At 45.0% G+C, this 143,104-nt stretch overlaps 4 protein-coding genes across 5 annotated transcripts; 2 read left to right on the forward strand and 2 right to left on the reverse strand.

Moving 5' to 3' along the window:
* Nucleotides 1-4,353: 4,353 nt before the first annotated feature.
* On the forward strand, nt 4,354-64,205 carry Ap4e1 (adaptor related protein complex 4 subunit epsilon 1). Its single transcript, XM_028892697.2, has 21 exons — nt 4,354-4,552; nt 6,392-6,463; nt 9,017-9,140; nt 16,117-16,190; nt 22,560-22,681; nt 26,742-26,901; nt 28,510-28,676; nt 35,621-35,694; nt 39,766-39,888; nt 39,992-40,101; nt 42,936-43,075; nt 44,032-44,144; nt 44,229-44,347; nt 46,243-46,545; nt 48,726-48,840; nt 51,220-51,343; nt 55,202-55,460; nt 56,751-57,260; nt 59,760-59,950; nt 60,621-60,778; nt 63,308-64,205. Exons 1-21 carry the CDS (start codon nt 4,406-4,408, stop codon nt 63,466-63,468), a joined length of 3,366 nt encoding a protein of 1,121 aa, XP_028748530.1. The 5' UTR covers nt 4,354-4,405; the 3' UTR covers nt 63,469-64,205.
* Nucleotides 64,206-68,359: 4,154 nt separating this feature from the next.
* Blvra (biliverdin reductase A) lies at nt 68,360-92,640 on the forward strand. Of its 2 annotated transcripts, none has more exons than XM_028892724.2 (8): nt 68,360-68,415; nt 74,977-75,081; nt 77,712-77,830; nt 80,493-80,612; nt 81,168-81,265; nt 86,428-86,535; nt 89,712-89,883; nt 91,792-92,640. In XM_028892724.2, exons 2-8 carry the CDS (start codon nt 75,070-75,072, stop codon nt 92,045-92,047), a joined length of 885 nt encoding a protein of 294 aa, XP_028748557.1. In that variant the 5' UTR covers nt 68,360-68,415; nt 74,977-75,069; the 3' UTR covers nt 92,048-92,640. The 2 variants fall into 2 exon arrangements, with proteins under 2 accessions (XP_028748557.1, XP_028748558.1); XM_028892725.2 differs by lacking the exon at nt 68,360-68,415 and adding an exon at nt 74,674-74,800.
* A 2,122-nt stretch (nt 92,641-94,762) lies between these two features.
* Nucleotides 94,763-124,714, reverse strand: Ncaph (non-SMC condensin I complex subunit H). The gene is given in 19 exon segments (XM_028892734.2): nt 94,763-95,226; nt 98,429-98,504; nt 98,928-99,019; nt 100,435-100,551; nt 101,751-101,936; nt 103,029-103,139; nt 108,345-108,467; nt 109,346-109,452; nt 109,959-110,107; nt 112,440-112,645; nt 113,302-113,393; nt 114,572-114,761; nt 115,954-116,078; nt 116,851-116,898; nt 116,901-116,988; nt 117,498-117,590; nt 118,483-118,573; nt 118,958-119,198; nt 124,610-124,714. Coding segments are annotated over 19 exon segments (2,214 nt in total). The 5' UTR covers nt 124,629-124,714; the 3' UTR covers nt 94,763-95,166.
* A 14,581-nt stretch (nt 124,715-139,295) lies between these two features.
* On the reverse strand, nt 139,296-142,753 carry Itpripl1 (ITPRIP like 1). Its single transcript, XM_037205199.1, is given in 3 exon segments — nt 139,296-141,016; nt 141,019-141,465; nt 142,489-142,753. Coding segments are annotated over 2 exon segments (1,650 nt in total). The 5' UTR covers nt 141,452-141,465; nt 142,489-142,753; the 3' UTR covers nt 139,296-139,799.
* Nucleotides 142,754-143,104: the final 351 nt, after the last annotated feature.

A 143,104-nucleotide genomic window follows, 5' to 3' on the forward strand; every position in this document is an offset into this window, starting at 1 on the left:
CAGGAGGTATAGGCGGGACATCAAGACACAGAGGATGCTGGGAAGAAGGGCAGAGTCTGGGGAGTCTCAAGCAGACTCAGAAAGAAGCAAGATGAATGTGCTGTATTGAAAGAAGGTACCGCCACATGGCAGAGGCTAAATAAGAAACATGGGTTGGCCAGGCAGCGGTGGCGCATACCTTTAATCCCAGCACTCAGGAGGCAGAGCCAGGAGAAGCTGAGAAGCTCTGTGAGTTCAAGGCCAGCCTGGTCTATAGAGCGAGATCCAGGATAGGCACCAAAACTACACAGAGAAACCCTGTCTTGAAAAGAAATATGGGTTAATTTAAAATATAGGAGTTAGCTAGTAACAAGCCTGAGCTATCAGCCAAGTATTTATAATTAATAATAATAATAAGTCTTTGCCTTCCCTGCCTGCTGCTACATCATCCCTACCATGAACTGCATGCCTTGGGAAATGTGAGCCAAAATAACTTTCTCCCTTAGTGTGCTTTGGGTCAGGGTGTTTATTACATCATGTGAAGCATCACACCATTTTTTTCTACAGTTTTATTTAAATCCTAAAATTTATTGCAAAATCATATTCACATATAATCCATCATTTGATTCTCACAGTCACCCTATGGTGTAGGAATGAACAAAGTTTTGTTCCTTTACCCAGGCTTTTCCAATGGGTAAAGACCAAGCACTTTGCTAAGAGCCCAGACCGCACACAAGTTTGTTACGTCCCTGTGTAGGGCCTTTATCACTTCATACTTCAGACACGAGAGACCCCTGAAGTGACTGTTTCTCCACCCTCCCCAGTCTGGGTTTCCTGCCTCGCAGACCCTTGTGGATGTCTCTGTACTGTGTTCTTTGAAGACATGGGGCTTTCTTTCCTGGACTGAGGACTGGAAACCTGTGCTCCAGGGCTAGTGTGATTTAGTTTTCTGATGGAATAATGTGTGAGCTACTGATTTTTTTTTTTTTTTTTTTTTGGTTTTTTTAGAGACAGGGTTTCTCTGCATAGCTTTGTGCCTTCCTGGAGCTCACTTGGTAGCCCAGGCTGGCCTCGAACTCACAGAGATCCGCCTGGCTCTGCCTCCCGAGTGCTGGGATTAAAGGCGTACGCCACCACTGCCCTGTTTTTAAACTCATGTCAGGGCTACTTCAGGTGTGTTTGTGTGTGTGTGTGTGTGTGTGTGTGTGTGTGTCTTGGTGACCATGTGGAAGTCTGAGGACAACTTGTGGGAGTCAGTTCTCTCTTCCGCCGTGTGGATTCCGGGGACTGCCTTTACCCACCGAGCCGTCTCCCTGGCCCAAAGCCCTGCAGTTCTCACAGACTTGGTTCTCACTCCTCAGAGGAGCTTCAGGCTGCAGCGGGATGATCGCCTCTCTTGGATGTAACTTTTACTCCCGTGAACTTGATTGACTTCTGGTGGCCTGGTCACTGTCTGTACCCCTGTGGATTAGGTGTGTTTGGACACTGCATTCCCACCTCTTACTTCTGGGAAGACTGTTGTTTATTCTGACTCCAGCTTCTTTCTTTTCCTTATCCTGGATCTTGAAGACTATTAGGAAAAGTCCTTACACAGATACTCTGGGAACTGGACTTGTAAATGGGTGCTCATGGGGAAAGACTCAAAGAGCATAGGATGCTGTTTTTGTTTTTGTGTGTTTTTTGTTTGTTTGTTTTACTCTGCTCATTTCTTAAGCTACTTGGGGGAAAGCCAAAAAGATGTAGATTAAATCTTTTTATGCTGGGCAGTGGTGGCACATGCCTTCAATCCCAGCACTTGGGAGGCAGAGGCAGTTGGATCTCTGAGTTCAAGGCCAGCCTGGTCTACAAACTGAGTTCCAGGACAGCCAAGATTACACATAAAAACCCTGTCTTGAAAAACCAAACCAACCAAACAAAAAACCCTCTTTACAAGTAGTTCAGCTGGACTGTCTAAACACATGGTGTGGACCAGAATTTTGTTCCATGGACCATGGCTTACTAGGTAGTCAGCACAAGCTGAGTCATGGAGGATGTCTAGCTAAATAGAGATTTTCACCACAAAGAGTTTGCTGTAGAGGGATTTATCCAGAAAACACAGAACTCTTCCAGCTAATGCCAGACTGATTTGGGTGGGCAGAGGAAGTGGAAAACACTGTGGACTTAGTCTGCTGGCCAGGGGTCAAAGCAGAGTGAGGAAAACACAGAGCTCTTCCAGCTAACGCCAGGCTGATTCCGGTGGGCAGAGGAAGTGGGGAAACACTGTGCACATAGTCTGCTGGAAAAAAACACAAAGTTCTGTGTGAAATGGGAGTGACTGAGAACGGAAGAGAATAAGACAGCTCATCTCATCCTGGAGTGGGAGGCAGCCTCTCCTTGGAGCTCTTTCTTTAAAAAAAAAAAAAAAAGTATTAATTTTATTTTAATGCGTATATGTGTGTGCCTACATGTATGTATGTTCACTCCATTATGCAGGTGTCCTGAGAGACAGAAAGGGTGTCCAATCCCCTAGAACTGGAGTTACGGGTGATTGTGAGCTGCCCCACGCTGGGAACAGAACCTCAGTCCTCTGCTAAATAGCTGCCCTGGCTCTTGACCCTGAGCCCTCTCGCTAACTCCGAGGGCCATTTCCTTTGGCTGTAACCGTTACCCTTCCCTGGAGGGTCTCACTTGGCTCTCCCTGATGCCTTTTCAGATTCAAGCTAATTCTCTCCTCTCAAGAAAGAAAGGGGAAAAAAAAAAAAAAAAAAGACCTTGAGAGGTCTCTTTTTCTAAGAACCTGTGCCAGAAATTCAATGAACTTGAGATAGCACGCAGAGCCAAGAGCTGGGCACTGAGTCAGGTCCGTCCTTCGTTCTTCTGGCGCCCCCTCGTGTATTAAAGTGGACTTTTTTTTTTTTTTTTTTTTTTTTTTGGTGGTGGTGGTGGTGGCAGTTGGGGCTCTTTGTTTGTTTGCTTTGGAACATAACCTTGGTTGGCTTGTAATTCACTCTGTAGACCAGGCTGGCCTCAAACTCACAGAGATCCACCTGCGTCTGCCTCCCGAGTGCTGGGATTAAAGGCGTGTGCCACTATGCCCGGCTTAATTCCCCAGCTGAAAGTTTTCTAGATCCCACTTGCAGTACAAAGGAATCACCTTCTCTTTTGGCCAGCCTCTCAGGTCACTGACCAACTCCTTGTCGCTTCTGAGGCTCTTCCATAGCCACGTCCTGCGGGATTCTTTCTTTTTTTTTTTTCTTTCTTTTTTTTTTTTTTTTTTTTTTTTTTTTTATTTTTTTTTTTTTTATTTTGAGCCTCTCGGCGTCATTTTCTAGCCGATTCAGCACAATAATTCAACCTTCGTAAGATGTTTCAGTGGTACTTTCTTTGAAAAGTGGTAGCAGCAGATCTTTGCTTAGCTTAGCATGTCTCTGTTTCAGATGTGTAATTTTCTTCCTGCTCTACCGGCGTCAGGCTACAATTTGAAAATGTTCCACTGGGTAAGATACACTAAGGTGGACATCACCCAGGCCAGGGTAACGAAAGCGTCTCTGTCTTCTTCGGGCAGGGTTACCACGTCCCTTTCCCCTGAGTCAGAGAAGTATCTGATATTGCTTTTCCAGCATTTTTTGGATGCAAGACAAAAAGTTTTGGGGGTGGGGAAAATTAAGAGCGGGTTTCATATAGCCCAGGTTTGCTTTCACCTTGATGTGTTCTTGATGATGTCCTTGAATTTTCTTGTTCCTCCCACCCCCAAGTGCTGGGATTACAGGCAAATACCACTACACATGCCTGGAAAGTAAATTTTCTAATCTTTTTAAGCTAATGAAAGTGCCTAGATTTTTAAAAAAGTAAACAAAATTTTACTTTGGCATAAAAATATTAAATTCTAACAGAATCTGTTTTAAATAAAATTTAAATATTGAGAAAATTTATCTTTGCAGAACTACTTTAGTAGTTTGCTGGAAATTTTCTCAATATTTAAATTTTATTTAAAAAAATTTCCCTTTTGTTGAGGTATAGGAACAAAAACAACCGAAAGATTTTTTTTTAAACATATCACTTATCACAGACATTTCACTAACACAGAAGCTCCAGGTGCTGAGAGCACGATAAAGAAGATGGTGGATCAGGTCTGTAATTCCTGTACCCGGAGCCTGAGGCAGGGGAATGGCATGAATTCACCATCCTACTACTTAGGGAGAGTCTAGAAAATACAAGAATACTCGAGCGCACACTTTTCACCGCCACGGGGAGCGACCTTCTTCCATGCCCCTTGAGAACTCTGCTCTCCCTCGTAGACTCGCGCTCCCCCTGGCGGTCTCTCCCGGAACGTCACCCTGCTCGCGCCGCCGCGGCGCGAATAAAGATTTCTTGTTCAAGACGCCGGAAGTGACTACGGCGGCCGGGAGGCTCAGCGCGAAGTATCCGCGCCCGCCGGGAGGCCGCGATGAGCGACATGGTGGAGAGGACGCTGACCGCGCTGCCGGGGCTCTTCCTGCAGAACCAGCTGGGAGGGCCTGCGGCCTCCAGAGCACCCTTCTTCTCCAGGCTGGGCGGCCTCATCCGCGGCGTCACTGCGCTCTCGTCCAAGCACGTAGGTGGCTGGGTCGGCAGGGCGGGGTGGGCCGGGGTGCTTGTCAGCTAGCTGGACGCGGCCGGGCGTCCGCCCCGAGCTTGGGTTTGCTGTCGGCACGGACCCCAGGGATCTGATCTGATCTGGAGGCCGGAAGACCCTGGGTGTCCCTTCTCAGCGTGAACCCGGTGTGTCGTCCACGGGAGTGCTTTGAGGACTGCATGAGCCGGCCATCTAGTGAAAAGAGCCAGTGTGGCTTGAGTCCTGGACTGTAGTCTCCTACGAAGTTTTTCTTCCCTGTTGAGTTTTAATTTAGTTCCTCTTTCTAGGAGGCATCACACACCGCAGCTGACAACCCTCACTCCCACCCCTGGCAGGGCTGTTATCTTGGCAGAACTTGAGGTTTTGGCCCAAGCTGGACCAACGTCTTGGGCAAAGACGGCCTTTGAAAACGAGTAGTTACAATAGAAGTTACTAAGTTCCCCCAAGGATTGCGTGTGGTACTGATTCAAAGCCTCAAGGAGTGTATGTCTTAAAAACATAATGTTGTGTCATAATTTCTTCAGCAGATGTTTATCTAACACAACTATGCGTTAATTAATGAGGAAAATAGTAAAACACGTTTCTTTCTAGCAAAGGACTTAGCCATCTATTTTGGGCTTAATGTAAGTACAATGTAAATGCCAGCAGAGAGGAGCAAGAGAAACAAGATGCCTTTTAAAGGTTTAAAATGTGCACGTACTTTAATTGTAAGCTGGTGTGTAGCGAGGCTGATTGGCCAGGGCTTGCTGCACAACCCACAATCATTATTGGTGTCCTTAACATATCTTCATGGTTTTCTTCTGCTAATTTGTATGAGGCCAAATAAAAAAATATGCGTATGTGTATGTACTCTGTGTGTGTGTGTGTGTGTGTGTGTGTGTGTGTGTGTATGGATGGATATGTGCACATGAGTGCAAATGCCCTCAGATTCCAGAAGAAAGTGTCTGATCCCCTAGAGCTGGAGTTTTAGGCAGATGTGAGCCAATAGTGTGGGTCTGGGAACCAAACTCTGGTCCTCTCCAAAAGCAATGTGTAGCCTTATCTGCTGCATCGTCTCTCCAGCCCTCGCTGGTAGTTTCTAATTAGCTACTTACTTTTTGGTTTTTCGAGACAAGGTTTCTCTGTGTAGTTTTGGTGCCTGTCCTGGATCTCACTCTGTAGCCCAGGCTGGCCTTGAACTCACAGAGATCCTCCTGGCTCTGCCTCCCAAGTGCTGGAATTAAAGTCGTGCGCCACCACCGCCGGGCAGCTACTTACTTAATATCAGTAACTTGGTAGCATTGTATAGCCGGGCGGTGGTGGCCCACGCATTTAATCTCGTTGGGCATTGGCAGGCGGATCTCTTGAGTTGGAGGCCAGCCTGGTCTGCAGAGTGAGTTCCAGGACAGGCTCCAAAGCTACACAGAGAAACCCTGTCTCAAACAAACAAACAAAGATAGCATTGTATTAGGCAATAGTTGGGCCTGTGTTTAAGTGCTTAGTGGGATTGTGTATGTGTGACATGACACTTGTGTCCAGGAGTCAGTTTTTTTATTGCGTCATGTGGGGTCCAGGGATTGAACTCAGGTCCTCGGGGTTGGCAGCAAGCACCTTTACCCACTGAGCCATCTCCCCACCCCCATTTTGAATTAAAAAAAAATTTTCTGCTAATCTATATATACTATCAAATGAATGCAATGAAGAGGAGTAATAGGTTAACCTGGAAATAATTCTTCCAATAATAATAACCCCCAAGGAGGGTTGTATGGGTCAGGGAATGTAACTTTTTTAAGAATGATACTCCATTTTAATGAAAATGATTATAATTGTATTTTTCAGGAAGAAGAGAAATTAATCCAGCAGGAACTGAGTAGTCTGAAGGCGACTGTTTCTGCTCCTACTACAACACTGGTATGTTGGCATAGTTCGGCACACTTGCATTTGAAGCCTGGTTCCATATCATAGGAATTTCCAGATTCACTAAGCACTCTGTGTTGGCCACTGTGAGGCTGTTTGCACATCTTCAGATTACAACCTGGTTTTGTTATCTTTTTTTTTTAATTGACATGTACTATGTCTTTATGGGGTACACTGTATCAATTCAACACAAAATGTACGCAGTGTGTAACATTTATTAGATTTGAGACTTTTAGTGTGTGTATGTATATAAACCTGTGCTTGTGTGTGCATGCCATAATGTGTGTGGAGATGAGAAAACAAGTTGTGGGCGTTGGTTCTCTCCCTACCTGTGTCCGAAGGATTGAATTCAGGTCATCACACTTGGTGGCAAAGACCTTGACTTGCTGAGCCATCTTGCTGGCCTGACACTTGTAAAAATGAGATGGGTGGTTTTTAAAAAAAAAAAATCATAAAATTTGTTTATTTTTATTTATTTGTTTATTTTTGAAGCCGAGTCTTGCTGTGTAACCCTGGCTGCCTAGAACTTACTATGTAGACCAGGGTGGCTTTGAACTCAAAAGGGTCCACTTGCCTCTGCTTCTGGGTACTGGGATCAAAAGTGTGTATCAACACACTCAGCCTGTGGAGTCTTTTGTGTGTGTTAGTCATTGTGGAAATGTTTATTCCTCTAGGAAATATCAAGGTGATAATTTTGCACAAATACATGGTCATAAACATGAATATGCGAAGTCCAAGAGAACATAAGTGTTTCTTTCTTTTTTTTTTTTTTTATAATTTATAACCCCAAATGTATTTATAAATTAGAAATGGAAAGATCTACAAATGAAATTATGAAGGTTCACCAAAGTCATTTAATCTGTCAGTTTCTCATTCATTTTTATGTCTAAATAATATTCTATTGTATGAATAAGCCACATTTTATATCTCTCCAGTATTTGATAGCTATTTGAGTTGTTTTAACTTTTTTACTATTAGCAACACACTGCTGTAAACCTTCATGTACATGTTTCATAGGTGCACATTTTCAGTAGTTTGAGGATATATTCCTAAGGGTAGAATTGTTGAGTAACAGAGTAACAATGTTTTGCATTTTGACCAACCACCAAACTGTTTTTCCAAAGTGGCACACCATTTTACAATCTCACCAAATCCTTGTTTTTAAGGCTCTGATTTTTAAGTGTTTCTTTTTGTAGTTATAATATTCAGGGAAATAAAATTCAAGACACCATTTCTCTGGTATCTTTGTACGTCTGTGTGTGTGTTGTATATATAGATATGTACATCTGTGTGCGTGCTTTGTGATACTTGATGGGTTCTTTATTCCCGTCTCCAACTCCTGGGCTCACACAGTCCTTTGTCAGCCTCCCTCCTACCTCAGTTCCTGAGTGCTAGGATGATAGGAGTGCAGCTGACTTGCAGTTTGATATTTAAAATGGAATATTTTCATTACAGAATACATTACCAACTTGTATGTTTTTGTTTGGCAAAACATTCAAATTGAATTTTTCCCCCCTGGTTTTTTGTTGTTGTTGTTGTTTTTGAGACAGTGTAGCTAGAGTTTTCCTGCCCTGCCCACAGTCAGGACAAATCTTTGTCACCCGCCAGTCCCACAGCCGCTCAGACCCAACCAAGTAAACACAGAGACTTATATTGCATACAAACTGTATGGCCGTGGCAGACTTCTTGCTAACTGTTCTTATAGCTTAAATTAATCCATTTCCATAAATCTATACCTTGCCACGTGGCTGGTGGCTTACCAGAGTCTTCACATGCTGCTGGTCATGGCTGCGGCTGGCAGTGTCTCTCCGCCTCAGCCTTCTGCTTCCCAGAATTCTCCTCTCTCCTTGTCCCACCTACTTCCTGCCTGGCCACTTGCCATTCAGTGTTTTATTTATTGACCAATCAGAGCAACAGATTTGATATACAGACCATCCCACAGCAGACAGGGTTTCTCTGTGTAGCTTTGGAGCCTGTCCTGGAACTCACTCTGTAGCCCAGGCTGGCCTCGAACTCACAGAGATCCACCTGCCTCTGCTTCCCAAGTGCTGGGATTAAAGGCGTGCGCCACCACCACCCAGGCTCCCCCTCTGATTTTTTGAGACAAAGTTTCTCTGTGTAAGTACTCTGGTTGTTCTGGAACAAGCTTTGTAGACCCGATTGGCCTCAAACCCACAGAGATCTGCCTGCTTGGTCTTCTGAGTGCTAAGAGTAAAGACCTGTGCCACCACTGCCCAGCTCAAATTGATTTTAAATGCTAACTATGATCACCATGGATGAAATTTTGTCTGAGGATCACCTCTAATCAAACTTCTCGGGTAGTTTATAGTGTCATTATCAATAAAATATTGAGCTAATTTTTTTTTTACATTAATAGTGTTGTTGGTGATTGTTAGAAGCAACTTTTATGTCTATATTGTGATATTAGACAATTGCTTTGTAATATGTATATTAGTTCATTACCAGGATAAATGGCTCCATTGTTAAAATACAGAAAAATGAAAGCATTCATTTGTTCACATAGTGATTGGCTGTTTCACTTTTCAGAAAATGATGAAGGAATGTATGGTGAGACTTATATATTGTGAAATGCTTGGATATGATGCTTCTTTTGGTTATATACATGCAATCAAGTTGGCCCAGCAAGGAAACCTCTTAGAAAAAAGAGTGGGTATGTATATGCTTAAGACTTCTGTTCTTACTGTTTTGTTTTTTAAGGTGTTAACCTCCATAAAATGATGGCTTGTATATAGTATGTCTTTAGAGTATGTTTTTTTTTCTTTTTTATAGTCCTAGGATTTTTTTATAGTTTTGGGATAGACTCTCAAGTACTAAGGCAAGTTCTCTACCACTGAGCTATATCCCAGCCCAGATTTCCAAAGCTAACACTTTAGAACACAAAGCCTATACATAAAATTAGCTTTCTTGGATATGAATCATTTTGGAGTTTGGGAAGATGAAAAGGTGCTTGATCATGTGATAGTGAGTTGCTCCATACACATATAAAACCCATTAAACCGTACATATAAAACAGGTGAGTTTCTTGTATGTAAATTGTTCTTTAGTAATTCATGCTTTAGAAGCCTATCTAATCCCATTAATTTAATGATGAGAGGCGACTATTAACACAGTTAATTGCGTTGTTTGTTTGTTTGTTTGTTTTTCGAGACAGGGTTTCTCTTTGTAGCCCTGGCTGTCTTGAACTCAGAGATCCGCCTGCCTCTGCTTCCCAAGTGCATGGGGTACCACTGCCTGATTTAGTTAATTTGCTTTTTTTTTTTTTTTTTTTTTTTTTTTTTTGGTTTTTCGAGACAAGGTTTCTCTGTGTAGCTCTTGGAGCCTGTCCCGGAACTCACTTTGTAGACCAGGCTGGCCTTGAACTTGCTACTTCTCCTGCCTCTGCCTCCCAAGTGCTGGGATTACCCATTTGCCTGGCTAAGAAATGACTTTGTAAAATAAAAACTGAAACAAACTAGAATAATTTTAAATATGCTGTTCTTACTTCCACAATACTATATACATTAGAGGTATTAAGACTTTTTTTTTTTTTTGGTCTGCAGTAATTCTTTAGGATGTTTAGAGAAATCCCTTCAAGGACTTGGATCTGTTTCCAGTGGTTTCAGGTTGTGCGAGAATCCCCAAAGGAGTCTCTGGGATAGTGTGGGATGGAGCATGGTCTTGGTCCATGAGCATGGCAATGCCCTGCTCCTAGGGATGGGCAGTCTTCCTGATGGAGGAGTGGAAGATGATAGGCCTGCAGCCTCCCCGTGCTGAGCCCAGCTCCACCCCAGACCTGCGTCTCTGTCTCCCAGATTAGCCGTGGCCTTCTCTCTCTCTCTCTCTCTCTGTCTCTCTGTCTCTCTCTCTCTCTTTCAAAAGCAGATGTCCATTGGCATCTTCCTGTCCATATTCCAAGTTAAATGTGAACTCTCCTGAGATCACTCTGTGACTCCCTCCACTGGTACCTTATGGCGATAGGTTTCTTTCCTTACTGTATATTAATGTTTCAGCTTTCAAACTCATTCATACTTTTTATAACCCTGAACTTTTTGTGTTATTGAAGAAGTCTTTATTAGTAATTTACTTGAAAATTGATTTCTTTTAAAGCTTCTCTAACGCTGGGATGTAGTTCCGGTTGGCTCTCCCCGTCTTCAGGAGGCTCGTCCTGAGGCTCTCAGGCTGGCTCCCAGGCATTTCATTTCACTGGCAGACTTGTTCCGTAGCCGAGTGCTCAGTCGTCAGGCTGTACCTTGAAAATCCCGTTCGGCAGGAGGTTCCTTTTTCTTGTTCTGGTTGTTTCTTTCTGGACTAGTCTGATGTGCAGACTGACCTCTAATTTATCATATAGCCGTGGATGACCTTGAACTTTCACCTCTCTGCTTTCACTTCCCAGATGCTAGGATTACCCCGCCCCTCCTGGCTTGTGTGAACCTAGGGTTTGGTGCTTTCTAGACACCCACCCCACAGAGTTTTCATATTTCTAAAACTTTTCTTATTCTTTTTTATGTTAATTGATTTTTTTGCCTAAATGTATGTCTGTTTGAGGGCATCAGAAGCCCTGGAACTGGACTTATAGACAGGTGTGAGCAGTCTTGTGGGTGCTGGGAATTGAACCTGGGTCCTGGAAGAGCTGCCAGCGCCCCATCTCTCCAGCTCCTCTTTTTGAAAAAGTAATTAATTAATTTTGTCTAAAACTCCCCCCCTACCCCTTACCCCCGAGACAGGGTTTCTCTGTGTAGCTTTGGTGCCTGTCCTGGAACTTGCTCTGTAGCCCAGGCTGGCCTTGAACTCACAGAGATCCGCCTGCTCTGCCTCCCGAGTGCTCTCATTTTATTTGGTTTTGTTTCTTAAGTTTTGTAATTGTTTTCTTTTCTTTTTGAGACAAGAACTCATTATATATCCCCAGCTGGCCTTGAGCTCACAGAGCTTTTACCACCAAAGTTCTAGGATTAAAGGTGTGTGCCAACATGTTTATCTGAAAAAAAATTTTTTTACATTATTGTTGAACGTTATAGGAGAAGTGAAAATCAACGTCATCTTTTTCCTTTGTAAGGGAGGTGTATTAGATATGGATATATTTGAAATGTCTAGAATTCAGCCCGGGAGGAGATGGTGATGGCAGATTCCAGATTCAGGCAGAAGTCTGATGTTTCTTTGCTTTCTTCCTTCCATGTCTTTCCTTCTTTACTTTTCATTTTTCTTCCTTCCTAAGTTTTTCAACATTGAGCTATTGAGCTTGCTTGCTTGATATCTCTCTCTCTCTCTCTCTCTCTCTCTTCTCTCTCTCTCTCTCTAGTATTCAAAGACAAGGTCTCTCTATATAATAGTCCTGGCTGTCCTAGAGCTCACTCTGTAGACCAGGCTGGCTTCAAACTCACAGAGATCTGCCTGCCTCTGCCTCCCGAGTGCTGGGATTAAAGGTGTGCACTACCACTGGCCATCTAGCTCTTTTTCTTTATTCCCTTTGTATAGTGTCTTTTTTTCAGTTGAGAAAATAGTAATACCCCCCCCTTTTTTTTTTAATATTTAAAACATGAGCTGGAAGGATGGCTCAGCAGTTGGGAGCTGGCTGCTGTCTCATAGGTCCTGAGTTCAATTCCCAGCAACCACATGGCAGCTCACAACCATCTGTAATGAGATCTGGCGCCCTCTCTGGCCTGCAGATGTACATGCAAACAGAACACTTGTACATGAAATACATAAATAAGTAAATAAGTCTTTAAATATGTAAAACAATTTTAGTGTCTTTATTGTGTGTGTGTGTGTGTGTGTGTGTGTGTGTGTGCGCGCGCGTGCGCGCGTGTGTGAGAGAGAGAGAGCATGCCACAGCATGTTTGTGGGGGTCAGAGTCAGTTCTCTTCCTGCTGTGACACCCTTCTTAGTGGTAGCTATATTGTTAAGGACTCCAGAAGCAGAAGTAAGTGGCTGCCCATTATGTGCCCCACACCACAGTCCCACATACAGGTGGATAACTTACATGGCTCCATTTTGAGATTCTCTGCAGTGGTAGGGGAGGGGCTAGAAACAAACATAGAAGTTAGTAGTTATAATGGTAAAATTACATGCGGGACTGTGGACCATGTGTTGTTCTCATATAGTCAGGCCCAGGAGAATCAGTGGAGACTCAGTTTCCCTGCATTCTGAGTCTGTGCGGAGAATACATATCAAACCACACAGTAGAGTTAGTTCTATAGAACATCTGTAAATATTGAAGGCTAGAATTTAGTTAGACTTAACTTTGGTCCAGCCAATTTTTGTTTTGGCTTCCTTTGGCAAAAAGATGGGACTTCAGCCTACTCTCTTGTTACCTGGCTGAGCACTGTGTTGGCATAGATAGGAATTCTTGAAAACAACAGGTAATTGAAAATACTGGGGCTGGTGGTAGTTGCAGATGTCTTTAATCGCAGCTCTCGGGAGACAGAGGCAGATGGATCTCTCTGAGTTTTGAAGCTAGCCTTCTCTGAGTAGCAAGTCCCAGGCTAGCCAGAGCTATATCGAGAGATCTTCTCTCAAAAAACAAAGAAACAACAATAAAAAAAAAAAAATCCAAAAGAGAAAGATAATACTGGGTAGTTGGTGGTGTCTTAATTTGCTTTGTACTGCTGTGGTAAATCTAACTGTATTAGTTGGGGTTCTTAGTTATAGGAACCGAACTGATAGGATGAATATTTTATGTAGGACTTATTGGCATGGCTCTCAGGCTGTGGTTCACCCAATCCAACAGTGGCAGACTCCTGACAGAAAGGCCAGAATCTGCCAGTTGTTCAGTCCCAAGGCTGATGTCTTAGCCAATCTTTAGTCTTTGTTGGAATCCCAAAGAAGCAGGTTCTAATATCATCAAGGTAATGCCTTAGTGACAGGATTGATGAGCTTGTCAGTGAGGGTGAGGGCAAGCAGGCAAGAAGCCAAAATGTCCTTCTTTGGTTTCCTTTTATGGAGGTGTACCAGGAGATAGGCCCAGATTTAGGGTGGGTCTTCTCACCTCAAATGCTCCAATCAAGAAAATCTCTCGGGAGGCAGAGGCAGGCGGATCTCTGTGAGTTCGAGGCCAGCCTGGTCTACAAAGCGAGTTCCAGGAAAGGCGCAAAGCTACACAGAGAAAAAACCCTGTCTCGAAAAACCAAAAAAAAAAAAAAAAAAGAAAAGAAATCTTTCCCAGGTGTGTCCAGCTGCTTGGGTTTAGTTGATGACAGATTTCATCAGGCTGATAACAAAGATGAGCCATCACACTAACCAAAGGCAACGTGGGGAGGGAAAGGTTTGTTTCCATGGTCTGTCACTGAGGGAAGTCAGAGCAGGAACTCAAGGCAGCAGCTAAAGCAGAGAACATGCAGGAGTCTGCCTACTGCTTGCTCCGCCATGACTTGCTTACCCTGCTTTCTCATAGCACTCAGAACCACCTGCCCAGAGGTGGTACCGCCCCAGTGGCCTGGGCCCTGCCACATCAGTTATTGATTAAGAAAATGCCCCCACAGACTTGCCTCCAGGCCAGTCTGCTGGAGGCCCTTTCTTAGTTGAGGTCCCCCTTCCCAGATGACTAGCTTTTGTCAATCCACAGAAAGGCTAACCAGCATAGGTGGTGTGATTACTTGAAGAGCTGTTGCTACATTTTGATTTTTAGACTTCACATACTTTTTTTTCATTTCCAACTTTATTTTTGCATCATGTACTGATCTCTGCTTCTTGCCTAACAATACAATGTGATCAGCTGCCTCCAGTTCCTGCCATGTCTTCTCTACCATGATGACCTGCCCTCAGATTGTGAGCCCAAACCAACCCTCCTTCCTCCCTCCCTCCCTCCCTCCCTCCCTCCCTCCCTCCCTTCCTTCCTTCGTTTCGTTTTGAGACACAGTCTCACTATATAGACCTGGCTGACCTTGAACTTTCTGTAGAGGCCAAGCTGCCCTTGAACTTCATAGCTATCCACCTGCCTCTGCCTACTGAATATTGGGATTAAAAGCATGTACCACCACACCTGGCTTTAAGTTGCCTTATTAGATATTTTGTTCCAAGCTTTAAGTAGCATTTTTCCCCCAGAACTGAGGACCGAACCCAGGGCCTTGTGTTTGCTAGGCAAGCGTTCTGCCACTGAGCTAAATCCCCAACCCCTTAAGTAGCTTAAAAAAAAAAAACCAGTGTGTTTGTTTTATGTGTATGTTTTGTTTGCATGTATGTGTGTGCACTGTGTGCACGCCTAGTGTTGGTGGAGGCCAGATTGCTGTCACTTCTTACTAGCCCAAATGCTGGGATTGCAGGCTTATATCAATATGCTCAGTTTTATGTAGTGCTGGGAATTAAATCCAGGACTTCGTGTATGCTAGGCACACCCTCTACCAACTCAGCTGCATCCCTAGCCCAGTACCTCATTCCTAGTCATATCAGATATACTCTATATTCATACTTAATTGTTCTTTGTTACATCTATTTGTTAAATTCCAGAGCATCTTTTTCTTTATTCTTTGTCAAAACAGGATGTTTGGTAATAGAATTAAGGTTTCTTTAATATGACCTTTGAACTACTTTATTGACTTTGGTGTTGGTGACTTGGCTGTGGGTGATACCTTAGCTGAACAGGTGAGTTCTGAGCAAGAAGACTTTGCTTCTGTTGTTAGAGCCCCTGGCCTAGTCAGCGTTTTCCTCCCTTGTAGGAGTAACAGCTTTCCCCTCCATCACTGAAAAAATTGCAGTCAGTTCTGCTGCTCCTTTGTGGCTGTGAGACTGGAAGCTGCTAATGGTTTCCCATGTTGGACAGTGGACCAGATGCACAGTTCCTGGGAGTGTTAGGGATCGCCACCATTGGTGTCTATTGAAAGGGCTGGAAGAGCTGAGAAGAAAGGAGAGTGAGGATGAGAGCTATGGAATCAGGCCATGGGGACGGACTGGTCTGGGCGTGAGTCCTGCTTCCATCATGTCATAGCTAGAGACTTTGACCTCATCACCTCACTGGCACAGTAATCACACTTACATCACAGGGTTGTTTGCAGCATTAAATGAGGCAAGGCTTGTAGAGTTATTGACACATAGTAACCAATAAATACCATTGACAATGTGAAAAGTGGCCAGAAATGCCATAAAGCACATGGATTCCATGTTCACTGTATTTGTCATGATGCCTTATATTCATTCCTCCATCTTAAAACATAATGTTTAAATAGAAATGCTTGTTTAAGACAGTGAGTACATTTAATGTGGTAGACAGTGTGTCTTTCCTCAACTGGTACTTACTTAACACTGTCTTCAAGTTGAGAAAATAAGATATGAGTAACATTGTATCAGGTTTTAGATAGTTCATATGATAATGTAAATAAATCATCAGTGACTGATGCTAACTTAATGACTTAAGTTTTTGAATAATTCTGTGTTTAGCTCTAAGATAGAGAATTTTTTGATTGGTATTAGAAAGATTTTCACTAGAACTCCTTCATAGGTCTTGTAAGAACCTGTAGTTTTGAGTGTGCAGGATGAAGGACGCCTGGAATCTTCTTAGAAGAGGATGTTAATCGTGTATTTTACACTTTGTTGTTATAGTACCTATAACTGATATGTTTCACACTTAAAACTTGGGGTAGATTATTGCTTTAACTTACTAGGAAAGGAATTTTTTGGGGATATGTAGTAATGAAAACTTTTCCTTCATTTTTTATTAGGTTATTTGGCTGTTTCTTTATTTCTACATGAAAGTCATGAACTTTTGCTTCTCCTTGTGAATACAGTGGTAAAGGTACCGTATCTATTGTATGCTGGTTAACATGAAGTCTACTGTCGTCATATGACATTTCTAGTCATAGTTACTTAAGTAATTTTGAAACTGTAGGTTTACTTATGGAATCGACTTAGAAATAGTTTATTTTTTTGATACTTTTTTTTTTTTTTTTTTTTTTTTTTTGAGACAGGGTTTCTCTGTGTAGCTTTGCGCCTTTCCTGGAACTCACTTGGTAGCCCAGGCTGACCTCAAACTCACAGAGATCCGCCTGCCTCTGCCTCCCGAGTGCTGGGATTAAAGGCGTGCGCCACCACCGCCTGGCGATACTTATTTTTTTTAATTATATGTATGTGTAATGGGTGGAGGTCAGAAGAGAGCCTCGGATCCTTTGGAGCAGCATTACAGGCAGTTGTCAGCTGCCTGGCATAGGCCCCGGGACTAACTCCAGTTCTCTGCAGGATCTACCATTGATATGTCTTTAGCATCTAGAAGGGATTTCTCTTGTCTGTTTTTGTTTTTTACACTCTGGTTGGTTTGGAGCTCACTATGTAGACCAGGCTGGTGCCAGACTCACAGAGATCTGCCTGCCTTTGCCTACTGAGGGCTGGGATTGAAGGTGTGCACCACCACTGCCTGGCTATTTTTTGAGAGTAGGCCTCTGGTATACAAGGTTGGCCTCCTGGATCCTCCCCTCCTGAGTGATAAGATTGCAGTGTGCACCATTACAACTGGTTTATGACATTGTGGATTGTGAACCTAGGGCTTTGTACATGCCAGACAAGCACTCTACCAACAGAACTGCATCTCTGGCTGTTTTATTTTTCTTAACATGTGTGTGTGTGTGTGTGTGTGTGTGTGTGTGTGTGAGAGAGAGAGAGAGAGAGAGAGAGAGAGAGAGAGAGAGAGAGAGAGAGAGAGAGAGAGAGAGAAAACACTATAAGGACCTTTCTGTTATTCTCCCCACTCCACCCTTCTTTCTGAAACAGGATCTCATGAATCTCAGACTGGCCTCAAACTCACTCTGTAGCTGAAGATGGCATTGAACTCCTGATCCTCCTGCCTGTACCTCCACAGTGAAGTAGGAATATAGGCATACGCTGCCTGGCTTATGACATTTTCATACAAGTATATACTGTATGTTGAGCCTGAAAGGGTTTATCAGTCTGAGAGTTTTCTGGTGGGGTCTTTAGATTTTATTATGGATAGAATCCTATCTGTAAATAAGGGTACTTTGGGTTTCTTCCTTTTGTGTTTCTGTCTTTATTTTCTTTTCTTGCTTATTGTTTTGAGGTCTTCCACATTTAATATAATGCTGGCTTTAAGTTTGCCATATATAGTCTTTATTGTGTTCCTTCTATTCCTAGTCTCTTTGAGACTTTTATCATGAAGAGATGTTGGATTTTGTCAGAATTCTCCTTTATATTTAGATGATCCTGTGATTTCTGTCTTGTGTCCACTTATGTGATGTATTCAGTATTAATTTGCAGATGTTGAACCATCCTGCACCTCAGGAATGAAACTGACTTGATTATAGTGCATGATATTTTGATTTGTTCCTGGATTTGATGTGTTAGGTTTTGTGTGTTTGTTTTAGACAGGGTCTCCCTATGTTTCAAACCCTGGCTGGCCTGGTCACAAAGTTCTGCCTGCTTCTCCCTCTTGCATGCTGGGATTAAAATGTGCTCCACCATACCTGACAGTTTGCAAGTGTTTTATTAAGAACTTTGACATCTGTTTTCATCAGAGGAATTAGTCCTTGATTTCTTTTCGTGTCCTGTGAGGTTTCATAAAGAGAGTTTGGTAGCATCTCTTCCTTTTTCTCTTCTGGAATAATTTGAGAAAGTTTAGTCCTACATAGTTGTTAAAGGTCTGGTAGAGTTAATCTGTGACTCCTGAACTCACAGAGATCTACCTGCCTCTGCCTCCTGAGTGCTTGGATTAATTAGGAGATTTTATTTATTACTGCTTCAGTCCTGTTGCTTGTTGTAAATATATTTAAATTATCTCATCTTGGCTTCATTTTGATAGGTATGGATCTAGAAATTTATTTATTTCAATTAATTAATTTATTTTTATTTTATGTACATTGGTGTTTTGTTATGGGTGTCGGGCCCCCTGGAACTGGAATTACAGGTCCCAGGGATTGCACTAAGGTAGGCTTTATAGTTTCAGAGTTAGAGTCCATGATGCAGAGCACAGGCGTGCTGGCAGGAACAGCTGAGAGCTCATATCCTGATCCACAACCCTGAGGAAGAGCATGCACTGGGAACATCAAAGCCCAGCCCCAGTGACACACCTCTTCCAGAAAGGCCTAATCCTTCCCCAACAGTTTGACCAACTGGGGACAAAACTTTCAAATATATGAGCTTATGGGGGTCATTATTGTCCTGACACCACAGTGTTTCTTGTAGCATTTAGTATATCTTCTGCATATTTGGTGTTTGAGGTGTAAGATGAAATCAGAAGGTTGTTTTCTGGCCTCCTCTGTTTGGTACCCTAAATGCCTCCTATACCTGGGCAATCTTTTTCCTTAGGTTTGGAAATTTTCTGCTGTAATTATATTGAATATGTTTCTATGCCTTTCTTTTAATGCCTGTAATTTATAGATTTTTGTTTTTTCATTGTGTCCAACAGATACTGAATGTTCTGCTTATACTTATCATTTTGTATTTGTTGTAATCTGAATGTTCCAATTCCTGTACCCTGTTATTCTTCAGGCCCTGCTACTCTGCCCTCCCCTTTATCTATTCTGTCAGTGAGACTTTCCATGGAACTTCTTATTTAAAGACTTAATTGCATTTTGCATTTGCAATATTTCAATTTAGTGTTTTTCAGAATTCCACTTTTATACCTTGTGTTGATGTCTTCATTTCATTCAGCATTTTGTATTTTCTTGAGATTCATTCATAGTTTACATTTGTCCTCTTCTTGGTTTTAAGAATATAATCATTCTTTTGAATTCTTTGCTTGGGATTTCATCTAACCCACTCTGTTTTGAGGCCACTAATGTGGCTTAGCAATTTTTGGAGGGGTTCTGTTGCTTTGGTTCTTCGTGGTCCTGGAGTTTTGCAGCATCGGGGTCGGTGGCTGGATTTCTGTTTGTTTTTTGTTTTTTCTTTCTTTTTCATTATTTTTTTTCTATTATCAGCTTGATACAGTATAAATTCTTATCCTAATAGTGAAGTGTTTCACTGAGACTTGCCCAGTAATTGAGTAAAACCAAAACTTATTCTAAGCCACAGTCATCCTAGGGTTCCCCCTGCTAGGTAGCCTCTCTGGATCCGTGGGTTGCAGTCTGATTATTTTTTGCTTTATGTCTAGAATCCACTTATGAGTGAGCACATACCATGTTTGTCCTTTTCGGTGGATTTCTGTCTATAAATCACCCTACTGTTGCTTGCGGTCTTCAAGAGAGACGAGGCCGCATAGTAGGGCTGAAGTACCCTTTCCTCTGCACTAGAGTCAATTCTCAGTCCTCACCATGGAGAATTCCATCTGCAGGAAACAGTGGCTGTCGGTGGGTAGACCCACTGTGAGTACGCAGTAATTGAACCCGGAGAGGGCTGTGTGTACTACCATAGCAGTTACTGTGGCTATGAATGAAAAACATTGAGGTTACTGATTAGTATTGGGGTGATGGAAAAAATAAAGGAGGGAAAAGTAAAGGGAAGTGGGGAGCAGCAGGAACAGGGGCAGAGCTGGGGAGGAGAGTTTTGACTAAACATTGAATGGAAAGGGGAAGGTTTAAAAAAGGCAATCAGATAATATAAAACACTGTTAGGAGTCTGAGACAGAGATGCCACAAATGACACCAGCCCACGTTCTTTAGGAAAGCCTGTGAAAAGGAAGTGCAAAGGGAAAGAATAGAGAAAGTTAGACTTGGCCTGCCTAAATTGACATTGGGTATTAAATAAAGGGGGAGTAAATGTAAGTGGAGAGAGCTGGTTGGGATGTCTGAGTGCAATCCTGCCTGCTGGCTGGTCCCAGTTTCTTCCCATGTTCCTCCTTGGGCTCCCAGATGCCGGTCACACCTGTGGGCAGTACTTCAAGAGTCCATCTGGGGACCACTGTGAGATGGCTAAGTCTGTAAAGGGCTTAGCTTGCAAGCCTGAGGAGTGAGTTCTATTCCTGGAGCAGCTCACAGAGGCCAGGAGAGAACTGACTCCACACCGTTGTCCTCCGGCCTCTGCACACATGCATGCACACACTGCTCCTCTCTCCTCACACATCATACACAGGATTTTTAAAAAGGAGTCAAGAAAAAGACCCATTTTTTGATAGTTCACCATACTTCTGGGCTGTCTCTTTCAGTGTCCAGCTCAACTTTGAAACCCTTGTCTAGGTTCCCCACAGACTCTAGTTCTGATGAGGTTTCCGGTTGGCTGAACACTCTACAAATACGATTCAGTTTCTTCTCTGCAGTGCAGAGCTGTTCTGCTGGCCAGATTCAGCAGCTAGTCCTGTAATACCTGCTCAAAATTTGTTGATAGTGTGGCTTGCCCAGAACCTCTCTTACCTCCACACCTTTTGTCTTCTGTCCCCCTGACACACACACACTTTAACATGTATGTTTCTGAGAGTGTAGTGCAGATTTTCTGAGGCTCTCTGTTCTAACTTCTGGTCTGGTCATTCTCTTAAATTGGGCGGGGAGAGCTCCCCAGGCCCTCCATGACAGAGTCTGGACTTTCTCCTTGTTCTGTTTTATAAAGTTTCTTTTACTTTGCTGTTAAACCAGAATTTGGGGCCATTGCCCGGTTCTGAGTGCTTTCCCTGGTTGATTCTTTGGAGAATCTAGCAGAACTTGTCTGTTGTCCACCATTTTCTAAAAGCCTCAAGCCTTCCTGTTTATTACCTATCACACTTTTCATATGTGAGAATGTGTGTGTGCTCTTTTCTGAATTTAAAGCCATGCTATACACGCGTGTATGTGTGTGTGTGTGTGTGCGTGTATATATATATATACACACACACACACACATATAAGGTGTGTGTGTGTGAGTGAGTGAGAGAAAGAGAGATTGTACATGAATGTGTGTGCATGTGGAGACCATAGGTTGATATCAGGTTTTATTCTCGATTGCTCTCCAGTTTACTAAGATATAAATTGGTTTATTTGGTTATTTATTTATTTATTGTGTGTGTATCTTGGGGATTGAACTCAGGTCGTCAGGACACGGACACACACACACACACATACACACACACACACACACACACCAATAACTCAATTTGTTTAAGTTTGAAAGGGGAGCTGAGGAGACGGTGTGTCCAGTGCAAGCAGGAGGACCCAGGTCTGACCCCAGCACCGTATAAAAGCTGAGCAGGATGACACCGTCTACACTTTCTTATAATTTTCTTTAATTAAGTTTATTTATTGTGCGTATCTCCTGGGGACTGAACTCAGGTCCTCAGGCTTGTTGGCAGGTATTTTTACCCACTGAGCCATCTTGCTGTCCCACCTTTTTCACTGACTAACTGGCTAACCATGAACTCCAGGCATTCTCCTATCTCCTCCTGCCCAGTGTGGGGTGACAGACAAATGTGTCATCATCATCATCATGCCTGTTCTTGACATGCGTGCTGGGGTCAGACTCAGGTCCTCATACTTGTGCACCATCTCCCCAGCTCCTTTCACTCTTGGAAAAGCTATTTGTTAGTGTGTGTGCATGCGTGCGTGCGTGCATGCGTGTGCGCGTGCAGATATTCACATGCTGTGGCATGCACGTGGAGGTCAAAGGACAACCTTTGGGAACTGGTTCTCTCCGACATTGCTGAGGCAGGATCTCTTGTTTCTGTCATGCTGCAAACTCCAGGCTAGCTGGCCTGTGAGCTTCTGGGCATTTCCCCCATTTCAGCATCCCATCTTACCACAGCACTGGTGTTAGAGATGCTTACCACGTCTGACTTTTTGTGTGGGGTCTGGAGATCAAATTTAGATCGTCATTGCTTAGTAAACAATTTCTTTTACCTGCTGAGCCACCTTAACCAGCCTTCTTTCAAACTTTTAGAAATATATTTAAAAGTTTATTGGATCACTCTATAGACTATATGCATGTATAAGTATGTATGAGCACATACTTTTTGTTGTATAAATTGTAAAGCTCCACTTATGTTAACTAGAAAAGTTTGTAAAGTTGTTTTATTAGTTTGGAAAAGTTTGAGGGCTGTAACAAAGGAGACTGTTTGGGCTTGTGGCCAGTCAGCTGCCTTTGATTATTACAGCAAATGAAACCAGGGCGGGGGGCGGTGGGGGGGGGGTGTACTTTGTAGGTGCTGAGGCAGGTGCGAATGTCTAAGTTGATTATAAAGTTGGGGAAAATTACTACGTAAGCAGGGTTGCTGTGGTGTTAAGCTTGTGTAGACTGACTTCTTTCTTACCGATGGCAGGACCTGCAGAGCACTAATCTGGTAGAAGTGTGTATGGCACTTACTGTTGTCAGCCAGATTTTCCCTCGAGAGATGATTCCAGCTGTTCTTCCATTAATAGAAGATAAACTTCAACATTCTAAGTAAGTCAGTTATTTTGACACAGTTGTCTATACTATATATTTCAAAACAAAAATTAATTTGAGTGTATATTTTATTTATTCTCTCACAATTCCATACATCTGTACAATGTATCTTGATCATATCCACCTCTGACTCCCTCGACCCTTCCCAACACATCCTCTTCACCTTCATGTCTTTTCCCCCTTCTTCTAATAATACTAATAACAACAACAACCTCCTGAGTCCAGTTAGTGCTACCCAGATATGTATGGGTGTTGAACCAGAACATGAGCAACCTAATAGTGGCCATGTCCCAAAGAAACATGACTCCCACTCTCCGACAGCCGTCAATGCCAGTAGTTTCTCAGCTAAGGCTGGGGCCTTTTGAGCCTTTCTACTGTTCATGCTGCAATGTTAACTGCCTTCATTTTGTGCAGGTTTATATAGGTAGCCAGAGCTACAGTGAGTTCATGGGGCAATGACCATGTCATGTCTAGAAGATGGTCTTTCTCAGTATTCCTCCTCATCCTCAACTCTTACATTCTTTCCTCCTCCTTTTCCAAGATGTCCCCTGAACCTTGGGAGGATGGTGTTGGTGATGTAGATGTTCTGTTTAAGGCTGAGTCACTTTTCTCAGCACTTTGACCAGTTAGAAGTCTCTGCATTAACCACTGCTCTGCTGCAAAAAAGTTTTTCTAACTAAGGTTGAGAAAAGCACTAATTTCTGGGTATAAACATAATATTTAGAAGACAGCTTGCCAATGTGTCCATTTAGCAAAATAATAGTAGTAGGTTCTGTCATGGGGCCTGTGACCCCCAAACATAGACTTTTGACCAGGTTTACAGTACCAGGCATCAATACCCTCCTGTGGACCAGGCCTCCTATCCCATTAGAGGGTGGCTGGACACCCTTATCAGTCATGCCGCTATTTCACTGGCACACTTGTCGGGTCAGGATTGGTGCATAGGGCCTGCCTCTGTGTAGACCACTGGTGACTTTTCTCCCCCAGTGCCTGCATGACACTTCCCAGCACTGTTGTTTTAGTCAGAGTTCTCTAGAGGAACAGAACCAATGGTGCGTGTGTGTACGTGTACACACACACACACACACACACACACACACACACACACACACACGTATATACTGTACATACACATGCATATATTTTAAAGACTTTTTTATTATGTGTATGTAAGTATGTATGTATGTAAGTATGTATGTATGTATGTATGTATGTATGTATGTATGTATGTATGTGTCTGCATGTGGGTATGTACAAGTAAGTGCAGGTGCCAACAGAGGCCAAAGGTGTTAGATCTCCTGGAGCTAGAATCTCAGGTAGTTGTGAGCTGCCTGACTTGGGTGCTGGGAATTGAACTTGGGTCCTCAGGAAGGTTAAGAACAGTACATGCACTGGGCATGGTAGTGCCATGCCTTTGATGCCAACACTTGGGAGGCAGCAGCTGGTGGATCTCTGAATGCAAGGCCAGCCTGATCTACAAAGGGAGTTCCAGGATAACCAGGGTTGTTGTTACACAGAGAAACCCTGTCTCTAAAAACCATTAAAAAAAAAAAAGAAAGAAAGCAGCACATGCTCTTAACCACTGAGGGATCTCTCCAACCATATATATACACACATATACATACATGTTTAGTATAAAATTATTATTATTAAAGAATTTAAGAAGTCAGCTTTAAAATAATAACAATAGCTACTGAAAATTGAGAACCTGGTAATTACTCAGTCCTTGAAATTGGGTGCTTCATCAGTCAGAATAGTCGTCCCACAGTGAGAGAGGGTAGAATTGGGAAACAACAGGGAAAACGTGACCCATAGTCTCTCACTTGAAAAGGCAAGGTGCCTCAGTGATCCCAGTCTGGTGCTGAAGCCCAGAAGGTTCCTGGAGAATCCCTGATCCTAGTTCACGATGAAAGTTTGGAAATGCTGGTTCTGCGGTTAGCAAGGGAATCGGCAGTAGCTGCAGCGGCTGTGCCCTTTTGATCTGGGCTGCTACACCCAGGTAGCAGCCCCGAACTGCGGTGGGCCCGCCCTCCCACAGGAGTCCAGGCAGTCAGGACACTCCTTCAGATGAGGCTCCATACTCAGGTGACTCTGATTTGTGGCAAGTGGACATCAAAAGCAGCTGTACTGTGAAAGTTAGCCATCAGGAGAAAGTTTCCCAGTCTTAATCAAGAGTTTACCATTTGTGTACACAGAACACAATGTGATACTATTTTAGAACGTTAAATATACTTCTTAAAACAGATGAAATAGATGATGTATAAGAGGGAATAAACCCAGATCTCTAACAGTCTGTAGGTAAAAAGTGTTTTTATCAAGCATGTGTAGGATCGGGAGCTGAGGTGTGGCTTGGTTGATAAAGTGCATGATGGGCAAACAGGAGCGAGCACTCAGCAAAGGGCTGGACACAGCAACACAGCAAGTTCCCGTAACCAAGTGTGTGGGCCCTCAGCAGCACGGTTGTCCCACGTAGTTATGGTAAACCAGGAGCAATAGCAATGGCCTGTGTTGTTTGGGGGCCTTTGGGACCTTCCTGACCAACAGCTCCTAATAACCCCTGTTTTCGGGGAAAAGTGTTGCCTGCTGCTACAGGGTACCTCAGTTCAAACCCTTCCTTCTAAACTACGTATTTTAATTAGCTTACAGAGCTGTAGGTTTCCGTAAGCCTTGAGAAGGGCTTGCTGTAATGGCGGCTCCCGCCTGGTACTGTGAACCTAGTCACCAGCTCCTGTCTCAGGAGGCCATGGCCCTATGGGGGAAATGGACTACAGTTGTTTTCCTAAATGGACATGTTGTTAAGCTCTCGATATATGTTTATGTTTACCCCTTTTTTCTAATTTAGAATTATGGGTATTCATGTGTGTCCTATGTGGGTATATGCTTCTTAGTGTAGGTGTCCACAGAGGCCAGAGGCTTCAGATGCCCCTGGAGCTGGAGTTACAGGTGGTTGTGAGCCATCCATCTTGGGTGCTGGGATTTGAACTTGGGTCTTTCACATGTCTGGTATGTATGATTTTCTGAGTCAGTCTACAGCACTAAAGCACAATAACAAAACACAAAATCAAAACCAACCAAAGAAATAAAAAACTAGGATATTGTAGCATTCAAAAATGAAAAAACTGCCTCATTTTTGCTGCATGTTTGGTAGGCATAATCTGCTACAGATGGAGTGTGATTCTGTCTTATACTTCACCTTATTATTGAGAGGCTTTAAAACGTCCAGAAGAAGAGGAGAAAGAGTGTTTTATCCACGTGCCCCCATGCTTCCCTGTCACCGCAATATTTGGAGTATGCTTGCCTTTTATAGGAAACAAATTTTTATCTTTATTTAATGAAGAGACAAAAACAGAATCAAGAGATCACAGAATTTATTTCTCTTGTTTTAACTGATTACAAAAGTAGCCTATGCTGTTACTGAAAGTTCTGTAATTAGGGGTATTTATAACTGATAGGCAGTTAAAGTTTCTTTTGGGCATAGTGGTTTGTACCTGTATTTGTCACATTGTGGAGGCGGAGGCAGGAAGATCGTGCATTGGAGACCAGCCTGGGCTGTGTAGTGAGACCCGTCTCATAAACAGTAACTTCAAAGAGACTGAGGGGAAGGCTCAGTTGCCAGTGTGCTTGAGGTGTTACCGTGAAGCCCTGAGTTTGGCTCCTAGCACCTCCGTAAAAGCCAGGCCTGTCAGCATGCACCTGCAATACTAGTTAGTGCTGGAGAGCGGAGGCAGGGCGGGCCCCAGGGCTGTGTGGCCAGCCAGGCTGGTGAAGTTGAGTCAGCAAGCTCCAGATGAAGGAAGATGTGACCCCGCCTCAAAAAAGAGAGTGATAGAGGAAGATAACCGATATCAACCTGGCCTCTACACACACACACACACACACACACATGTATTTCTCCACAGTCTTCCCTCCCCTGAGAGGAGGTCTCTTGAAATCTTACTTCTTACCAAGAAGTAAGATTTTTATCTTTTTCATACTTTTCTGCATTAGAATAAAATAATTAGTAGTAGATACTTGATGGCCCAGGTTGCCTTGTTTATATTTCATTTTTTATCCTTAGGGAGATTATACGAAGAAAAGCAGTTCTGGCATTATACAAATTTTACCTCATTGCCCCTAATCAAGTACAGCATATCCATACTAAATTTCGGAAAGCACTTTGTGACAGAGATGTTGGGGTCATGGCTGCCTCTTTGCATATATACCTTAGGATGATTAAGGTAAGTTGGCAATTTTAGCATGTGCTCAGTCGTTACCATTGTAACAATATCACTATAGAATTAGAAGAAAATGAAGATATTTCAATAAAATGGTGAATACTTTATACCACTGTCAGGCTGGAGAGATGGCCCAGAGGGTAAGAGTGCTTGTGCACAAACAGGAAGGTCTGAGACCAGATCTTAGTGCCATGTAAAAGCTGAGTGTGGGGCTAGAGAGATGGCTCAGAGGTTAAGAACACTGACTGCTCTTCCAGAGGTCCTGAGTTCAATTCCCAGCAACCACATGGTGGCTCACAACCACCATCTGTAATGAAATCTAGTGCCCTCTTCTGGCCTGCAGGCATACATGCAGGTAGAACACTGTATACATAATAAATATGTAATGATGAAATCTTAAAAAAAAAAAAAAAAAAAAAAAAAGACAAGCTGAGCTGTGTGCCTCATGATGCCATGTGCTGTCTCTTCATGATGCCTACAGCCCTGTGCTGTCCTCCATGATGCCTACAGCCCTGTGCTGTCCTCCATGATGCCTACAGCCCTGTGCTGTCTCCTCCATGATGCCTACAGCCCTGTGCTGTCCTCCATGATGCACAGCCTGTGCTGTGTCAGATGACACAATACAGGCGCTTCTGAGAGCGGCGTTCTCTTCCTGGCTGACAGTCTTGCTCTAGGTGCAGCAGAGACCCTGCCTCAAGAGAAATTAATTCAAAGAGTGATAGAGCAGGATACCCAGAATCCACCTCTGTACTCTGCATTTGCATAGGCACACACTCATGAACACATGTGTGCATATACCACACATATCTACTATACTCACACACACGTAAATATATCTTACACTGTTATATACTTCTAAATGTAACTTTTGTAAGTTGTTGATAATACGAATTTGTATGCAAGAAAGATCAGGAGTTCAAATCCACAACTGGTCAAAATTGAGAGGACAGCTGACCGTGGGGTGCCTAACACAACAGATACATCTACAGCACAACTACCACACCTCAGGCTCAGGAAACATCCTGAAGGAGGATGGAAGATTGTAAGAGCCAGAGGACCAGGACATCTGCCGTAATGTGACAAGGAGCTGCACCCATGAAATCTCAACAATATGGTCACCTAAACAAAACCTGAACAGTGACACCGGGTGACATCCCATTGTAGATGGGAGAAATCTCACAAGGTCACGCCCTAGATGAAGAGCTACAGGCAATTAATGGCTACTTGGGGAGAACTGGTCTTCTCCGGGAATGAGCCCCCATAAGCTATCCAATACCAGGTGGTCATCTTAAACACATGTACATACGAGCAACACTAAATGGACTCAGCGAGTGGTGTGTGTGTGTGTGTGTGTGTGTGTGTGACTACAGTAATTAAAAAGAGATCGTGAATTTGAGAGGGAGTGGGGGAGGGACATGGGAGGAGTAGAAATGATGTAAATACAGTATTTATGAAATTATAAAATATATACACATATATATGTATGGATATAAAAGAATAACCTTGCTTATATAGCACATTTGAGGTCAGCCCTGGGTTATATGAGACTGTCTCAAAAAAAAAAAAAAAAAGGAAAGATATTATTATTAACAGATTTTTTTTTTAATGTAGGAAAATTCATCTGGATATAAAGATCTGACTGAGAGTTTTGTAACCATTTTAAAGCAAGTGGTGGGAGGAAAGCTCCCAGTCGAGTTCAGTTACCACAGCGTGCCAGCGCCATGGTTACAGATTCAGCTCTTGAGAATACTGGGGCTGCTGGGAAAGGACGATCAAAGGTAAGCATTCCCGAGTCACATGTTCACACCATATCATAGCCTTGGCTTAGTCACCAAGAAGATTCACAAAAACCAAATTTTCTAGCCCGTCCTGGCTTACTGGTGTAAACAAACCAGCGTGAGAACACTGGTCCTTCAGGTGACTGGGCCATTCCCAGCTTCTCCATTTTCCCCCTGTGAAACATACTTGCTTAATCGCTGGCGGGAGGGTGAGCCAGATCGCCAGTGTTTCACCTGTGAGTCATAGGCTGCCTGCCGCGGGTACTGCACTCTGCTGTTACAGATGGAAGACAACCACAGCGCGCATATAACTGAATGAAGGTCACTGTGTTCCAGGAGAATGTTTCGTATACATTGAAGCCTGAATTTCAGATGATCTGTATATTTCATTATGTATTATCCTTTTGGGTTTTTTTTCCCAACATATAAAAACTATTCATCATTTGCAGCCATAAAGAGGAATGAGTATGACCCAAAATATATGTTTATTATGAAAATGTCATAATAAAGCCCATTTTATTAATAGATGCTACTAAAAACATAAAAGTCATAAAAAGGAACACAAAATATAATATTTATTATCTGTTTCAGCAAATAATAAATCAAAGATAGAAATTGTCTCTTGGAAGCATCCATGCTGAAATTTAACTAAATTTCATAGCCTTTTTTAGAGTTAGTTACTGTTTTACAGGAAACACAAAGAGGGATATACTAATGGTGTTAACTACAAGATACAGGCTGTGGAGAAATAGCAGACATGATTTTCATCAGCAATTAGATGGGAGAGAAAATTGAAAAGTGAGGCTATACAGAGGAAAAAAGTGAGGCTATACAGATGAAAGGAAGTTAGAAAAGTTAGCCAATTAAAATGGGTGGGACCTGAGCTGGCAAGATGTCTACGAAGGTAAAGATGCTTTCCCCCAAGCCTGATGGTGGCCTGAGTTCAACCCTGGAACCCACATGGTGGCAGGACAGAACTGACTCCTGCAAACTGTTCTCTGACCTCCACATGGGTGCCACAGTCTGTGTGCCCAAACACGTACACATGTATATGAGTAGTCTTATTTGGATCCTGATTTTCAAGGGAACTATGATGTAACTGACAGTTTGAACACAAATTGGACATAAAATGTTAAGGAATTATGACTCTACACATATGTGTATATGTTACAAAGGAACTGTAAACCTCTATCTATCTATCTCCATCCATTCATCCATCTATCCATCTATATAAACAAACCATCCTTATCTTGTATAAATGTACTTGATTTGAAACATTTATGCCTAAGGCAATTTATTTTAGAATTAACTTCACAGTCTTCACATGTAGGAAGTGATTAAGTTGGCCATGACTCAGCTGGAAGTGAGGTAGTGAGAGCATGGGGGGTTCACACTATTCTTTCCATGACTCAGCTGGAAGTGAGGTAGTGAGAGCATGGGGGTTCACACTACTCTTTCCATGACTCAGCTGGAAGTGAGGTAGTGAGAGCATGGGGGTTCACACTACTCTTTCCATGACTCAGCTGGAAGTGAGGTAGTGAGAGTATGGGGGGTTCACACTACTCTTTCCATGACTCAGCTGGAAGTGAGGTAGTGAGAGTATGGGGGGTTCACACTACTCTTTCCATGACTCAGCTGGAAGTGAGGTAGTGAGAGCATGGGGGGTTCACACTACTCTTTCCATGACTCAGCTGGAAGTGAGGTAGTGAGAGTTTCTTTTTGACTGTGGAGTGAGGTAGTGAGCATGGGGTTCACACTACTCTTTCCATGACTCAGCTGGAAGTGAGGTAGTGAGAGCTTGGGGGGGTTCACACTACTCTTTCCATGACTCAGCTGGAAGTGAGGTAGTGAGAGCTTGGGGGGTTCACACTACTCTTTTGTATGTTTGTGTATCTTTACATTTTTCCATAGTAGAAATTTAGAATAAAGTTAATGTCAACAACAAAGTGAATGCAGTGTTCAATCACAAAAAGAATAAAGCATGCAAGTATTAAGAAGAATTAGAGAAAAACCCACCCTCGTTCATCTCCTGATACCACCACACTGTTATAGAGAGGTTAGTGGACACTGGTCTTAGGAGGACCATAGTTTGGAGTGGAATAGGTAGAGTAGATGCTATATGATTTGAGAATTTTCACATCTTATTCATCATGTATATTCTTGCACTGATTTTGTTGTCCTTTTAAGGCTTCAATTAAATGACAGATTCTTTTTTATTTTAAAAATTTTTATCTGTATGGATGTTGTTTTGAGACAGGGTTTCTCTGTGTAACAGTCTTGGCCAGTCCTGGATCTCACTTTGTAGACCAAGCTGGCCTTGAACTCACTGAGATCTTCCTGCCTCTGCCTCCCAAGTGCTAGGATTAAAAGCGTGTGCCACCACCACCACCACCCAGCTGTGATGGATGTTTTATCTGCATGCATGTTTGTGCACCACATGTGTGCCTGGTGCCCATGGAAGTCAGAAAAAGATGTCAGAATCCCTAGAACTGGAGTTACAGGTGATTGTGAGCAACCATGTGGTGCAGGGAGTTGAACCTGGGTCATCTAGAAGAGCAGTCAGTTTGCTTAACCATTGAGCCATCTCTCTGGTCCCAAATGCTAGTTACTTAATACTGAAAATAAAACTAAATAAACCAAAAATAGTTTTCTGGTTATATCAGACCTATGGTTGTCCTTTGCCAACTCTTGCTTCACTTGGAGATAGGAGTGTGTGTGCGCGTGTGTATACAATTTTTGTAATGCTTTTTGAAATAACAGACTTTTTTAAGTTCCAAGAATTGTACATGTCATTGTTAGAGTTTCTATTGCTGTGATGAAACACTGTGACCAAAAGCTAGTTGGGGAGGAAAGGGTTTATTTTAATCACACTTCCATGTAACAGTTCATCCTCAAAAGTAGTTAGGTCAGAATCTCAACACAGGGCAGGACCTGGAGGCAGAAGCTGATGCAGAGGTCATGGAGGATGCTGCTTTTCACTGTCTCTGTGTAAGAGTGATTGCTGGCCGGGCGGCGGTGGCGCACGCCTTTAATCCCAGCACTCGGGAGGCAGAGGCAGGCGGATCTCTGTGAGTTCAAGGCCAGCCTGGTCCACAGAGCGAGATCCAGGACAGGCACCAAAACTACACAGAGAAACCCTGTCTCGAAAAAGAAAAAACAAAACAAAACAAAATAGTGATTGCTGATAACCATGTGATACAATCAATACTGGCTGTCTTGAAATCTCCTCTACCAACAAAATTAGTCCAAACCTCTTCAATTTAGCCTCAGGCAGATTCTTAAGACAAGGGCAGAAGTCAGCAACCTTCTTTGCCAGATTATCACAAGCATGGTTTCTAACCCAGTTACTAATATTGTTCGTATCTGAAACCTCTTGAACGAGGCCTCCACGGTCCACATTGATCTCAGCACCACTGTCTTCCAAACTCCTAGAAGGATGGCCCATTAATCCCCACTTACAGCATTCAATAGCTTTCCTAGTCCAAAGTCCCAAAGTCTTCCACATTTCCAAAAACAAAACAACCAACCAACCAAACACCAGCATGGCCAGGCCTGTCTACAGCAATAGCTCACCCCTGGTACCACTTTCTGTCTTAGTTACTTTCTGTTGCCATGACAAAGCACCATGACCATGGCAACTTATAAATGGAAGCATTTAATTTGAGGGCTCTCAGTTCCAGAGGGTAGTAGAGTCCATGTCCATCATAGCAGGGATCATGGCAGCAGGCAGGCAGGCATGGCACTGGGAAAGCAGCTGAGGCTTTACATCTGATCACATACATGAGGCAGAAAGAAGGGGCTACTGGGAACAGCATGGACTTTTGAAAACTCAAAGCCCACCCACCCCAGAGACACCTCCTCCAACAAGGCCATGCCTCATAATCCTTCCAAACAGTTGCACCAACTGAGAACCAAATATTTAAGTATGTGAGCCCATGGTGGCTGTTCTCATTCAAGCCATCTCAGTTCCTGCTCCTACATCGTTTGTTTACACACGCCTTATAGTTCTTTCTTTTTATGCTTTCCTTTCTTAAGATAGTCTCATGGATTCCAGGCTGCCTCCAACTCACTACGTAGCTAAGGATGACCTTGAACTTCCTACATCCTGCTTCCACCCAGACTACCAGCATGCACCTCTATGCCCAGTTTACATACAATTTTTTCAAAGTGTCTCTCTTTTTTTTTTTTTTTCTTTTTGGTTTTTCGAGACAGGGTTTCTCTGTGTAGCTTTGTGCCTTTCCTGGAACTCACTTGGTAGCCCAGGCTGGCCTCGAACTCACAAAGATCCGCCTGCCTCTGCCTCCCGAGTGCTGAGATTAAAGGCGTGCACCACCACCGCCCGGCACAAAGTGTCTCCTTTTAAAGTATCTTAGTTACTTTAGTTTCTTTGAGAGCAAGGATCTTTCTGTCCTAAGGAAATATTTGCTAATCAGTGTTAAGCAGTGGGTCCATCTTTGTTTTAGTTCTTAGCCTTCCAAAGGGACCATCCTTCAGTCTGTTGCTTTTCAAAATGCCTCATCAGCTTCGCATCAGGATCCACCTCTCTGAGTCCTCACCAGTTCTAACAGAGCTTATATAGTTCCACCCTAGTATACCATGGAGTTCAAGGTTATTGGAATTCTGCCTGAAAATTAGTAATTTCATGGTACTATATTATACCTTACTGGTCTAAAAAAGGACTTAATGTCATTGTGTGTTGTCAGGAAGTAACTTCAGGGACATCTGGTGAATTTATCTACTAATTTTATTGTCATTACCTTCTTTGTGAAAGAATTTGGAGAGTATATACAAAAATGAATAAGAGCCAGGTGGTGGTGGTGCACACCTTTAATCCCAGCACTTGGGAGGCAAAGCAGGTGGATCTTTGTGAGTCCGAGGCCAGCCTGGTCTACAGAGTGAGTTCCAGGACAGCCAGGGCTACAAAGAGAAACCCTGTCTCAAAAAACAAAAAACAAACAAACAAAAAAAAAAAGGGTGAATAAGATACCCTTTTCCTTCAGATAGTTCAGTCAGATGGTAACTAGAGTCAGTTAAACAGATATGTAGAGTCTAACTCTTATAGTGTAGAAAATTAGAATGTTTTCTCCTTTGTTGAACCAACTATAATGACATTCTGTATTAATAAATCTTACAGTTCATGGGACTGAAGTTTGATGAACTCAGTCTTACAGTTCATTGCTCATAGGTTAAGAACACTTTTTTGCTCTTCCAGAAGACCGAAATTCAATTCCCAGCACCCTTGTGGCAGCTCACAGCCATTTGTAACTCCAACACCCTCTTCTGGTCTCCATAGGCATCAGGCTTGCACATGGTACACAGACATACAAGAAAGCAAAGCACTCATGGACATAAAATATTTATTATTTTATTTATTATATATTTAAAAATATTTATAATTCATATGACACTATTATGTAGCAAAGTATAAATGTTACTTCCTAACATGATTTATTAAGTATTTAATTTAAAAAATTTCTTAGGAAAGTGTTTTATATTTATTTTTAGAATAGTTTCTTGTGTTTCCTAGCATTGTGCATCTTAGATTATTAATATTTAGCTCAACCATGCCCATAATTGTTTCCATATTTTGTGATGTTTTTGCCTCCTGAATACCTTGTCTTGAAAAATTGAGAAACGGTACTATAGTCTTGGTGTAGTATATTGAATTTTGTAGAAGGATTGTTGTATCTGCTATAGAGGAAGAAATACACAATAAAATGACACATTTTAGAATGTCATCCTGGATTCTCATTGAATATTTATACTTCCGTCTAGACAAAATGAAAGCACATCTACTTCCAATTGATTTTTTAACAGTCTTACAGTTCATTGCTCATAGGTTAAGAACCTATGTATTTCTAAAAGAAGAGAAAAGCACTGAAGGAGATGGAAATGCTCGTGCCCAGTTTGCATGGCTCCAGATCATTTCCATTTCTGTTGTTTGTAGTAATATGCATGAACTCTGTTGTTGCTTGGCATTTTTTCCATTCTGTTTTTTAATTTTTATTTTTTTATTTTTTATTTTATTTTATTTTATTTTATTTTTGGTTTTTCGAGACAGGGTTTCTTTGTGTAGCTTTGCGTCTTTCCTGGAACTCACTTGGTAGACCAGGCTGGCCTCGAACTCACAGAGATCCTCCTGCCTCTGCCTCCCGAGTGCTGGGATCAAAGGCGTGCGCCACCACCGCCCGGCCCTGTTTTTTAATTTTTAAAGCATATAAAAATTACCAGCTGAGAAGCATTAGTTTTTGTGTTTGCCTCTTGAGGGCAGAGTGCTGAGGCTGCAGAAACATTGCATTTTAGAAAAAATTGTTGTTTTTAAATTTTTTAAAGTATCTACTTCAACTAACTGTCACTATAGTCAGGGACCATAAAAACATGAGTGGTTTGTTTATTTTTAATATAAGTGTAAATTAAATTTTTCTTCCTAATGAACCTAGTTACTTTGTAGGAAAAAACTAGAATTTGAATATTTTTATAACAACAAACCAGTTGATACTATCTGAAATAATCTGGATATGTGAAATATTTTTGGTTGTGAGCCTAGCCTTTAATGTCTAAGCTATCTCCCTAGCCCAAGAATATGTGAAATATTAATATTGTAATTTAAGGCAGAATATTTTGTTATAAATAAAATTATAAGAGCACATGCGTAATAAATTGAGAGTCTGGTCTGTAAACTAGGACAATATTGGTTGATTTCTGTGTATCTCCTCATTGGCTAGTTTAGTCTAAATTAGTCACTTTGGTAAAGGAGGAAGTTTATCTCAAGAAAAGACCAAATGAGTTCTTTTGATGTGAAATTTGTATAACTTTACTGTAAAATGAATTTTTTTCACTTGTCTTCTGTAGATCCTCAGTTTTAAAGAGAGAGAAGTTTGAAAAACTATTTTGTTGGGTTAGAATGCTATAATTCTCCCGCAAATAAAATATCTCTTAAACAGGACAAGTGAATTAATGTATGATGTTCTTGATGAATCCTTACGAAGAGCCGAGTTAAATCACAATGTCACTTATGGTAGGTAAAATATGAACATGTTTTCCTAATGACTGGTAGTGCTTTTCAGTGGTGGAGCTAAGTCTGTGTTACAATAACATAAATTCCAAAGAAATTTTATGCATTAACTTTAAGATGGTTCTTTGGGTTAATGTGGGCCCTGAAAATAGTAGTAATTTGAAATTGTGGCTTTGTGTATGTGAGTATAGATATGCGTGTGTGTGTGTGTGTGTGTGTGTGTGTGTGTGTGTGTGTGTATGTGTGTGTAGGCACTCGTGCGTGTGTGTGCACTTACATGTAGAGGCCAGAGGGTAGTCTTGAGTGTTGCTGTGTGTATAGATATGCAAGCATGTGCACTATGTCTAGCTTTTTCTGTTGGTTCTGGGGAACTAACAGAGGTCCTCATATTTGTTCCTCAGGCTTGCTTGACAAGCGCTTTATCAACTGAGCTTTCTTTTCAGCTGTGAAATTGTGACATCTACTAAATATGTACTTAAATTCCTTGTTACAATTGTCCTTGTTGAAAACACCTACCAAAACATCTAATTTTGAAGATAATTCATTAAGTCTGTGACATATTATGTAAAAAGTTTCTACTTGAAGTTTTTAAAGCATTTAACCATTAAATTTCTTTGTTCAGGATAAGACATAAGTAAAATCTAGTCTAAAGAACTCTAAATTTTGTTTGAGGACAATCTAACCCAAAATATCAAAGATAAAACTAGTGTCATCAATGTTAGAACATTGCAGTTTTTAATTTAATAATTTATACTCTGTATTTGGATTAGGGTGTGGATTGTTATTGAAAAGTACACAGAGTATAATGCTTTATTATTAAGGTGTCTGTGTATTTATGATCTACATGTGTAGGTTTACATGTAGGATCAGGCCACAACTTCCTCTCCACCTGCTTTTCTGTGTGTCCAGTAATCGAACTCAGGTTGCCAGGATTCTGTGGCAAGTGCCTTTACCCACGAGCTGTCTCTCTAGTGCTGATGCATTTTTCAGCTTGGAAACCTGCAGAAGCACATTTTATTTTAACCACTGCCGAGAGGGCTGGGATAGGCTGTTCTTTTGTTATAGGCCTATATCCAGATTTTCGTAGTGTTGGAGAGCTCTAAGTGGGAAAATATATTTTAAAAATCTGTCAATGGGAAAGAGGATATAGCTCAGTTGATAGAGTGCCTGAAGTGCATGACGGTCTGGGCATAGGGTCACTGCCTACCAACAGATGGAGGGGAAGACAGGAAGACCTTCAGGTTCAAGGTCATCCTTCACAATGTAGTGAGTTCAAGGTCAGCCTGGGATGTATGAGATCCTGTACCATCCCCCTCAAAAAAAGAAACGAAAAAAATTCATCAAATTGGTTTTCAACTTAATTATGCCTAAATACAGCTTTTGAAGTATTACTTCTTATACTAGTATCCCAGTTATCTCATGAGCAGCTATAAAAAAGTTTAGAGTGTGTGGTGCAGCTTATACACGGACAAAGGGATCTCTGTGATTGAGCAGTGTACAAGTGACTCCAGAAGAAAGCTAACAAGAAATGTTGAAAAACAAAAAAAAAAAAAAAAAAAAAAAGTTAGATGGATGATGACAATTTTTTTGTTTGTAAAATAAATTTTGATACCAGGAGAGTTCTGAATGGCAAAAAAAAGAAAAAAGAAAAGAAAATCAGTTATAATAGAAAAACATAATATCATCATTTTAAATCTTACTTAGTACTGTTGTGATAGTTCAGGGTTCAGCAAGGTTTGTTTGTTTGTTTTCAAATAATGCCCATGATATTGAGTATTTTAGATTTTTCAAGTCATATAGATTTCTCTCTCTCTTTTTCTTCTTTAAACAGCCTGTGTTGACCACAATCCCTACACAGCCGTAGGTGACCTTGAACTCCTGCCTCTTTCTCATGCTGGGATTATAAACATGTGTTACCATGCCTGGTTCCACTTAGATTTCTATTGCATATTCTCCCTTTTTTATTAAAAAAAAAATCTTAATTTCTTCTTTCTGTCTATGTGTGTATGCCCACAAAAATGCTTACATCCCACAGCTTGCCTGTGGCCGTCAGGACAACTTAGAGTTTGTTCTCTTCTCCCACCACGTGGGTCCCAGGAGTCAAATCCGGGTCGCCAAGCTTGTACAGCGAGTGCTTTGCCCACTGAGCCGTTTCACTCACGGGTGTTTGAATCTTGTAAAATATAAAAATGATTTGTAGCTCATCGGCTTACAAAAGCGGGCTCAGGATGTCCTGTGCTGTTTGACATTTTAGTGCACCATCTGGATATACAGCCGGTAGCTTTAGGTTCGCTTACTCTATAGTTTTTATGTTAAAAATCAGTGCCCTTTTGGTTAGTAATTCAGATTCTGATTGACTTTCCTCAGTTATGGAAGATGTTATATGAAATCTTCCTGCAGAATATTTGTGCATTAATGGATGTGTGACATCTGGTGTGAAGTCCTGCTGGTTGTATGTTGAACATCTTACAAGCATGCATAATGGAAATGGGCGGTTGCTTCAGCCTGGGCTGTGGGGATGGAGCGATTCTGTTGGCCCATGACGTACTTTACTTTGTAATTGTTTTATATCTGCTGATTCTGTGCCTGTATGGTGTCTCACTTTTTTCTTTTTGTCTTCTTCATGTGTTTTTGTTTTGAGATAGTCTTGCTGTGTCTTCCTGGTTGGCCCGGAACTCGCTATGTATATATAGTTCATGCTGGCCTGAGCGCTCAGCACTCCTGCCTCTGGATGCTGGGATTACAGGCGTGCACCACCACATTTTCATTTACGTCTCCTTTCGGATGCTGTGATTGCATAGGCCTTGTTAGACTTAATGATAGCTTAATAATTCTCTCTCTCTCTAGGTGTGTGTGTGTGTATGTGTGGTATATTCAAACATGTGGTGTATTACTGTGTGTACACCTGTGTGTGTTCTTTCTTGTGTGCAAATGTGAGATCAGTGAGATCAGAGGTTGACTTCTTGTGTCTTTCTCTGTCACTGTTCATTTTTTTTTAATTTAACTTATTCTATTTCTAATTATGCGTGTTTGTGTATGTGTGTGGGTTTGTGCGTGTGAATTCAGGTCCCCTCAGAGGCCAAAAAAGAGCATTGGATGCCCTGGAGCTGGGATTTATCCAGTGTGGGTGCTGGGAACTGAACTCTGGTCCTCTGCAAGGGCAGCAAGCATTCTTAACCTCTGAGCCTTCTTCCCAGCCCCCATCTTTTCCTTTTTTTGAGACCAGGTCTATTTACTGACCCTGGAACTCACCTCTTAGCCAGGCTAACTGGTCAGTGAGCCTCCTCTGGTCTCCATGCTCTTACCTCAGTGCTGCTGGTGCAGACCTGCACTACAGTGCTCAGCTTTTGTGTGGGCGCTGGGGAGGTGAACCCAGCGAGCCCTTTTCACCCACTGAGCCGCCCCCAGCCTCAGTGACCCTTCTTTACCCGACAAAACGTATCGGCTCATGTTCTCCAAATGAACTGAAAGAATTTGTCTTTTCTTTAATCATCGTAGTTATTCTTTTGACTTTATCAGAAAATTAAAATCGAGCATTTTAAAGTTATCTAATAACCTGTTCTATATGTTAGAGATTACTTTTAAAAAGTAGCCTGAAGATTCTTAAATAGTGACCCCTGCCTTTGAAATAAATGGCTGTGCATACTAAGATGGTGATTATATACTGGTAGGAACTACTTGAAAATTTATTACTTTAGAGAATTCAAGGAGTGTTGGGAAGTATTTTTTTAATGTATGTGTTAGATTGTGGGCTTCTGAAGGGCAGGAGTTTTTAACTGTTTTGTTCACTGTTGTATCTGTAGTGTTAACACCATTTCTGGCATATATATGGGTTCAGTATATACTTGTATGAATGAATACACAATACTTTTTTTACTGGTGACAAAATTTTCTGTACTGTGTTAACCCAAATAACTTCTTAGCATGAAATAAAGATTGTTTCTTTAGAAATTTTTTATAAATAAGGTGTAGACTGAAACGTTTCCTCCAGTTAGTTTTATTTCAAGTTCTACACAAACTTGTTCTTCTGTTGTACTGAAATATATCTGTCATTTTTGTATTTCCTTTCCTTAGCTATTCTGTTTGAGTGTGTGCACACAATCTATTCTATTTACCCTAAATCAGAATTGCTTGAGAAGGCCGTCAAGTGCATTGGAAAGTTTGTTCTGTCACCCAAAATAAACCTCAAGTATTTAGGTAAGGTGATTGGTTCTTATGATGGAAATTGGAGAGAGAGCTTTTGAGATTGGCTGGGTACGTATTTCAGGTCGTTGAACTATAATGTGATCTTTATTTCTAGGACTGAAGGCTCTTACCTATGTTATCCAGCAGGATCCTTCTCTGGCTCTTCAACACCAGATAACCATAATTGAATGCCTAGACCACCCTGATCCCATTATTAAAAGAGAGGTAAATTAGGGCTGAAGAGAGAATGACTCAGCAGTTAAAAGTGCTTGCTGCTCTTGAGAGGACCTGAGTTCAGTTCCCAGTACCCTCCAGCGGCAGAGGGATCCGATGCCCTCTCTTGACCTCCAGGCACCTGCACACATGTGGCATATATTCACACAGACACAGATACAGATCCATATAAATAAATATATTTAAATCTCCTTTTTAAAAAAAAAAGAGGGGTAAAATATTTTGAATAGTGTGTGTAAAGTGGTAAGTTTTTAAAACTTTTTTTATTCTTAAGAGAGATTCACATGATGGCCAGTGTGTGTATGTGTATATGTATACGAATATATTTTAACTCATATATATTTAATTCTTCCTCTTTTTAAAATCTTGTTTTTATTCTTTGACAGTCTGCTGTGCACAATGCATGTTAGTCATTTTACCTCCTGTTACCCTCTCTTCCTCCCTGGCTGCAGCTGAAACCCTTGTCTTCCCATCATGTCTGTGAGCGTGAGTTTAGGCAGAGTCTCTTGCATGAGCATGGGTGATTCATCACTGTAGGAGCTGGGACCTTCCCTGGCCACTGTTCACTGTCAAGTAGTCCCTCATGGAAAGCTGTCCGTTTTCTACAAAACACTACTAACCTGGCTCTTGCTGTGTAGCACAGGCGAGACTCAAACTCATGATGCCCCTGTCTCAGTCACCCAATGCTAGGATTGAAGGTGTGTCACCATAACCAGCCCACAGCAATGTCCTTAACTTATGAACTGGAAAGCTTAGGTCCAGTTATATATATGAAGTTACTGATTTATTATTTTTTTCATGTAAGTACTACGACAATGGAAACTGAATTCTAGTTCTGGATTCTTATATTAGTATAAAATAAACATACTCCAGTTATATATAATACATAATATATGATGGCTATTAAATGAACTCACTGTTAAATAGTAAAATTGATAGAATTTTGTAGAAGTATAAGATAATAATTTGAACTTCATGGGAGAGAAGTTGTGCTTCTGTGTCTAATATTGTTCTGACTTCTTCCTTTTATTAAATTGACTCAGTGTCTCTTTGGGTATCTACATAAAGAGCTCTGCTCATTCTCTTATAGAGAAATCACTATATCTTCATTTAAAGTGGTATATGGGGCCTATTTAAGAAAAGTAAGAAGTTGATTTCAGATTTAAAACATAATGAGGATTTTTTTTCCCAAGACAGGGTTTCTTTGTGTAACATCCCTGGCTGTCCTGGAACTTGCTTTGTAGACCAGGTTGGCCTCGAACTCAAGAGGCCTGTCTCTGCCTCCTGTGTACTGGGATTAAAGGCGTGTACCACCAGGCCCGGCTGCTATAATGAGGATTTGTTTTGTTTTTTGTTTTATGAGACAGAATTTCACTGTGTAGCCCTGGCTGTCCTGGGACTTACTCTGTAGACCAGGTTGGCCTCGAACTCACAGAGATCCACCTGCCTCTGCCTCCTGAGTGCTGGGATTAAAGATATGTCCTACCACTGCCCAGCTTATTATGAGGATTTTTTTTTTTAAAAAAAGAGAATGTAAAGCTGGAGAGATGCTCAGTGATTAAGAGCATTTGCTGCTCTTACAGAGGACCTAGATTGGTTTTCCAGTACCTACATGGTGGTTCACAAAATCTGTAACTCTAGTTTCAGGGCATCAAATGCCCTTTTCTGGCTCTTCAGGTACCAGGCCCACATACAATACACAGACATACATGCAGGCAAAACACATACACATAAAACAAAAACAAATAAATCCCATTTCTTAAAAAAAAGAATATTAAATACCTTAACCTCAAAGCAGTGAGTTAAAAATGGAGCTTGACTGAATTATACTGTATTATGCCTGACAATTATAGTTTTTAAAAGATTATGGGGGGGCTGGAGAGATGGCCAGCAGTTAAGAGCACTGACTGTTCTTCCAGAGGACCTGGGTTCAATTCCCAGCACCCACATGGTGACTCACTAATGTCTATAACTCCAGGATCTAACACCCTCACACAGACATGCATACAGGCAAAACACCAATGCACATAAAAATAAAAAATAAATAAAAGATTATGCATTTTAAATTTTAAAAGTATTTTAAATATGTTATTTGCATATATGCATTTACATATAGACATGTATTTCATATTTTAAAACAGCTTAAAAATAAAAAAGACTCTAAAGACGGTAAAAAATATAATTATACAGCCCATCTATTTCATCAGATAGACAGCATGCATTTTTGTGTTATTAATAGAGTTAGTTGAACACAGTTCAACAGTTTCCTTTCCACTGTATCACTCTTAGTATTTTGCATTGCTTATTTTTTTTTAACTTTAGGTTTCTTTTTAATACAACAAACTTGTGCCACAGCTCCAATATGTGGCCCACATATCAGCCTTTCCATAGGGGAACAGTTTCCTTACTGTGCCCAGTTTGGTCACCGTGTAGATCCTGAGGGCCCTTCTCAGGAGCATAGATGTCTCCCAGCCTCAGAGCACTATTCCACCACCACCACCACCAGGTTTCCTCATTTCCCTTCATATCACTTCATCTTATTAGTTCTCTCTTCCTCCCCACCTTAGTTCAAGTTCACACTTTTTCCTTTTTTTAATTTGTGGTGTTGGAGAATAGGATCTAGTACCTCAAATATTCTAGACAATTAAGTACTCCATCACTGAGCGACAACCCCAGCAAAACTGGCGTTTCTTTATCACCTATTAGCTGACTCTCCTGAAAATCTCTACAGAAACAGAACAGTTAGCTTATTCTAAATGCATTTATTATATTTATTGGTGTTATCATGTATAGTTTTATAATAATGTTTTTATTTCTCTTAATAGACTCTGGAACTTCTTTACAGAATTACAAATGCACAGAATGTAGTAGTTATTGTACAGAAAATGCTTGAATATTTGCATCAGAGCAAAGAAGAGTATATCATCATCAATTTAGTTGGCAAAATAGCTGAGTTGGCTGAGAAATATCCTTTGCTTCAACTGTGACTCATACATACCTTTATGCACTGACTTGAAATGGTGGTACAAATGTGGCCAGTTGTGAATTGAGTTCAGGGACCCAGCAATTGAATTCTTGATTCTTAAGCCTCAGAAATTTGTAGAGACTTCTTGGGGGTTGGTTTTTTAGCTCTCTGTTGGAACTTGGGACTTAGTTAGATGTACTCTGGCCTAGGCAGTGTTATAGCTTTGACCTAGCAGTGGTCGGCTTTAGAACTGATGACAGAGGCATTACAAAGAGGTTAAATACTCGGCTCAGGTGGACGCTCCCAGCTTTAGCCTCTCTGGAATATGTATGTGATAAGTTTTAGGCCTGCTGAAGACCTCTCTACCATTGCAACAAACCGAAGCAGACCAAATTAGAAAGCCCAGGTCTAATGGGTAAAGCGTTCCTGGGCGATTCCCTGGCCCTGCAGAGAGGAGAAGGGGATGAGACCAGAAGAACCATGAATCTGTGTTCGGGGATGCCGTTTATATATCCCCTGTGGAGTGGTTCTGAGCCTCTCTGGGGGAGGAGCTGTGTTCGGTGGGCTCTGAAGGGGCCGGTTTAGGGAAAGAGATGGGGAAGGAAGCCGAGATGGACCTTCCACTGGACTCCTTCCAAACATTCCAGACTCTTTGGGTATAGGGATGCCAGGGTGCCAAGGGTTGAGGTGGAGCTCCCACCCAAACAGTATGAATCTTCCATTATTTGCTTGTCACAGACAGCTGTCTCATTTCTTCAAATTATTCATGTTTATACCTGCTATGTGTAAGCCTAGTGCTTGATGTTATATAGAACCGGGTCTTAGAGCATTTTTGGTAGACGTTAGAAATAAGCTGCCACACTGGCATGGATTGGAGTTCCTTTTAAAGGGTTGTTGCGGAAGGGATGATTTCAGTGAGTGTCATAAGGAAGTGACTTGTTCTTAACCCTGGACACATATGCTCCTGACAATGTGTGGTTTATTCAGACAATGAATGCTGTGTTCTCAGTGGGAGGAGATGTAATGCACCCTGATATCCTCAGTAACTTCCTGAGACTGCTAGCAGAAGGTTGGTAAAGAATTTTAAATTATGTTTTTATTACAGTCATTGGGAATTAAGGGAAACTAAACTGGTGTTTCAATTTCTTTATAGGTTTTGACGATGAGACAGAAGATAAACAATTAAGAGTCTATGCAGTTCAGTCTTATCTTACTTTATTAGATATGGAGAATACTTTCTATCCACAGAGATTTATTCAAGTTATGAGTTGGGTGAGCAAAACCTATTACATGCACATTATTATAACAACATATTTCCTCCAGGAATCATTCAGCTCTTCCCAGCTGTCTGTTTTCTTTCCCAATGTTTACTTTTATATCTAAACTATTTACTTATCCTTTGTACCATCTCACTGGTCTGGTCTTTGGTAAAGGGTGATTTTTTGTTGTTGTTTGTTTCGGTTTTTGTTTTTTGTTTTTTTAAGACAGTCTTATGTATCTCAGCCTGGACTCAGACTTGCTGTGTAGTCATGGGAAGCCTTGAACTTCCCATTCTTTGGCCTCGACTTCCTAGGACTATGGGCATGTACCACCATGCTTGGTTTTATCCTTGCTGGGTATCAAACCCCAGCCTTCTTGTGTGCTAGGCAAACAGTAACTGAGCTACATTCCTAGACCCTCTGAGTATGTTTTACATATAACTGATATCAGTTTTGTTTTACATAAAACTGATGTTTTACATATAACCCACTACATTTGGGTGTAGTTAATGGGAATAATAAGAGGAAATAATCTTCTCACAAACAGAAGTCCATTAAAAATTGATTTTGAGATGGAACTCAGGTTACCTGCTCTTCTGGAACTTTCCGTCTTTTACTTATTAAAGCCTCTTTTAAAATTGTTTTGTTGTAGTTTGTTTGCTTTTGAGAGGAGCAGGATCTCCCTTTGCTCCCTAGGCTGGCCTTGAATCATGACTCTCGTGCTTCATCAGTTGGTACTTGTAGACCTGCAGTGCTGTATCCAGTATTTTGTGTATTTTAAATTGGTGCCTCACTGTGTTGCTTAGATTCTCTCCTTTTGGACTATTTTAGAGACAGATTATTGCTGTAGCCCTGGCTGGCCTGAGACTCACTATATAGCACTAGCTCATCTGAACTCCTGGCAATCCTACTGTCTCAGCCACCCAGATGCTGTGTAGGCACTGGCAGTGATTCCCTCCCTGCTCATTCTGTTCTGCTGATTTTAGTAGCTGTGTCTAAGATGATAATTTTTGTCATTTATAAAATGATTGATTGTTAGACCAATCATGGATGTCACTTGAGTAAATAGATGTGGGGAAAAAAGTATATGTAGCATGATCAGTATTCTCTTGTTTGTTTGTTTTGTTTTGTTTTCGAGATAGCGTTTCTCTGTGTAGGCTGTCCTCAAACTCATAGAGATCCGCCTGCCTCTTCCTCCCGAGTGCTGGGATTGAAGGTCTGCGTGACCACTGCCCAGCATGTGGTCCTTGACACAGCCCTGTGGACTTTGTCAGTGTCGGCTGATGCTTGTCCAGATGTAGACTCTGAGTCCTCTCTACAGTCACTAAATTACACAGTCTAATGATGAAACCCAGAAACCTGTGCTTTATAGGAGACCTTAAGAAATACTAGAAATCAGTATTTTGTAAAATCATACTCTTACTAACATGTAAGGCCTACCTATCTAAATTCTTACTGGAAAATAAACCAGTTTCTAACTGGAAGTTCAGAAGAACGCTAACCTATAAAGGTATTTTACTTTACGTATTGTTACTAATGTGTTCCAGTTCTTTTGTATTGAGGATACAGTTCTTGTTTTTTTTTTGTTTGTTTGTTTGTTTGTTTGTTTTTTTTCGAGACAGGGTTTCTCTGTGTAGCTTTGTGCCTTTCCTGGAACTCGCTTTGTAGACCAGGCTGGCCCCAAACTCACAGAGATCCGCCTGGCTCTGCCTCCCAAGTGCTGGGATTAAAGGCGTGCGCCACCACCGCCCGGCAAGGATACAGTTCTTGATATAATCTACAGTGTTTCTTTAATAACGTTCATCATAAAAATGTATTGACTACAGATAGCAGTTCATTCTAGCAGTAGGTCTGATATGGTACTCTCTGACTTGGTATTTCCATTTATACCATTTTGTTTTACTCCAGGTGTTAGGAGAGTATTCCCACCTCTTAGATGAAGAAAGTCCGGAGGGAGTTATAAGCAGGCTCTACAAGTTACTTATGAGTGACTCCATTTCTTCAGAAACAAAGGCCTGGTTGATTGCCGCAGTGACCAAGCTGACGCCCCAAGCATGTTCTTCTCATGTAGTTGAGAAATTAATCCAGGAATTCACCATCTCTTTGAATACTTGTCTGAGACAGCATGCATTTGAATTGAAACATCTGCAGGAAGATGTAGAGCTTATGAAGAGCTTGCTTCAAGGTGCTCAGACCTGTGAAGACACAGTGGTAAGAACCCTGTGCTCTGTCAAAATCGTGTTGCCTAAACAGTCATTGCATGATGAATAAGGAATGTATCAAAATATAGTTTCTGTAGCGTGTGTGATGGAGTTTGCAGTTTGTCACATGTTGGTGGGGAGAGATTGGAGAGGTTCCCTTTAGTCCTGGTTCTAAATGGGTGCAGGGGACTGCCTCGTTTGTAGCTTCTTGTAGTCTTGAGATTCGGGAAAGGCTGGGAAAGTCTGTATGGAGAGGAGAAGGGGTGCTTGAGGGTAACCGGCTCTTTAGCCTTGTGTGGCTTGACTTAGAAGTTGGGGTTCTGGGAGGTCACACTCACACAACATTTCCACCAAGTCAGGGCCCTTGTCTTGAATTTGAACAGTGAAATTCACATCCCATAGAAGAGTAAGACTCAGGAGTTTTAGTGAGTGGTCAGAGGAGAAGGGCAGACGGAACTCCTGTGTAGCAAAGAGCAGGTCCTAGGAAAGGGGCCGCTGCTGGGGTCGTTGCCTAGGGGTAGTCAGGCCCCATGGCTTGAGACATGGGGTTCAGTTTCTGGTCACACTCACACATAGCCTCCATCCCGTTATAAAAGGAAAAGAAAAGAAAGAAAAAAAGAAAGCAAATCAGGATTCCTCCATTCGTCAGTATAGCTTCTCTGACATTCTGAGGAGACACAGTCTCAGAGCATGCACTCTGATCTCTGGATCTTCCAGTCTCTCTGCCCCTCTTCCTCAGTGTCCCCTGAGCCTTGGGTACAGGAGTGCTGGGGTCAAGGTGGGTGCCACCACTGCCGGCTGCCAACCTTTTCTTTTTCTTTTTCTTTCTTACTTTTGGATTTTTGAGACAGAGTTTCTCTGTGTAGCCCAGGAACTTGCTCTGTCCTCTAACTCCGCCTACCTCTGCCTCCTAAGTGCTGGGATTCAAGGAATGCACCACCACACCAGACAGGAACATTTTCTTAATTGAGGTTCCTTACTCTCAGATGACATTAGCTTGTTGACATAAAACTATCCTACACAAGGTCAGATACAACTTGGGTCCTCTGGATCCTGTGTCCAAAACACATGGTGTCTTCAGCAATAGCAACTTACTGTCTACCTCTGGGAAGCACCAAGGACAATAGTAATAACCTGTATGTTTTAGGAGTCTCTTGGACAACCTTGACCAGCAACTCAAAAGAGGGCTTCTCTGCTTGCTATTAAACTTTTTCTGTGCCTCTTAGGGGAACCTTGTCAGCCCAGATGGGAAATTTCATGTGTGTGTGTGTGTGGTGTGTGTACACAGACTTCTTTTAGTTCTGTGTCTTATACGGACAGAACAGGTTGGAGTAGAACACAGGATGTACAGGTTGGACTGTTCCTAGAAGTTGAAATGTGGCTTAAATGAGATGAGGTCAGGTGGCCACAGGGTACTGGGTTGGTCCTGGTCAAACCTGGAACTTAAGGGTAGATGTGGGGACTGGGACGGGTGTGGGCAGGGGAGAATCAGGTGGACTTACCTGGCTGGCCACTGGAAAAGGGTGTACAAGATATGGCTGGGTGGAGAGGTTGGAAGTGGCATGGGGAGGAACCTGTAGGTTGTGAGCAGGTAGGGCAGGTCTTGGCAGAAGTCTAGAGGTTGGTAGAGTGTGGGGCATTTACCCACCAACCCCACAGCTCCCCAAAGTTTTCTTGAGTGTGAGCAGCAGGAAATATTAGATAGAAGGATTTATTGCGAGAGATAAACAGAACATAAAGGATAGCCTCGAGAGGGCTGGAACCTATTCCAACGGGCCCCAACTGTCTCTGCCCCAGGGTATTTATGGAGACACCAAGGGGTGAAGCAAAAGACCTCCTCCCCCAGCACAGCCAAGTGCAGACCATCTCAGACAGCTGCACTCAGGCCCGTGGTCCAAATCATCCTCTATGCAGACCTGCTGGGTAAAGCCACGAGGAACCCGAAAACGGGCTCCCACAGTAGAGGCACAAGACGGATGGCCAAACTCGGTAGGCACTGGTGTGGGACTTAACCTAGATCTGGGGGGCTTATAGAGAGTACAGTCAGGCCAACTAGACCCCAAAGAAGGATCTCTCCTAAAAACTTTAAAAGATACATGATGCGCCATACTGTCTAGTTCTCCAAGTACATGCTTTTTTTTTTTTTTTTTTTTTTTTTTTAATCCTGCTTTTTGCCTAACTTTGATGCAGGTGGATGCGTCTTTATCTTTTCTGGATGGTTTTGTGGCTGAAGGGCTCAGTAAGGGAGCAGCACCTTACAAGCCCCATCACCAGCGCCAAGAGGAACGGCTTTCTCAGGAAAAGGGTATATTTTCATCATCTAGTGGATTCAGGGGCATGTTGTTTGTTTGTTTGGGTTGGGTTCAGTTTTTGTTGTCACTGAGACAGGCTGTGCTCACGGTGTAGCACAGGCTGGGGGAGACCTCGAGGTCCTTTAGCCTCGGGCTGCCAGATGCTGGATTACAGGTGTGTTCCAACACACCCGGCTCAGGGCTTAGCTTTTAGAAATGTGCAGTTGATACTATAGCCATGAAGGGAGGTGATTACAGATATTTATACCTTATGTGGCTTTTCATTAAATCTATTTTTTGTCCTGACTCAGGGGAAAGGTTAGCCTCAAAGTATTCCCAAAGCCATAGGCTCCATTCGCATGGGTGCCCAAGGGACGACTACCACTCTAGAGTTTTGGAAGAATCTATGACATGCTAGTCACTGTGCTACAGCTTTGGCTGGCCTGGAACTCATAGCAATCCACCCGTCTCTGCCTCCAGAGTGTTAGGATTAAAGGCATGTGCCACCACACCTGGTGAAGGCTGACACTGAATAGTGTGAGCATATCTAGAAAGGTTCCAGAAACAACCCTGGTCATTGGGCGAGTGACTCATTTTCACTGTGAATGGTCTAGTGTATTAGATTGTTTCTCTAGCAAAGTATCTGATTAATGATGTCACAAGGAGCTCACAAAGGCAAGAACTTTATATTTCAGAAGCATAACCTGTGAGGGGGTCTTGTACCGTGACCTTAGTGAAGAGGAGACCACCGAGTCATTTGCATGTTGCCTGGGAATTATTCCTGTGAAATAGGGAGAGCACTGGGTCATTTGCATGTTGCCTGGGAATTACTCCTATGAAATAGGGGGAGCCCCCATCTTACACATCTGCTTGGATGATGAATCTTCCAGTTTTTACCATCCCGCTCCCTTCTCACTCTTACTTGTAGTTTACTGATAGTCACAGCTCTGCATACTCTGTGTGACACTTGTTGCATCCCCTGGTGTCTGAAGAGGTGGATTGGCCAGTTACAGTCATGTTTATCTAGTTGTTTAGTGAGGTATTACACAAAGCATATGGTTACTGCTCTCTCCCAGGTTGATGTTAGCTTTGGAATTATGGGAACTCCAGATTCCCTCCCTTGATGTTCTGACATCTCTGCTGTTTCACTGTGTGATTCAAGATGGCTGCTTGCACTTGAGCAGCCAACCTCAGTGTGACCAGCAGGGGAAAGGAAATGGGAGAAGAGAATTTCTTTGCAGAGACTTCCCCAGATGTTGCACTCAAAATGTGTGTATAATTTAATTGACCAGAAGTCAGATGGCAGCAGAATCTAGAAACATCTCCTCTAGCTGCCAGTGTACCTACCTAAGACTGGAGAGTTCTGCTACTTAAAAGAAAGGGGAATGGGTATTTGGCATCTGCTCCACTACAATAGTAATAGGAATTTCCTGGTTCTGTTGAATTTATTTAAATTATATACATATTAAAAAGAATTAGCACGTGACTGAGTAAACATTGTTTCTTTTATTCCCATTGAGGGCACCGTCCACTCCTTTAGTTAAAGATGTGTCCAGCAATCATTCACTACGCAGAACATGGCCATCATCTCACCTTCGCTTATTGCGTTCTTTATTTTCTTAGGATAGTAGCGACTTCTCAATATGCCTGCTTTGTTTTTATTATTTGCCTTTTCCTTTCTCTCTCTCTCTTTCCTTCCTTTCTTCTTTCTCTTTTTCGAGACAGGGTTTCTCTGTGTAGCTTTGGAGCCTGTCCTGGAACTCACTTTGTATCCCCCTGCCTCTGCCTCCCGAGTGCTGGGATTAAAGGCATGCACCACCACCTCCTGGCTCTTCCTTCCTTCCTTCCTTCCTTCCTTCCTTCCTTCCTTCCTTCCTTCCTTCCTTCCTTCTTTCTTTCTTTCCTTCTTTCTTTCCTCTTTCCTTCTCTCTGTTTCTCTCTATCTCTATCTATCTCTCTCTCTATCTTTGTTTCTTTCTTTCTCTTTCTTTTTTCCAAGATAGGGTTTGTCTGTGTAGCCCTGGCTGTCCTAGAACTCACTCTGTAGACCAGGCTGGCCTCAAACTCAGAGATTCTCCTGCCTCTGCCTCCCGAGTGCTGGTGTTTAAGGTGTGCACCACCAGTGCTCAGCTTATTTGCCTTTTCTAATTGAATTTTTTTTTAACTTTCTAGAAGAGAGAAAATGATAAAAATGAAAGATAGTTTCTCTCTGATTACCCTGGTATATGCAGACTTAAATCAGTGGCAGCTGCTTTACTCTTACTGTACATGTCTGATTAGATTGTTGTTGGATTCCAGCCTTTTAATTATTTCAATAGTGAATGGAATCTCATAAATTTCACTGTAATGCTTTGTTTTAAATATGAACCTCTGTTCCTGTTTTTAAATTATAGTTCTCAATTTCGAACCCTATGGACTGTCATTTTCTTCATCTGGTTTCACTGGACGGCAGTCTCCTGCTGGCATTTCTCTGGGCTCAGATATCTCAGGAAACAGTGCTGAAACGGGACTGAAAGAGTAAGTTTCTTGGCAAAGTTGAGAATTTGGTGAGCTTGACTACCTGCAGCCTCCTGCCTGCTTTCTGCCTCTGCTTGTGTCCTTGGGATTATTATTTGCTCACTTTAGGATGACTTCTAAGAAGTTTTCATTTTCAAGTAATGAAAAAGAAGAGACATGTTTGTGACTGTGTTTAATATCATTGTTCCTAGTAATACCATTGTTCCTGAGAGCTATATTCTACATGAGATTTTGTTTCACTTGCTTCTATTGATTGGTTTCAAGATTCTGATGCTATATATTTTGTCTTAGACTTTAAGAGCTTATCTGCCATATCTCTGTGAGTTCGAGGCCAGCCTGGGCTACAGAGTGAGTTCCAGGAAAGGCGCAAAGTTACAGAGAAACCCTGTCTTGAAAAAAAAAAAAAAAGAGCTTATCTGCCTCCTTCCAAGACAGCATAAGCCATGTATAATATTGTCACATGAGGTCTGGGGAGATGGCCCAGAGTTTAGCGCCTGTGTTGTCTTGCAGAGGATCAGTTCCCAGAACCACATCAGACAGCTCACAGCTGCCGGGAACTCTTAGGCACCCATATGCATGTGCTCGTACACATAGACACACATACATATTCATTAAAAATAATAAACAGGTTTGTACATAGCGTATATTATGACCACATATTATAAAATTTGAGGAAGCACATTGGAACTTATATACCAGATAAGTATCAAGCATAGTCTTCATTCCTTATTACTTATGTCATGCTCTGGAAAATCTTTTTTGTAATCACCTTATGAGAAGAGTGACAGATACAGGGACGAGGATGTCTAAGGAAGCTCTGTTCTTGGCTCAGAATACTTCCAGAGCTCTGGGGAGAGAACTTAGCACTTACTCAGCAAGCAGGAGGGCCTGGGTTCACAGCCCAGCACCACACGGCAGCTCACAGCTGTCCATAGCTCCAGTTCCAGGGGGTCTGACCTCTCACACAGACATATGCAAGCTAAACACCAATGCACATAAAATAAAAATAAATGATTGTATTTTTTTAAAAACTGATAGATGAAAACACTTGATTTGTCCTCTACATGGCATGTGAATGAGAGCACACTCTAACACACTGATGTGCATGACCCCACCAAATGTTTTCAGGGATTCTTTGGCCACTTTGAAAATTGTTAACACCATTGCATATGTATTTCATTCTGTTAAACATACTTTAATGTTTGTGATATAACTAAATTATTTTCAGAAGCATATTGAAATTAATAAAGTGAGATAGTGTAATGAAGGACACAGTGCAGCCCAGCACACACTAATTGCTGCTGCCTTCGTTCTCATGCTAAATTTACCAAGTATGGCTAGTGTACTGATGCGATGCCAGGTAATGAAAATGCCTTTCTCCTTGTCAATGAGTTTATTTAAGAGAAGTCAAGGGATGATGGGGTGCTGCTCACTGGCAGTGTGCTCACCTAGAATGCAGGAGAGCATGATACAGATATGATGAACGAAGAATGGTATGGTGGATTAAACGGCAGGAGTTCTAATTCTGTTTTTATCCTTCCCCTCCCTGGTCTAACATCCTTAATTTCTTTCCTAAACATTTAATTTTGGCATCCAGGCGTGGTTGGTGGGTTGGTGATGGTAGAGGTAATGGCTGTTAAGTGTCTCAAGCAGAACAAAGCAACAAGTAGGGATGGAGGTCCTCCAGACCCAGGGAGAAAGTATACAGAATAAACAGTGTTCAGGGTGTGAGAGGCTGATCTTGTGAGTTCTATGCCATATGTCCATCTTATGTGCTTTATTACTTCAGTAGAATATGAAGGGTGGATCCAAGTTTTCAAAGATCGCAGTTCACACATTATTTCAGATTAGGGACTTGTGTGGTAATTGGTAAGGTGAATGTTGAAGGTAAGATAATAACAATTAGAGAGACTAGTGAAAGTGAAGCACTTTAAATATACAATTCTGCACCCGCATAGGGAAAGGCAAAAATGACTGCTGCACTAATTTGGCCCGAGACAGTGGTTTTTAAAGTCCCAATGTTAAGTAACACTGGCTGCTCTTCCAGAGGTCCTGATCAATTCCCAGCACCCACATGGCAGCTCACAACCGTCTGTGGGATCCAATGGCCTCTTCTGGTGTGCAGATATACATACAAACATCAATATACATAAAATAAAAGAATCTTTTTAAAAAGTTTTTAAAGAAAGTTCCGATTGAGAGAAATTCCTGTCTTCCCATAGGCTAGGACTTGCCCCTTCTCAAATCCCCCATCTCATTGGTTTAGGGCACAAAGCCTAATCTAATGAATAATTTGGAACCTGAGACTCCTTTCTCTGACTATGGACTCAGTCGCACAGCCTGGACCTTCCATCTCTAGAGTTCTGAGGCAAGCAGGCCCCAGAACTGCTTCCTCCTGCTGCTCTGGAACTAAGTGCTAAGCGTATCTTACCCTGAAAATGGATGTAACGATTGATTTTTTTACAGTGAGTCAGTTTCAAGGTGAGACAGTTGTTCTCCTTCTACAGTCCTTGGTAAGCTGAGAATAAAGTCAAGCCCAATTTAGAATTTCTTTTTTCTTCTGATTTTTCAAAACAGAGTGTTCTCTGTGTAACAGTCTTGGCTGTCCTGGAACTCACTTTGTAAACCAGGCTGGCCTCAAACTCACTGAGATCTACCTGCCTCTGCCTCCCCAGTGCTGGGGTTAAAGTTGTGCACCACCAATGCCTGGCCTGATATATAGGTTTTTAATAAGAGTGATAGAGGTGATCTTGGACTGTTTCAGTCAGTACTGATGACTATATTAGTCACTGTGAACTCGTGGACTCATAGCTGTAACTTTGGTGACATTATGTGAATCCATATTCTGTTTAAATTTTTAAAAATTTTATGTGTATGGATGATTTTTCTGAGTGTATGTTTATGTATTGTGCCTATGCCTGGTGCCTGCAGATGCCAGAAGAGAGTATTGGATCCTCTGGAACTAGAGTTACAGATGGTCGAGAGCCACCATGTGGGTGCTGGGGATTGAACCTGGGTCCTCTGGAAGATCAGCCAGTGCTCTTAACCACTAAGCTACCTGTCTAGCCCCTGAATTCACTTGCTTAATTTGATCCTAGATTTTTTTGTTTGTTTGTTTATTTTATTTATTTTGCCTATATGTTTCATCTTAGGATTTTTGGGCTGAGCATCTGCCTTTTTTTTTTTTTTTTTTTTGGTTTTTCGAGACAGGGTTTCTCTGTGTAGCTTTGCACCTTTCCTGGAACTCACTTGGTAGCCCAGGCGGATCTCTGTGAGTTCGAGGCCAGCCTGGTCTACAGAGGGAGATCCAGGACAGGCACCAAAACGACACAGAGAAACCCTGTCTCGGAAAAAAAAAAAAAAAAACTATTTTGTATTAACAAGTTTATATATTGGTGCATATATGAATGTTTTGCTTTCAGTGGATTTTAAGATGAATTTGTGCTTATGAATTACTATTTTATGATTGAGGTTGGATCTCATGTGGCTGAGATCTTATATCTTGGGCCATCAGAGTTAAAGGTCAAGGTGTCTTAGAACAGCAAGTAGAGGAACAGGTCCACAGCTCTTCTTTTCTTCTGTAACTCACTCAAGTAATTAAGTGAAAATTAAATGGTCTGAGATTTTTAACCAGATCTAGAGTTCTGGTACTTTAAATTATTTTGCTAGAGGGAAGGAGGAAGTTGGCTCTAATGAAAATACATTTTAAAAATCTAGGTTTCCTCTGGCCTATAAAATTAAATGAAAGCTGTTTTTTAAAAGGCCATAGCAAAATGTTTTGGGGGGAAAAAAAAAATGCATCAAGGATCTACCTAGTCAGCAATCATTTAAATTGACTTTCTTCCTTAATCTCCTTAGGACAAGTAGCCTGAAGCTGGAAGGCGTAAAGAAACTATGGGGTAAAGAGGGCTATCTCCCCAAAAAGGAGAGTGGAACTGGGGATAAGACCGAAGTGCCGCATGTTCCTGGAGAGGGCGCCACCACAGAGAATGTAGACCAAGCCACAGCCAGGAAGGACCAAGCTCAAGGCCTTGTCCAGTCTACAGAGGAGAAAGAAAGGCAGCTGTTGGCCTCCTCATTATTTGTTGGGCTTGGACCAGAAAATACAATCAATTTGGTAAGTTATCTGTTACGTTCCTGTAAGAATCTCTGCTCTCTGCTGGAAGCAAGAACTGGATTTCATCTACACATGGTGGAAATGCCTCCTGTAGCTCTCTTAGTCATCGTCTTCCAGCTCTAGGACTGTGAGTGACAGAGTTTTTTGTTCTTGTTTTTCGAGACAGGGTATCTCTGTGTAACAGCTTTGGGGCCTGTCCTGAAACTTGATCTGTAGACCAGGCTGACCTCGAACTCACAGAGAATCACCTGCCTCTGCCTCCAAAGTGCTGGGATTAAAGGGGTGCGCCACCACCTGTCAAGTGACATAGTTTCTTCTTTTTTCTTTTCTTTTTCTTTTTTTTTCTTTTTTTGACAGTTTTTATACCACTGAAGTGAGAACATCTATTCACCTTGAACAAGTTATTCTCTGAGTCTAGTCTGCTAACACAGGACCAGGGTCCATACAAACTAACAAGAATGACAACGGTGGATGAGAGAATTCTCTGAGGGCAAGGGACTTGATTGAAGATTGTCAGTAATAGTGGTCTGTGTGTGGGCTCTGCTGACGTAGATCTGGTCAGACTGTTCTTCAGTTAGATTAGTAGTGGCAGATTTGGTAACCATCACTAGTTACAGAATGTTTTTCCTGGTCAGCCTCTGACATTTGTTTTTTGAGGTCAAACCAATTTTTCTTCTCTGCTTACTAACAGGCCATGAAATCACAATTATTGTAGACTATTAAAACACACCTTAGGTCCTCTTTGTGGTCAGGGGTAACTTAGGATTCTATAAGACAGCTCTGGAAACAAAAGAATAGCTAGGCTGTCCAATTGTGTAATGTAGTAAAGGATACCAAACAATAGTTTGTAAAACTATTACAACCAAGTGTTGACCTTATTGTATTTCCTTTTCTAAGTCTATGGTTTTTAAAAGTGGTGTTTTGTGTGTTTGTTTTTGTTTTTGTTTTTTCAAGACAGGGTTTCTCTGTGTATCCCTGGCTAGACTGGAACTCACTCACTCTATAGACCAGGCCGGCCTTGATCACAGAGATTGACTGCCTTTGCCCCCTGCATGCTGGGAATAAAGGTGTGTGCCACCATGCCAGGCAATTTGTTTTTTAAGTCAGAAGTAAAATTTAGCTGATAGCTTTAAGAATTTTAGGGTTTTACATTTTATTCATCTGAGTTTTGCCAATCTTTGCTTTACAGATTCTGAGTGTTAATATATTGTCCATTTGAAATTATAGAAGATATTTAAAGCTCATGACTAGTAAAATAGTGTTTTATATTACTATATTTTATTTTTGCAGTTGGGAAAAGCAGATGTCGTGTCTCACAAGTTCAGGAGGAAATCAAAATTCAAAGTAGCCCAAAATGACAAGACACCCAGTGCTCATAACCCTACCTCCTCCACCTTTAGCTCTGTATCAGACGTGGCCCACGGGGATGACGACTGTCTGAATACTTTGGATAGAGGAGACACTGACCTCAGTCCAGAGCTGCCCTCAGCTGGCCAGCTCTCGGGTGTCAGCTTGCCTGCTCCTTCTTTGTTTGCTGACGACAACATGGAAATTTTCCACCCCTCTTCGTCCTCTGCAGCTCCAGCTGTCAAGGAAATCCATTTAGCTTCTTTGTTGGAAGAAACTCCTGAGTGTGGGCATTCAAGTCTCGTGGAAATCTGTAGTAATGACACAGTGTCTGTGTCTTCTTACAAAATCTGGAAGGATGATTGTTTATTGATGATCTGGTCACTCACTAGTAAGACTGATTCAGAATTGACAAATGCTAAGTTAGAAATTTTTCCTATGGAAAACTTCAAGGTAAGACAAAGGATAATTTATCTTTTCTGCCTTAATAAAGCTTACTCAGTGTTTCTGCCTTTTCCTCCAATACCTTATGAATTTGTTCCATATCCTCCTTTCTTCCTTAACATAGGACTCAGGCCAGGCAGTGGTGGCGCACTCCTTTAATCCCAGCACTCAGGAGGCAGAGCCAGGTAGATCTCTGTGAGTTCGAGGCCAGCCTGGTCTACAGAGTGAGTTCCGGGATAGGCTCCAAAAGCTACACAGAGGAAACCCTGTCTCAGGGGAAAAAAAAAAAACAAAAAACACCAGGATTCAGGATACATTACTCTAAAGAAACAAAGGAAACCTAATAATAATGTATTTGAGAAGGCCGTAGATGTTATATAAAGTGAGTTTCTGTGGAGCATAATGAAGAAGGTAGTTGGTGCACACCTTTAAACCCAGCACTCAGAAACAGAGGCAGGAGAATCTCTGTGAGTTCCAGGACAGCCAGAGCTACAAAGTGAGCCCTTGTCTCAAAACCCCGAAACCAACCAAAGAACACACCTTCTCACACTGCTTTGATGTTGATCTCGCTCCTGTGCCGTACCTGCCATGTTTCATGGTCAGGTTCCTTAGGTTTCTTCCTGTTGAAAGCAAGGGTCTCAACATCGTGTTCCTGTAAAGAATTCACTGGTTGATAGCTGCAGCATGCTGATAGCATTCGGTGCATATCCTGTGTTCCGTATTTCTTGGTATTTCTATGATCTCTCTTCACGCATTCTCTAAGTGCTGTCTTCACTCTTGTCATATTCACTGAAATTAACACTTCAGATTATTCAACAGAGTCAAATAGAGCACTAAGAAAAAAGAATATGAAGGGGTAAACATATACTGATTTCTTTTTCTTTTCTTTCTTTTTTTTTTTTTTTTGTTTTGTTTTGTTTTGTTTTGTTTTGTTTTTTCAAGACAGGGTTTCTCTGTGTAGTTTTGCTGCCTGTCCTGGAACTCACTCTGTAGACCAGGCTGGTCTCGAACTCACAGAGATCCACCTGGCTCTGCCTCCCGAGTGCTCAGATCAAAGGCGTGCACCACCACCACCTGGCCTCTCTGATTTCTTATTTTATACTCAGTACTCGGGCATCATTCTCTTCCACAACTCCAAAAGAATGCTATACGGTGACTTCTGAAAGTTTGTTGACTACATTTTTATAAGTGTTCTTGCCACAGTTGTGACATTTGACAGGCAGGTGTCAGAAAGCTAGCCACATTTTTGGTTTTGTTTGTTTGTTTGTTTTGTTTTGTTTTTTGTTTTTCGAGACAGAGTTTCTCTGTGTAGCTTTTGGAGCCTTTCATGGAACTCGCTCTGTAGACCTGGCTGGCCTTAAACTCACAGAGGTCTGCCTGTTTCTGCCTCCCGAGTGCTGGAATTAAAGGCGCCGCCACCGCCACCGCCACCACCACCACCACCACCACTACCACTGCCACCACCACTGCCATCACCACCACCACCCGGCAAGCTAGCCATTTTTTTCTGTGAGCTACAGTATATTGAATGAGATATTGTATGGGCCATTGACCAGGGCAGGAATTCTTGAATACATACATGTAGCAGGTTTACTTGCAGAACTTTAAAAAACAAACAAAATCTGTCTGAATTGTACCAGTAGAGTTGAGTAGGATTAGAGAGAGAAGGGAAGGCAACTGTATGATTGTTATAAATCAGGTGGTAGCCAGGCGGTGGTGGCACACGCCTTTAATCCCAACCCTTGGAAGGCAGAGGCAGGCGGATCTCTGTGAGTTCCAGGCCAGCCTGGTCGAATTCCAGTGGGGGCTACATTGAGAAACCCTGTCTCAAAAAACAAAACAAAGAAAGAAAAAGAAGAGGAGGAGGAGGAAGAGAAGAAGAATCTGGTGTTAGGAGCCATGGAAGAGTGCTTGCCTAGCACATAGACACTGGGTTCAGTTCCCCAGCACTGTTCATGAAAGAGTTCTGGTGCCAGATTAGAATTTAATAACCTTTAAAATATATAAACTAGCCGGGCGGTGGTGGCACACGCCTTTAATCCCAGCACTCGGGAGGCAGAGCCAGGTGGATCTCTGTGAGTTCGAGGCCAGCCTGGGCTACCGAGTGAGCTCCAGGAAAGGCGCAAAGCTACAAAGAGAAACCCTGTCTCGAAAAAAAAAAAAAACCAAAATATATATATATATATATTATATATATATATATATATAAACTACCTTTAGCTAGAATACTAATCTGTTACATAATTTTGACCTATACAGTATTACTTATCTGTTTTAGTGACTTTTTTTTTTTTTTTTTTTTTTTTTGGTTTTGGAGCCTTGGTTGTCCCGGAATTCACTCTGTAGACCAGACATTCACTAAACATGAATTTTTGTTAGTTTTCATAATGTAGTTTGTCAATTTCCCACATTCGTGTGCTTTAGTCCTTACCGCTTAAATAGAAGTTTGTTATCCATATAACAGTATATTGACACTTACTTCAGGATTTTTATTACTTTCATTTACAGATCATTGAGCAACCTGAATGCTGTTTGCCTGGGGTGGAAACAGAAAGCACCAAATCCTTTCAGTATGGTGTGCAGATGGAAAGCCCGGCTGTAGAGGGCACACTCTCTGGTTCTATAAATTATCAGATGATGGATACACATTCTGTTCAGTTGGAATTTTCCATGAACTTATCATTATTAGATTTTATTAGGTAAATATTTTCTGGCATGTTATTTCTGGCAGAAAATAAATTCTTCTGTATCTTTAAATGTAGGACTTTTTAACTATACAATCAATGTGTACTTATCACGGAAATTCAAATGTTATAAAAATATAAATAGAATATAAAAGTTGTCTATAATTCACCCCCTAGATGTTCCTGGCATTCATATAACATAATTATTTCAGTGTGTGTGTAGTGTGTGTGTGTGTGTGTGTGTGTGTGTGTGTGTGTGTGTGTTGATAGAGTCTTAATACTTAGGCTAATTTATTTAAAGTTCTTTATATTGATTCTCTTGTGTATCACTTTGACAGAAATTTCATTATTCCCCAAATCCAAAGTACATGTGATAGAGTAGTTTATATTGAGAATTTCTGAAGTTATTTGGTAAAATCCTGTTGGAGGGATTAATATCTAAAAAGAGACAAAATTGAATGAATTATTGAAAGGAAAAGTTCAGTTCACTATCTTCTGCTGCAGTAACTCTATCAGGTGGGAAGGTAACACTCAGCATTCTAATCGTACCTGGTTTAAAAGCATAAATGTCTTGGGACCCAGATTTATAACGAATATATTTCATTTCTGTGAGTCATGTGGAATGTGTTTGTTCAAGATCATTATATTCTTAACAACATAAACTAATTTGTAAAATTATTTTCAGACCATTAAAGATCTCAACTGAAGACTTTGGCAAACTCTGGTTGTCCTTTGCAAATGATGTGAAGCAAACTATAAAAATAGCAGAGTCGCAAGTTGCTCTGGCTTCTGTCCTAACAGAACTGCAGCAGAAACTGAGACTTCATGTGATTGACGTCATAGGTGTGTAGAATTAGGAAAAGGCCGCCCCATGTGAATATGGGTTTTCTTCCGGTGACATCCTTCTTAGAGCTACGCTTCTTATCACATGTTACCTTTAAGATAAGTGTGTTTTCCAGACTGTATTAAAGAATATTTGATTGAACAATCCATAGTGTATCATTAACTATTATTTAGCTTTTGTTTTTCTTTTTGACACTTTAAACATTTCTCCATTTGCATGGAGTAGGCCTCAGATCAAACTAGAAAGTGGTTGGTGACTCTCAAAATAGTCCTGTTTCTGTTGCATCAGAAGACACATCTAGCCTCGCAGGTCAGTATTGTAGGATTCGGTGTCCACACTGGTTAAGGCCATTGATGCCTTTCCTCCCCCAGCATCCTGCATGGAGTCAGTCTTCCTACACATTGATTGCTAGCCACCAAGGAGCGAGCTTCCGACCAGTTTCAGCTTTATCAGTTTGAGGCACTCAGAGGGTGTGGTATCTCCAAATAGTCTTACTGCCTAGCTGTAGTGAGTTATCAAAAGCAATGTTATCAACCTCCATTGTTTTGGGAGCCTCTGGGGCCTCCTAGTCAGCAGTTGCTGTACTAATTCTACACCTGGCATTTGGGTTCGAACCACATGGCATCTAGGAACAGAATTCTCCATCTTTGCAGGGTACCTGTGTTCCAGGTTTTTAAGAAAATTATCATGCTGGGTGTGGTGGTGCACTACTTTAATCCCAGCACCTATGTGTTGGGGGTTGGTGTGTGTGGCAGGGCAGGTGGATCTATGAGTTCGAGGCCAGCCTGGTCTACAGAGCTATTTCCAGGATGATCAGGGTGGTCACATGGAGGAACTCTGTTTTTAAAAAAAGGAAAGAAAGAAAAAGAAAATTAATCGTATCTTTTAGTTTGCTTATAAAGCAGTAGGTTTCTATGTTTTGTTTTGTTTTTTTTTTGTTTTGTTTTTCTTGTAACATTAATTAGCCTTAGTAATTAAGGCTTGTAACATTGTTTAGCCTTAGCCACTCTGGCTGGGGTAAGATAAAATCTGAAAGTAGTTTTAATTGATGACTAAAGATATTGAACATTAAAATTTGTATTTCTCGGCCAGGTGGTGGTAGTGCACGCCTTTAATCCCAGCACTCGGGAGGCAGAGGCAGGCGGATCTCTGTGAGTTCAAGGCCAGCCTGGGCTACCAAGTGAGTTCCAGGAAAGGCGCAAGGCTACACAGAGAAACCCTGTCTCAAAAAACCAAAAAAAAAAAAAAAAATTGTATTTCTCAGCCATGTGCATTTTTTATAAGGACTCTATATTTAGTTCTGTGTTCCAATTTTTAATTGGTTTATTTGTTTTCTTAGTCTCTCTCTTTTTTTTTTTTTTTAGTTCTTTGTGTATTCTAGAAAGCAACAATCTCCAGATTTTTTTTTTTTTTTTTTTTAACCTAGTCTATAGGTTGCCTCTTCACTCGATTGATGGTGTTCTTTGCTGTACAGAAGCTTTTTACTTTTGGCCAATTTTTGTTCTTAATGCCTGTGCTGCAGAGGCCCTGCTCAGGAAGTCCTTTTCTGACTTATGTGTTCAGGTGGATTTCCTGCTTTCTTCTCTGTCACGTTAAGGCTATCAGGCCTTATGTTGAAATCCTTGATGCATTTAGAGTTGAGTTTTGTGCAGGATTGTAGTGAGGATCTGGTTTCATGTTTTTACTTGTAGCTGTCATTGAGACCAGCGCCACCTGTTAAACATACTGTATTTTCTCCAATATGTATTTTTGGCTTCTTTGTCAAGAATTAGGGGACTGTACGAACATGGCTTATTTCTGGGTCCTCAGTCCTATTGTTTTGATGTGTCTGTTTTTATGGTGGTGCTGTGCTGTTGGTGAGAGTAGAATATTGAAGTCACTGTGTCGGGTTTAATCTGTGGTTACAGATTTAGTAGTTGTTCTTTTATCAAATGGGATGCACCTGTGTTTGGTGAATATATGTTTAGACTTGTGCTGGCTGCTTGCTGGGTTGTTCCTTTAATAGGTATAAGTAACCCATCGTTTCTGACTAGTTATTGTGTTATTGGTATATGTTCAACTGTATACAGTATCGTACACTACTATTTGACATTATTATTATGTATCTTATTATAGTATGCTATTAGCCTGTTAGCAAGCACTTGGGGCTTCCACTTTTTGTCTGATATTGACAGTGCTGCTGTGGACATGAATGTCGATATCCTTACTCTCAGTTCTTCTGATCATACACTCAAAGTGGAATTACTGAATCATGTTGGTTTGTTTTTTTATATATAAATCACTAGATCATTTATATAGCAAACGTATCTTTTTTTACATTAGTAAGCAAGAGTTCATATCTGTCCACATCTTTAGCAGTACTGCTTTTTAAAATATATATAAAATGCTGTCTCTTAAGTTTGATGGCATTTCTCTGGTGATTGATGACAAACATCTTGTCATGTGCTTTCTGCCCATTTGTAGATATTCTAGAGGATGTCTGTTGAAGTCTGGTTTATTAAGTACCTTTCCCTTCTGTTCTGTTGCAGGCAATGAAGGGCTGTTGGCATGTAAGCTGCTGCCGTCCACCCCCTGTGTCCTGCACTGCCGAGCGCATGGTGATGCGGTCGCCCTGTGGTTCCGCTCCTCCTGCTCTGTGCTTTCGGACTATTTATCCTGTCACTGTCAAAAGCTGATGGAGACATCCTAGCAAAGCTCTGTTCAATCTTACTTTTTCACATAAGTGGTTTACATTTATAAACTTACCAAAGTAAAAAGAACTCATGGTACTTCTGATGGAAATGGGGATTATTGTAAATTTTGGTTTACATTTTTTTTCCTTAATTTCTGATAAGAATGATCCCCAAGAAACTGTGTCACTAATTTTTTTTACTCAGGATTGTATAGTGTGTTTGGGTCCCCCCAAATGACCTGAGCTAATGTTATAAAATGCTAATGATTTATATATCACTTAATGTGGAGGAACTAAAGATATTTATTTTGTTATAAATGTTTTATAGCAGGTTTATTCTAGCATTAACTGATTTCTGATAAAGCCGGGACTCAGTTCTCTGCATTGATGCAGGGAACACGCGAGATTGGCTTTGGAATGCAGTGTTGGTTGTGGGGAGCTTCGTTCTCTCAGTTATGTTTTTGCTTAGGTCAGCGTTACTCAGATGGGCTAGCCTGTACTAACGGTTGTAGAAGATCCATGAGCATGTTGGGTATTGGGCAGATGCAATCTGCGCCTTTTTACTTTTTAACTTGTTATACTTAATTTTAAGTAATTTGGCCGTAAAGTTTGTCTGTTTGCTATTAGATCCTTTTGGCAGTTAAATTTTGTGACCATAGTATAAATGGCCAATTGACTTTTCCTGGCTCTTAAAACTACTAGTATTCAGTGGTTGTAGCTGCAGTAGTAACCATGTAAATATATCGTTTTCATGTTATATTTGTGCATATACGGCCTCTTTGTTAGTAAAAGATGTTGTGCCTAGAATGTATGATGGGCCAAAATCTTGGGATTGTATATTAACTGAAATAGTATTTTATAAAAACTTATGGTGCTGTGGGAAATATTTATTGTACCCTTTCTGGTACTTCACCATTGAAACTATTCAGGTAATACAACCTTTAAGTCATTATATTAACTAGCTCATAGGACTGGTTATCACCCAGAACAGGCACTCTGGTTTTAGGTTGTCTCAATACTTGCCGATAAAGATGCTAAGAGGATTCTACAGAGCTAGGAGATCTCAGTCATATGTAGTTAGAGCAAAACAAATGTAGTATTTTTTTAAAATTAATTTTTAGGTTATTCATTTTAAAATGTAATATTTTGTTAATTTCTCTTTTAAAAACATGCAGTTGGCTGGGCAGTGGTGGTACATACCTTTAATCTCAGCACTCGGGAGGCAGAAGAAGTAGGAGGTCTATGTTCAAGGACAGCCTGGTCTACAGAGCAAGTTCCAGGACAGCCAAAGCTACACAGAGAAACCCTGTCTCAAACCGCTCCCCCCAAAAAAACACAATCAATCAATCAATCAATCCAAGATGTGCAGTTAAACCTTGCTAAAAGAGCAGGTGACTAGTATTTCCTACATATCGGATTTCTCCCTTTGAGTAGAAAGCCTGAGACGTTATCAGACTCTGCACTTTGATGGTGAAGGGATCTGAAGCAGCCGGCTTCACTAACTTCCCCTTTATTGTTGCCTTTCAGCAGCCATGCCTGCTCCTTGGCCTCACTCTCACCTGGACAGAACAGGGCAGCGTTTGGTCTAGCAGATTCTCCTTGTTGGTGTAGTCTTCATGTGGCCACCGAGGTTGGGTGGGGTGTGGGGCAGTGGGAGTAAGAGATCTAAAATTCCAGGGACAGCTGTCCGAAGAGATCGTAGTTTCTTTTGTTTCTGCTGCTTTGTTACCAGGTATGTTCAGAGAGCAGCAGTGATTGTCACGAGATATGCTTGGCCCCAGAGCTGTCTAATAGTGCATGTGTAATGGAAGGTTTGAGGTTCAGGTGTAATATAGATCTGCCAAAGGGAACATAGTGTCACTTTTGAACTCACTACATACGATGTAAGGTAACAGGGTTTCTGCTGAAATGTTTAATGTGATGTTTACAACGGTTTTGATTTGAAAACTAATAATAGAAGAGTATATATTTAAAAACTTTGGACCAGTATAGAGTATCTAAACTCGTTGAATTATGTTCTGAATCAGGCATCATCAGCCTTTTTGCATTGTATAGATATGATCATAAGGTAGGGAGAATTTTAGATCTAGTCTCTTTACTTTATACTCACAATTCAGCCAACGCGGGTAACACTTGGGAGAAGGAGGACTAGCGCTTTGTGCTAGGATGGGGTGGCAGCAGGTACGAGGCTGGAGACAAATGCAGGAAAACAGGAAGAGCATTGGGAGCAGCTGGAAGGAAGTGGCCAGGCTCCCCAAGAAGCATCCCCAGGAGATCAGCAGAAAGGCTCCTCGTGGTGTGAGAGGACCCTGTGTTAGTCCTGCTGGAGAAACTGTGGGAGAAGGTGAGCAGTTAAAGCGCTCATGTGCCAAGCTGCCAAGCACAGCCTAAGCTCTGCAGGTGAGTGTTAGCATTCTTCCAAAATCTCTTCCAGATTGACTGTGTCAAAGTGCAGTATGTTCATTTCATCCTACTGTTCTTCCACTTATTTTCTGTGGATAAACATGGTCTTTGTCGCATGGTAACCCACTAGACGTGCACTGAATCTCTTCATGTGTCTTTAAGCTGTTTTCCTCGTCAGGATTTTAGGAGAGAACATTGCAAGTGAATAACAACTTAATATGCATTTTTTTTACTTTGTTTTGGCATTGAACTCTGTAATTTTAAAAACTTCAATTGAATGTATAATAAAAATGTATCTATGCTTTTTTGGGTCTATTTCTTCTTTATAATTTAAGTATATGAAAATTATTTAATCAATATATCTATATATTCCTAAATATATAAAAACAACTTTCTTAGTCTGTATAATGTTACTTGTATGTATGTTTTTGCATGTGTGTTGTATGTACATGTTTGTGTGGCTTTGGGTGTATAATCATATAAGTGTTCATGTTTCAGAGGCCAGAGGTCAAATCAGGTTTCTTCCTATCTTATTAGTTTTTAACCTTTTTAAGAATATGACTTAGCTGGGCAGTGTTGGCGTGTAGGCAGACTTTTCTGTCCCACCAGCCAGCTCCCAAATAACCACATAGAGACTTATTATTAATTGTGAATGCTTTGCCAATAGCTTGAGCTTGTTACTAATTAGCTCTTCCATCTTAAATTAACCCGTATTTCTTACCTACACAGTGGTGCCTTTCTTCAGTATGGCTTGTTCATCTTACTTCTCCCACATATCCTGGCAACTCTGCCCTTCTTCATCCATGAGCTTTTTCCCCATTCGCAAGGCCCTCTTAACCTCCTCCTGCCTAGCTGTTCGGCCATCAGCTCTTTATTAAACCAATGAGAGCAACACACCTTCACAGTGTGCAAAAAGACTGATCCATAACAGTGGCGCAGGCCTTTAATCCCAGCACTCGGGAGACAGAGGCAAGTGGGTCTGTGAGTTCGAGGCCTGCCTGGTCTACTGAGTGAGTTCCAGGACAGTCAGGGATACACAGAAAAACTGTCTCAAAAAAAAAGAATATGACTTATTCACACATATGTGCTTGGTGCCAGCAGAGGTCAGATGTGGCGCTGGTTCCCCTGCAGCTGGAGTTAAAAAGTAGATATTAGTGAGCTGCCCTGTGAGTGCTGGGAATCGAACCCAGGTCCTCTGTAGGAGCAACAAGAGCTCTTAATGGCTGAGCCATCGCTCTAGCCCCTCCATCTTGTTTTTTTGGGACAAAATGGTCTCTCACTGAACCTGGAGCTCACTGACAGGATGCCTGGCCGGCCCATGGGAATCTACCCATCTCTCCTTCCTTGGTCCAAGCCTTTATTTTGAGACAGAGTTTTATGCAGCATGGACTGGCCTTGATCTCCTTTGCCTCCCAAGTGCCGGGATTAGTCTATCCCACCATGTCCAGCAATTATTATCTTTTAATTAATTTTTTCTATGCTTATTTTCATTTTATGTGTATTTTTTGCCCGCATATATGTGAGTGGGTGGGTGGGTGTTGGATCCCCTGGAACTAGAGTTAAAGGCAGGTGTGAGCTGCTATGTCGTTGCTGAACCGGGGTCCTCTGGAAGAGCAGCCAGTGCTCTTAACTGCTCAGCCAGCTCTCCAGCCCAGTTATTTTTAAGGTCACTCTGGCTGCCGTATAGGTGAAAGACTGCAGGGAGATCAGGGAGAGGACAGTTTTAACTTCTCAGGAGGCAGATGATGGAAATGAGGTAAGAAGTGGTCAGACTCCAAGTTACACTGGTAATTGTACTCGGTGCCCTATCTGGAGTGAAGACTTTTTGTTTATCTCTTCTCGGGAAACAAACAAAAAACCACCACCTGGAAATAAAGGCTTGATTTCTTTTTGCAACCAAGAAAACATTATTAGCTTCATCATGGGGTACAGAAGGGGGAAATGATGGTCAACCTGAAACAGACTTCAGCCCTTGAGATCAAAGCGTTCTTAGGATATGCTCCCCTACTTTTCTCCCTTAGCACCCCTAAACTAGACGGTATACTTTATGCACGGAGCACCCTGATTCTCTACAGTGTGGCTGGCTAGTCCTAGGGCATTCCCAGGGGGAGAGACCAGGCTATCCCTGGGAAAATATTTCCTAGCTCTGAGGGCAGGGAATCACAAACACTGGTTTCCTAGAATCTTCGCTTCTTACCTAAACAAACTTTTGTATCAGATCAATTGTGCTTGGCCACTAAACTAGAAAAGGTCCCGACTGTACCTACCACCAGAATAAAAAAGCCTCAGGCATTACCATATGGCGCGAAGGGAGCTGAGAAAGCAGCGATACCACACCAAAGCCGTGTGAAAACCGGTGCATCTTCCACCGGCCACGGGCGGGAACCAACAGTCTGCCCAGCTCAGCAGCGCAGGCAGCCGCGGAGGCCTCCCGGCAGAAGCCCCGCCCACCAACCGGGCAGCCAATCGAGTCCCAGCTGCCGCTCGTCCGGCAACCCCTAGCGGCGGGAACGCAGCACTGCAGGAGAGCCGGAGCGGGGCGCAGACGCGCGGCTGGAAGAGGTGAGCGCAGGCCGGGGAGGGGCGCGGGGCTGGGCGCGAGTTCCTGAAGTGCTGGGGCGGGAGCCGGAGGCGGTCGAGAGGCCCCGAGCCGCCCTTCGGGACCCGGAGCACCCTGGTCACCCGCTCCTCACTGCCCGGCCCTTCGCAGGCCCGGTGGCAGCGAGCCGGACACTCCGCTCTGCAAGACGGGCATTACCGAGTGCAGACCGTGACACAGAAATGAAATCTGCATGCACCTCGTTCGAAAGTGTAGATGGTTTCGGGCCTCACGTAGATTGGTGGCTGCATCGCGCGGTGTTAATCCACCGGACTGAGCCTGAGCCCGTGGTTGACCCGTTTCATCTCCGGAATGGAGACTTTGAACTCTGCCCTGGAATTTTGAGTGATGGGTGACCATCTGCTCCAAGAGTGTCCTTTACTCTCTCCTAGCTGCACTTTATTATTTGGAAACTGAAGAAAAAAGAAGTGTTGCAAGACGCTGTGAGGATTTCATTGTAGCTTGCGTGCTATCTGAAAAACTCAGAAATAAGGGTGATGTTATTTATCTCCTACTTTAAAAAAAAAAAAAAACAAAAATCTAAAGCCGGTGGTGGCACACCCTTTAACCCCAGCATTCAGGAGGCAGAGGCAGGCAGATCTCTAGTTCTAGGTCTACAGAGTGAGTTCCAGGACTGTTACACAGAGAAACTCTGTCTCGGGGGGAAAAAAAAAAAGAAAACGTTATACTTACGTACGCAGTTTTCCTTACAGCTGCCATTAGTAGATTTGGGGCACATTAGCGAACCTTCCTGTCTGTTTCCTCATTTGTCAAAGCAGGGCTAAGGATAATGCTTGCTTGGTAGGATGGCTATGTAAGGCAACAGGATTTCCAACATAAGATTTAATATTAGCACTCAGAATATACAAAGCAAACAGTATTGTACTGCAAAGTTCCCCCCATAATTAATGAAATTTCCATATTACTTCCAAGAAGTTTTTGAAATTATTGAACTAGAATACTAGACCTCATTTTATTGTAAAAGTTTGTATTAATAAATACGCAGATACATTTCTTACATTGTACATTCCAGAACAACCCACATCGAAGTCTAATAGGAGACAAAGTATTATCAATAGCCAGAAAACTAAGAAATATGAATGCAGACATGACTGCCAGAGACAGTGAGTGGTGGCACAGGCACGACCTTTAAATGGGCCGCCACAGCACTTGGGAGGCAGAGGCAGGCGGATCTCTGTGAGTTTGAGGCCAGCCTGGTCTACAAAGTGAGATCCAGGAAAGGCGCAAAACTACACAGAGAAATCCTGTCTTGGAAAAAAAAAAAAAAAGTAAAAAAAGGAAGAGGGAGGGAGGGAGGGAAGAAATATTAATGACTAACTACACTTGAACTTTTAGAACTAAGAAACAAATTATCTGAGACTTCTGGGACTCGGACATAATTGCTGTTAATATTTTGGTGTATGTAATCCCAGACTTTCCTGTATTGTCATTATATTTTACTCTGTAGGTCTCATTATAAAACATGGCTGAGGCAGGAGGGTTGCTGATAGTTGGAGGCTAGCCTAGGCTGCAGAATGAATTTCGTGCCAGCCTGGGCTAAAGTGAGACCCTAGCTCAAAAGCAAAACTCACACACACAAATCCTGATAAGACAAAGAACAAGATGGAGCAAAGGAAGTGAATTGTTGTTGATTTTCACTGTGGAAAAACAGGTAAGAGCTGAGATCGGTGAGTGGAAGAGAGGCAGCCAAGGATGAACTTCAGGTGATTACAGTCGCCACTCCGCTCTGAGGCGTAGGTAGGCCTCTCGGATCAAGGCTGGGTGGGGTCTGGGGATAGCGTATGACAGAGGTAGCTGGAGCCTCCAATGCCTGCTCCAGGGCTGTAGTGACTCTGGTGGCCAAATGCAGCTCCGCTGATGAGCTCTGTGTAGAACGGTGCAGGTGAGGCATAAGTAACCCAGCCTGTCTTCCTTTCTTCACCCTCATTCGGTGTTTCTTCATTGGCCAGACACCATCACCAAGGGATCCATTGTCTCCGTGTGCCCCTGCAGTATGGTGGTTCTCAATGATGGGCTAAACATTTTGTATTTGTTTGCTTTTTAAAGATTTAGTGTGTGTGTGTGTGTGTGTGTGTGTGTGTGTGTGTGTGTGTGTGTGTCTGGGTATGTCTGTCTGTGTGTGTGTGTGTCTCTGTGTGTGTGTGTGTGTGTGTGTGTGTGTGTGTGTGTTTGCATATGCACATGCCTGAGGATACCAGAACAAGGTGGCAGGTCCCTTGCAGTTGGAGTTACAGACATTTGTGAACTACCCGACATGGGTGCTGGGAACTGAACTCTGGTCCTCTGCAAGAGCAGCAAGTGCTTTTAACCTCTGAGCCAGCTCTCGAGCCCCTTTGCTTGTGTTGCTGCTTTTACTAAAGAAAGAAAATGTGAGGCTGGAGAGATGGCTCAGTGGTTAAGAGCACTGACTGCTCTTCCAGAGGTCCTGAGTTCAAAACCATCTGTAATGAGGTCTGGTGCTCTCTTCTGGCCTGCAGGGACACATGCAGACAGAATACTGTATATAGTATAAATAAATAAATCTTTTTTAAAAAAAATGGGTTTGGGGATTAGCTCAGTGGTAGAGCACTTGCCTAGGATGTGCAAGGCCCTGGGTTTGGTCCTCAGCTCTGAAAATGAAAAAATAAAATAAAATTTTAAAAAACAGAAAGAAAGAAAATATGTTTTAGCTGTAGATCTTGGCGTTTTGGTTGTGAGCATATCCTTTAACCGTTGAGCCATCTCCCCAATCCTTTGATGGAGATCTCTAAAAATAATTAAGATTTTTTTTAGCCGTTAGTAGCATATGCCTTTAATCTCAGCACTTGGGAGGCAGAGGCAGACAGATCTCTGTGAGTTCAAGGCCAGCCTGATCTACAGAATGAATTCCAGGACAGCAAGGGCTACATAGGAAAATCCTATCTTAAAAAACAAAATTAACTTTTTGTCAAATACAAATGGACTAGACATTGAAAAAACAAAACAAAAATAATTCCTTGATATGTACTTAATTTTACTACTTATTAAAGTGTAGAGCAAATTTGCATACTAACAAGATAGATGTGCTTGTTTTACATTTTTCATACTTCACTGAAATTTGATACACAAAGCATCTTCAGTGCTTTTCAGAGCTGTTAGATATTTTGATTTTTATAATTGTTTATGCTGAGAACACCACTTTGCAAGGTTACATGGGAAATTCTGTCCTGACTCCCAGACAAAACTCACTGGATGACTTTTTTTTAAATGAAGTTCAAGTCAGCAACTAAACAACAGTTTTAAAAATCAAATATCCTAACACAATATGATCTAAAGATATACTAATTTGATGATTAATGCCAAGGAATGATAGGAAAATATGAAAATTCTTTGCTTTTTTTCTAATGAAACTATTGTTTCTGTAAGAGTAGGTTTTTTTTTTCATTTTTTTATTGTAAATAGATTCTTCTCTCAGAGAGAGTAGTTCTTTTTTTTTTTTTTTTTTTTTTTTTTTTTTTTTCGAGGTTTCTCTGTGTAGCTTTGCACCTTTCTGAATCACTTGGTAGCAGCTGCTCAATCACAGAGATCGCCTGGTCTGCTCCGAGTGCTGGATTAAGCGTGCCACCACCGGCTGAGAGAGTAGTTCTTGACCACGATGATAACATCAAACCTGTGTTGATGGCCCTTGTGTGGCTTGACAACATACACAGTGTGGCATTTTGTCACAGTGATAGAAAGCTGATTGACACAGCCCTTAACCCATCATACCCTTATCTCTCTTTCTCTCCACTTTCCTGCCAATATTTGACAAAATCTAGGATAACCTGATTTTAATAGATCTTAAAACATCAGAGACCTAATCCTACAAAAATAGGGTTTAAATTTGGTCAGGTTTTTTTTTTTTTTTTAATTCCAAGGATTATGTAGATGATCAGACATGGACGTATACCGCCTTACAGTTTTCAGTGTGACGTTCAGAGAGAGGCCCTGGTGTTGGGCACTTGGTGAGCGTTCACGGGGGCTGATTCTCATCATCATGAAAAGAAAAGCCAATTCTCTTCAGCTTCTAATGGCTTCATTTTTCTCTAAAAGTCTGTCTCCACATTACTTACCAAGTGTTTTGCCCTTCGATGACTTATGTTTCTCACTGTGTTTACATGACTGAGGCTTGAGGTTCTGCTATCTTAGCTGGGGGGTTGGGAGGGTATTACCCCTTCCTCACACTCTGTCTTTACGGCTTTGCCTCATAGCCACAGTTAGAAGGTGGGAAAAGTCTGCCTTAGATCACAAAGGACAGATAACATGTCCTGAGGAGAGAGGAGGACATTGCTGAAAGCATGTTCTTAGCACAGGCCCAGGTAGTCACGTGGTCTTTCCAAGGCAGTCTTGGGGTTGCCTCAAGTAAAGTTTGGGTTTTTTGGTTTGGATTTTTTTTTTTTTAAGATTTATTCATTTACTTTTATTTTTTGTGTATGGGTGTTTGCCTCAGGTTTGTCTGTGTACCACAGATGTCAGAAGAGGGCATTGGCTCCCCTGGAACTGGAGTTACACGTAGTTGTCAGCCACCATGTGGATGCCGGGAATGCAGTCATTGCTCTTAACCACTGAGGCGTCTCTCCAGTCCCAGAGTTTCTGTTTTCATGGGAGTTATTCGTTCAGTTACTCATGATTATTGTCACTACACTTACTCGAAGAGAATCAGATCCCAGGGCTGGGGCAATGGTAAGAGTGCACAGAATAAATACCCTTGCCTCCCTTCTCAGCCTCTGGCTGTCCAGCTGGCCTGTCATAGTTAAAGTAACACATCTAGCAGGTCCAAACAATGAACACAAGAAGTTAATTTTTGCAGGATTCTCCTCGAACCCTAGTGTTTCCCTAAGGCTGGCTCCGGATCAGTGGTGCACCGTCTAAGGGGCCTGGTGGAAGAAACCGGTCCACAGCTCCCCTCTGTTCTAGGGGTTCGGTATCAAGAATACACACCTCGCATGCTAGCCGAGGAGTCTGCTTAAGCTAGTGCTGCCGTCACCTCGATTTCCTTTTCTGCTTCCTCCCTCTGCCTGTGACCCCCCGGTCTCCTGTCGGCTCTTCCTTTAGCCTTAATGTGAAGTGTCCGGAAAGACTGCTGAACAGTTCTCTTACGCAGAAAATTCAAGTCCCGTGGGGAGTCAGCTTCACTTGTCTCTATAAAAGTAAGCTAGATTAAAAAACTGTGAGCTCCTGGGCTGGAGAGATGGCTCAGAGGTTAAGAACACTGGCTGTTCTTCCAGAGGTCCTGAGTTCAATTCCCAGCAACCACATGGTGGCTCACAACCATCTGTAATGAGATCTGGTGCCCTCTTCTGGCCTGCAGGGATACATGCAAACAGAACACTGTATACATAATAAATAAATCTTTTAACAAAACAAAACTGTGAGCTCCAAGCTGAAACCTGGGGAACTACATCATCCCCATAGAGACTATGTGTCTCTAGCTTCTTATCCAGGAGAGGACACAGACCATGCAGATTTAGAAATGTTCTTCTCTAGACATCTGCTGAGATGATATCCCAATGAAGGTGCCCTCCAGCAGCCCTGGAGAAGATACCAGCCTGTGTACCGTTCCTGGAGGGCAAAAGGTGGTGGTGGCATTTGAGGGAAATGGGACCAACGGTAAGGAAGAAGTGGGAAAAATGGGGTCACGTGGGCTAGCTGCCCTCGTCAGCCTCTCTGCTGCAGTAAATCTGACCAAAAGCAACTTGGGGGAGGGGTGGGTTTATCTGGCTTACAGGTTAGAGTCCGTCATTAAGGGAGGTCAGGGCAGGAACTTCAGGCAGAAGAAGCCGCACCGGACACTGAAGCTGGGGAGGGAGGCAGTTTCCTGGCTTGCTTCCTCCGGCCCGCCCTCCTCAGCTGCCTTTCTTACACAGCCTGGGGCCACCTGCCTAGGGATGGCGCTGCCCACAGTAGGCTGGCCCCTCCCTGTAGCAATGAGCCATAATTAAGAAAATGCCCTACAGACTGGCCACAGACAAATCTGATCTAGGCAGTTCCTCAGTTATGTTCCTGCTCCAAGGCATGTTCTCCAAATTGCAACATTTCCTCCAAGAAAGGAGAAAAGGGTGACAAGGCAAACAAAAAAAAACGTCCCAATGTGGGGGGAAAACAGGAACTTGGAGAGAGATTCTTGAGGGTTCCCACCCAGCAGTTAAAAAAAAAAAAAAAAAAAAAAAAAAAAAAAGTAGGAAACGGTGGCAAGGGGTGAAGACTGAGCAGCTAGGCTGCAAAAAGGAATTCCTGACTGCACTCACGGTCCACTGCAAGCGGCGTGGAGAGCGCCAGGCTCGCGCGGTCCTGGAGTCTGCCCTGCGCTGTTGAGCACCCCCGCTCCTTGTAAGTGACCCCTCCCCACGCTCTGTTAGCAACCCCAGCTATAAACTTGCCGACTCACCAGCTTGGACACGGGAACAGTTGTCCCTCGGTCTACCCAGGGCTCCCTTCTGGAGGTGAGTCGATGTCTGTGTCTGCCTGTCACACACCAGTCCCCGCCTCCCGGTTCCCTCTTACAGTGTTGACGCCTGAAGCGCAGTGTGAAGACAGAATTCATAGAGAGGTTGTGCCAGTGTCCTTCTATCTTCACAGCACCAACGGGAGAGACCAGGATGAGTGCTGAGGTGAGTTCCACGCAGAGGGCTGGAAGGGGTACTATTGCTGCTGTGGGCCTTATTTCTCTCCTAAAGTATCCTTTCCCACTCGAGATTTTTCAAAAACACCCCCACAAGGCTGCCTACTTGTTCATGGCTGTGGGTGGTGGAGGAAAAATGATCTCCCCTGAGTTTTTGTCTGTGCCTGCTGTGGGTCACTATACTGCCTCTCCCTGTCTGTCAGTCCCTAGCCATGAAGTGAGGGTTTTTCACCCGCTGTGTGCTCCTGGCATGGTGTGCTGGCCCTCCAGGCCCGTCCAGCAAGGCCAACCGATGAAGGATATTGTTTCCAGCGTTCCTTATTTCACCTACTCAATATCCCCCCACGCCCGCCCTCCCAAAGAGTTTAGAAACATCCCAAACAGTTAACGTTTTTCCTCTAGACTACTGGTGTGCACATGGCTCTAGGAGACGGAGGAAGTATTAGGACCTTCTGGGTTGTTATCTATGTCTACCTACCTTAAGTTAGTCCATGCAGCAGGGCCAACCTGTCATGGCCTGGAACCTCCAAAATAATGAGTCAAAACACAGCCTTTTTATATGTTGATTACTTCAAAAATTTGCTATAATCACAAAACGCTAATGTAACTATTGACCACATTCTTCTGGAAGTGTCTCTGTGATAGGGCATTCTGTCTCTGGTCACTTCTTCATAGACACTTTCCTGTGACTTCCTGGCTTATCCACTCTAGCCACCAACCAGGAGCTCACCTGCTCCCACAGCTGTCACTGAAAGGGACTGCTGCACATGGGGGGAGGGGTGGGGCTCCCTCTCAGGCCCGGATTAGGCACCACACCCAGACACCTGTGTTCATAGAGTGACCCTTTACTAATCGGGGAAGAAAAGTTGAAGTGACTGCTTTCTGACTCAGGCAGGAAACAGCAGCAAAAAAATTACACCTTGCAGAGTGTTAAGCAGAGAAGGGGCGGTCTGTGTTAGAAGGGGCGGTCTGTGTTAGAAGGGGCTAGGCTGCGGTGGTAGAGGAGATTGGGGGCCAGGGAGAAGGGGAAGAGGCCAGGGGAAAGGGGGCAGGAGTATTTACCCCAGAGGGACAAAGGACTGCCTCTGGATAGAGGGGAGACAGGTGTGGCACATAGGCAAACATCAGTTTATAAAGATAAAGGGGAAACCCTGTGTTAGGATGAAGTGTTTAATTTTAATTGGGCATGTTAATTAGGAGAGCCAAAGGGGGCTTTTGAGTGCTGGACCTTGGTAATCAGCCTCAGGAGGAGGAAGTGGCCAAATAAGGGAATGGACCTTGGTGGCTCTCGTTAGAAATGTTATCTAATGGCTTTTAGTAAGGCAGAGGGAACTGGGGAGAAGGGCAAGGCCTGCCAGAGCCACATGCTGAGCGGGCTAGTGTCCCTTCAGTCCCAGTGAGGTGTGTCTGTCCGAGCAGGTCCACTGCAGTCCACACGGTAATGACTCCATGGCTTACCCTCACTGAAAGGTCCTAGTAGGCTCCAATCTCACTGTGGCCTAAGACAGTCTTAAATGCTGGGAATCCGTTTACCTCCTTAACTTAGTTACCAAGATTTACACCACATGAGCAGTGGATTCCAGACTTGGCTTGTGGCTGTAATGATAAAATCAATTTTATTTTTCTTCTCCAAATTATTTTTTTCAATTTTTAAAAATTAAAATATAATTGCATCATTTACCCTCTCACTTCCCCCCTCCAACCCTTCCATATTCCTCCCCTCATTACTCCCTCTCATATCCATGGTCTCTTTTTCATTAGTTATAATTGTTACATATATATATATATGCACATAAATAGAACTGGGTTTAATGAATGTGGCAGTAACTTTTATATTTGGATTATAATGTGTTGTTATATAGTTTTTAAAATGGACTTTATTATTAGTGTAGTTTATTAACATCTGTCTTCTAGCAGTATTATTTAATTACTGTGTAAAGTACCAGAGTAGAGTGAATATGAAGGTGGCTAGAACTCAGCCATGGGCCGGGCAGTGGTGGCGCACGCCTTTAATCCCAGCACTCGGGAGGCAGAGGCAGGTGGATCTCTGTGAGTTCGAGGCCAGCCTGATCTCCAAAGCGAGTTCCAGGAAAGGCGCAAAGCTACACAGAGAAACCCTGTCTCGAAAAACCAAAAAAAAAGAAAAGAAAAAGAACTTAGCCATGGTAAGGACTTAAGCAACATGGGTCTAGAGTCTGAATAAAGAGATGTCTTCCTGTGCGCCCTTGTCTGTCAGCCTCCCAGATAGCAGGGTTGCCTCTGAATGACTCCCAGCTGGGTAGAGCCCAGGTGTGTAGATGCTGGACTCGGGAGGTGTGGCTTACAACAGAAAATTCCCTCGACTGTGGAGAAGTGGTCGGAGATAGTGGGCGGAACCTTCTGGTAGATGCCCAGGAGGTCTTTAACAGGGAGAAATGGGCAGAGCCCCTTCTGAAAATGTTTTGGTCCTGAGTCTCTTGTGTCTGAGACCTGGTTTCCAAGGTGGTCTTACTCCAGCTCTTGGATGTCTGGTTGCCAGCCTCCCTTGCTTGCCAGAGCCCGACCCAGCCCTCTGTTTTGGTATACTGCAGCAGATGCCTGGACTGTTTTCAGACCCCACATTGGTCTTTGGTATTTCAGCCTGAGAGGAAATTTGGTGTGGTGGTGGTTGGCGTTGGCAGAGCTGGCTCCGTGAGGATAAGGGACTTGAGGGATCCACACTCGTCACCATTCCTAAACCTGATTGGGTTTGTGTCCAGGTAAGTCCCACTTGGTGTGTGCTCCAATGTCATGGAAATCACAGTGAGTGGTAACACCACAGGGCATGGGGGGTTTCTAGACCCAGAGTAAGGGAAAGCCAGCTTCTTCCGAGAACCGCACAGAGTGGGTGCTAGAAACCGTACTAGAGCGGTCGGGGAACTGAAGAGTCAGGGCCTCCAGCCGCACGTCCAGTGAGTGACGCCCAGTGCAGACCCCACATGGAGCAGCAAATGAGCACCATGTTTGTTTGCTACAGAAGGTACACAGTGAGGTTTGGCCTGAAGAAGTCTGGACATGTGTCGCTTAGCCATTCTGTCATTTAAGACAGGCTTCCTGGTGGCTTTGCACACTGTCGTCCTTACACCATTCTTAGTACTCAGTACTCAGTACTCAGTACCAACTCCAGTTCATAAGAAAGCAGGGACATAGACCAATTCAGTGATCTTGTTGAGGGTATAACAACTGCAAAACCCAAGAATTACATTTAGAGGAAAGTGTTTGAGTCCAGCGTTATGTGCTCTTTTCACACTGAACTTTTTTTAAATTAATTTTTCTAAAGTTAACATGCAAATTATTAGGTCTCCTTATGGCATTTTAAAGTAACATTTGTTCTAGTTGCTTCTTCGCCCTCCACTTCCCATCTCCTGCACCCCACTCCAGGTCCCTTTCTGCTTTTATTGCTTTTATTTTCTGTGTGGATTTTTTTCACCATAACTCAATGGAAGCAAACTGAACGCTCCTTCTTTCTTTCTTCATGGTCAGGTCTGCCCTCACCCCACTCACCGGCTAAGCATCTGCCGTGTCGGATCAATTATGAAGTAGACACAGATGCTGGGGGGTGAGGTGTGTTGGGGACAGGTTCAGGCAGATCTCTACTTCCAGTGTTCCAGAAGGCATCAGATAAATATTTCCTTCCTTTCTTTTTGTTTTGTTTTGTTTTGTTTTCCCAGACAGGGTTTCTCTGTGTAGCCACAGCTGTCCTGGTGCTCAGGCTGGCCTTGAACTCACAGACCTGCCTCTGCCTCCTGAGTGCTGGAGTGCCACATGCCTAGCCAGATAAATATTTTCACAAGTCATACATGACTACTGTGGGGGTCCGTGCAGAAAGTCTGTTTGTGTTTCACTCACGGGGCCACATTCTTCCACCCTGACTCGAGTTGGCCCGTTTCCAGGCGTGAGAGAAAACCGTATGTGCTGGGATCTTCTCTTAAGTCCGTCCTTTCTTCCTTGTCAGATTCAAGGCGGGGAGGGGAGGCTGCATGCAACAGGAAAACCGTGATTATTGTTAGCCAGCACACCCCAGTGGGCCCTACCTGAAGTTAGAATCAAGTATAATGTGCCCTCGAGGTTGAAGTGGAAATATTTTTTCCATTAAGCTCTAGTTACCTGCCACGGTGCATGCCTTGAGACTTCCTCAAGCCCCTAGGTCGTCTGGGAAGACGGCCCACTCACAGCCCTGCTTTCCTGCGTCCTGGTATCACTGTTCTCTTGTCTATGGTCTCCCTTCTGGGTTCTGTTTCTTCCTTAGAAAGCCTGGCCTGAAACCTAGATGTGTTCCTGGGCTTCCCCAGTCTCCATCCGTTTCCCCCGCACAATTCTCACTTAGTCTTTTGGTTGGTGGTGGTGGTGCATGTGTATGTGTGTCTCCGTGCCTCTGTCAGAATGTGAGCTCATTCTCCATGCTTTCTCCCACAGTGCCCAGCACACAGTAGGCAGGCAGTAAGTGTTGGTCAGACCTAGCAGTGTGGGTTGGGTAGCTCACAAATTCCCCGTTGGCTGGAGCGTCTGCTGGCTGCCCCAGGTTGACAGCATCCTTCTAGGACCACTCGCTCCCTACAGCTTTTGCACTGGGGCACGGGTACAGAATGGCATGGCCTTGGCTCTTTCACCACTCTGTTCTCTGTCTTTGTGATAGTCACCCAGGTTTCCATCCTGGCCCCACTGGTCAGCTGTGGCAGTTAGAGCCTTTCTGGGCCGGTTGTAATGGAGGTAGGGATGCTGGCTGACTTTTCTCCTGGTAGTCACCAAGCCTTGAAGTATGTGAAGGAGCTTGGAGTATGTGGTAGTTTATACCAGGGTGACTGATGCATGGGTGGGATTTGGCTAGGTAGAGTAGTCACAGTATTTGATCGGGAGCTTAGTTTTCCAGTGGGAAATGACCACAAAGATCCTTTTATGTGAGATACAAAGGTCTGATTCTTTTTTTTTTTTTTTTTTTTTTTTTTTTTGGTTTTTCGAGACAGGGTTTCTCTGTGTAGCTTTGCGCCTTTCCTGGAACTCACTTGGTAGCCCAGGCTGGCCTCAAACTCACAGAGATCCGCCTGGCTCTGCCTCCCGAGTGCTGGGACTAAAGGCGTGCGCCACCAACGCCCGGCAAAGGTCTGATTCTTTTTATCTTAGAGAAATAACTCGGAAGGCTTCTAGCTTCTACAAGCTATTGGTGGCAGTTCTGCCATTCCAGGTCCCCTGGCTTCAACCCTAATGCTGCTGGCTCTGCTCACTCTACAGTGAAAGACCCAGGAAATAGGAAAAAGAAAATGAGTTTCTTACTTCCCAAAAGCCCCATCCCTGGGCATTGTTGGGAGGAGGGGAGCAAAGTACTGTTCATTCAATATAAGCCTTGGCTCTGTCTGCTTTTGAGACTCTGTTATTCTGAAACAGACGAGAACTCGGGAGCCTTGATGAAGTACGGCAGATTTCTCTGGAAGATGCTCTCTGCAGCCAAGAGATTGAGGTCGCCTACATCTGCAGTGAGAGTTCCAGCCATGAAGACTATATAAGGTAGGTGTCCTGACGCAGGTAGATAAAGAGGACTGAGCAAGCCAAAACTATGCAAATGGGACCTAATGGTCAACACAGAAAAATCTGGTTATCCTGTGTCAGGCTGCGCAGTGGTAGCACAGGCCTTTAATCCCAGCATTTGAGAAGCAGAGATAAGCAGACCTCTGTGAGTTCCAGGCCAGCCTGGTCTACATTGTGAGTTCTGGGATAGTCAGAGCTACATAGTGAGATCATGTCTCCAAAAAATGGGGGTGGGGTGAAATAAGCCCTTTACTCCCCAAGTTGTTTGGATCATAGTTTATCACAGTAGTAGAAAGCAAACTAGAGTTTGAACGTTGATGAATAGTCAAATGACTTTATAACTAGAAAAGTTCTTCCTCACAGTGTGGACAAAGGTTGAGATGTAGCTCATTCTTGATTTTGCAGGGCACTGACTCTTGGCTGTTGTTACATCGCACACAGACTCTTGTGCATTTGCAGTGTTGTGCTTTCTGACACACAGGGCATTTGAGTGTTCACCTGAAGAATCCTTTCCGTGTGTTTCTGTTTTCAAAGGCAGTTTCTTCAGGCTGGCAAGCATGTCCTCGTGGAATACCCCATGGCACTGTCTTTTGCAGCAGCTCAGGACCTGTGGGAGCTGGCTGCACAGAAAGGTGACGTATTCTCTGACTCTGGAACACAGACCTTGTGCCAGGTTTCTGCCCCCTGAGTTTCTAGGGTACCATCTTTCTGCCTTTCATGGAAATTGCCTTATCTGCGTCTGCTTTGGTGCTAAGAGTTCCCCCATCTCTCTCTTGCCACAGGCTCTGGATGCATGGGGAAGTTTAAAGATTAGGATGTGGAGAGTTTTTAGACTCTTGGCTTTATTCTAATGGAACAGTGGATGGGTTTCCACATGTGATAGTGTCGCGATGTTGGTATTTTGGTTGTACCTCAGATATTTACTAACAGGAAAATGCCCAAGTCAGAGTAATTGATGTCTTATACATATACTATATAGTTTCTTTGTTCCATTAAGGGAGTAAGTACTAAATGTTCACTGTACACCAGGAAACTCTTTTAAGCACATTGTAGGCTTAGTCAAAAGTTTTGGGGGTAGAGATCTTTGTTTGATGTTACTATAGCAGAAGGTCTGCAGTTGATAATAATGAAGAAAAGAGATTTATTTAGCTCATACCACTGGAGGTTGGAAGTCCAAAGTCAAGCAGCTGTGCCCATTTGGTATCTGAGAGTTTCTTGTTCTCCACGCAGCAGAACTAAGAGCAGTTTGGGGAGACCCAAAGTCTTGATATGGTATCTTCTATTTTATCCATTCTACTTTAAGGCTTTCCCCTGAATTTTCATTTTTCAGTTCTACCTTCATTTCAGCTTGAGTTCTCTTCAGTGTTTCTGTCTCTTTACTGATCCTGTTTTCAGATCCTAATTGTCCCTGTCATCTGTTCGGCCTTCCGTTTGTGTTCTCTTGGGCATCGCTCAGGTGGTTATCGCTATTCTGTTTAAGTTTATTGATTTCATATTTGCTTCTGTCTTCTTTAAACTCCATCAATTGTGTAAGTTTGGTTGTTGTTTTTTTTTTTTTAATCTGTGTCCTGGGGCTGGGGAGATGGCTCAGCACCCAAGAGAAATGTTTGCTCTTCCAGAGGACCTGGATTTGATTCCCAGCACCTGTATGGCAGCTCATAACTGTCCATAACTCCATTCCCAGGACTTCTGATGTCCTCTTCTGGACTCCACACACATGGTGCACAGACATAACGTACATGCACTCAAAACACCGGTACCCACAAAATAAAAATAAAGGTTTAAAAATTTAGCTCAGTATCCTGGGATCCACTTAAGTAAGTCTCATTGAAGAATACTTCTGTAGACCTGCTGGCTTTGAGGGGAGGACATACTGTCTTAGCATTTCATCTTGTGTTTTTCCCAATGAGACCTCAGCATGTGGACTCTCTTGATTGTGTGTCTAGTGTGAGAATCTAGGCTGCCTCTGCTGAATGGAAGTATGTTTTTTTGTTTTTGTTGTTGCACGAGTTCAGTTAATTTTGTATCAGGTACGAGGAGTTGGGTAATACTTTCAGATTCAGGATTGGTTTATCCAGGAGGAACAGGATGATTCCAGTTCAGTGGTAAAGAAGGAAGCATTGGTAAGAAAGCAGTGATGAGAAGGAAATCAAATGATGTATACCTGGCTGGATCTGTTTGACTGGTGTGTGAGATGTGCGACCCGAGCTGTGCCTGGGAGTGAGGATAGTCTGGGTGGCCAGGATCTTGGCCACTATATAGACTAGCTAGGCTGGCAGACAGTCTATGCCACCAAGGCTACGCCTGAGGATTGGGTATGGTGCAGGCAGGTGAAGTTCCAAGGACTCACCAGGATGCACTGGTGCACAACTGTGCGATCTGGTTTAGGTCTGGGGATTGGGGAGAGAGCAGGCAAGCTAGGGTGCAGGGAGCCCTCCAGACCAGAGCTCAGGATGTGCGACCTAGGCTAGGCCAGGAGGTTGGATATGGTGTGTGGACGGGGCAGGATGGAGGACCAGCCCGACAGAACTGGTCCCTTCTTCCTTTAATCTCTATTCATTGACTAGCCCTTCCTGCCTTCCTCCCCCACCTCTGGTAAACATTATTCTACTCTCTGCTTCCCGGACATTGGCTTCTCATACCCCACATAGTGAATGGCACCATCATGTTCTTCCTGCACCTGGTCATTTCAGCTTCGTTTAACAGAATCCCCTCTAGGCTCCCCCTCATTGCTGGGAATTAGAGGATTTCAGCTTCACTGTGGAAGGATAGTATTCTGTTGTGGGCAGCCCTAGTGGATTTGTTCTGAATCTGTGTATCGACTCTTGGAACAGTGCTGAGATGACCAGGGGGGTCCAGATGTCTCTTTGACATTCCGTTTTCTGTAGTTTACACATGTGGTGATAGGATTGGTGTACCCAATGGGGTGGGTCCTGTTAGGTCTCTCTGGAAGCCTGTGAGGAACTTCCACAGTGTTTTCCATGAGGACACTAAGTTGTGAGCCGTGCTGGCAATGTGTAGGGGTGGGACCCTTTCCTTCAGTTCATATCCTTGTCAGCAAGTTTTTTGGTCTTTTTTTATAGTAGACATTCTAAATGGAATGAGGTGATATTTCATTGTGGGTTATATTTTCATTTCTCTAATGATAAATGTTGAACTTTTTTTCCTGTTAGAATGGATTTGTATGTCTTCTTTGGAAAAATTTCTATGCATATTACTATTTGGAATTTTGATGATTATTATTACCATTTTTACTGTTGAGTTCTGTATACATTCTGGATATTAACCCTTTTACTGGATCTCTATTTTGCAAGTATTTTAATTCATTTTAAGTAGTGTTTTTATTCTGTTCATTGTCATACATAGCATTTTGGTTTGATGACATGTGATTTGTGTTGTTTTGGCTTCTGTGGTCTGTCCTTTTCTGGTCTTACCTAAGCAATCTGCCTAGTCCAGTTATGGTGATTTGAACAAGAAATAGGCTCCAATTTGAGCACTTGGTTCCCAGTTAGTGGCACTGTTTGGAGAAGTTTAAGAGTTAAGTCTGGCCAGGCAGCAGTAGCACACACCTTTAATCCTAGCACTCAGGAGGCAGAGCCAGGCGGATCTCTGTGAGTTCGAGGCCAGCCTGGTCTACAGAGTGAGATGCAGGACAGGCACCAAAACCACACGGAGAAACCCTGTCTCGAAAAACAAAACAAACAAACAAAAAAAGAGTTAAGTCTGCAAGTTTGAGGTTATATAGCCTCGACCTTTTTCTGGTTGCTTTGTGCTTTTGGTTAAAGATGTGCTCACTCAGCTTCCTGCCCTGCTGCCCTGCCTGCCGCCTGTGCCATACCTGCTGCCTGTGCCATACCTGCCGCCTGTGCCATACCTGCCGCCTGCTGCCTGTGCCATGCTTCCTGCAGGGATGGAATCCTCAGCTTTTGCTAAGTTGTTTCTGGTGATGGTCTTTTCTCCCAGCCACAGAGCCAGTGTTCTCCAGAATTTACCATGTGTTTTCATCTATTGTCTCCTAGCTTATGGTTAAGTATTTCCTATGTTGTGAGTTGATTTGGTAAGTGTGTAGTGTATTTTGCATGTGAATCTCCGCTTTTCCAACTATCATTCATTGAAGACATTGTCCTCCGTAACATTTGATGTGGCAGCAGTTTCTTTGTGTGGCACCAGGAAAGGACAAAGGGTAAAACTGTCAACATGTCAGCGGCTTTCAAAGGAGAGATGGACTAATGTGGAAAACGCAGCCTTTGCTATGGAAGCTCTATGCAGATGGCATCCTTGAGAAAAGCTTAGCATTCAGAATATCCACAGGAGTCTACAACTAAAAACAAACCAAGTAACCTGACTAAAGAAGCGTCGCCGTTGTCGGAGAAATATTTTCATTATTCCAAAGTGAGGCGCAAAGCAACAAGAAACTGTCTCGAAAAACAAAAAAAAAAAAAAGGTCCATGGTCATTTTCAAAGAAATGCAGATAAGCTGGCAGTGGTGGCGCACGCCTTTGATCCTAGCACTTGGGAGGTAGAGCAGCCTGGTCTACAGAGCGAGATCCAGAACAGGACAGGCACCAAAACTACACAGAGAAACCTTGTCTCAAAAAAAAAAAAGAGAAAGAAATGCAGATAAGAACTACAAAAGATGTCACATTTGTTAGGATATCTGCAGGGGTCTCTGTGACCACGATGGCCATCAGAGACCTGATTCTTGGGAGGCAAGAAGGTAGTTCAGTTCAGCATACCTAAGTAGCTGGTGTTGGTTCAAACTTCAGGAGCCTGACCCTGAGTAGTTTATTTTCAATTTTCCTGGCGGTAATTAATTCAGTCCCATGTGCATAATAAAGGTTAAGATGAGACTGCATGAAAACTCTCTGTAAAGTACATGTGACACCTTCCATAAAGGTAGGTTCTGTAGATTGACGAGCTCATAAGGGTCTGTGCACAGAGGTCACTAGGCTATTAACCCCTCTGCTCTCAGCCTTCTGGGCAGATAGCGGGTTGTACATCCCTCCCTTTAAAGGGACAACCCTGTGTGTTTAACATTCCTGGTTAGACAAACCGTAGTGATATTGTAGGCAGAGTCGCTCTGTGTCTCTGCAGCGGCTTCCAAACAACTACTCAGAGACTTACTCTTAATTATAAATGCTCAGCCTATAGCTTACTAGCTAACTCTTTTTTTTTTCTTTTCTTTTTTTTTTTTCTCTTCTTGCTAGCTAACTCTTATATTTTATTTATTTATTTATTTATTTTTTCCTTTGGTTTTTCGAAACAGGGTTTCTCTGAGTAGTTTTGGTGCCTGTCCTGGATCTTGCTCTGTAGAACAGGCTGGCCTCGAACTCACAGAGATCTGCCTTGCTCTGCCTCCCGAGTGCTGGGATTAAAGGCGTGCGCCACCATGCCCAGCTCATCTTGCTTCTTTCTGAGTATCTCCTGACACCCGAGACTCCATTTCTTCTTCCCAGCATTCTCTCTGCCCTGAAAATCCTGCCTAGCTATCAGCCAATCAGCTTTTCATTAACAATGAGAGCAACACATTGTACAGTGTACAGAAGGATTATTCCACAGCACACTGTTAACCAGAAAATAAGTATTCACAAGGATTTAGAGATGTTAGTGCCCATGCACGGTAATGTCAGCTGGGCTATGTAAGGATAGCGGGGTGTTGTCCTAGTGTGTGCTCTGGACACTGTCTGTAGACACACCATGTCCTGTTCTGGAGGAAGAAGGACATGGCCTCCGAGCACACAGCTAGCCGTACGCTGTGCATAATGGCCACCTTTTATTCCCTTTGTCATAACAGGGAAAGTCCTGCACGAGGAGCATATCGAACTCTTGATGGAAGAGTTTGCGTTCCTGAAGAAAGAAGTGATGGGCAAGGAGCTGCTGAAAGGGTCCCTCCACTTCACAGGTCAGTGTGCGGCAGGCTTGCTAGCCGCCAGCGAGGTTCCAAATCCAGTCATCCTCCGTACGCCCCCCACCGGGAGCAGAAACCACCCGGATGAGAGTCGTCACCTGGGCAGTCTCAGGAGCCCTCAGTGCCCCAGGGGCCTCTGCTCAAGTATTCACACGGCCTCTGTCCTATCATTTCCGGTCATGTCAAAACGGGGAAAAGTTAGTAAGTTTTTTGAAGCTGAAAGACAAGAAGCAATTGAAGAGAGCCAAGAGCAGATCAGGAGAGGAACATATCCCTAAGTGCCTCAGTGGTACCTGCACACATAATTTATGTCACAAAGAGATTAAAGGGTCTGGAGAGATGCTTCAGACGTTAAGAGCACGCACTGGCTGCTCTTCCACAGACCCGGGTTTGATTCCCAGCATCCACGTGGTGGATTACAACTATCTAGAACTCCAGCCCCAGGGGGCCCAACACCCTGGGAAGCAGTACAGATACCCATACAGGCAAAGCATCCATACACGGAAAAATGAAGGGAAGTTTTAAAAGAGATTAAAGGCATAGTTCATTAACCATCTTAATAAGTATATTTTAATTATCTTTAGAGAACTTCATGCAAGAACAATAACATCTACATTAATAACTTTTCTAGTTACAACAGAACACCTGACACTAGCAACTTAAGGAAGTGTCCTTTTGCTGCCCCTGAGGGGTTAGCAGGGTGTTGACATTGTGTCTGCACTGAGGGGTTAGCAGGGTGTTGACATTGTGTCTGCACTGAGGGGTTAGCAGGTGTTGACATTGTGTCTGCACTGAGGGGTTAGCAGGGTGTTGACATTGTGTCTGCACTGAGGGGTTAGCAGGGTGTTTACATTGTGTCTGCACTGAGGGGTTAGCAGGGTGTTTACATTGTGTCTGCACTGAGGGTTGCAGGTGTTTACATTGTGTCTGCTGCTCAGGGTGTTTGCACTGTACTCTCAGTCCAGAAGCAGAGACACCAGTGCTGGGAATCCCTCCTTTGCTCTTTCCATGTTCTATTCAATTCAGGACTTCATCCCGTGGTGTGGGTGATGCCCACATTCATGGTGCTTCTTCTTCATGTAAAACTCTCTACAGTCTCTTAAAGACACACCCAAAAGTGTGACTCAAAAAAAAAAAAAAAAAAAAAAAAGTGTGACTCGGGTGACTCCAAACCTAATCAAGTTGACAGCGAAGATTAACGTCACTCTGGCTTGTTCCTCCCTTAATGAGATTTAATCTTTGCTGCAGCCTTGAGTGAACAGCTGAGTCCCAAATCTCAAGGATGCTTCCGGTCCAGTCTTCCGGCAGAATTGTTCTTGGTGATGTTTTAACTAGGTCTGGAAAGGGAGTTCAGGGTTAGAGTGCTGGCCTAGCAGAGAGACAGATGTCCTCACCACCGCAAAAATGAGACAGCTGGTTGGAGGTTATTTTTCTACAGAGTATCGTAGGTGAAAACTTTTCAGAAAGGATTGAGAACAGATGTTTGGAGAGGGAAATGTTTTCACCCATCTTATGTGGAACAAACAACTTTTACTCTCTTCCTCCATCAGGTTAGAAGGACAGTGGCAAAACCAGCCGTCCGAAAAGTGTAATTTGAATTTTTATGTCCAACATTCTTAAAGTATTAACTGTAGGTAATTATTCAGATCTTAGGGTCACCTTGGATTGAGTCCTTTCTGGTCCACCCTTGAGTGCCTGTACCTCCCTTCCCCAGGGCTTTTATTACAGAAAGGAGCCCCTTCTGTGCAGAAGGGCATTATTGAGCAACAAGAATGTCTTGTCTTGAAAATGTTATGAGTTATGACAGGAAGTGGCATGGCCATTCACTGGAGCAAGAAACTGCTGAGAGTGTGCTATGTGTTGTCTTATAATGAAACTGAAGTTTCGTGTTCCTTGTGATCTGGGTAGAGACCTGAGCTCACAAAGCCAAGTCATTTGACAAAGGGCACACATGTGACAGCCAGGCTGGAGTTTCAGGCTGGAGTTGTGTGGCTCAAGCTTCTGGTGGCTACTGAGTTCTGTTCAGCATACTGCAGCAGATGAAGACCAGCCCAGAAGGAGCCTGTTTGATACTTAATTCCCTGTGATTTCACTGAACTTTTCGTTGCTTTTATTACTAACCTGCTATTGTTTTGGAACATGCTCATTATTTTAAGTTTGCCGAAGGCAGAAGATGTATTTGGTTATAGTGTCACAGAGAGAAGTCCTTTGAACTTAGGTTATATTTAAGACTGGGAGGGCAGAGGCCGGTGGGGCGTGGCCACACAGATTTTTCATGCAGATCCTCATTTGGAGTGAGTGTGCTGTCTTTAAAAACCCAGAAAATGCTCAACATGAGACCAACTTCCTTCCTTCCTTCCTTCCTTCCTTCCTTCCTTCCTTCCTTCCTTTCTTTCTTTTTTTAAGATAGGGTTTCTCTGTCTAGTCCTGGCTGTCCTAGACCTCACTCTGTAGACCAGGCTGGCCTCAAACTCAGAGATCCACCTGCCTCTGCTTCCCAAATGCTGGGATTAACCTGGAAGAGACCAACTTTCTTGATCCTGAACTAGACTAAATTCATTTACACTTCAGGTTGCCATGGTGACATCCTCCTTCCGCCATCTGCACAGGCAATGCTTACAAGAATGTAAGTCTCAAAGGCTAATAAAAATGTCATAGTTCTCCCACTTACCAGGTCTCTCTAAATCACTTATTGAAAAGATAAATATGTATCTGCATGAATATTTATTTTCATATGCATACCTAATTGTATCCAGCATATTAGAAATAGAAATGTGAAACTCTTTTTAAAAAGATTTATTTATTTATTATGTATAGTATTCTGCCTGCATGTATCATTGCAGGCCCGAAGAGGGCACCAGATCTCATTACAGAAGGTTGTGAGTCAACCATGTGGTTGCTGGGAATTGAACTCAGGACCTCTGGAAAAGTAGCCAGTGCTTGTCCTTAACCACTGAGCCATCTCTCCAGCCCCAATACTGTATTTTTTTTTTTAAAAAAAAAAAAAGAAACATTTTCCATTTAACCAGCTTGCTTTTCATCCTTTCATTGATCACTGTACACATGTGTGCCATGAAGCAGGATGTCCTCTTGATCACTCAGCTTCCCTCTGCATGGATCTTTGTGAGAAAGTCCTTTTCCCAGCTCCCTTAGCATGTGATTTCTTGCAGCTAGCCCACTGGAAGAAGAGAAATTTGGCTTCCTTGCATTCAGTGGCATTTCTCGCCTGACCTGGCTGGTCTGCCTCTTTGGGGAGCTTTCTCTTATTTCTGCCACCTTGGAAGACCGGAAAGAAGATCAGTATCTGAAAATGACCGTGCAGCTCGAGACCCAGAACAAGGGGTGAGTTGTGAGAAGTCGGAAGAGACTCTTAATGTCCTCGGGCAGTCTAAGGGTAACCCTTCCCTGGCATCCAGACCCAGGACAAGTGTCTGCTCCTGTAGAGAGAGAGAGAGCTCTCACCTTGTTTATGTTGTCTTTCCATCCTTTACGCCCTCTGAGGTGGGAAGGAACAATGGAAGTCTAGTTGCCATTGAACAAATAATGGCTTACAGAAATAAAGCAAGTAAAAGTTATGCAAGTCATTAGTTTAAGCTGTCTGATTTGCTTATTTTCTATTTATCTTAGAGATCGTATGCCACTGTGTTGTCCAGGCTACTCTCGAACTCCTAGGCTCAGGCAGTCCTCCAGCCTCAGCCTCTTGAGTATGTGTACCATTCCCACCGTTGTGTATTTTTAGTTATATACGAGGAAACTGAGGTGCACGAAACACATTGGCATGCTGTATCGCCTCAAACCTCAACACTGTGTTATTTGGAAGGATATATATGAAGTTGTCTTAGGTAGATAAAACTGTTTGGAATAACTCAAATTTATTTTATCCAGAATTAAAGTAAAAATAGTGAATAAATTACATTCAAATTAGTCTTAGTCATCATTTTCTTTTCCTTAATTTTTTTTGTTTGTTTTTTGAGACAGGGTTTCTCTTTGTAGCTTTGTGCCTTTCCTGGAACTCACTTTGTAGACCAGGATGGCCTCGAACTCACCGAGATCCACCTGCCTCTGCCTTCCTCCTGAGTGCTGGGATTAAAGGCGTGCGCCACCTGGCCTTTTTCTTAATTTTTTGAGACAGGATCTCACTATGTAGCCCAGGCTGGCCTTCAATTTACTGTATAGACTGTATAGCCCACCTCCAATTCAAGAATTTCATACTTTAGCTGGAATTACCAATACACCCAGCGTGTTCTGTGAACTTTGCAAAATACACATGGGGACTAATTTTTAGATAAAGTTTGATCAGCTGTTTTTGCTACTTTTTAATATTCAGTGACGTATTTGCTTGAGATCACAATCAAGCAGAGATTTCTGTTTTCCATGGCCAGGTATCATAGCTCTGCTAATAACAATATAAAAATATAATAATAATGATAACAATAATAAGCAACATAGGTAAAGGAGTATCTTGGAGAGTGTTGTATCTATGAGAGTGGACAGAGATGCTTTGTGAACAACAGGGTGGTATTTGCTAGCTTGCGTTCCCTGAGAATCCAGTGAAATAACTTGAGAATTCACACACGAGGTAAGAACAGTTTGCAGTGTGCAAGGCTTGTGGCTGTCTGCCTTCGCTATCTGCATTCCCTTAAAGCAACAATAAGACTCAGGACACAAAGCAGAGTTTACTCAGAAGTCCCCTGATGGCAAACAAACAGGCTGACAAAACAAACACCCAGCTACAGTAATGTTGGAAACGTAGTCACCTCTAGCCTTTGGGTGGCAGTGGACATGAGGGTGCCACTGGGCCACCACAGTGAGCCAGCCTTTCAGGGAACATGGGTCCTGGCACATGAGGTCAGGTGTAAGTGAGCACCGCCTGCTTTCCTGTGTGGTTCTTTTTGACCCGTGTGTGGCATGTTCATATGTGCGTGCTTACACGTGTGTACATGCATGTGGAGGCTGGAGGTTAATGTTGAGTGTCATCTTCTTCCTTCACCAGTCTCCACTTTATTTACTGAAGCGGGGTCTCTCACTGAATGCAGACCTTGCAGATTCCATGAGGCTGGCTAGCCAGCTTTGCAGGGGCCTGCCTCTCCCTCCTGGAATCACAAGTGGGCCACCATGCCAGTGCAGCTATTGGTGGGTGCTGAGGGTCTCAGCTCTGGTCCTCAAGCTTGCACCCCAGCACTGTATGTAATTACCCTCTCCAGCTCTGTCCAGTGTCGTTTGTAACGTGAGGAATTTCTGTCTTTGCAGTCTGTTGTGCTGGATTGAAGAGAAAGCGCCTGGTTTAAAAAGAAACAGATATTTAAACTTCCAATTCAAATCTGGGTCCCTGGAGAATGTGCCAAATGCAGGAGTCAATAGGAAAATTTTTCTGCAAGATCAGGATATATTTATTCGGAAGCTCTTGGGCCAGGTCTCTGTGGAGGACCTGGCTGCTGAGAAGAAGCGCATCATGCATTGCCTGGGCCTGGCCGATGACATCCAGAAGCTCTGCCGCCCTAAGTGAGGAGGAAGCTGCCAATACCTCTGAGAAGGGCCCGAGTTTGGTTTTACCAACACTTCATCTATAGCTCTTACAATTAAATACGCTGGATAAACAGAATGAGAATAGTGTTATGAACTGTGCGGGGAGTCATGGTTGGTGATGGGGCCATCCATGGGCATATCATGGTTTATAGCCTGGTCTCATTTTGTTTTCCTAGTAGCAGCCCTGTTTGGATACAGCCAACGCTGCTTTCATTCTTGTGGGAAAAGCCGGCGTGGCGGGGGTGGGGGAGATTTGAAGGTCCGACAGTGCAGGTTCCTGACTCTGCTCAGTTCAAGGCGGCAGAAGCTGATGGACCAAACAGCCCAGACTGCAGACACGCCCTTGAGGGCTGCCACTGGACACCTCCCGACAGACTGTCACCTCTTTCCAGCGGCCTTCTGAGTACTTAGCCTGAGCTGAAGGACTGGTCAAGCTATTATCCTGTTAAATCACACTACTGTCGCCAGGGCTAGTTCTAGTTACTCGCTGTTTATCTCTACCACAGACTCACTTCCTGTAAACTCACGTGCCTTGCCTTTCTACCAGCAGTGTAGAGGTCAACGTTTCACTCACATGCTTGTCACTCACACGCTTGTCGTTTATTATTGTTGGCACCCTTCCACCAAAACCCCCTCCCTCAGTAACTCACAAGTTACCCACTGGTCCGTAAGACAGCATTACCAGAAACTAGTAGTGACCCTGTGACTGAGGGACAGTCACATTCCCTCCAGTGTGGAATGCAGCTCAGAATAGAAATATGTAAAAATGCCTGGGGGAAAAGGAACCCTAAACGGGAAAAACGTAAGCCGTCCTGCTACAGTGATGGACTGGTAAGGAAAGGGTTTGGCCAGTCCTAGCTACAGACCCAAAGTTAAGAACTGGTGCCTCCTGGTGTGGGAAACAGGACCCAGCAGTTCCCACTACAGCATGTTCACAATCTCTGAGACCTTCCAGTGGAGCTAAGCGGAGCAGGCACTATTCTGAACGTAATTTAGAGAGCACATTTGGGGGGGGGTGGGCAGAGTGTGTGGCTCCTTTCGCCATGTTGAAACGTTCCCTTAGTGAGGCTCACAAGACTCAGGACGCTCGCATTACCGTTACCTGACTCCCAAGGCCCTGCCATACAAAGCAGGACAATTGCTAGACAAGAAACTGATGGAGCTACCTACAAGCTGAGCAGGGAGCAGCAGGGATGCAGCCTTTGTAAGCTACCAGCTTCTTGATGGTGCATCCTGTGTCAACCATGCGCCAATAACCTGACGGACTCACTGCTTCAATCAAGACGGGTGGTCTGGCATCGGCACCTAACCTGGATAAACAGAAGTCTATTCACATCTCCCTAGGAAGTTACACAGGGCAAGAGACTGGACTTAGAGCAAGTTATAAGAATAACAACTGGCCGGGCAGTGGTGGCACATGCCTTTAATCCCAGCACTCGGGAGGCAGAGCCAGGCGGATCTCTGTGAGTTCAAGGCCAGCCTGGTCTCCAAAGCGAGTTACAGGAAAGGCAAAAGAGCTACACAGAGAAACCCTGTCTCGAAAAACAAAAAACAAAACCAAGAGTAACAACTGCACACTCTTGCTTCTTGCCCATCACCCCAGATGCTGACTTGGACAGTAAGTAACAAGGATCCTGGGCACACTGCAAGCAACCTTTATGTATTTTTTTTTCTCTTTGGGGGCCTGCCACCCAGCTCCCAAATAAATACACGGAGACTTATTCTTACTTATAAATGCCCAGTCTTAGCTTGGCTTGTTTCTAGCCAGCTTTTCTAACTTATTATCCTGTTTCTCTTTAACTTTGTTTGCCTCTGAGCTTTTTACCTCTCTTTATTCTGTTTTATTTTTCCTTCTTACTCTGTGGCTGGCTGTGTGGCTGGCCCCTCTCCTTTTCTCACTCCTCACTCTTCTCCTTCTTCCCTAGATTTCCCCTATTTATTCTCTCCTGGCAGCCCTGCCTATCCTTTCTCCTGCCTTGCTATTGGCCATTCAGTTCTTTATTAGACCATCAGGTGTTTTAGACAGGCAAAGTAACACAGCTTCAGTTAAACAAATGCAACATAAAAGAATGCAACACATTTTCATACCATTAGACAAACATCCACAGCATAAACAAATGTAACACATCTTAAACTAATATTCCACAACACCTTTATCCTCGTTTCCCTGAAGTTATGGGAAAACATTTTCTATCTGGGATGCTGAACTCCGTGGGACTGGATGAGTGGCCCTGGAGTGTGGATAGAGGACAGAAAGGAGGCCTCTGCAGTCTCCAAGGCAGGCAATAGGAGTCTGAACTTGCTGGTGACTAGGAATGAAGGTGTGTGTGATAAGGAGGGGGTCAGTGAGTCACTGTTCAGCCTGTGACTACAGCAGCGCAGCAGCAAGGTGGCTGCAAGAGACCCAGGAGGCAAACTCAAGGCCCATCCCTCAGACAACCAAGCCCCTCCTGTGTTCCTCACAGCAGTGCTGGAGCTAAATGAAGTCAGAAGGGCAAGAGAACACTTACATACCATCTTTACCATTGCCACCCTCCCACAGCATCCTAAGTGCTTATAACAGACCTGATCTCCAACCAGGCATCCTTTCTCCTCCTCCTGCTCTTCCGATATCACCTTCCTTGTGGGTGTGGCATCCTGGATAGCTGAGGGGAGTAACCAGGTGGGATGCTGATACTGAATGTCTACTGGACACTCACACTGTACCAATATGGTTTTATTTTTGAATATTATATACAATTAAGTTTACAAGTGATAAATCTTATGTACATGGACCAGAGAACTCTTCAAAGACAGTGAGAAGCTGCTATTCCCCACAACAGTACAGAGTGGAAAGTAGATTCTAGTGACCAGAAGCACATGGATATAAAGACGACTATCATTATACTCCAGACCAATAAGCTCCCCTCTCCTAGGTGGAGGGCTCCCCATGTGGAAACTTCCATCAGCGTGGAGCTTCAGAGCGTGGCATTCAAGCTGAGGTGGCAAGAGGGGGAGAGGCAGAGCACTGTGGCAGCTGGCTGCAGCCACACTGCAACCCCAGCGTCTCCACCGCCTCCAGGACGCAATGGGCCTCCGCTGCAGCGTCTCCAAGTGGACTCAGTCTCCTTGCACCACAAGAACATCAGAAAGATCCTCTGTGCCTTCTAGCTTCAGATTCTGAGGAAAGATAAGAAACACACAGGCTTTGATAGACTGGCAACCAAATCCTGAGACAATTTTAGTCTAGACAAGGTGACTACAGAGAATGAGGTTTCTTCACTACAAGAAAAACCATCTCATGGCGAATAGTTTGTACAAAGCTGCTTTTCACCAGGTGGTGACGGCAACTCCCACAGAAGCCCTAGGGAGCTAAGAGATGCAGAGGGGGAGGCCACCAGGAACCTTGGCACACAGGACTCACCTGTCTGGTCGCCTCCACAGGTCCATAACCCCACCCCAGCTGTTACATCCCTGACAGCTGCCCTTCCCCCACTGCTCAGCATCCGTCTCAGCTCACATCTTCACCTCAGACAGATGTTTCCCTAGGGCTGGCTGCTGTCAAGCCTTCCTGTCTTTTCTCCACCCCCCAAAGATGCAGTGGTGAGGTGTGTTGGTACTCGCCCCCCACCCCCCCAAGGGTGCAGTGGTGAGGTGTGTTGGTACCCGGCCCCCACCCCCCAAGGGTGCAGTGGTGAGGTGTGCTGGTACCCGGCCCCCCCCACCCCCCCAAAGGTGCAGTGGTGAGGTGTGTTGGTACCCGCACCCCCCCCCAGGTGGTGAGGTGTGCTGGTACCCCACCCCCCAAGGTGCAGTGGTGAGGTGTGTTGGTACCCGGCACCCCCCAGAGGTGCAGTGGTGAGGTGTGTTGGTACCCGGCACCCCCCCAGAGGTGCAGTGGTGAGGTGTGTTGGTACTCGGCACCCGCAAAGTGCAGTGGTGGGTGTGGGTGCAGTGGTGAGGTGCCCCGCACCCCCCCAATGGCAGTGGTGAGGTGTGTTGGTACCCGCACCCCCCCCAGGTGCAGTGGGTGAGGTGTGCTGGTACCACCCCCCCCCAGATGTGCAGTGGTGAGTGTGTGGTACCCACCCCCCCCCAGAGTGCAGTGGTGAGGTGTGCTGGTACCCGGCACCCCCCCCCAGATGTGCAGTGGTGAGGTGTGCTGGTACCCGGCACACCCCCCCCGCCCCTCTTCCCTATCACCCCCCCTTCCTGGTGTGCTGGAGCTCAGGCTCTAAGCTGTGAGAGCAGAGGGACTTAGCTCAGAGGAAGAGCACTTGCCTAACGTGTAAATCCCTAAGTCTGGTCTCTAGCGCGGGGAAAAGGTGCGTCCAGACTCATCAGTCAGTTTCTGCTGCTGGCTACAGTGGCAGAGAGAGGGAACTACATCTATCCTGAGTCCTAAGTCCCACCACACAGCACGTCTGAGCACTAGAGTGATGGACAGACAGGGTCCACATAGGATTGACTAAGAGTAAGAACAGGGCTGGAAAGCCGGGCGGTGGTGGCGCACGCCTTTAATCCTAGCACTCGGGAGGCAGAGCCAGGCGGATCTCTGTGAGTTCGAGGCCAGCCTGGGCTACAGAGTGAGTTCCAGGAAAGGCGCAAAGCTACACAGAGAAACCCTGTCTTGAAAAACCAAAAAAAAAAAAAAAAAGAACAGGGCTGGAGAGATGGCTCAGCGGTTGAGAGCACTGGTTGCTCTTCCAGAGGGCCTAGGTTCAATTCTCAGCACCCACATGCCAACTCACATGTTGTTCGAATCTTAGATGGTCTTTTAATAAAAAACCCAGAGCCAGCCGGGTGGTGGTGGCGCACGCCTTTAATCCCAGCACTCAGGAGGCAGAGCCAGGCGGATCTCTGTGAGTTCGAGGCCAGCCTGGGCTACCAAGTGAGTTCCAGGAAAGGTGCAAAGCTACACAGTGAAACCCTGTCTCAAAACAAAACAACAACAACAAAAAACCAGAGCCAGGTATCAGAGTGAAAGCTGAACAATCAATCAGAGAAGCAGAACAGCAGCCACTAGTTCTTACCTCTACGACATCCTCAGCCTTAAGAGACTGAGTTCCTGTTTCCTCATGCCTTATATACCTTTCTCTGCCCAGACATCACTTCCTGAGATTAAAGGTGTGTGCCACCACTGCCTGACCTCTCTGTCTAATCTAGTGGCTGGCTCTGTCCTCTGATCCTCACGCAAGCTTTATTAGGGTATACAATATATCACCACACTCACAGCTCTGTCTGTAACTCTAGCTCCAGGGGATCCTACACCCTCACAGACATTCATGCAGGCAAAGCATCAATGCACAAAAACTAAAAACAAATAAAAAAGAGTAAGAAGGAAGATCAAGGTGTGGGATGAAGTGTTTGGGCAATGTTTTCCTTGAGATTGCTAAGGTCTGAGTCATCACAGAACTCTGATCTTAGGAAATGTCAAAATATTCCAAGTCCAATCTCATATTCAGCCTGACAGGGTATGAGCTGTGGCCATATTGCATTCTTCAGATAATAAGGCCTCTGAGGACTCCAAATGGGAGCCTTGATCACAACAAGAACAAGTCGATCCTCTGAAGCCTGAACCATCACAAGGGGAAGGGAGCGGAGCTGCCAGAGCTGGGAACCTAAGTGAAGACACTCCTACTCCAAATGGGGACTTATGGCCAGTGCCCACTACCTTTCTAGTTAACAGTCTCCCCAGTCACCCAGGTAGTTTTTCAGCCTTTCTTCAGGTTCTTGGCATCTGATGTTTCTATCAGGAACCCCACAAAAACAAGTCCACTGCCATCTCCCTTAACCACAGAGAGGGGTTATGTGCCCCCCACCTCTACCCCCATAAGCTTTTCCTTTTTTTTTTTTTTTTTCTTTTTTTAAGCTAGATGGTGGTGGGTGCACACCTTTAATCCTAGCACTCAGGAGGCAGATCTCTGTGAGTTTGAGACCAGCCCAGTCTACAGAGTGAGTTCCAGGACAGTCAGAGCTACATAGAGAAACCCTGTCTCAAAAAACAAAACGAAAACAAAAAAAAATAAAGAAAAAAGATTTTTTTTTTTTATTTTAGTCATTTGTGTGTCTAGGTCTGTTTGTGTGTGTGTGTGTGTGTGTGTGTGTGTGTGTGTGTGTGTGTGTGTATGTGTTGATGTATGTGTGTCAAAGGCCAGAAGAAGGGGTGTCAGATCCCCCTGAGTTGAAGTTACAAGAGTTGTGTACTGCCCAATATGGGTATGGGTGCTGGGAACTGAACTCAGGCCCTCTGAATAGGATTACGGGCTCTTACGCACTGGCTGTGTGGTGACTCTTGGAAGATCTGCTTGCTATAAAATCTCTAGTGAGCTGGCAGGAAAAGGCAGATTCCAACACTCCCGTACTTACTCGAATGACCTACCTTTTCATTGGCTAAATGCAGGAGACAAGCAAAAGCCAGGGGTATGGAGAGATTCTGAGCCATGAGTGGGGGCAGCCTGGAAAGAAAGGTACAAGCACTGAGTGGGTCCTGTGACTGAGAGAACAGGGATCCTCCGTCAGGTAGGAGTCAATCACACACACACACACACACACACACACACACACACACACACACACACTCACACACACCTAAAAACTGCCGAGGAGCAAAGGTCCCCAGGTTTTATAAACAAATGCAGTTGCAAGCAGATGTTTCCAGTCTGTAGTTGGAAATAAAATGTCTCCCGGACTGTTCCAGCCACTCAAACAGAGAAGCGCTTTTTACAGCTTATTCACACATAGGGCAGACACAGCTCCTTCAGGTGGTCACATAAAGCAGCTGTCGGCAGTGGGCCTGTCATGCTAAAAGTCCCACCAAGACGTTGGCCAGAACGCAGAGGGGATCTGCACCCCCAGCCCTCTGTCTGTCCGCACCACACCTCTTCTGCAGGTCCTTTGTGAGTCCACTGAGCATCTTCTCATCAGCCACCTCCTCAGGGGCCCCTTCTTTGCCATTGACACTGTGGTTTGCCTATTCAAAAAAAAAAAAAAAAAAAAAAAAAAAATTATGGTTTGAACACTTAAGTTCATGCTTGAAACAATAAAAACTTGCAAAACTATACATTCAATAAAGAAAAGTGTACTGAATGAAGCGAAGATAAATTCTTGTTTTTTGTTTTTTTAAATATTTCTAAAAAGACCTTAGGAGATGTTTTAGTTTGGTCTCCACCTAGGCACTCTTAAGCAGTGCTGGAATTTTTGTCTTGTTTTTTGTTGTTGTTTGTTTGAGACAGGGTCTTTCTATGTATGAACCCACAGAGGTCCACCTGCCTCTGGCATGCGCCACCACGCCTGGCTGAGGTGCTGGAATTTTAAAGAGAGGTAACCAGGTCACCGAGGTGTGACTGTGGATAGTGGACCATTGCCCTTGTTCTTTCTTTTATATTCTAGCCACGATACAAGTGATCAGACCTTATTTGTGCTTCTGTAAAGTACTACTCCAAGACCAAAGCAATGGCAGCCACCCACTGCAGCCTGAACCTCTAAGACTGAGCCAACATACAGGTCTTTTCTCTGAGGAGTGTCTCTGCTGTTTGTTACAGTATACACACTGACACAGGGACTGAGGCTTTCTCTGACATAGCCAAGACCATACAGCTTAGGGTCCTCAATACCATGACTTTCATTGCTTAGCCAGTAGAAGGTGTGTGTGGAGTTTGTAGAACAGGATGGGTCTGAACAGCCACTCAGGGTTCTGGGTCTGAACAGCCACTCAGGGTTCGCCTTACACTCAGGAGAAAGAATCTGGCCGAGTGATTATTTTTCCAGTGTTCTTGTTGAGAACAACATCCCAAATCAGAACATTAGCTCAAAACTTACAACACTTTCTGACACTTTTAAGGTAGTCACAGTTTACTTTGCAAAGGTCATGTTTCAACTTAAGTTGCTACTGGATAAGTACTCCAAATGCTCGTCAATACTGGAAAGATTCGCTGGGCGGTGGTGGCACACGCCTGTAATCCCAGCACTCGGGAGGCAGAGGCAGGTGGATCTCTGTGAGTTCAAGGCCAGCCTGGTCTACAGAGCTAGATCCAGGACAGGCTCCAAAGCTACAGAGAAACCCTGTCTCAAAAAACCAAAAAAAAATAAAAAAATTAAAAAAAAAAAACTGGAAAGATTCAGTTGCTAAGGCAGCACATTTTCATTGCCAGTAAGGTAAGACAACGGCCAAGGCACTAGCTACCTTGCCACGTGTATCAGGTTTCATGTGACCTGCCCGCTCCTCTGCTGGGACAATCTCTGTCACGGAGGCATGATGTCTTTCTTAAACTTTGACTGCATCTCTCTGCTTTGGGGCCACGGACAACACTGAGGGTTCATGGGCTGTAGACCTCAGCTCTCCCCACCCTCACACGGGACACCTAGAGACCACAAGTGCTTCCCCACCTCTGTGTCAGCCTCCTTTCTGGAGAACTCTGTCAGCAGGCCCCACATGCTCTGCTTCAGCTTCTTCATGTCCATCTTCTTGGCCGTCTTGGCGTAATGGATTTCTATTTTATTCACCTGAAACAGGAATAGTAAAGCAGAATTGGGCAGAAGAAAAACATTATCAATTGACCGTAAAAACAAAAGTCTAGAATGAAAAAGTTGGAAATCAAGAAGGAATCTAGGCCAGACATAGTGGCATACACCTTTGTTCCTAGCACTCAGAGGCAGAAGCAACTGGATCTCTGTGAGTTTGAGCCCAGCCCGATCTACATACTGAGTTCCAAGCTACAAAGTAAGATTGCCTCAAAAAACAAAACAAAAAAAGTAACCCCCCCTCCCCTCAAAAAAAAAAAAATCACTTCTTTTTGTTTTTACCTTTTGTATTTTGTTGTTTGGTTTTTAAGGTAGGGTCTCGCCAGGTGGTGGTGGCACACGCCTTTAATCCCAGCACTCGGGAGACAGAGGCAGGCAGATCTTTGCGAGTTTGAGGCCAGCCTGGTCTACAGAGCGAGATCCAGGAAAGGCGCAAAGCTACACAGAGAAACCCTGTCTCGAAAAACCAAAAAAAAAAAAAAAAAAAAAAAAAAAGGTAGGGCCTCATGTAGCCAAGGCTGGCCTTGACTTCCTATGTAGATCTTGAACTTCTGATCCACTTGCCTCCAAGCTTCAGTGCTGGGATTATAAGTGTGTACCACGGTGCCCAATTTTAATGAGCCAGAATTTAAAGAGCCAGTGCGGGGACTGAAGCAGGGCTTCATATAGCTAAGTAAATACGCCACCAACAAAGCTGCACTCCCAGATCCTAACTCTAATTTACATTAAGACTAAGAATTCCAGTGTAAAAGAGATGAGCAGATAAAATACTAGGCAGCACCGCGTCTGGCACATACAGATGTTGGACAATAAAATCAATCTGGCCAAGGTCAGGAGGCACAGCCAAGCTCGTGAAGCAGCATGTAAAGATATGCTCTCTGCTGCCGCCTTCACTCATCTACTTTTGTGGCGTGATCGATCCACTCCTACTTATGGTTGGGTTTGATTCTCAACACTGCAAAAGTAAGTACAAATGGTATTTGGAAAGATGTCAGTTCTATGTGACCATGTAACTAACCAGCAGCAGCTCAACCCTGTCTACAACTCAGCTGCCTGGAGAGCGAGCAGCAAGTTAAGATGGAAAGAGAGAGCAGGCGGAGTGCAGGCTGAAGGGACTCCCACATGAGAGGCATTGAACAGATTTCCGGGAAACCACACAGTCCCAGCTGCCTCCTCCTCACCTTCTGAGGCTCAGCCACCAAGTTCGATTCTCCGTAAGTTGTGATATCTGTTCCTTGGCTTTCAGAAGAAATGTGGCCATTCTCCTGGGTTGTCTTCTGTGTACAGCCAGGATCAGATTCGAGGTCAAAGGTCCTGACTGGTTCCGAAAATAAATCATCTGACTCTTCATAATCACTGTCAGCAGCCTGGGCAAGGAAACAACGTCCTCAAATTTGGCAGAAGCTGTCAATGGAGCTTAGAAATCACCAGAAAGAGTCCATGCACACAAAGCAAGCAGAGATCCCCTGAGGTCCACTAAGTGAGCGCCAAGGTGGAGTGCTCACCTCGCTTCTTCCTGCTCACATGAATAAACCTAGAGACAGGCATCCGTCATCAGCCTCAGACTTCTGAAGTGTGAGTTTAAGGAGTACAATGACCACAGAGACCAGTGTCACCTCTGCTTAGTAGTCAAGAGCACAGAGCAGGAGCTGGGCAAACAGCTCAGGAGGAGAGCACACACAGAGTACCTGTGAGGTACCGAGTTCTATCCCCTCCCCCGTCTCTACCTCCTCCTGCCATGCAGATGTAGAACTCTCAGCTACCTCTCCAGCACCATGCTTCCTGCCATGATGGTAATGGACTAAACCCCTGAACTGTAAGCCAGCCCCCATTAAAGCCCAACAGCCTGCCTCTCCCCAGGAAGGAGGGAACCAAAACCCATGCCTGCCAGTTCTTTCCTCCCCACATGCGGGTCAGGCGTCTGCCCTCCTCCTTCCCATCACTTCTAACTGCTGTTTCTTCAGTGGACTCACAATGAGAAACAGGAATGATTTAGAACCAACCGAGGTCTGAAGATGAGCAGTGACTTGTACAAGTTCTTGTGATAAACACTTCCAGACTGTTCTTGGTCCGCTAGACCACACCACCTTTCACATGCCTATGTGTTTTGTCTCACGGCCAAAATATTAGTTCCTAAGAACAGAAGTGTAGTTCTATTCCTTGGGAATCCCACAGCAGCCAGGATTAGTACTATGTTGTGCAGGCCAAAGACTCCATCCACGTGTCAACTCACTGGCAGAGGGTGTCCACTGCTTCCTGAACCCAGTGTATGAGGAAAGCGGCTGCACTGAGCTCGTTTCTCAGCACTGTTCAGTGGTCTATACTGAGACAGACTGTGCACCCAGAAAAGACCCATTAGACTGAGGACTCCTACAGCTGTCTGCACCCAGAAGGGGCAATGGAAACCAGGGGACAGACCGCCCTCCGTCTGGGAGAGGTGAGAGCTCTTCTTCCCTTACCTCAAGTCCAGGGCAGAAGTTGGAGGTATCGTTAGGGTTGTTGTAATCATAGTCTTCGATTTCCTCATAGTGCTCAGTCTTTGCCTTCTGGTCCTGGCCCATCTTGAGTAACTAGAATAAAGGGTGGGGGGAGGATACAAAAAGAATTTTCTAGAAAAGCAGCTACTGGACAAAGTTGGGGATATCAGGCTTGTTTCCTATGCTCAATTTCTAGCATAGTCTAGAAGGAAATGACTGACCCTACAGCAAGGATCCTAGCAGGCTACAGTCCAACTGAGTCTCCACTGCACAGAACGACACAAGACACAGGGCACAGAGCCTCTGCTCACCCCCAAACCAAAACACTTCCTCATCTCATCTGCAACTGCATCTTCTGAGTTTTATTTAAAACCTACAGCTTTCTGAAAGAAATTCAACCGTACTTGAACAATCCTGCTAAGAACTCATCTCCTTATTGCAAAGGCAGCCTGCTGGGGGAGGACTCCATATCGTGTCTGCCTTGCAAGCACAAGGACCTAAGTGTCTAACCCTAGGTCTGGAAAGCAGAGAGATGGATTGGCCAGCCAGTTTAGCCAATTGGCGATCACAGGGTGCAGCAAGAGACTGTCTCAGAAGAGAGGTGGAGCCAGGAGGAAGCCTCAGTGGGGAAGGTGCTTGCTACCAAGCCTGACAACCCAAGTTCAATCCCCAGGTCCAGTATGGTAGGAGGAGAAAACGGACTCCTAAAAGTTGTCCTCTGACCACACATGTACTGTGCGGTACTCATGTGCATGTTCCCACAGTACACACAAGGGAAACACCCAACATCTACCTCTGTTCCAGTGTACATACATGCATGAGTGCTTGTGTGCATACACACACACACACAATTAGGCTGCTGTCCCCTTGCTGGGGCAACCACTGCTCACTACACAGCAAAAACAGAAGCAGTCAGCTCTGTCTCCTAACTATAGTGAGTCCCCATTTAACCTTCCACAGCCTCACAGAACTGTGCTCCCTTTGGAAGTGCTCAGTGACTACAGCCCTCAAACATCTGCAGCTCTTACACCAGGGCTCTGGACTTGGGATATACATCTTGGAGTTGAGGGGAACGGCTGGAGATGCGTTGAGCTTACAACGCTATCTTGACTATCCTAATACAATCCTATACTTCAAAATCAACCCCCTTAAAACAATACTTTTATAATACAAATTCAAAAATAATATTGATCATTTAGAAGGTTATGAAGTACCCCACATTCTTCTACTGTTTCTCATATGACACAGTAAGTTCTTCTCCACTGGAACACCCTGCTCTGTGTATGTGTTAGCTTGCCCCCTGCGAAGTTTCTGGTGTCCTTTTCACAGTGTAGCTCCACTGAAGAAGAAGGGAACTCCAGCTCCTGCTGCTTGGCTGCCTGCCTCTCATGGGGACCGCCATTCTGAACATGAGAAGAACCACAGTTCTTTCTTCCACAGGGAACAACACAGACAGTTTTATCCTCCTGCACCCTGAATGGCTAGCCTACTAAGTTCATAAGAAAGGCCACAGGGAGGGCGACCATCCAAGAGGCTTGGCTGTGTAGCTGAGTCTCAGCCCTGCTCTGCCATTCTGCATCAGGCTGTCTGTGCCTTGAGTACAGCAACCCCTGCTGTGGCCACAGCTGCAGCTCACAGTACTGCTGCAGCTCTGTCTCCTCTGCATTTCTGTTAAGTGAACAATATCGGTCAGAAAGAAATCAGGCCAGTCTGTATAAGTAGAGTGTAGCATATCGGTGAATTCAGGAAAATACATGTATATCATTAAAATTATGAACTGAACGTAGTGGTGCACAACTGGAATCCTGTCCTTGGAAGTGATGAAGCATGAGGATCCCAAGTTTGAGGCAAGTTAGGATTATGTAGTGAGTTCAAGGCCAGCCTGAGCCACAAAGCAAATATTGTCTCAAAAGAAAACAAACAAAGCTAGAAAATGCTCTGTATTGGCTGGTTTTGTGTGTCAACTTGACATAGCTAGTCATCAGAGAGGAAGGAGCCTCAGTGGAGGAAACGCCTCCATGAGATCCAGCTGTAAGACATTTTCTCAATTAGTGATCTAAAGGGGAGGGCGCAGCCCATGATGAGTGGTGCCATCCTTAGGCTGGTGGTCCTGGATTCTCTAACAAAGCAGGTTAAGCAAGAAGGTAAGTAGCACCCTCCATGGCCTGTGTATCAGCTCCTGCCTCTAGGATCCTGCCCTGCTAGAGTTCCTATCCTGACTTCATTTGGTGATGAACAGCACTGTGGAAATGTAAGCTGAACCCTTTCCTTCCCAACTTCTTGGTGATGGTGTTTTGTTGCAGCAATAGAAACCCTAAAACAGGGGCTGGAGAGATGGCTCGGAGGTTAAGAGCACCGACTGCTCTTCCAGAGGACATGAGTTCAATTCCCAACAACCACATGGTGGCTCACAACCATCTGTAATGGAGATCTGGTGCCCTCTTCTGGCCTGCAGGCATACATGCAGACAGAACACTGTATACATAATAAATAAATAAATCTTAAAAAAAAAAAAAAAAGAAAGAAAGAAACCCTAAAACAAGTTGGTTCCAGGAGTGGGGTATTGCTGTGACAGACCTGACCATGTTTTGGGGAGGATTATGGAAAGACTTTGGAACTTTGGGCTAGAAAAGCCATTGAGTGTTAAGAGCTCTGTGGGAACTTGGAAGATAAGAACGTTGAGAGCAGTGCAGAAGATGGAGGCCTGGCTTGTGAAGTTTCAGAGGGAAATTTAAAGACTCTATTAGAACCGTTTACTATTTTGATTTAAGATTCTGTCATTCTGGTTTGCTGGGGCTGAAGAATTCAACTATGATTAACAAGATACCAGAACTACTAAGGTGAAACTTTGCTTTACTGGGATATTTGATGCTGGTCAGCTAAGGCTGAGAATTGCGTTGTGATTAAGAAGAGAACAACATCACTGTGGTGAAATCTTCTGGGAAGTGTTTCCTGAGAGTCAGCACACAGAAGCTGTGTTCCAGAGGCAGCTGAGGTTGCACCTTACGCTGGCAGCCAAACTTGGTAGTGTAAGAGTCACCCATGTGGTACTGGTTTTGAAGGCATGAAAGGGTCATGGAGAGCAGCTGATTGGCACTCTTGAGGCCTGGAGAGGCCACTGGTGAAAGTGCAGCCTCAGTGGCAGTTGAAGACTGAGGACTGAAGGGTCATACAGAGACGCTGAGGCCTGGCACCATGAAGAGAGTCTATGAGAGGCTACTGATGAGACTGCAGCCCAGCTGTAGCAGAAGACCCCAGGGTTTTGGAGATGCCAGGACCATGGGATGACCGCCAAGAACAGCAGCAGCAGTGGAGTGGAGCCAGCTGGAGCCTAGGAGGTGAGCTGTGTGTGCTGCAGAGGGCAGACTCGGAGAAGTGACCCAAGCCCTTTGCAGGAGCCCAAAAGACCATGAGTGGATCCCAGATATTGGATGGTTAGAGTTTGATTTCGCTTTGATTTGATTGTGACTGTGCCCTAATTTTTCCCTCTTGAAGCAAAATATTTTAGTAGAGCCCACAGTTGAGAGGCTTTGAATTTTAAAAGACATTGGCCAGGCCAAGGCAGAAATTTGTGATGTGCATATGCACACACAAGATAAATAAAATGCAGGGGCTGAGGAATGGCTCATTAGTTCAGAGGGCGCACTGCTCTTGAGGAGAACCTGAGTTTGTTTCCCAGCACCCACGTTAGACATCTGAAAACCTCCTGCAACTCCAGTTCCTGAGGAATCCAAGGCCTCAGGCTGCCTCAGGTTGTGCACTCCCAAGCTCATACCTTCATCCGAATCTACACAGTTCAAAACAGTAAACGCATAAAATGTATAAAATAATAAAAATTTAAAAAAAAAAAAGTTGGCTATTTTAAAGGTACTAAATGGTTTTTTTTTTTCTTTTTTTTTTTTCTCTTTTTGGTTTTTCCAGACAGGGTTTCTCTGTGTAGCTTTGAGCCTTTCCTGGAACTCGTTTTGGAGACCAGGCTGGCCTCGAACTCACAGAGATCCGCCTGGCTCTGCCTCCCAAGTGCTGGGTGGGATTAAAGGCGTGTGCCACCACCACTTTTTTTTTTTTTTTTAATGATTTATTTTATTTATTATGTATGCAGTGTTCTGCCTGCATGTATCCCTTCAGGCCAGAAGAGGGCACCAGATCTCATAGATGGTTGTGAGCCACCATGTGGTTGCTGGGAATTGAACTTAGGACCTCTGGAAGAATAGTCAGTGCTCTTAACCTCTGAGCCATCTCTCCAGCCCGGACTAAATTTTCAATGTGTTTGAATTTGTAAAGACTGTGGGACATTTTTTCTTTAAGATTTATTCATTTTATGTGTATGAGTGCTCCATCTGCATGAATATCTGCATGTCAGAAGAGGGTATCAGATCCCATTATAGACAGTTGTGAGTTGTGAGCCACCATGTGGTTGCTGGGAATTGAACTCAGGTCCTCTGGAAAAGCAGCCAGTGCTCATAACAACTGAGCCATCTCTCCAGCCCAAGTTATTTATGTATTAATGTGAGATCTTAGGGATGAATAAGAAAGGAAAGGTTGTTTTGTGTGTGTGTGTCAAGTTGATAAGGGGTCAGTTGTACTGGCTGGTTTTGTGTGTCAACTTGACACAAGCTAGAGTCATCAGAGGAAGGAGCCTCAGTTGAGGAAATGCTGCCATGAGATCCAGCTGTAAAGTATTTTCTCATTTAGTGATAATTGAGAGAGGGCCCAGCCCAGAGTGGGTGGTGCCATCCCTGAGTAGGTGGTCCTGGGTTCTATAAGAAAGCAGGCTGAACAAGCTATGGGGAGCAAGCCAGTAAGCAACATTATGGCCTCTGCATCAGCTCCTGCCTCCAGGTTCCTGTCCCGCTTGAGTTCCTGTCCTGACTTCCTTCAGTGATGAACAGCAATGCTGAAGTGTAAACTGAATAAACCTTTGCTTTTTGGTATGGTGCTTTGTTGCAGCAGTAGAAACCCTAACTAGGACATGCTCCTTGGGAAATTCAATCCCTAGGATCCACAAGGACTTAAGCATTTGTAAGGAACAGACAAAATGAGAAGGCAACTATAAACTGCTCCTGCAATTGACTCTGCAAAAGCGGGACTACCAAAGCTAGGGTGTAACCCACGGCCGAGCACTCCAAGGTGACGGCTCTCCCGTCTGTCCTCTCTGCCTCACCCGTCTACCCTCCCATGATTCCTCCTTGACTCTCTCCTTTCCTCCAAGGTGCTGCCCAACAGTGACACTACAGGCCACAGGATCCACACAGGCCATCAAGAGACAAGAGCTTAAAGGAAGGGGCACCATCTTACCCTTATGCCTGGTTTGAGGTGAAGCTGGACCAGAGTGTCAGCTTCGTAGTGGAAATCTGTGGGGAGAGTGGTGGCTTTGCAATTCTGGTTCTCCAGAGTGGACTTGGTCAGAGTGGTAGCAGCCTAGGCATTTAAAAAGAAAGCCTTCTTAGTAACAGTGACACATATCACTCTAAGAGGTTAGGAAGGGTGGGGGCGTTACTCTACTCCTTGCAATTCTCTGGGCAGTATAATGAAGGAACTGTGCTGGCCAGGAGAGGCGGCCTGTAATCCCAACACTCAGAGGGCTGAGGCAGGCATCCTGTCATGAGTTCAAGATCCACATGGGCTGTAGAGGGCATGAGACTGGGCAACACAGTGTCATCCTGTCTAACGTTCTAAGCTTCCTGTCCCTGGCATTGGCTTTGGGACTATTTCTCAGTGGTCCCTTAGGGATGAGGGAGAATGAGAGTACTAGTTTAATAGTTAAAGTTTTTTGTTTGTTTGTTTTTTGTTTTTTGTGAGACAGGGTTTCTCTGTGTAGTTTTGGAGCCTGTCCTGGATCTCACGCTGTAGACCAGGCTGGCCTCGAACTCACAGAGATCCGCCTGGCTCTGCCTCTGAGTGCTGGGATTAAAGGTGTGTGCCACCACTGCCCAGTTTATCAGTGAAAGTTATAGCTGGGCACCGGGGCACATCTGGGGAGTAAAGGCAGGAGGACCAGAAGTTTAAGGCCAGCTTCAGCTATATAGAGAGTTTGAGGGCAGCCTGTGCTACATGACACCCTATCTCTAGAAAACAAAAAATTAAATATACAATAACTTTCTGCTTATTTCTGTTGTTATGGAGTCTCTCTATGTAGTCCCAACTAACCTGGAACTCAGAGAACCTCTGCCTCATGAGTGCTGAGATTAAAGACATGTGATGTCACACCAGGCTACACAGTGATTTTTGAAAACCCTGTCTGAAAGGGCAAAAGGAGTGCAGAGTAATCTCAGAAGGCACTGATGTCTGGTACAAACCTTTGTTTTCTGAAAATATGCATCAAAATCAATATCTTCATCAAAATTGATTTCGAAGTCTTTCTTTGCACTCTTCTTTCTGTTCTCCACGTAGGAGGCGGTGTCTTCTGCAGAAACAGAGACAGTTTACAGCCCTCTTCACCTCTAGGCCAACACTGTTCCCATCTCACATCTGCTAATGGCCTGGTGAGCACAAGGCAGCGTGTGGCTAAGCATCACTACAGTGGTGGGCTACGGCAGGGTCACAGGCCTCATGAGGTCCATCTAAACCTAACAGCTGTGCTGTGCTAGCTGTGTGCATCAGTACATGCTCCACTTCCTTACAGAGCCTGGAAGGCTGGAGGGGACTTCCCTGTGTCACCCCCCTTACGTCGTGCTGGTACTAGGAAGCAGAATGAGGTCAGGCCTGTTCTCCAGACTCTGAGCCTTACTCCTGCCACTCAACACTGACCACTGTGCAGCCAGGAGGCTGGCTCAGCTCCCCTGCGTCAGCTCCTCCTCAGGAGACACAAAGAACAGGGACCAGCAGCATCTCTTCTCCCTGCTGACTGCAGACTGGCAGGCAGTATGTGCTCGACAGCATTGCCTTCAAGTCCCACCCACAAGTACTCACGCTTGGGTCTAGGCCGAAAGCGCCAGTGATCTGGGCCAGCCCACATCTTCATGGTCCGGGGACTGAAATAGGAGTACTCTCCAGGTTTCATGGATAAAAGGGAGCACATGGTTTGGACGTTGCTGTCCCCGAGGGAAATAATTTCTTCCCTGTAACACACACGAATCATTTGTTCATGTGTACTGCACAGAATATAAACCATGAATTTACATGGAAAGAAACTGATGTTACTAAATATGCTACCCACCTCCTCTACCACAAAAGATCCCTTTCTTTTCAGTTTTTTTATATTTCATTTTATATGTATGGGTGTTTTACCTGCATGTGTGTATGTGTACCATGTGCATGCCTGGTACCTTCAGAAGCCAGAAGAGGGCATAGATTCCTGGAACTGGACTTCCAGGGCTATGAGTCACCATGTGGACTCTCTGGTTCCAGAAACAACCTTTCTAATTCCAAGCAAACCCATCATTAAGAGACCACCACGTTTTGACTTGTTTGGTGTTTTTGCCTATTTTCTCACAAAGTGTTTATAACTATACAAATATGTTGGCTGCTCCAAAGTGCTTTGTAAATATTAATCTACCCATCTGAGAGACAAGAAAACAGGTGGAAAAGTCAAGGATTTTTTTAAGATATAGTCTCCCCTATGTAGCTCTGGCTGGCCTGAAAACCACACAGACCAGCAAACCACCAATGCTGGCCTGAGTAGGTGGCAGATGCCTATAATCCCTGAACTAGGGAGGATGAGGCAGGAGGATCTTGAGTTTGAGGTCAGCCTGGGCTACACAATGATATTTAGCCTCAAAAAACAAGCAAACAATGCCAGAGCTGGGAGCTGGACACAATTCTCTGAACCAGACTTGGGTCTTTTCACACGTGGTTTATACCACACAACACGACAATCCTAGTTCCCATTCTCTCACTGATGAGGGTCCACAGACACTGCCTCAGCTCCTCCAAAGCGTGGAAAAGATGTTCCATTTTATATACTTAGCCCCCCAAACACTTGGGGAACCCCTTTAGTAATGTTAGGCCACCCAGCTTCCTCTGCTGTGTATGACACACAGAAGAGGCTGTCAGCTTGGCAGCTTTGGTGCCTGAGGGAGCCCTCTCCTAAGGCTGAGGCACTAGGAAGCACATTAGTCAACTCTGCTGCCCTGTGAGGATGACGGTGGTGAGTGAGGAGAGTGCAGTCTTGTGTGTGAGGACCTTTGCACCGGCACTGAGCTGAGCACAAGTCCTTACGACACACTCTACAGAGTAAGGGGAAAAAAGCTTTAAAAGGGGAACTAGCACAGGGTGGTGGTGGCCCACGCCTTTAATCCCTGGGGAGCCAGAGGCAGGTGGATCTCTGAGTTCAAGGCCAGCCTGGTCTATAGAGCAAGTTCCAGGAAATCCTGTCTTGACAATAATGATGATGATGATGATGATGATGACAATAATAAAAGAAGCAGACTGGGAGCACACCTTTAATCCCAGCACTTGGGAGGCAGAGTCAGGTGGATCTCTGTGAGTTCGAAGCCAGCCTGGTCTAGATCCAGGACAGGCACCAAAACTACACAGAGAAACTCTGTCTCGAAAAACAAAAAAAAGAAAGGAAGGAAGGAAGGAAGGAAGGAAGGAAGGAAGGAAGGAAGGAAGGAAGGAAGGAAGGAAGGAAGGAAGGAAGAAACAGACTGGGCCTTCTCTTTAGAATTTTAAAAACAACAAAAATGGACAAACCAAAAACACAACCAATCAAACCAAAAGCCCAAGAGACTCTGTATTTCAAAATTAATTTTTAAAATTAAACTACAAAACCCTCACATTTCAAGTCTGTTGGACCCTACACTGTCAAGGACAAGGACTACATATGTGTGGTTCCACAAGAAGTACAGATGAAACAAGACGGCTGCAGAGCCTCTCCCTGGACCGCATCTGCACTCTGCTGTCAGCTTTGACGGTTAGGCCCTTACAGGCAAAGGTGTGAAGAGCCTCCCTCCCCAACAGCCTGGCCTGATGCTATGCAGAGGCCTGTGGGCTTCCAGAACTCTAGTCACCAATAAATCCTTCAACACATTCTGGGTGACAGGTACCCCTTGCCCAAGTCTATACAACTAACCAAATCTGTATTACACCTGTACCCTAAGGCTGCTCTACCCAATCCTCACCCTCTTAGGGGGCCATCTCTGTTCTACCACCCCTAACACCACAGGCCACTCCCTCAGACTAGTTGTTCTAATGCCACTGAGTTAACGGTTTCCTGCCAGCCAGTCCAGAGGCTCGGTCAGCCAGCAGAATACCTCACTAGTTTAGGCAAGAAGTGGGTTGAGCTCTGCCTGAGCAACGGTCAGCTCTATAATCAAGTGGCACCAACACGCAAAGCCAGGTGTGACCCTCAGCCACGTGACTCGGCCCCTGGGTGTGCTATGGCACACCAGCCCAGCTAACCGGAGCTGGGGGCCTGTTCTGGAAACCTTCTCGGACCAGGGGCCTTACCGGCTGCTTTGGGCCTGGCAGACCTCCTTCCAGCTCCCCAACTCCTCATGGTCCCCAGCTGCAGAAGGGTCTGGCTCATCGTTGTCATCGAAGTCTTCTACCACGGGCCCATCAGGGACGCCCCCCTCGTCACTGTCTTCAACCTCAGCGTTGATGTCAAATACCTGGTCGTTCTTCTTAAACTTGTCCACCAGCGCCGACACAGACTACAGAGAAGACAGAGCTCTTCAGCTGTCCCCAGTCTTAGGGTCACCCCAGCTCATCCCTGGAAAGCTTTTTTGTTATCAGCTTCTCCTTTTCCTGCATCCCACCCTCCCCCACCTGCTAGAACCAGCCCTCTCACGAGGAAGTTTACACATTTTGAAAAACACAAAGCAGGAATTTGCATTCATTAACTGCATGTTTGGAGAACAGTTTTCCATGGAGACCATTTATGTTGGAAGTTGTGGTAAGTAGGCTAAAGGGAGCCCTGCTAAAAATATACAAAGGCAGGCTTTAAACATGACAGTTTCTCAGGAAACAGTGTGCCAGGGGACTTCACCCCAAAAGAAGGAAATGCTCTAGCCTGACAGCAGCTGGAGACAAGAGGCTACTATGATAAGCATGCTCAAAAGCAAATCTGACGGAGCAAATGAGACATGGAACCGACCTCAGAATCCACCACAGTGTGATGGTCCTGCTGGGGTTCACAGCCCCACCCTCCCAGCTAGGCCAAAGGAAATATTTTCTGTACTCTTGAATAAATAAAGCTGATGCCCAGTTTTGGTTCCCACTGGGCAGAACTAATCTCAGGCTAGCTGACTGAAACCACCAGCCACTGGAAAATGCCCCAAGCCCTTATAAATCCCCAAGTTGACCACACCTCGTTATGTGTCTCGCTGTCCCATTTAGTAAACTGGAACTCGGCCAGGGAAGGGCAGAGCTGGCGGTCCTCCACACACTGCTGCAGGGGCGCTACAGGGAAGGCAAGGTCAAGGACAAGATTACAGGTGGGCCGAGTTTGCCACTTTAGAATGACACGGAGGGAGAGGCGGTCACCTCACTGTCCTGCAGAGGCCGGACTGCCAGTGTTGGCTAGCTGCCAACGTCCTGCTGCTGGACCATTCGGAGGCGCAAACAGACACAGGTGCACCCACAGTGGAGGCAAGCTAAATGCCATTCCCAGAGCTAACTGCAAAGGAAGGCCGGAGGCATGGACATTTGATTCTGAAGTGAGCTCTAGAGCTGGGTGTACAGCCTTTTCTTAAAAGCATACGGAGTTCCTTAGTAATCACATAATGGTACTTATTAAAGTTGCTACAGATGACATACATCAGAGGATCACAGCCCAGCTGAGGGCATAAACACAGAAAACAAATGGTTAGCACAAACAGTTCTGCTGAGCAAACGTCTACAAGAACAGAAAGGATGAAACTGGGGGTAGTGGTGTGTGCCTGTAATTCCAGCCTGTGGGAGGAGGAAGAAGGAAGAAGGAGGTACAAGGCCGGCCTGGTAAACAGCAGGACCCCTTTAAAAAAGTGACAAGAATGGGTGCCCTAACAGCTGCAGCCCAGAGGGAGAAGCTCCATTCCCTTCAGCACACAGACGTGCTCACAAGCATACACAGCTATGACACTGCAGCACACAGCGCTCACTGTTCCCTCCAACATTCTTGGGAGAGCTCGTGGTCAGCAGGGAAGAGGGAGAACTGGAGGGTCAGGGGGAGATGCTGAGATCTTGTCAAGTCTGAGGAAACTACTAACAGGCTAGGTCACTTCTTAGACTGCCACAGGGCTTGAGAACAATTCACAATACCCCCTTTTCAGGACCCTGGGAACTGGGAACAAATAAGAACAAGGTATCTCTGTCTGGACAGACGCCTCTTTCCTGCACCCCAGCTCAAACACTGACCCCCCCAGGTAAGCCTGTGAATACCAGAGTTGGCTGTGAACAGTGAGTACATGAGGTGGACTCCATACTGCAGAGTGGGGAGTGAGTGACTGGTAGGCACTGCCAAAGATCACCCACTTTGGCTTTCCCGAAGAACCACCTGAGTAACCAAAGAAGCAACGAGCACAGGACAGGCTACCCCCATGACTATGAGAAGCTTCTCTAGTGACCGAGATGCACTGATAAAGGGTGATTCTACTTACCTTCTAAATCTGTCATGTCTACCCAACCTAAATCTGGCAATTCGAGAGGGTCTCCTGAGGAGAGCGTCTGCATGTCGGAAGGGAAAAGCAGCTCGCTTCTATAGTCCTGGCAGCGAAGGGTGGAGAGAAACACACCAGCTGTACTGCACTCATCAAAGGAGGCCGCAGTCTTCTGAAACATAGGATCCACCTGCGTGCAAGAACAGGGAGCCAAGGAATGACCGCGGGCAGCGGCAGCGGCAGCAGGAAACAAGCTCATGCACAGGTCTGTCTGCAAGACTGAGCGCCGTGCATGGTCAGCTGGGGAGGACTTTCTGAGTCATCAGGTAAAATCTGGGCTGAAGAAAGGCAGTACACGGTCACATGGATGAGCGGTGAGAAGTGTATTTCCAATCTCTTTATCTACAACATACATGGACAGACGCCCTTCGGCTAGTTCCCTTCCCCAGGCAGTTTCTAAACAGCTACTTCTAACAAGCCCAACACAGTAACATGCTATCACAACAAATCCTGTTGCCTTAACAAGCTATTGGGATGGAGCTAATCACAAGGTTCTATCCTTCCTCTGTTAGGGGGACTTGTTTAAGGTGGGGTCTTACTCTATCCCCAAGTTGGCATCTTATTCAAAGCCTTCTGCCCCAGGCTCCTGAGTGTCAGGATTACAGGTATATGGAACCACATCTGGCTCACTACTGTTGCTCTGAACAGAAAGAGTTCTAAGACTGGAAGAACCCAACCAGGATGACGAAGTGAGGAACAGGCAGAGTCGGCAGGGCTGGTGGTTAAGCAACGGCTGACAAAGGCTGCAAGGAGGGAGGCCTAAGCTGGGTCAGGGAGGGGCAGCACAGTCATGGGACACCAAAGGCATGTGAGGCTCAAAAGGAGGAGTCAGTGGGATCCTACTAGGAAGAGAATACTGCGGTCTTACTGATGCTTTGGGATATGGCTTCCAAGGAGAAACAGGGCTTGGATCTGATAACACAGATGTGGGTCCCTGGCCTTCCTTGGAGGTTGTGATCTGCTGTCTTCATGACCCTATCTCAACATCCTGGATCCCCAAAGGACATGTTTCACACCTCCACATCCTCTCATCTCTCTTGTCATCCAGGCAGCCTCACAGCTCCATAATCATTCTCCCAGTTCACTTACCCTCCCACCCTAGTGCCCCTCGTGTGACTGACCTCACAGAACACTGGTATTGTCACTCCTAGTCCCTTTCTCAAATGCTAACCAGCCATGTTCTCCCATCTGGAGCCCAGACCTACAGTCATGAGTCTGCAGTTAATGACCTAGCCTTTCTTCAAAGCTCAGTCCAGCCATCAACGCCAACCCTGCCGCGTGCTCTGTCGAATCCGTCAGAGCCCAAAGTGCCGCTTCCTCACCTCACACTTCCGATCTGCTTCGGAGACATTGATGCTGCTTAGGTTCTGCTCGATGGTTTTGCAGGACGGCTTCTTCTTTGGCTTTGCAGCCTTTTTAGTTGTTCCTGGTTCAACAGCACTTCCGTCTAAAGGGTAAGAGCAGCTCTTGAAAACCTTCTAGAGCAGTCACAATTTACACAGGAAATCCCCTCAAGTTAGCAAGCTCACCTAACCTGCTGCTTACAGAGTAACTGGATTACTAGATAACACAGTTCACTTCTAATGAAAATCAATTTCTGGTTGGGTGGTGGTGGTGCATGTCTTTAATCCCAGCACTTGGTAGACAAAGGCAGGCTGAGTTCGAGGCCAGCCTGGTCTACAGAGTGAGTTCCAGGGCAGAGAGAGCTACACAGAGAAACCCTATCTCAGACAACAACAACAACAACAAAAAATCAATTTTCTGAATACACCAAGCAGAAGCTCCCTAGTTAGTGTTTACTAAGTCTTGCTAAATAATTTCTAAAAGCTTTTAGACAGTTCTTTTTGAAGAAAAAGAACTAGTACTGTTGAAAGCAAGCTCTTATAAGGATAATCAAAGGCCTTTAAGAGACAGCGAAACCATCCTGAGAAACCCCAGCACAAAAGGCAGGTATGACAGCTGCCTAGGTTGGACGAGGCTCGGTTCAGTTCCCAGTAAGCCACCCATCCCAAGAGACAAACAGTTGTATAAAATAGTTCACCATCCATCATGAGTTCTCTACAGACTCAAGTAAGCCACATTTCCTGTATTTCCTCATGGAAAACCATTCTGGAAATATCCATGCCTTCAAAAAAAGGCCTGACCGACTTCCTGTGTTTCCATCCTTGCCCAGTACACACTAGAAGCAGCCCCTTAAATCCAGCTCCCAGCCTGCGCACCTGCACCGTGGCTCTCCTCTTCCTCCTGAGACGGTGCGTCCTTGCCCAGCCCCCAAGGACTCTGTAAACATCAGCATGGACAGCATCCACACGAACGGCATAGATCTTGGTGCTGGCATCCAAGGTGCCAGCAGCCACCTAGTCCAAAAGCACAGCTAGATTCATGAAGATGCACAGGACAGCACTTGGACAGGTAAAATCCAGCTAGATTCATAAAATATTTATTAAAAAAAAAAAAAAACCTGAAAGTTGCTCAAAGACTGATTGATGGGAAATAAAAACATGTTTTTTCCTCTGCATTTCGCCCTTTGAGAAAAGGGTGTAAAGGAGCTGGGGCTGGAGAGATGGCTCAGCGGTTAAGAGCACTGACTGCTCTTCCAGAGGACCCTAGGGTTTAATTCTCAGCACTCACATGGCAGCTCACAACTGTCTGTAACTCCAAGATCTGACACCCTCACACAGACACACATTCAGGCAAAACACCAATGCACATAAAATAAAAATAAATAAATTATTTTTTAAAAAGGAGCTGTAGTACTGTCTCATCAGGAAGGCTCGTGTGTGTTTGCAGAATTCAAGTGTGTTACACTAGCATTCAAAATAATTGAGTAGTCAGCTGTAAGGAAAGTACCCATGCTGCTTCTTACTTTAAAGTTGGTTGGTTCTGTGTCCTTCTGCTTAAGAATCTCCGACATGAAATCAATCAAATGTAAACCAAAAGCGTTCTTAGTGGTGATTTTCTAGGGGAAAAAAAAAAAACAGAAAAGTTTATTACTCACAGGCTCAGCTCATATAAGCTCCTGTAAACGACACTGAAGTTTATTAGAAATACCCCCACTGATCTCCATTCCCACAAACACCTGCAATAGAGCCAAATCCAGTGCACTCGCCTCCTCCTCAAAGGCTGAAAATGGAGAATTCATGAGAGCTCACTGTGCATAGGCCTTGCTCTGAGAACTCTGCAGACGCCTGTGAGGCAGGTACTCCCCTACTCTCCCTTTAGAGGAGGAACCTGGAGCAGGGAGGTCAGTGATTTATCACAGTCTCCCAGTTTATAAGTGGGAAAGAGAAGGTTCTAATGCAGGGTGGCTCCAGAACTTATTATTAGTTTCTAAACTCACACCAGTTGTCTGTAAGCCATGTGGCTGTATTAGATGTACTGCAACTAGTAGGCCATTCACAAGCAGCAACATCAAAGCTTCCACCCAGAGGCCGGGCGGTGGTGGAGCACACCTTTAAGCCCATCACTCGGGAGGCAGAGGCAGGTGGATCTCTGTGAGTTCGAAGCCAGCCTGGTCTACAGAGCAAGTTTCAGGACAGGCTCCAAAGCTAAACGGAGAAACCATGTCTAGAACTGCCCCCCACAAAAAAAAGGCTTCCACCAAAAACAGTAAAACCACACTGAGAAAAACCAGTATTAGGTAGCCACACCAGAGAATAAACAAACCATCACATTTTTTTAACCTAAATCAAGAAAATCCTGTCTCCCTCTGATCAGATACAAAATCATAGTTGGGCATGTTGGTACACACCTGAAATGAGGTGAGGCAGAAGAAGGATCACAGGTTTGAGGCCAGCCTGAGCTACAAAGCAAGATCCTGTCTAAATAAATAGAAACCAACAAATACTCACATTTTCAGTAGAAAGCTTGATACAGGTAGAGTAATGTTCTGTAATCTGTGTGTTTGTAAACTTGGATATTGTAGTTGAAGCATCAATATTCCTAAATGAAAAACAAAAATTCTAGCAAGGATCTACACTGCATTTACTTCAAAACACAAACCCAGGAGGCCAGCAAGATGGCTCAGTGGGTAAAGGTGCTCGGTCGTCAAACCTGATGATGACCTGAGACTGATCCCTGGGACACAAAGTAGGACAAAACTAACCCCTGCAAGTTGTCCTGCCTTCCACACACACACGCGTGTACACACATGTACACACACACACACACACACACACACACACACACACACACACACACAGAATAAACATACTAAACAAAACAAAACGAGAAAACTCCTGTGCCCAGAGTCAGTGAAGCACTACGGAGCACCAGGACCCTGCAGCCACGCCACCCCAAACAGAGCCAAGGCAGAAATGCGCTCACCTGTTAGGGGAGGCCAGCAGGTGAGTGGAGTCTGTGCTGAACTGCAGGTCAAAGACCCTGGAGCGTCTCCGCTGCAACCGCTCCTTTTCATCATCATTCTGAGGAAAGTCTTCAAGGACTGGAGTGTTAGGGGTACTGAGAGGGGCCTTCCCAGTGCGGGGCACCGACAGCACCCGTTCCGAAGGTGACAAAACACCGTGCTGGTGTCCACGGGTCTTCGGAGAAGAGTTAGTCATTGTTTCTGGCAGTCACAGAACAAAATACTTGCTCAAGAAACCTTCAACAGAATTATTTCTTGGGCCTGTCATTGGGCCCATTGCACATTCTCTGCTAAGTCCTAGAATCACAATGCTAGACACTCTACAGTTTGGGGTTCTTGGTGGGGTAGGAGTGGGGAGCAAAGAGAAAGGTAACAGGACAAATACCCAGCTACTGTATATTCAAGCACAGCACAGGAAAGGATGAGGAGGCAAGACTGGAGATGGAGTTGAGTGGGAGAGCATTGCCTAGCATGTCTGAGGACAGACAGGCTGCATTCCCAGCACTGCCAAGGACAGAGAGATGAATGAGACAAAGTTGCTGCCTTTGATAAGCTCACAAACCAGCAGAAGGACATCTGTCATCCACAATATCAGGCCAGGGAGATACTGGTGCTGAGCAATGATGAGGTTGGTCTGTAGTCAAACAGGCTGGGCTCTAATCCCAGCTCCTCCGTGTCTCAGCAGGAAGATGGGGGAAAACATTTGAAATACGTAACACACACACACACACACACACACACACACGGCATTCCTAAGAATTGGCCACATATCACATGCGATCACATGCAAACTACAAAAGTCTTGAATGGTGACTACATTAGCCAAGCAGACAAATGCAGCTTCTGATGTGATACCACAGGAAATTCTAATAATTTACTTTAATTTTATGTGCATTTTGCCTGTATGTCTGATTCCCTGGAACTGAAGTTACAGACAGCTGTGAGCTGCCAATGTCAGTGCTGGGAATTGAACCTGGGTCCTCTGGAAGAGCAGCCAGTGCTCTTAACTGCTGAGCCATCTCTCCAGCCCCAACCACAGGAAACTCTTAGAATTGCCTAGGAAATGGTTTTGTCAGAAATATTTAACCTAAATGTTACCTTGTAAGAAATATAAGAGCAGAGGAAAAAGTTAGAGGATATAAATAAACATTTAGCTAAATCTGGAATAGGACAGTTTACAAAACAATTACAGTCACACCTGTAATTCCAGCATCTAGGAGGCTGAGGCAGGAGAGTTGCCAAAGAGTTCAAGCCCAGTTTGGGCTACATAATGAGACATGTCGCAAAAAACGAAATGAATGAAAACATAATATCATTAAAGACAAGAACACTGTGGTAGAAGCGGTAGTTCCCTGAATAAGGCATGCCTAAAACACCCCAACAAGGACTGGTACACCTCAGACTGAAATCCAAGGCTTCTGATTTAAAGTCTAGTAGGGCATCCCATTATACCACAGCCTCCTGGGCTTGTGCCTGAGTACTGGTTATCTAGAGGACACGAAGCTCAGCCGTCCGTGGAGTACTGGTCCAGCTAAGGAGTGTTGAGACACCAACTGTAGTGGTGCCAGGGAGCACAGAAAAGAAGGGCTGGGCTGAATGACACGTGCCCATAACCCTGGGTGCAGTAGGACACTGCAAGCTTGAAGCAGGCCAGTCTGTGTAACAAGTTCCAGGCAGGCAGGGGCTACACAGTGACACCCTGTCTCAAAACAAGTAAAGGTAACAAGCCAATTATCAAAAAAGCCAGGGGAGCTCTTTTGGATGAAAAGAAACAACTGATCATATAAACCAAAAGCAGCACACAGACACTCTCAGCCAATCCCTGCTCAAAAAGATAGCTAAGAGCAACATTTGGGGGAAATTCTGGAGATCTAGAATAAAGTCTAGACCTTAGTCTAAGAAATTGATTTTTTACTATCTTAGGCACCACAGTGACATGATGAAGAAGAGAATCACAGCTCTGAGGACATGCGTGAGAAACAACTTAAATGTGGAGTGATCTGAAGAGGGTAACTTGCTTTAAAAGTAAAGGCAGGAAACCGTTAGCAATTGCTGGACTTGGGGAGTGGGTACCGAGTATTTCTGAAAAGTCAGAAAACAGATGGTGTGTGTGATGGGCATACATGTTTGGGGGAGGGGGATGAAGCAGGGAAGGAATAAGGAAGACAGGAACTATCAGTAAAGTTGCTTTTGGGAGGAATTTTTGATTTTTCAAGAGAGGTTCTCTGTGTAGCCTGGCTGTCCTGGAATTCCCTCTATAGACCAGGCTGGTCTCAAACTCAGAGATCCACCTGCCTCTGTCTCCCAAGTGCAGGGATTAAAGGCATGCACCACTGGCAAGGTCGCTATAAATACTATAGTCAGAGGAGGCTTTACCAAAAAGGTTACAGCAGAATCAAAGGCACGCAGAGTCTGGGAAAACCACATGGAAGCAGGGGACACAAGCCAAAGGTGGGAACATGCTGGCACACATGTGTGCCCAGTGTGACAGAATGCAGTAGGCCAGGCAGCAAGGCCTCTCAAGAACAAACAAAGCCTCAGGCTCTCCAGGGCCATGGAGGAAAGAACACTAGCCAGAGCAATGCAAGACCAACTAGCAGGAGCATCCGAGCCTGACTCATGGCCACTGTAACGACTTTATACACCCTTCCCCCTTAAAAAATATTTAGACAGGGTCTCATGTAGCCCAGGCTGGCCTCAAACTCCCAACAGCTGAGAGGGCGACCTTGAACTTCTAATCTTCCTGCCTCCATCTCGTGCATTCTGACATTACAGGCATATGCTACCATGCCTGGTTTATGTGGCACTGGGGCTCAAACCCAGGGCTGGGGTTGATCAAAACCTCGATGCTAGGCAAGCATTCTACCAACTGAGCCACATCCCCAGCCCTGACTTTGCCTCTTAAATGCGGCGAGAAAGGAGGAAGCAAATGAGCTAAGCTGAGCTTCAGGAGGCAGAGGACCCCTCTGATTGTCACAGTGAGAACACACTGAAGAGGAGACGAGAACCTAGCAGGAAAACCAATCAGAAGAGGACTGTCAATAGCAAGGCAAGAGATGAGGAGACAGGTGCAACGCGGGAGGTAAGAAGTGTCCAGACACTGGAGAGGTCTTCAGAGAAAGTGAGCATATTTCCTGATTGTTGAAATGTGGACTGAGAAGACTCAAGGCTAGCTCCAAGGTTATCATCAACAGCTGACTCAGGTGCCAGGATCTGTGGAAACTACAGGAGAAGCATGGTGTAGGGCAGGAGGCAAGGCCACAGTTTTAGACTGCTCACATTCCCTAGCCATCCTATGCAGCTGGATATCTAATCGTAGAATTCAGGGGCAATTTCAGGCTAGATAAGTTTGGAAATCACCAACGGAGTCTTCATTTAACACACTGGATGAGCTCTCTAAATAAGTCAATGGAGAAGAGCTGATGTCTGAAACGGGTCCCAAAATACTTCAAAAACTACAGGAGACAGCAACCAGCAAATGGGCTGGGGAGGCACAAGCTGGAAGGAAAAACAGAGAAGGATTCTACCAACTAAGTCACTGTTCTCTGTTGTTTTCATTGCATTAATGATGCAAGTGATCTAGACGATCAGCAAGGAGAAGGTGCTGGAGAGCTAAGGGAAGGGAGAAATGGCCCTCTGGAAATAGAATGAATGAAACAGGAAATGTGGTGTAACTGATGGACAGTTTGAAGGCCCCAACACCAACCATTTGGCATCCCTGAGGATTTTTCTCTGGCCACTGTCAAGTGTGCAGAACAGGTTTAAACTAACCAGAGTAAGAGGACACAGGGAAGCGTGTGATTAGAGTGACTGACCGGGAACATAACATAAAGAAGGAACAAGAACACCAGATAGTAACAGGCGGTGAAAAGTGGTAGACTATAGGTTGGAGAATAAGAGCCTGACGTCTAGGAGTAAGAGAAAATGAGCTGGACACAGAGGGGTGATATTAACCACATGGGCGACAGAACAGTACCGTCACTGCTCATGACACATTCATGGTGTGGCTATGGCAGTGACTATGACCTACTGTTTGGAGCAAGACACAAATTTCTGGAAGGACATAAAAGAACCCTAACTCACACTCCTCCCTACCCCTGATTTAAGAAACAGAAAGCACTGCTTCAAACCTGGCTTCATCACTTACCAGCTAACAAAATTTTAGGAAAGCAAATGTTCTGTTTCCGCTTCACCATCACCCTAGATGGAAGAACATATACCTGGCTTTGGGTATAGCCAGGTGGTAAGGACTTGCATAGCACTCACCCTCGGCTGGTTGGTTGGCATGTGCAGAGAGGTAGAGAGAGGGAGGAAGAAGGGAGAAAAGGAGCCAGGAAGGGAGAGAGCAGCTGGGCAGACGTTGCTGTTCTAGAACAGGTGATACAATGTAATCACTACTACAATATACACAATAACCTTTATAGGAACATATTAAAAATAAAAGGAGGCTGGGAATACAGATTCAAACTGCTCTGCTCTGGTTTGAATTCCTACTGCTCCATGAAAACAGTGTTGCTGTGATTAAGGACAACTTGCATATGGTCAACCAGTGTGGGCACTTCCAGGCTTCCTTTCTCCTGAGACTCAGCAGCACTTAGAATAACTAATGTCCTCCTCTCATCCGGTCTCTCTGTGCTGGTCCCGGATGTGTACTGTCCAAAAGGTCTGTCTATAGGCTGCCTCTCAGCCTATGGACCTCTGTCAAACTCATCCAGTAGATAAAGACCCCTTCACCTGAGCACCTGTCCAGGAAGTCACAGGCAACATGTCCAAATGTAACTATATCCCAAACCTCTTATCAAGGTCTGCCAGGTCCTGCCTACTGTCCATTCTCACTTAGTTACGATGTTCTAGTTAGTCCCTAGCCCAGTCCAGGCTCTTCACTTCTGAATCTTCACTTCTGTACACGCTGTTCTGCCTGTAACGTTCTTTCCAATGCCTGCTTTAAAAATCTCCAGTCCAGAACGGAGAGGAGTCACGGCACTAGGCCTTATCTGTCAAATATTTCCTGGACTGTCCCAAATTGAACACAAGCTCCAAGAGGAAAGGGGTATGTATCTGTTTTGTTCTTCCCTCCCCCTGCCTCCCCGCCCACTCTCCTTCAGAGTGAGTCTCACTTATCCCAGGCTAGCCTCGAACTCGCTATAGCTGAGGGTAACCTTGAACTTCTGATCCTCCAGTCTCCACCTCCAGTGCCCAGGCTTCTTCTGTTGTGTATCTCCGCAGCTGATCCAAGGTCTGTCCCAAAGGGAGCGCTTACGACTTTTGAATCAGTTCCAAAATAAAGGCGCGTACGCTCAACACAGAGCGGCCACCACTTCGCTTTCACAGCTCCCCGAATAACGTCCAGCCCGGAGGAAACACCACCTCACCCCCGTTAGAACGGGAGCGCGGGCAGCGCAGGAGCCCGGCCGCCACTTGCAGCTGCGCCCTGATTGGCCCAGCGCCCCGCTTCCCCCCACGTCCCTCCTCTCCCTCCCCCGCCTCGGCCCCTGACCCCCGGCCCCGGGGCCCCGGCCGAACCCCGAGCACGCTCGTCCCTTCCGGACTTGCCCGCGCGAGCGCCCTCGGCCCTGCCCCTGCCCGCCGCGCCCCGACCCTCCCGAGCTCACCTGGGCGCGGAGTCCTCATCTTAGCTCGCCGCGGCTCCCGAGTTAGTTTTAAATCGCGAGCGCCAAACGTGGAAGCGCGGTAACCGCCGCGTGACGTCGCGCGGGGGCGTGGTCCGGGGCGCGCCTGCGCAGACCGCACGGGCGGTTGATGAAAGGGTGGCCACTGGAAGCTGCCGGGCATCCCGCGGTGGAAGTCTACTGCGGGGGCTTGAGGACCGCGCCGAAGAAGTTTGAAAACACCCCGGCCGCCGCCGAGCGCCAGGAGTAGGACGTGTGGATCCCGGCGGGCAAAAGCTCTGCTTTGCTAGAATTTGGGTTTTAATGAGAAGGCAGCCGGGTGGTGGTGGCGCACGACTTTAGAGAGAGAGAGAGAGAGAGAGAGAGAGAGAGAAAGAGAGAGAGAGAGAGAAAGAAGGCGCAGTTTTCTGAGGAAGTGAGGTTCTTTGCCCTTAAAGAGACTTGTTCAGAGTGGGTAGCAAAACGCTATCCTTATTGGAAGTTCCAGGCAGGCAAAAGGAATGTAGAGCAGTATATTCATGTGTACGTGCCCCCCAGAACATTGTGTATATATGTGAATACACCACACTCACACACACCAGAGCATTGTATTTACCTGTGTATACACCCCCTACAACATTGTGTATGTATATGTATAACTTCCAAGAATATTGTGTATGCCTTTATGTATACACACACACACATTCCAGAACATTGTATATGCATGTGTGTATATATACACACCAGATCATTGTGTGTACGTATCTATATACACACCAGAGCATTGCATATGCACATGTACACACAGATTGTTGTGTAGGCTTGTGTATATACACCAGAGCATTGTGTATCCATATGTCTACACACACACACACACACACACACACACACACACACACATACACACACGCTAAAATGAAGGATATTTTTGTCCACATTCTTACAAAAAGCTTTTTGGAAACCATCTACCTACCACCCTTTTTATAAAAAAAAGGAGGGCCAGGGTGTAGCTTTTTAACATCCTTGACATCATTTGCCTGCCTACTAAATGTCATTAGCGGCCCTCCTTTTGGTAACCAAGCTCTGCCCTTTACTGAAAGATACTTATAAAAAAAAGATTTAGGGGGCTAGAGAGATGGCTCAGTGGTTAAGAGCACTGACTGCTCTTCCAGAGTACCTGGGTTCGATTCCCAGCACCCACATGGCAGCTCACAACTGTCTGTAACTCCAGTTTCAGGGGACCTGACACCCATAGCAAAACACCAATGCACATTAAATTTAAAAAAATTAATTAATTAAAAAAAAAGATTTATATGTATGAGTGTTTTGCCTGTTGTTATGTTCACTGTTGTGCCCAAAGTCTGGATCCCCAAGAGACTGAATCGGGTGCAAACACAAGGCGTCTATAATACAGGTTAACTCAGTTAACTCAGGCCTCTCTGTCCAGCTGACACAGCAGCAGATCAGGAGAAACCCTGAGCAGCTCAGGGCAAGGGTTTTTATAGTGGCTAGACGGAGACTTCCAAACTGCCTAGTTACAGACCTAGGATTGGCTCCAGTCCCGATATCTGGGCTGAGCTGATTGGCTCTCTTGGATCTAGGGAATTGCAACATTTGTAGCTTTAGCATCTGGAGTTGTCTGCTCCTGATTGGCCCTCCCAGGTGGCTCCTGATAGGTCCTTCCCTATAGAGTGAGGTGTTCATGGCTTCTGATCCACCATTCCCTATGGGGTGGGGTGTTAGCTAGGGGAAAAGGTCAGAGGCAGTCGCTGCCTCTGATTGGGCCTTCCCTGTGGGGTGAAGAGTTCATGGCTCTCTCTCTCTCTCTCTCTCTCTCTCTCTAAAGGTCAGAGCAGTCAGGAGGTCAGGAGTGGTGGGGGGCTTCCTGCTCAGGCCTCCTTGCCATGCCTGCAGTTCTGCAGAGGCCTGGGTCTCTCGTTCCCCCCTCTAGAAGTAACTCTAAAGGACCCAATCATGGATGTTGGTTTTATGTGGCGGCGCAATGTTATTCATTAAGCAGCACTGTTAACATTTGAGAAAAGCCACAAGGCACAACAAAACCCACTATCAGAGTTTATTAGGGAAGGAAGGACAGAAGAGAATGTGCTTAGGCCTATGGAGGACATGGGGGGGATGGGGGAGGAGTCTGTGACCTGTTTTTTATGGATTCCTCTGAACATGCGCATATGGGCTTACTGAGCTATGCCACGCATGTGCATAGATTGCATGATCACGCTGCACGTAAATTACATGATCATGCGGCACACGGATTACGTAGGATGTAAAGCCCTGGAAATGACTAATTGTTTTGCCAGCACATGCATGGTCATGTAGCTGGGGGAGTGGCCAGGGATTCCAACATTGGATTCTCTCTGAAGGTCTCTGATGGAATATTCTGAGACTGTAGTACCATTAACTGCACTGCGCTGATCTTTTCCCTAATGAAAGTAAGCAGCCTATTAAGGATACAGGGCCCAAAAGTAAAAGTATTAAGATCAGCAGAGGCTGATCTTAAGATTAGCAATGTGAAGACTAAGGTAGTCAACCACGGAGAGGCATTAAACAGAGATTCGAACCAGATTGCTCATGATCCCTTTTTCGTTTGGCCAGTCCCTCCCTAACTTTGGCGGTGACTCCTTTGCTATTCCTGAATAATCAACATAGAATCAACATTCCTCCCCTAAGGCTGCACAAAGCCTACCTTGCTATAAAAATACAAGATCTAATCCCCATTTGTTCTGCAGTAGTACTTCGGCCAGGAAGTTCTAGTTTGGCTGGAGTAGGAAATGGGGGGGGGGAATGGGGGAGGTGTCCAGGGATGTAACAACCTGATAGGGAGACTGAGTTGGCATGGGACCACCTGGTGCTTTGCCAGGGAGCTGTGCAGGCATGGGAGTGGTATACCCAGGTGACAATACCATCAACCTTGATGGCAGTGGGGGTGGTCAGGATCATGATGTAGGGTCCCTTCCAGTGAGGTTCTAAGGTCTTGTGTTGGTGTCTTCTGACATAAACCCAGTCCCTGGGCTGGAATTGATGTGGAGTAGGTGGTGGAGCCGTCTCCTACACCGTTACAACCTCGGCCAGGTGTCCTTGAACACCAAGGCTGCTGCGCTTAAGGGGGCAAGCAAGTCAACATCATTGAACTCGGTGGGCAAGTCAGACCGCAAGTTGGGGAGGACTGGAGAGGGTCGTCCAAATACGATCTCAAATGGTGTAAGCCTGATGGTGTAAGGGGAATTTGGTACCTGAACAAGGCGAAGGGGAGGAGGGCCACCCAATCTCTTTTAGTGTCCGATTCATGCGCTCTACCTGACCGGAACTCTGGGGTCTAGAAGCACAATGCAATTTCCAATCTGCCCCAAGTGCTTTTGCTCTACCCTGAGTTACCTGCACTGCAAAGGCGGGTCCGTTGTTGGAGCCAATTAGAATGGGTGTACCATACCTGGAAATGATGTCCTCAAGTAGGTTTTTGACCATCTGGGCAGTTTCATGTTTGATGGGGAAAGCCTCTCCCCAGCTTGAAAATGTATCTATAAAAACAAATAGATATTTGTAGCTGTATTTTCCCGGTTTCACCTTAGTGAAATCAGTCTCCGAATGAGAGCCAGGATTAGTTTTCTGAATCCTGTTAGGCATCATCTTTCTGGCCTTTCGGGTTTCCAGGCCTGAGGCTATGGGTGAGGGTCAAATCTTCTGTGGTATATCCCAGTTTGTCCATCAGCTCGTGGGAACCCAACTCTGGCAGCTTTAGAGTTAGTATTGGGGCAGCTTGTTCCGCCGCAGCCACCTTAGTGGTCTTGTCTCCCCTCTGATTTCCCCAAGTAACTGGGGAGTTCCCTTTTTGATGTCCTGGACAATGAATGATTGTCAGCTTAGCCAGGAGCCATAGGGCTTTCTGCAAGTCTAGGATTTAAATTATTTTTGATAGTCTTTCTCTCAGCTGTCAGAAGTCCCCTTTTTTGATATATAACACCATGTAGATGTGACATAGTGAATGTCTAGCGACTGTCTGTTTTTTATTCTTAAGGCCTTGGTCAAGGTGATCAGTTTCTGCCTTCTGGGCCGACGTCCATGGGGGCAGAGTCTCAGCCCAAATGTCCTCTCCCTCCGTCACCACCACCTCGCCTGCATACCTTTTTCCTTCTTTGACAAAACTGCTCCCAGAGGTGTACCGGGTGAATTCGGCGTCTGGCACTGGTTGGTCCCTCAGATCAGATCATGCCCCATGAACTTGGCTGAGTATCTCAGGGCAGTCATGAAAGGGTTGTCCAAGTCTGGGTCAGGACCAGGGCAGCTGGGTTTAAGGCCATTGATGAGGCGAAATGTATTCACAGGGGGTGGTGGGGTTAAGGAGGAAAGTCTGGTAGTGGGTCCTTGCATTGCTCACCCAGCGCTCGGGAGGCTGCTTGAGAAATTCTTCTACCACATGAGATGCGTTCACAGTCATTTCTTGCCCTAGGGTGAACTTGTCTGCTGGCACAGCCACATCTGGATGGAATGGCAGAAGTCATAAAGCCAGCACAGCTGCTTGACAAAGATGCAGCAAAGCTGAGCCACATTATGGCTGCCATGCCACCTTTGGTTTTCATCCCCACCTGTTACATACTTGGGGCACGTTTAATATTTGTGAAATTTGAGGATATTGGATTGATGGAAAATTCCTTATGAATCATTTATGCCCTCTCCCAGGAATGCTGCTTCTAAGCTTCCCCAGGAAAGTCCTGAACATACTACTCCTCCCACTTTTAGGGAGATAACCTTATCTACTTGAAGGTCTTCCTTATGCCTTGGAGGTTGTGACACATAAAGAAGGCAGAGGTCTCGTCATGAGGCTATGAGATATTCTTGAAACATCTGTCCCTGTATTTACACAGGAACACGATATTCAAAACAAACTTAAAAAGGTCAACAAGATTCAGTGGGCTAGAGGAGTTGGTCACAGTTCAGAGTATAAGCCTCTTTCACTGTGCACTCAATTATGTGACATACAACTCTGCCCTACATAGAGACATATTGATGAGCAAATATGGAGTGGAAAGATGATAAAAGTATGAGGTGTCAGGACCTCCCTCTTTTAGAAGAGTTAGCTCATGCAGAGCCACTATAATGTCATATGACCAAGGAACAACAGAATGCCAAGATTAGACATATAGACAAATTCTATAAAGATATAAAATATAAACATTGTATTATGCCAGAATTTGAATAATAACTGCAGCAGCTTTGGCCTGAGGATTTTTCTTGGGCACTATGACCATTAAGAGTTAATGACACACTGTTTGGGACTTGGCAAAATGTCCAGGGTAGCTTGAAGATTTTGTTTTGATCTAGTGTCCTTGAAGCAACTAAAGCTACCAGCCTGAGAACAGGATGGCATATGCCTCTAGATTCTCAAAAATTGGGTTATGGGGTTTATGAGTAAGAATGATACCTCTGTTTATTAATGATGTCAAAACTTGGGGGAAAATGATTGGAAGTAATAACTCTGTTCTGTCATAGTTTATTAATGATGACTAAAAGATGAGCAAAAGGAAGTGAAACACATGTCCAAAAACAAAAATGATATGATCTATGTTTTGGAACATCAGGGATGTATCCCTGCTCACGAAATTCTGTATAAATAAAGAAGCACTCTGGCTGCTAGCCGGTCAGGCTGCAAGATTCTCCTGACACCATGGCCTGCCTCACTTCCTTCCCCCAACTCCATACATCCTCTGCTGGGACCTGTCCCACTGGGGATGACTCTTGTACGCTTCCTCTCTGTCCATCTCTCCTAAAATGAAACTAAGAAGTATTTCCTCCGTCATTGCTCTTGCATCCACCCATCTTCAGACCCTGCCCTCATCCAGAGCTGGACTCTCGCAGTCCACATTTTTGACAAGCAAGGCAACGGCCTCAAAAGGGGGTACGGACAATTAGGCATGACTAGGAAAGAGTGAGGTACTCGGCCCATCCCAATGTCCACCTGTCTTCAGGTAGTTCATGAGTAGTATTGGTCCATGCCTGCAGCCCCAGTACTCAAGCTTTTTCTTTAAAATGGAACCCGATGGGGGGGGCTGTCACCAAACATAAATTGGACAGGCTTCCCCTCCAAGTGTAGAAATACCCTAGGTTTGGGGATGGGGTCCAAACCCCATTCCCTTCAGTCACTTTCTCCTACCTTCAGAACTTTCATGTACATGAAATCACTTTCTTATACTTTCAGAACTTTCACTTAAAACACTTTCTTAGCCAGGCGGTGGTGGCACACACCTTTAATCCCAGCACTCAGGAGGCAGAGCCAGGCGGATCTCTGTGAATTTAAGGCCAGCCTGGTCTACAGAGCAAGATCCAGGACAGGCACCAAAAAACGACAGAGAAACCCTGTCTTGAAAAAAAAATCACTTTCTTACACTTTCTGAACTTTTCATATCCTCAGACACTCAGAACTTAAGTTATTCTTGATGCTTACTTAAGCCTTCACATTCTCAGACCTTCATCCTGTATGAGTCCATGAAGATGCAGCTTTAATACCTTATTTCTAAGTCACTTTCTTCCCCTGCTTCCACCACCAGTACGTGACAGGGTTCCTTATAGTTCCTCTTTCTGGGGCGTTCCTGGGCCCAATGTCCAGCTTCCTTGCATTGAGCACATGGGTCTTTTTGCAGCTTTGGCTTGTTGGTCTTCCAGGGTGCCTTACCTTGTTCCGGATCAGGCGGTGGAGTTGTCTCTGCTTTTCCTCTGGATCTGCAGCCGATGCTGCCAGTAGCATTCGAACCATGTTGCGAGCCTGTTTTCCATCTGCAGCTGCTCTAGCTTCCCTTTCCATTCCCCTAGCCCCTCCTGTCTCGTTTTCCTCCATCCTTAGTCTGGCTTGTACCTTATTTGCTACCTCCATCAAGTCATTCACCGACTTACCGGCTAAACCATGTATCTTTTGGAGCTTTTTCCTAATATCTGGTGCTGCTTGATTGATGACAGCTAGGATTACTGCTGACCTGTGCTCAGCTGCCTCGGGGTCCATGGGAGAGTAAGCCCTAAAAGTCTCCACTAATCAGTCTCTCAAGGTAAGCTGATGATGATTCGTTAACCTCCTGCTCAGCACTGTAAATTTTAGCCACATTAGTTGGTGCTTAGCAGCCACCTGGAGACCCCTCATTAGAACCTGGCAGTAGACCTTGAGGCCTCCCTACCTTCTGGTGAATTGAAATTCCATTGGGGATGGGTCAAGGGGAAGCCTGCATCAATCTGGGCCTGGTTGGCCGTGGGACACACATCATCTCCTGGAACCAGCTTCTGAGCCTCAACAATAATGCACTCCGCCGGGCGGTGGTGGCGCATGCCTTTAATCCCAGCACTCGGGAGGCAGAGGCAGGTGGATCTTTGTGAGTTCGAGGCCAGCCTGGTCTCCAAAGCGAGTTCCAGGAAAGGTGCAAAGCTACACAGAGAAACCCTGTCTCACCCTGCCCCCCCAAAAAAATGCACTCCTTTTCTTCTGTAGTGAAAAGGATCTGAAGGATCTGCTGGAGTCATCGCATGTAGGCTGATGAGTGAAAACAACAGAGTCTAACAGGTTAATAAGACCCTTGGGGTTATCAGAGAAAGGGGGGTTCTGAGTTTTGCAATTATACAAGTCATCAGTGGCAAAGGTCTAATACTGATAAACCTCATTGCCCTGATCATCAGGCAGGCCTATCACACGAAGGGGAGAGCAGTGGAGTCCGGCTCACAGGCGGTAGCTTCCTGGGCTCTCTTCCACGGGTGCAAGGGGGACTCGGGATGGGCTCAGCCTCCCCTGAGCATCTGGTGATGTCAGAGGAGGGGGCCCACCCTGGGGTTGTATGGGGTGTGTGTGGGTGAAGGAGATATGGTGGGGTGAGGATAGGATATCCTACTCTAGTCCCCCCTCTAGAATCAGGGGGGCTGAGGGCTTGGGATCCTTGGGGGAGTTCTTGGCATCTCCAACCCCCAAGGCAAACACTGTTGAAGATCCCCCTGAGTCGGTTGTGAGTAATGGTTTCAGCCAAGGTGGGGGTGGGAGTGGGGGGTGGGGGGTTCACAACTAGGTCCTCCCAGATATTAATGCAGGGAACCTGGTCGGGGTGTCCCGGCCACCTGTAGATGACATCCTTAGCCCTGCTAATGAGAGAGGGGTTAAAAGTGCCTTTCATGGGCCAGTTAGTCTGAAAGGACGGCCACTCCCATTGACAGAGGTTCCAGAGCTGCCCAGCCTCTAGGTGTTCCCATCCATCTTGATGGCCACAGTCCCTGAAATCTTTAAAATGGTCAAGGAAGAGGCTCAGTGGGGTAGGAGGATGGCTGGAATTCTGGCCCATTATTTCAGAAACAGACCAAACACAACCAAAGATGCACACACCATGACAGACAAACCAAACGGCTGTGTACAGATCTGAGAGTGAGACTCCAAATTAAGGGCTTGTAGATGTGACCCACTCAGTCTCTGCAGAGGTACTGGGGTGGGGGGTCCATCCCCCCTCAGGAGGGTCATCCGACCCTCCAGCGGGACCCCAGGGCATCCCCCGGGTCTCCCAGCCTGTCAGGGACAAGGACAGAATCTCTAGTTAGTGGAAAAATACAGACCTCCCCCCTCCCATAAGACAGGGAACTAGATCAGCTTACAGTCAGGTTGCCTAGCAACAGGACATGGAGTCAGAGCCCTTGACCCTCTCACCCTGTAAACATCCTATACAAACATCCTGTTAGCTTGCCCCACCCTATGCAGATGGCAGCTTCTTGCTCCCCCCCCCACCCTGTGGAACTATATAAACCTTTGTGGAAGAGAAATAAAGGGCACCTTGATCAGAATCTAGACTTGGTGTGTTTTCCTTGTTATCTCCTGTCCCTACATTCCCTCCTTAGGGTGGTCGAGAACCCGTTGTAGCCCTGCAGGCGGGACACCAGCCCATGATCTTTCCAGCACATCTGCCTAGATCTTATACAGACTTTACAGAAGGAGTTCCACCAATCAGAAACAGAACACAGTTTGCCCAGGCAATTCAGAAAGGTACCAGGCTGTTGGTTGTTGTTGCACCTAAAGACTCAGCAGAGGGTCGTCATGGTGGGCTTGGGGATCCCTGGTGAGCACCCAAATGTTGTGCCCAAGGTCCAGTTCCCCAAAGGATCACCAAGAGACCGAATCTGATGCAAAAACAAAGAATTTTTAATATGAGTTAACTCGGACCTCTCCATCCAACTGAGGAAGCAGCTGAGCAGGAGAGACCCCAAGCAGCATGGGGCAAGGGATTTTGTGGTGGCTAGAAGAGGAGTGGGGGGGACAGGAGTGTGGGGTGTGTGGGTGTGTGTGTGGGGGGATAGTAGTGTGGGGTGTGTGGGGGTGTGGGTATGTGTGTGGGGGATAGTAGTGTGGGGTGTGGGGGGGGACGGGTGTGGGTGTGGGGGGGGTGTGGGGGAGATAGGAGTGGGGTGTGTGTGGGTGTGTGTGCGGAGGGGGGGAGACAGACGGGGGACAGGAGTGTGGTGTGTGTGGGTGGGGGACAGGAGTGTGGGGTGTGTGTTGGGGGGCTTGGGGGAGTTGTTGGGGAATTCCAAGACTGCCTGGTTACAGACCTGGGATTGGCTCCAACCCTGGTTAGGGGTTTCTGGGCTGGGCTGATTGGTTCTCTTAGGTCTAGGGAATTGCAACATTGTAACCTCAGCACCTAGATTTGTTTGCCCACTTCTGATTGGCCGTTCCCTATGGGGTGAGGTGATCACAGCTACTGATTGGCCTTTCCCTTTGGGGTGAGATGGTCACAGCTTCTGATTGGGCCTTCCCTATGGGGTGAGATGGTCACAGCTTCTGATTGGGCCTTCCCTATGGGGTAAGATGTTCACAGCTTCTGATTGGCCTTTCCCTATGGGGTGAGGTGCTAGCTAGGGGAAAGGTCAGGCAGTCGCCGCCTCTGATTGGGCCTTCTCTGTGGGGTGAAGAGTTCATGGCTCTCTCTGTAGCTAGGGCAAAAGGTCAGAGCAGTCAGGAGGTCGGAGTGGTTGGGGGGCTTCCTGCTCAGGCCTCTTTGCCATGGCTGCAGTTCTGCGGAGGCCTGGGTCTCTCGTTCACTATATGCCTGGCTGGTGCCTGAGGTTGGAAGAGGGCGTCAAATCCCCTGGAACTGGAGTTACAGATGGTTGTGAGCCACCATGTGGGTTCTAGGAATTGAACCCAGGTCTTCTACAAGAGCAACACATGCTCTAAACCAATGAACTATCTCTCAAGCCCCAAAAGCTACCTTTTAAAACTACTTTGCTTTTGCATGAACTTGTTCTCCCAGAAACACTTTAGGATGAGGCAGAGTGGCGTAACATGGCCCCAGACCTTAGCACAACTGACTCCATGATGAACGTGCCATTCAGGTTGTAAAACTTACCATGTAGACAGCACCACCTGTTGTTGGTTGTTTTTATACTTTTTGGGAGTCCCTCTACCCAGCTGCCAAATAAATCACACCTAGTGTCTTATTCTTACTTATAAATGTCCGGCCTTAGCTTGGCTTGTTTTTAGACAGTTTTTTTTTTTTTAACTTTAAATTATCTTATCTACCTTTTGCCTCTGGGCTTTTTCTTTTTTTTTAAACTTGTGTATATCTTATTTTCACTCTTACTCCGTGGCTGGCTGTGTGGCTGTGTGGCTGGCCCCTAACATCCTCCTCTCTTTGTTCTCTTGCTCTTTCTTCTTTCTTCTCCCAGATTTCTCCTTCCATCTATTCTCTCAGCCTACCAGCCCTGCCTTTCCTTTCTCCTGACTCGCTATTGGCCGTTCAGCTCTTTATTAGACCATCAGGTGTGTTAGACAGGCACAGTAACACAGCTTCACAGAGTTAAACAAATGCAACATAAAGGAATGCAACACATCTTTGTATCATTAAACAAATGTTCCACAGCATAAACAAATGTAACACATCTTAAAATAATATTCTGCAACAACCACCAGCCAAAATGAAAACAAAGATCTAACCCATCCAAGTCCGTGATTCTGGGCAGTCTCTAAATGGACTAACCTTGCATTTTGGCTTCTGTAGTCCCACCTCTGGCTAACTGTTCTTGTTAACTGAAGTATGTCAACCCAGGACATGGCTTTTGTGCTCAAAGCTCACCCTGAGAAAGGCTTGGGGCTATACTAGATAGAATCCCGAACACCCAGTGTAGTTACTGCAGACTAACACAGACTTTCTCTGAGCTTAAACCCACTTCTGAGCATGGATACCCCAGGACAGTGGAACTATGGAAAGAAAAGATTACAGTCTTCCTCACCTTCCTGAATGCTACCATCAGCCACCCAGAAACTGCACATCGGCACCCAGGACTGGATGCTCCCCACCTTATCCATTACTGAGCTTTTTGCTCTGAAAAATCTCTGGGGGCTGCTCACCTTTCCATCCACGTCACCCCCTTGCCACTGGGCCTACAATAGCGTTTGCCAAGTGTGAACCTGATCTCATCCCCACTTGTCTGCTACCACTTCCTCCCAGAAGTCTGAAACCCTTTCAAAGGTTCCTTTGTTCTGGGAACTTCCAAAGGGGCCTACAAGGACCCACAGGGTTTGCCCCCACCCCGCCCCCAAAGGCTCTTCAGCCTCATTTTGATCCTCTCACTTCCCTTCCTCCACCCCCTCAGGCCTTTTTTCAGACTTGCCTTTATCCCACCTGCTTCTACCACAATTCCTCGGCACACAAGCTCTCTCCTACCTAGAATTCTCTGCATCTCCATCTCCCTCCAGTTAGCCCCAGTCAGGTTTGGTCCCTGCCGGTTCCCCAGAAAGCCTTCCGGGATACACTGAAGGCTTCTTATTGGAGGAGGCTTTGATGTCCAAACTAAATCACCAAGCATTGGAGGAGGAACAGGTGGCTCTGAATTGGGGTCCCTGAAGAACCGGGTAGGAACCTCTGACAAATGAAAGATGCTTGTGACCCACTGGACAAGGCTGGAGGCTATTCTGGGGCAATAATGAGCTCCTAGGCTGACTGCTTGGCTCTGAGCCAGCTCCATACCCAGTGTCTGGAGGCCAGGCATGCCCAGAGCAGGCAGGTCCTTCACATGGACTCTGAATGCTGCCTTTGTTTTGGAGTTCAGGCTACTGAGGGTGCCAAAAGATTAAGTGATTTATCATTGCTATCAGAGGCATGTGAAACTCAATTCCTCTGTACAGAAGTGGCCGCCCCTCCCCCACTGATAGGCTGCCAGAAGGCGGATTGTCCTCCACCACATTCTACTTCCTTAAAATCCAAGAGACACAACCTTAGTTCGGGTGAGGGACAATAGTTACCAATTGGCTAAACAAGCAACCTTTGGCTACAAATTTGCTAATTTTTCATCCAAAAACTGGCTTTTATCCTAACACAGTTTCTGATTTAAACCATCAAGTTACTGAGAGCGAAGGGGATTGCTCTTGAAAGGGCTTTTCGATATCTTGGCCATGTGGTGGAGCAGGCCTTTAATCCCAGCACTCCTGAGGTGGAGGCAGAGGCAGGTGGATCTCTGAGTTCAAATCCAACCTGGCCTTCAGAAGCAGAGTCAGTTCCAGCACAACCAGGACCACACAAAGAAACCCTGTATCGAAAACTGAAGGGAAAAGAAAAAAAAAAAAAAAAAAAAAAGGAAATTGCTTTACGTTATTTTTGGCCTCTGAGCAAATGCTTTTAATTTTTGTATGCAATATGGAATTCCTCATTGCCTAAATCCTGGGCTATGAACAATTAATTTTAGAACTCTCAAACAATAACATACTGTCCTGATCTTAAAACCAGGATGATGCATTTTGCTTTTCAGAGCTATTGGACCGGTTAATCTTGTTTCATTCCAAAGCCCACAGGGAAGGTTGCTAGGGCGGGCACTTTATTCCAGGTGCCTGCCATACCTCCATTTCTTCCTCCGCACAACAAAGAACCGGTGTGATGGGGCTACACTGTGAGGACCGAGTGAATTCCTAAGCAAAAACACCAGTGTCTACAATGCTCACTGAACTCATTCCCATCACTGGAACCGGCGCTGCATCCTGGGAGCTTGCCAGGTTCGGTATCACAATCAAGTTCAGCTTCCTATCTGGAGAGGTTCCCCATTTCATTGTTAAGACTATTCCCCGTGCACGGCAGGTCTGTTCTTCCCATTACTCACGCCACACACACACCCTGTCCACTCTTGTACCTTCTGCCCCACCCAAGCTTTGTTGATGTTCCCTTTGTAGTCTCCCCACTCCTAATTTCACGTTTTCTTTCTTGTCTGTTCCATGAGAAAGAGCCCTGCCGACCTAGCAATCACACCACCATCTTCCCGCCCCAGCAGGAAGACTCCTAGAGCATGCTGTCTGTCGTTACTAAGAGCTTTGAATTTGGTCGAGATCTGGGTTTAGGTACCATGGAAATTAACAACTTAGATGCTCCTTAACCTTATGAGTTACTCTTTGCTGGCCACTGGCCATGCCACTGAGACCACAGGGCAAACCACAGTTTTAAGGTGCACTGAGAAACACCAGGATATAGTAGCTAGAGTCGTCAGAGGCACAAGAACTTCTTGGGGAAGGTACGTACGAATGTTGTTAGTGAACAGATTCTGATTCATACAGAAAACAGCCTCTGTTTTTTAGTGGAGGTGAAGATAGAAGCAGATAGTTTTGATTAGTATATGATCATTTGAAAAACAGAAATCCCACCTGCACAGAGCCATCACCACATCCTCTTACCTGGAAAGCAGGTAACATGGGAACATATTACCTATCTCTATGTAGCAAGAATTTCAAATATTGACTGGCATCAGTTTCTAGAATGCTTTTATTTTTTTCTGGGGTAGGGAGGGTGTGGATTCCTCAACAGAAGTCCCAAAGGCTAGCATTTGATAACCTTCTCCCTCACCAGCTGCAGAGGGCATGTCAGAGGGCGGGCCAGGGTCTCCTTCCCAGCAGATTTCCTGGCAGTGTTGGGTACAGAACAGCCTTGATGTTTCAAAACAACCACACCCATAACTATTTCTTAAGACTCTTCAAGATGCTGAAGGTTTGGAACAAGGGGGAAACACGCCAATCGGTCTCTAGAATCAGGCCTCTCAGAGCTGGACGGCTCCACATACCTTCCTGTCCAGGCCTGGCAACGGGCCTAGATTGTGATGACCCCTCTCTTCAAAACCACAAAGCTCAAGTAACCTCTTTGTCATCTTTGAAGGGAGACTAGGAAGTCATCGCCAGAAGAGCGCACAGAGCAGCTCCCTCAGAGACAAAGCGCTCCTCTCAGAGCCCACGGAGAGGTAGCAGCGGAACTTTCTAACACTGCTTCCAGGCACTAGAGAGGCCATCAGGCGGTGCTTACGTCCTCTCAATCATGGGATGGGTCACCATTAACTTAATACTTAGGAATCAAAACTAACAAATATTTGAGTAGTTCTAGGGCTTTTCTCAGATACATAAAAACAGCTATAAATTTGTGTGAAAATAGGGAGACAGAGGCAGGCGAATCTCTGTGAGTTAGAGGTTAGCCTGATCTGTAAAGCAAGTTCCAAGACAGTCAGAAATGTTATACAGAGAAACTCTGTCTCAGGGGGAAAAAAAAGGAAGAAAAGAAAAAGTCAGGGTGGTAGTGATGACTCATGCCTTTAATCCCTGCACTTGGGAGGCAGAGACAGGCGGATCTCCATGTTCAAGACCAGCCTGGTCTACAGATAGAGTTCCAGGGCAGCCAGGACGATGTACAGAGACCCCGTCTTTAAAAAAAAGACATACCTTGTTTATATTTTCCAACTAGTTAAGTTATGAAAACTTACATCCTTAAGCAGGGACTGTGGCTGTCAATTTGAGGGAGGGAAGTGGAGTGCATCAGTCTGGGTGGGAAGTAAGCTAACAGTGCAAACAAGCCATTTCAAAGGGAGCATGGAGCAGGTCTGGAAAAGAAGTCCGCTAGGATGGAGGTATCTCTGGAGCGTCTGCTTCCAGTGCTGACACAGAAACACAACTTAAGATATCTCAGCTCCTCAGCAGCAAACCTCCCCAGGACATCTGTCCCCATGTCCTTTTCCCTTCTCTGTGTCATGACCAAAGTCAGGAGACTAAAACATCACACCACCCCCCTGCCCCACTCTGCTGGCTGCAGCCTGTGAGCAAGGTGAAGGTCACATACACCTCTGGTATGTGAGAAATAAACTCTTTGCAGCCTGAGGAATCAGAACTACCTTCTTCCAACTTTTTTTTTTTTTTTTAATGGCCTTTCCTTTAAAGTCCTCCAGCCAGTGGGGGGCAAGGCAGTGTTTTCACCTGGGCCAAAAGGTTGTGGAATTCCTCCACCGCCTGTGTGTGCGCCACCGGATTCAGCACCAGGTGCTGGAAAAGATTGACCGGCTCAGCATTCCGGAATGTCTTAGGGATGGGTATGGTCAGGGGCAGGAAGGTGTTACCAATGAGGAAGTGATGGAGAGACCTCTGCTGGAGGCCTCGGCCTAAGAACCAGAGGAGGTCCTGGAGCCGCTGCGAGAGCATGCTGTGCCGCCAGTCGGTGAGGGGCAGTCGGAGCAGCAAGTGCATGAGGGCTGTTTTGAAGTGGTAGGAGGTGAGGACCGGGCGGGACGCTCCCGGGGGCAACGTCTGGTGGTCCTGAAGACTCAAAACGATCTGCAGGCACTTGAGGTGGCAGGTGTTCTCAGGGGCGAAGCGCCCCACCAGCTTCAGAAACAAGTGTTCGCAGGCCGCGAAGGACTCGGGCCAGTCCACGCTGGTGAGCTGCTCTTGCCCCGGGGCCTGACTCACCAGGTAGACCAACGTATCCTCCCGCTGCACCCCAAGAACCAAACTGATCAACAGAATGCGGCCCGAGCGGTAATCCAACCGGAGCTTGCAGGTGGTGGTGGTGGTGGACGGCGGGAGAGTGAGCTTAAAGTCGTACTTGTGGGCCACGAGGGCCCAGGCGTTGCTCACCATGTTGCGGAACCACTGCACGGTCTTACACACGTCCAGGTGAGAGCCAGTGCAGAGAGCCGCCTTGATGGAGCTCGTGCACTTGCTGGAGATGGCGGAGTGGTCTCTGTGGTGGTGCACCAGACACAGCACATCCCCCAGGACCTGCTCGTGCTTGCAGATGCATTCCGAGTCCACCTTCACAGAGCCGCAGCGCCGGCCCAGCGCCGGGTCTCTCATCTCCAAGACAAACATCGTGCCCTGCGGAGGGACGATGGGCACCAGGACATCAAACTTCTGGGTCTCGTGGAGGGTCCCCCACTTCTCAAAGGCAGCTCCAATGCCCAGGCAGTCCTCCAACTGCGGGTGAGCCTCCCGGCGGCTGAGCACCCGGCAGGCCTCAATGAGATCATCCACAAAGCTCTCCACAAACTCACAGGTGCCGGACAGGTCACGGATGGCACTCTGGATATAATGTTTGTAAAAGGATTCCAGGGCTTCCTGGGAGGGGAAATCAGAGAGCCAGGTGTAAGAGGTGACGGCACAACACGGATTTCTTCCTCTTCCTCCTCGCTGCTGGAGTCGAAGGCTGGTTCATGCTGCATGTTCTGCCGCAGGAGCTCAAAGATGAGAAAAAGGCAAAAGAGGCCTGTGTTCCACATGTTTCCCAGCATCCAGCCCAGAGGCCCCCCATCTTGGTCACTGGCCTGGAACGGCCATCCCATGTCCTTCTTCCCCAGCACTAACTGATCACTGGACGTGTCTCCTCTCCAGAAGTTCTCTGCTTTCTGCTTCTGCTCAGCGGCTCGCCGTCTCTCCTCAAACTCTATTTCTAGCTGCCGCATCTCCTCGCTCATTCGCTTCTCCAGCTGCCGACTCCTGGCTAGCGTGTCCAGGTCCATGCGGTCACTGACCATCAGGGGGTGGTGAACAACATACATCACTGCCAGGAACAGCAGGCTTATCACAGCCATGGAGGCCTCTGCATCTGGAGAAGGAGGAGGGTGGGGGTCAGCGGTGACTTGCCGGGCACATCTGTTCTCCCAGCACATAGTCCCCAGAGCCCTGGTACCTCAAATCCTGGATGCCAGCTCCTCAAGAGGAACAGAAAGTGCAGAGAGCTGGGTTTGGACGGAGCAAGAGCGGGGCTGCCTCGGAAGAGGTTTAGGGAAGGGAAGTGGAGACGGCAGGGTGTACCAGGAGCCAGCTGCTTTCCTTCCACATACTGGGGGTGGCACGTAGACTGCCAGAGGGTGGGCATGAGACTGTTTTTATTCCTGTATAATATGGGGAGGGGGGCCCTTACAGTAGGGTGGCCTCACCCGACTCATCTGTCCACCTTGGGCACCAGATATGCCCTGCCAGTCCCAGAGGCTCCCTTCCACGGGCAGAAAAGACAGAATCTGTCTGGGCACTATCTTCCCCATCCTTGGGTAGCCAGCCTCAGTCCCCAGCTGCAGCATCCTACTTCCTCTGTGACTTCACAACCCTACCCTGTGTGATTAGACCACTAAGCCTCACCACTGTGCCCTGCAGGAGCCAGACAGGCACTGGGCTGCCAACTCCCTGTGTACTGCAATGTGGTGCTGAGGCAGCTGCACTTCTCAGCCCAGGCAAGTGCAGAGCTCAGTGGCCAAGCCCCAACTGACAGACAGTAGCAGAGTTTCCCTGGCCCTCCCACCCAATCACTGAAGCCTGAAACTTCCGGCCTTCACCCTCATCAATTCACCAGCTACTGGGCTCCCGGAGTCGCGAAGGGCAGTGCACCATGGATATCGAGTTCAGGTGAGGGTCTCGCCTCCCTTTGGAGCTGAGCCCAACTGCTCTCTCCATGAGCCCTGTTCAAAATGACCAGAGCCGCGCGGGCTCTGCCTCAAAGTGGAGGCCCCCTCTGCCATTAGTAACTTCCCCAAATTCCACGCCCAGACAGTGCAATCTCACCCATCTCTCCTGTCCCAGTTAAAGACCCAGATTAAGGGTTTCCCTTGGAATTAGGGGCCACCTTACTCACGGTCTCTGTTAAGAGCAAGAGAGCATTCTTAAAGACACAGCGCGGCCTGGCCCCCGCTGCCTTCTTCCGGGCGTGCACGATGCTGCCAGTTCATAGCCGGCACCGACTACAAGCGTGGTCCCGACGCGCTCTTTCTGGGTACAGACCATGTCTCCGACAGTCCAAAGTCTGTGGACTGCTGGGACTACCACGCGGTGCTGGCCGCGGAGAACTCCAGCAAGCCACAGCGGTTCCCGCCCTTAGGGGTTCCGCCCCGGGAGGCTCCACCCCTTGCTCAAAGCCACGGGGCGGGGCCCGGGGCAGAGGCTCAGCAGCGCCGAGGCCCTCCCTAAGGGCACGCACCTTTTGTCCCCAGTCCGTCTCCCTTTGAAGGGACAGCAGAGCATCTGTGGCTACCCTCTCACAGCTACTCTGCTTCGTGCAGTGGCACAAGGCTGAAGTGCCTGCTGCTGCCACCCTCACCGCGTTCCTTCCTGGACGATGTATACTTAAGGAGAACTTGGGTGGAAAGACGATGGAGACAGAGCTAGGAACTGACTGGGAAAAGCCGTTCTCATTTCTCTCTGACTCTATGCAAAGTGAAAAAGGAGGTGTGTTTAGGTACCCGTAATGAGCA

The sequence above is a fragment of the Peromyscus leucopus genome, chromosome 4 (genome assembly GCF_004664715.2).
Source record: "Peromyscus leucopus breed LL Stock chromosome 4, UCI_PerLeu_2.1, whole genome shotgun sequence".
NCBI lineage: Eukaryota > Metazoa > Chordata > Mammalia > Rodentia > Cricetidae > Peromyscus > Peromyscus leucopus.

Bases quoted from the DNA above. Each gene is read 5' to 3' on its own strand.
- Ap4e1 (XM_028892697.2), top strand. From the start codon at position 4,406: ATGAGCGACATGGTGGAGAGGACGCTGACCGCGCTGCCGGGGCTCTTC. The intron at 4,553-6,391 runs GTAGGTGGCTGG...TGTATTTTTCAG, and splicing joins CTGCGCTCTCGTCCAAGCAC to GAAGAAGAGAAATTAATCCA. The intron at 55,461-56,750 runs GTAAGTTATCTG...TTATTTTTGCAG, and splicing joins CAGAAAATACAATCAATTTG to TTGGGAAAAGCAGATGTCGT.
- Blvra (XM_028892724.2), top strand. The intron at 77,831-80,492 runs GTAAGTCCCACT...ATTCTGAAACAG, and splicing joins CTGATTGGGTTTGTGTCCAG to ACGAGAACTCGGGAGCCTTG. The intron at 86,536-89,711 runs GTCAGTGTGCGG...GATTTCTTGCAG, and splicing joins AGGGTCCCTCCACTTCACAG to CTAGCCCACTGGAAGAAGAG.